The following is a 134,904-nucleotide window of genomic DNA, read 5'->3' as shown; positions in this document are numbered from 1 at the left end:
GCAGCTATTCATTGATCCCCCGCCCTCAGGTTTATGGATTTTAGTCTGCCTTGAGGACACAGGGACCAAGGTGCTGTGCATGAGGTGACTGTGCCTCTCTGTTGCTGCACTTCCAGCATCGCGCCTTGAACTCACCGCAGCCTTTTATGGTCCCATTTGCCCTGTGCAAAAGACTCCTCTGCCTTGTTCACAAATAATTTTAACACCCCTACTACCGCATCTGGGAAGAGAGACTAAGATGTAGTGAAGACTCTTGGATGCTTCTTGGAGTATAACACGTTATATTCATTGCTTGTGGAAATGAGCAGATTGTGACTGTTTTGCCTCAGACAGGACTGTGTAGCTCAGAAAAATGTGCAATTCTGCCACCATATTCCCTTCAGAAACTGTTATTATGATTTTTTTTTTAAAGTGTTGCTGCTTTTCTGTTCGTGCTCTGGAAATTGTTTTACTCCAAGACTTCCATAACCACAGCTAACTTTGTAGACACCGTGAGACAAGTGTAGGTATTATAATAAAGGATATACAATTTCATCGTGACACAAAGTAGAACGGTTCAGTGACTTTTTTCTTCTGTCAGCTGCTGAATCTAGCAGATCTTCACTACAGGTTTTTCTAAAATTAAATCAGTCTAGTCATTCCTGCAATAACTATGTTACTCTTTCTTGTATGTGCTTACAGTATTTCATCCATGTGTATAATAGAGAGTAAAAGGGCTGGGTAGAGGGTCAGATTTTCTAAACTGAGACTGTTTGTAGATAGCCATGGCTTGCAGATCTAAATACCAATATTTTGATGCAGTGGGTCTAGGTTAGACACTGTGGCATGCAAAGATGAGGATTGTTATGCTGCATCTGTCTCCTTAGTTGTTCAGGAGTGATTGTGTTTGTGCAGGTTCATTGCATTATTGCAAAGAGGTGAAACAATCATATTATTTCTATACAATAAGCTGGGTAGCAGTTTCTCAGAACTATAACATTGGAGAGGTTTCAAATGCACCTGTTAAAACATTTGTATTCTAGCAGGTGCAGAAGCATTCACTTGTAAACGTCTTATCAACTCATTTTGCAAGGGCATATTGTCTTTTGTCCCATAACCCCGATGAGTTTTACAAATGCTAATGACTCATGTGAAGTTTGTACTCGTCTTGGCTGCCTTGGCATGAGCCCTGTGCCTGTCCATCCATGCACAGGTGTTGCACAAGTGCACTGTCTGCAATGTAATCAGCATCTTTGACAAAGGATTGCTTACAACATAATCCTGCTGTGAAGTGCTCTAAAATACTGGAATCATTCATGTCACTTCCTTCTTTTGTGTCCTGGCCAAGTAACAGGGTTCTGCCAAGTAGTGTAGCTCTAGAAAGCCAATGTTCATGTCTTTCCAGGAGGGGAGGTATCTTCAGTAAGCATACGGTCTGCCAAAATAAATAGAAGAGGAATTTCTCTTCGGTGGCTAAGATGAATACTCCTAATACTATTTTATAGCAAAACTTATGTCGATGAATACTCAAGAGCAAATCCCCAATGCTATTAGTTAGTGTTTGTTTGTGGGAGAGTAAAAATGGAAGAAAACTTTGCTTGAGCTAGAGATTTTTATTTCACAGTGCTTTTAATACAAGTTTGCTCTGCAATGCCTTATTTTTTGAATGTACAAGTCAGGAGTTACTGGCCTCCTTAAAACTGTTTTCCAATTAGAGAATGCATCCTTCATCTGATTTTATTAGTGGTACAGTTTATTCCAGAGTCAGGAGAGAACCATATGGTCTGCCAAAGCCTTGTGTTGCCTAATGACAGAAGAACAAAACAATGTCTTCATGTGAACTTCACTGTTTTCACAGAAAGAACCTACCTTTAGGTGTCCTAAATATACTCATGGAGAGAAAATCTCATCTGAAATACATGGTGAGGTGTATGTTCCATGTTCTAGATACAGATGGGTTAGTGCTGCTTACTCCTGCTAGACTGGCTCCTTGAGTTGACTGTTACAGTATCTTTAGTTCTTCACAGTGTAGTGCAGTGTTCTCTTCTGCTTTACAGTAAGTCTAGAGAGAAGTAATATTCCTCACGAGTGTTTGCTTTGTGTGATGTTTGTGCTTTCTGGTGTGTAGTTTACAAATTTTCCTGTGTTGTTTTCATACTATTTTTATAGTTAATTCCTTTTTATTTACTTCATAAGAACATGAGTCCAATCTGACTATCAGTTGAGGACACATTTAACAATGAATTTATTGTCTACCAACAAAATGAACCACTCCAAGGCAAGACAAGAAGCTGCTGTACATATCAACTGATGCAATTTATAGCATCAGCTGACACGTACTTAAAGTATTATGGCATTGACTGCATACAAAGATTACACTTGTAAAAGATTAACTAGGGCAAATTAAATTATTGAAGCACTCTGAAGCCTATAGATAACAACAGGATTAATGAAGGATCCTGCAGCCTTTTACTCATCCTATCAGTCCCAGCGAAATCAAAGGCTATCAGGACTATCTGAAACCTGCTGGAAACTCTTTGAATGGAGACCTCTCACTCCCAAGTGACCAGCAACCATTTCGTGTCTTCCCCTTGTTTTTTCAGGCCAGGCTCACGAAGCAGAACTAGGAGTGACTCAACTCCTTTGTGCATTTTCGTTTGGGGTTTTTTGGTCAAAAAGTCATGGAGGTGTGTGGCAGTGTGGGGCAGAATCAGCCCCTCATTTCCTCTGAAGCCTTTAAGACACCACCAAGCAGGGGAAGTGCCTGGAAATACCATGTGTATCCAAGAACCAAGCACCTAAAATGCAGCATAAAGCCCACAGCTTTAGCAGCTTTATCTTTTACATAAAATGGCTGTGAATTGTTCAAGAATGCAAATCTATTACTATTGTTATTATTGTTTGTTATCATAATTATTATTACTATTATTGAATGACACTTCCTCTCTAAAGAATGTTTCTTTCTTAGCCAGTGACAAAAGCAAAGCTTTTTTGAGTACACATCACATGACAAATCTCTGTCAGGCAGTGTCCTATTCACCCAGCTGTGCTCTGCCAGAGGGTATTGTTAGATATCTATTTGCCTCAGCTTCTAACGTCAGCCTTTAATGACATTTTTTTTTCTGTTTGTCCTTGGGATGACCTGAAAACCTGAGAAGAGTTTAAACCCAAGCTAGTGCATAAGGACCAGATCAAAAAAAAAAAAAAACAAAACCACCCAACAAAAAAGAAACCATTCTATGCAGTTTGGCTTGCAGTTTGGCAAATCATGGCCTTTTCAGGATTAATATTATAACCTACATCTAAGTTATGTATGTTCAGAGATAAAAATTGTTTGTTCATTTTAGGCACAGCTAATTTTAGATTATTTCTTGTCTATTGAGGTCTAGTAGCATTTTCAGTGCTCGTCAAATATAAATGAAAAAGAAAAAAACTCCTTGTCTAAGTGGCAAAGACATCCTACTCCTGCCTACCATGAGATCAGAGGAAGAAATTCTGATGGCATTGAAAGGAGTAAGGATGTCATTCATGGGACTGGGTCTATCTGCAAGACCAGGAATGTTTTATCATGTGCTTTGCTAATGCAGAACAAATGGTCAAATGCAAACTTAATCTCGGCTCTGGAGTCTGCCTGAGCCTAAAAGGACCAAGCTCTGGTCCTTGCAGTTCAGTAAGGAAGGAGAATCTGGGCAAGCACACCTCAGCCTGACTACCAGCAGGTACCTAGAACTTGTCTTTTCGTGAACTACATGTGGATGCTTTGTGCTGAAGCTACAGCCAGGCAGCAGCCAGCTAAGGAGGCAGAAATGGATTATGGACCTTGTTGCACCTACACCTACTGGTCTGCTGCTGGAGTTTGTCATTTGCTTCCATAGACCGGGGAATTCACCCAAAAAAGCAGTATCCTGGGTCTTATCTGTGACATGTCTTGGATACCTCTTTCAAAAGTCCCAGAATCCATCAAGTGCGCATTTCACTTGCATGAGACACAGGAACTCTATTGCTGTCATACAGTTGAGGCAAAGATGATGTACTCAGGGAAGCACACTCAGGGGGATACACAAACACCCACTTTCTTATGGATTCCAAACTGTATAGGAAGTTAAACCATGAATTCACAATCTGCACACATCTTCTCCTTAGTTCTCTTCTTTTTTGGATTCTTCCTTTTGTGCTTCAGGAACCAGGGTGACCTTTCCAACATTATTCTTCTTTTGCATCTGCCTCGTGGCATCTGCCACCTCATCAAAGGGCCATACAGAGTAGGCTTGATTTTTGCCTTGACTGTAGAGGTTAACTAGCCTGCTTACAACATCTCCGACAAGCTCAGATTCCTCATCCATACACCCAAGATGGTAGCCACAAAGAGCCTTGTGATGGTGTAGGAGCTGCAAGGCATTGATGAACTGAACCAGTTCTACCAGGTTTTAGCCATGGCCATGAAGTTCTTCTGCCCAGTGAGCAGGTTTGCTACCATGTAAGTGATGAGTTGGCCAATTGGCAATAACATCTCAGGAACGGACTTCTCACAAACAGGTTTGTGGATGGAATTTTAATGGTAGATTTATGCACAGCAAAGAAAATCACAAAGGCCAAATGTTCAGAACCTAACTGGCTGTGTGCAAGAAGGAGCGAAGTGAAAATAAGGGACTTCCAGGGTGTTAAGTAAGTTGAAAATTACCTCTTTGATACTAAAAGAGGAAAGTCACAAGAAATTAGCATGAAAATGCAATCTGAAGGAGAGCTGAAGTCCATGTACATTACCCGCTAGGAGACACAATGTTTGCATACTAGAATTTAAAGATGTTATTCAGGAGTGTACTTGCAACGTTGTTAGAATGCAGCAGAAGCAAATTAAGAATGATGAAATAGATTAATAAAAAAAGGAATAAAAAAGCCATAAAGTTCAAATAAAGGGCCTAATTTCATCCCTATTAAAATATAAACTGCCATGTTCCCATTAAGTTCAGTGGGAGCAGTATACCAAGCCTGAGGTGAGATTCTTAGTGCATGCTAAAATCTACATATATGCAAAGTGTACTAAAAAAGGAGACAATTTACTTTTTATTTTACGTCTACTTCTAAAAAAAAAGCAGGTAGAATAATCGCCAACATTTGGGCTGTTACCTTGGAAACAAAGACTTTTCATCTTCTAAAGCACTCCAGTCCCAAGTCACAGGTGAATAACAAGTGAGTGGACCTGTGCTTGTGCTTTTTGCTCAGGGAAAGCTTTGCTGACAGCACGGTCCTTGCAGGGTGCCATCCTCCTTTTGGAGTACATGAACAATGCCATTTGTCTGCCACATACTGAGTGTGGTTGTTAGCAATGGGACTGAGTGTTCTGCATTTCCCATGGTGCTTGCAAAGAATTGATGCTGTGGATGGTCTCAGAATTCCTCTAGTGTTTTTCTAGTGAGTTTTCAAAAGCCACATCAGCTCAAAGGGGAAAATGCAAGGAGAAAGGCAGGGTGTCAGGGTTTAACCCCAGCCAGCAACTAAGTACTACACAGCTGCTCACTTGCTCCCTCCTGCCCTGGTGGGATGGGAAGGAGAATCAGGAAAAAGGTAAAACCCATGGGTAGAGATAAGAACAATTTAATAACTGAAATAAAGTAAAATATAACAATAACAATGGTTATGGAAAGGGAGAAAACAAAGAGAAAGGAATAAAACTTAAGGGAAAAAACAAGTGATGCACAATACAGCTGCTCACCACCCACTGGCCGATGCCCAGCCAGTCCCCAAGCAGCGATCGGCCCACTCCCAGCCAGCCCCCCCCAGTTTATACACTCAGCATGATGTTCTACAGTATGGAACATCCCTTTGGCTAGTTTGGGTCAGCTCTCCTGGCCATGCTCTCTCCCCGCTTCTTGTGCTCACTGGCAGAGCATGGGAAACTGAAAAGTCCCTGACTTAGGGTAAGCACTACTTGTCAACAACTAAAGCATCAGTGCGTTATTGACACTATTCTCATGATAAATCCAAAACAGAGCACTGTGCCGGCTACTAAGAAGAAAATTAACTCTATCCCAGCCAAATGCCTGTGTGGGAACTGCAAAAAGTCTATGTGGCTGTATCCAAAACTTATCGCTGTGGGCACTTCTGGGCCGTGTCCAGATGAGCACCTTGCCCTGATCAAGATGCCATGTCTGGGTGAGATCCTTCGTCCTTCTCCTGGGTCTTTGTTGTGAAGGTAGGCTGGCTGCACAGAATGGCAGGAGTAAGAGGCATGCTTTAACTATTCCCTGGTTTGTCCCCCTGGGGAAAGTAGGGTCCCAGGGCAGGCTGTGATGCTTGCTTGTCTGACAGTCCTTTGAAATACCTGGGCAAAGCTGATTCTGAGGTTTGCAGTTGGCTGGTTGACACCTGGCACTTGTGCAGAGGTGCTGAAAAAGAAAGGTTATACCTCCTCTGAGACCATACCGGGGCTGCAGTCCCAGGTGTTCAAGAAAGTGGCTGTGGGCAGCTGAGGCTGTAGTAAACCTCCTGTCCACCCTATTCATGCGGGACTAGGACCTTTGAGAGAGTGCCAAGGACATAAGCTCCTAGATGACAGCTCTTGAAAATGTATGGCCACAAAAGAGGGGATGTTCTGACCTGCTGTTGAGGACATTCCAGTATTTGTGCTGTCTAGGGTTTCTGGGGCACTCAAGGAAGATTGTTTGCTGACTCTGTGTCTTCTCCCCCAGAAGCAGGGCAGCTCTTCACAGTCCCTAGCCTTAATCTGACATAACTTGCTGACCCACACTGGCTGGTTCTGCCTTGCCTCTCTAGAACTGATTTTCTGCACAGGTCCAGCGCTTTGGGTTTATTTTTTGTTGTAGTCTGTGGTTGTGTGGGTTTTATGGCTAGGCAGCTACTGTGACTTGACCACTACTTGTCCCACAGCTCCTAGCCATCATGACTGTTACTCTACTTCTGTGACATTCACCTCCTTTCTACTACCTTGTGTGCAAACCTTTGACTTTTTTGGGTAGAGATTGTTTTTTATCATGTTTGCTGAGTATCTGGTAGGGCTCCCCCACTGAGGCCTTGCGTACCACTACAGAGCAATGACAATATTAATGAACTTCCAAGAAACAGCAATACTCCAAAAGGGAAAAACAGCAACAAGCTGTTCTTAAAGGATGGAGAGTAACAAAGCCAGAGAGTCAAGTTCAGTCAAGGCCAAAGATGTCATCCCGAAGATGATGCATTCCACCTACCTGGTACTTGCTGCAAACTAGAATATATCGAAGATGAAAATAGGCTGTCTGAAGTATGTCTGTGGTCCCACCTCTGGTAGCTGAGATTTGCTTCAGATCAGGGTCAAGCTGCCCCCTCTCAACCCCAGGCAGTTTGGCTCCCCTCTCCTTGACTGTGAGGCTGGATTTTACCCGAGGAACCTGAAAAGCACCAGCAGGAGGGAGCACTCTGCTCCGTGGGTGGGCTTACCGCTCTGTCCGGAGGGTGTAAGGGTTTGCCTTTTTCCGGAGGCGCTGCAACTGTTACTATGCGCTGAACCAAGCCAGGCTCAGGGCACGTGGCTCACCTCACCTTCTCGGAACAGTTTTCCCCGTTACTGAATGTTCTCGCTCAGGGCAGAAAGTTACCTGCCCGGGGCACAGGCTGGGGGAGAGGCCGGGGGGCCGGGACAACCCGAGGAAGCCGGTTTGCCCTCGATCCCCAGGAGAGCCCCTGTGGCGAAGCGCGTTTCCCTGGTGCGCGGGCGGCGCGGCGGGAGCGCGGCGGGAGCGCGGCGGGAGCGCGGCGGGAGCGCGGCGGGAGCGCGGCGGGAGCGCGGCGGGAGCGCGGCGGGGCGGGCCGGCCCGGGGGAGGCGCCGCCGGCCCGGGGGAGGCGCCCGCTCACCTGGGCAGCCGCGCTGGAGCGCCGCTCCCGCTCCCCTCTGCTCCTCGGAGGATGAATGGGCCGGGGAGGAAGGTAAGGGGAGGCCGGGCGGGTCGGGGGCCAGCAAGGCCGCCCCGAGGGGCTCCCCCCTGCCCCGGGGCCCGGCGGCCTCGGGTGCCAGCGCCCTCCGGGCGCACCCCGGGGGCTGGTGGAGATGTGTCCGGCTGCTGGTGCCGGCACAGCCCCTGCCCGACGCCGCCCAGCCCGGCCCGGCTGGCCGGGAGCTGCCTGCCGCCGTGCCCGGCGCCGCGCAGGGCCACCCGCGTCCCGTGAACGCAGCGCGCACCCCCGGAGGGACGCGCTCTGCAGATACGCCAGCATTCCCCCCGTGAGAATAAATCGAGGGAGAAGAGCCGTGTTACTGAAGTGATAACGGGCAAAGAACAAGCTTTTTGTGAGGAGACGACCGCTGAAAGTCTGGCGGAGGGACTTCTCGGTGCTTCTAAGGGAACGGTTGCTTTTCTTGAATGCTGTGAAGCACTTGTCTCGCTCTGGCTCCAAGGCAAACCAAGGGGTTTGGTGGGGAGCAGAAGTCTAAGCCTTTTAAACATGATGTGATCACTGCTGTCCTAGAAATTTCGCTTGTGACTGGAACTATCTTGCCACTGTCCTGCCACAAGTTGAGCTCCTCAAGGGGGATAACGCTAGCACATAACGCTGCTGCTGGTGGCCAAAACCCGTGGTTACTATGTATTTCTATACGTTACTCCTCTTCAAAGCAGCTTAGTAAAGGGTTGCTGTGTCTCAAAGATATGCTGATACAAAGGACGGTGCCAAGTTTGCCCATTCTAGGGAAAACAATTGCAGGTGTCTGTTCCCAGAAGGGAATCTGTATCCCTGGGACAGCTCAACTCCTGTCAGCAGCGAGCAACAAAAGCCTAGGACTGCATCTTCTCCTGCCCCTGGGGAGAGAGAAACAGCTGCAGACAGAGGAGGGCAGGAACTGCAGCGTTTCCTTGGTCGCACACAAAGGAGTGGAGAAGGTAGAGGGTGGAGGAAGGCCCCTGCCCCTCCATGCACTCTCAGCACAGTTTGTGACTCCCAGCACTCACAGCAGCACAGACTGCTAGCAGAAGGGGAACCAGACTGAATTCCTTCTTCAGCTCTGCTTGCTTGAGTGAGCTTGGAAACAGGCTTCTACAATGACTCAGTTTTCCCACTTGCAGAAATATCCATAGTGAAAAGCATTTTATAAGCTTCTGGGGAACATTGAGATAGCTGGCATTGTCCAAGCCAGTCAAAATCTGACTGTAAAAGAAGGCCAAAGTCAGGTTTTACAGTGCAATTAGCAAGCAATCCCAGCAAACCCATTCTGTCTAAGCCATACCTACGTGAGGGTATTTTACGGTACAGTGTTGATATTGGGAGATTGGTGTCCACAGCACTCACAGAATTTAGCATGCAAACATGGTATAACGAACCCATGGCGCATTAAAACACAATTTTGCTGCAATTAATTATTTTTCAAAGTTATGAAGTGAAAGGAGTTTAGGGCAAGGCAAAAAAATAGGACTTGATTTTGCTTTCTGGTTGAGTTGAGAAAGGTCATTGCTTTCAGTGAAGTTACTCTTGATTATAGTGGTGAAAGAGTCATCGGGTTTGTGGACTGAAAAGTACATTCTGCTCTTCCTCAGGCAAAAGAAATAACCTTCACCTCTTGTATTTAATATCTTTCTGGTTTCCAAGTACCATCATTTCTTGTATTGTTGATGAGTAAAAGCACAAGGTTAGCATTTGATAATCTATTCTAGATTATCAAATTACTATAGAGGCAGGGGTTTTTAACAAAAGAGAGGTATACCAAGAAGAGTTCTATTGTAGCTGCCATGATTATGATTTTCCTCATGTCTATTTTAAGTTAAAAACACAACATGTAGTCTGAATAATTTAAGTATTTTTTAGGTATTTACTTTGCTCTAATCTGGGTATCAGCATGTTAGTTTTTACTGTCATTTAGAAACCAATATGAAAGGACTGAGAAACTGTTGAGCCTCCTAAGACCTTATAAATTTATTTTTTTTTTTTTGTACAGGCCTATTTATACATTCTTAAACTGGTTTTACAGTAAATGAACCATGAATAGAGGTAACTGTCTTCAGTAGCTGGTTGTCAAGTACCAGATTTTTAAGTCTCTGTAAAATGCGACCTCTGAAGTACTATATTCTTACTGCAATGAACTGGGATTTACAGATGTTACTTCCAATAATGCTAACATAAACTTACCAATCTACTGGTAGCATACAGTCTTAATGTTGAGGTCAGAGTGAAGCCTATGGCTGGCTTTGGAAGGGATATAAAGTTTGGAGGAGTATATTTTCTTCATTGCAGAGGGATTTGCGAGTCTAAACACCATAGACAATGTATATCCACTGCTTTTTACTGGAAAAAAAGACAAGACACTCCAGGGTTCTGCTGACGACTTATAGAACCACTCATATGCTTATATTTATCATGCTGAAATCAGTGATGTGTAAGAAATCGGTTTCCTGTGAGCATAAAATTTGTTAGGATTTATACAGTTGCAACTAAAGTCAGTGAAAGCTCTTTAGTAGTGGAAAAACTGGGGCATGAGAATATCTTGCACTGGCTGGATGCACTGGCTTAAATCTGGGGTGATACTAAATACATGTTTCTGAGGGCAGAGTCTGCTTCAGTACATTAACTGTCCTTCCTGTAAGTCCCTGCTTGAATTAGTACGTGCTGTTCACAGTAAAGCCTTCCGCTTTAGTGGGCATCAGTCAGGGCAAGACTGCAGCAAGATGACTGCAGGAGCATGACTTGAGCATGCCATCAAAGGTGATGTGAGCATGCATGCGTTTTAAATATTCCCACTTCCTCCCTGCCTAGTAAATCCATGGTTGTCTTCTCACAGGCAAGATGCAGAAAAACTACCAATGTTAGGAAAAGGGATCTTTAATTTTCCATTTCTTCACTTCCTATTTCAGCGGCAGACAGTCATCCTTTTCCTCTGTACCCACTCAGTCTGTCCCACTCCAGCCTCTGCTCATGCTAATCATCACTTGCTTGTTCTCTCTCTCTAAGTTCCTTCAGAGTGCCACACATATGAGGAGAGGCTGAGAACTGGGCCTGTTCAGCCTGGAGAAGAGAAGGTGCAGGGGGGATCTCATCAATGTATATAAATAACTAAAAGGAGGTGCAAAATGGACAGAGCCAGGCTGTTTTTCAGTGGTGCCCACTGACAGGTCCAGAGACAATGGGCACAAACAGAAGCGTGGGAGGTTTCCTCTGAACATCAAGAGGCAACTGCGAGGGTTACTGAGCACTGGCACAGTTTGTCCAGACAGGTGCTGTAATCTCCACCCTTGGATATATTAAAAAAACATACAGGTATGCCCATCAGAAGCAACTGGCTCTAGGTGGCCCTTTTTGAGCATGGGGGGTGGACCAGATGACCATTCCAACCTCAACCATAATAGTATGTGATTCTGCTGTCAGACAAAGCATTGTTATTCTGGCCACTTTTCTGTTGCTGTTTAGCAGTCCACATAGCTCCCCATTTTGCAGCCTTCACTTCTTCCAAGCACTCTGGCACTTTGCACAGGCAGGGTCATCCTCTTCAGTGGTGATCCTTCCCTGCTACCCCAAAATCGGCAGCACAGGAAGAGCTACTTGAGAGCTGCATGTAGGAAAGGTTCTCCAGAACTGTGACTTCTTATTCCTACAACTTACTTTCTGACATCAACTCAAATGTTATACCTAAGCAAGGGAAATCCACGTGAGAATGTGCAGGTGCCTGCAATGCTGCCTGAAATCAATAGCAAAGTTGTCACAGAATTCAGCAGGAACAGAGTGGAAACCCAGGTACTGGGATGTTAAGGAAACCTAGGTATTGACTGACTGATGAAGTAACTTATCACTGATACTGCTTCAGAAAAGTGGACTGTGAATAGCTAGCAACACAGTTCAGGGTGACGTGGTGTTTTCACCAAGCTCAGTCTGCAAAGTGAACTTATATGATTTATGTTCACATCCTTTATTAGAAGTCGAGATGCCGCTGATAACCTGTAGTGGGTAAATTCCTATGAACTAAGTCTCAAACTAGGTAGTCACTAAGTCTTGGAGGTATTTTGGAGCAATGTCATTTACACCAGTGTGTGGATTCTGAGTGGCATTCCTGAGCTCCTGGCTCTGCTGCAAATCTCAGGTATGGTCTAGGGCAGGTAACTCAAATCACCAACTTTAAGTTCCCAACCATTAACAGAAATGAAGAGGAACTTGAAAATATTGCAATGAGCACATAAAACTAGTTGCTTTTTTGTTATTAAATGCAGTTTTAGGACACATTCTTCCTCAGCTAGGTGCTTATCCTCTGGGATATTGGAAGGTCTCATCCAAAACTGCAGTCAAAGCAGCAAGACAGGCTGCATGTTTGGGTGATGAAGTGCAGTCAGCTTCATTTTGTTCATACTGAGCCTGTCATCAAGGTGGTCCTCAGAAATGGCCACCAGCAGAGCAGCATGACAACATGCAAACATGCAGCATATGCAGGATATAAGCCACAACATGGTTTGTGAACATCAGCAACTAGTGGGGAAAAAAAATTAACCTAGAGAAATGTGATTAGTAGGGCCAACACAGGCTTTCTCTGGTATCTGGAAAAACATCTTTTGTCAAATAGGTTGGTGATTTCAGTCCAGATCTTGATGGATGAGTGAATGTCCATACTGCCATAATTACAATGTCCCGTGAACTGGATCAGCCGGGACAGAGGCTAAAGGCTCAAGCAGTCTCTCTAAAACTGAGGCATTTTAACTGTGAAGCCATCATTTCTGAATAAACTAGTCTCTAATCAATGAGAGTGCGTCACGAGCATTAGAGCCAAAATAACATTAACATGTTCAGAGCACTTTGTCATTTAGCATTGTGATCCTTGCACCAACAGTGCTTCACATTCCTAGTATTTTTATATCACTCACTAAAACCTAGGTGGAGAAACAGCAGTCAAACATCAGGTGACACCCCAAGGAGCAGAAAAGGTGTACACACAAGTGTTCATTAGTACCTAGGTGTCAGATAAATGCTTTATTAGGCAGGTAGCATACTGCTTGGATGACATTACTAATTCTTGAAGGATTTACAACGTGCCATTGAAAAGAGATTTAAAATAAAACCTTGCAAAGACTTAAAACCCACATGTTTAGCTTTACACCTCGTAGGTAGTTTCACTGAGGTCAATGAAACTATTCACTGCGGAAACCTAAGAAGGTGTGTAAATCTCTGCAGCATTAAACATTTTGCTTGATTATCTCCCCAGGGACTAGAAACAGGGATTGGCAGCTATCAGACATACAGGCTAAAATAGCAGCTTGTGACTTTGAATATTGACCTAATTGAAAAACAGCATTAAAAACTGTGGAACAATCCTGGCCTTTTTTCCTAACTTGCAGCGGGTGCTGCGTGACTCTGAACTCTTCCCTGCAGTGCCCCCAAACAACTGACATTTGCTTACCCATGGCTAAGAAAAGTAGGTGCGTTTTGACTGTCAAAATAAGTATTTTCAACTGCTTTTAAAAACAAAAGAAAAAGACAAAATAAAGAAGTATTTGGCACAATTAGGGGTGGATGTTGTGTTGCTGCACATACGGAAGGCTTGAAAGCAGACCCTCTGCCAGGGTCGGGAGGGGACTGCACCACCGACGGTGCTGCTGCTGCTGCTTCTCCTGCTGCGGCTTTTATTCCTTCTCCACCTACATCTCCTCCTCCTCCTCCCCCTCCTCCGACTGAAGAACCCGGTGGCCGAAGGCGCTTCGTAAGACGCTGCTGCGGAGGGGAAGGGGCTTAACGGGTCTGGGGTCCCCGGAGGCGGCACGGGGAGACGGGCGGGGGTGCCGGGGAGGCGCCGCATGGGCGGGAGCGGCCGGGGCAGCGCCAGCGGCGGGGGGTGGTGCCGGTGCCGGTGCCGCCGCGGGGTGCGCGGCGCAGGGGCGGCGGCCCCGCAGCCCGGGCGGGCGGCAGGTGGGAGCGCAGCGGGCAGGCCCGCCGGCGCTGCAGCGGGGCGGGGTGCGGACGGGAAGGGATGGGCTGCGCCCCCAGCATCCACGTCTCGCAGAGCGGCGTGATTTACTGCCGGGACTCGGACGAGTCCAATTCCCCCCACCAGACCACCACCATCTCGCAGGGCACCGCCACGCTTCACGGCCTCTTCATCAAGACAGACGCGGCCGACTCCATCCCCTCCGTCCTCGCCTACCAGAGCCGGCAGCAGCCCTCGCCCTCCGCCGGCCCCCGCCGCAAGGAGCGCAGGGAGCCCGGCGCCTCCGCCCGGGCCAGGGCGCCCCGCTGCTGCGGCGTCGAGGCGGAGACCCAGACCAGCAACGCCAGCGTCAAGGTAAACGGCGGCGGGGGTCCTCGGTGGGGTCCCCGCCGGGCGCGGCAGAGGAAGGACGGAGCCCGAGCGTCCCCCGCCTCTGCCGGGGCGGGAGATGATGCTCCGGCCGGCGGGATGCAGCTGCGGGAAGCGGTTGCCCTGGTGCCCACTCACTCACTGCAGCTACGGCGGCCGGGCCGGGCCGGGCTGGCACTGCGGGGGTGGGTGGGGGTGGGGGGGGGTGGGGGCCGCGCCCGGGGACGCCTGGCCTGGAGCCCCCCAGGGGGGCGAGCGCGGCCGCCGGGCCCCCCGGGCTCCTTCCGCCGCGGCCCGCAAGCCCCGGCGCGGCCCTGGGCCCCCCTGTGCTGAGGTCGCGCTCGGGGTTACAGCGAGGGGGGAGAGAGCTCCCTCCCAGCTCTGTGGCCCATGGCTGGGGGTGGGTGTCTGGGAGAGGTGTCAGTATGCCGGAATAAAATCTCCCCTTGCTTAATTCTCGACAGCAGAACGCCCCTACTTGCAGTTGGGTCGTCTTCATCCTTTCTTCTTCCCCGCCGTATCCGGCTGAAGCAGCTGTTGCTGCTGGGCTGGGTGCGCAGCCGGCCCCGCACCGCCGCGATGTGCGCACGCAGGAGGCGCCGCGCCGGTGCAGCCCGAGGGGGTGCGCCGGGGGGCGGGCAGGGGCTGCGTCCGCGGGGGCATCGCTTTCCACATCTGGAGGGCTTGGGTCCCCCTCTCAGTGGCTGAGGCGTGCACTGCTGCAACCTGCTTGTCAACAGCTTCATTTAAATTTAGTGGTTAAAAATTATGATTGCTCCGGATTTTTTATTTTTTTTTGTTTTAAATACGAGGTTATTTAAAAATAAAAATATCTAAAAATAGGGTTTTCTTTGATTTCCCTGAAAGTTTTCTAGAAATTAAAGTTCTCATTTTTGCCCTGTTCCAAAGGTTATTGTCAAAACAAATGGTGTGGGGACCCCAGCTGCATCCTAGGTTACTTTTCCGTTGCACTAATACAGCAGGATATCATGTCACAAAGTAATTCCACGAACTTACATAGATCCTGGTATTTTGTTAGAATATAGTTAAGAAATTACCAGAAATCATCTAAGGAAAACATAAGTGAGAGGGACAGCAGGAACAAAAAACCAAACATCACCGCTACAACCCATAGTCAATTTGTTTGTTCAGATGCAGACAAACTTGCAGAATTGTCTGCAGTTACATTGATTATTTTACTCATTCAGAAGCAGAACCTGCATAATCAGTGGTATGGACAAAGTCTGAGCAGAACCGGACTAAAGAAATTGTTGTATTTCTTGGATTTGGGGATTTTTTTTTTTTAATTTTAGAGTGGAATACTTTAGACAAAATACGAATCTTTTTAATGTAGAGGAGAGCAAAACAGAAATCCTTGCATAACTATTTAAGTTGGGATTTGAAAAGATTAATTTTTTACGTGAAAGATTTTTTTAAATGCCAATGCCCATTTCTGTTCTTATGAATTGTTTATTATTTGTTCTTACATCATGTGCTCATATAAACAAATATATTTGTCAACTTTCTCGTTATTAGACGTGAACATATTTCAGATATTTTTGAACTTCATAACTGGCACTGTAATATTGATTTGGATAGTTTCAGTTCCTTTTAAAATTTCAGAATCCCCTGCACCTAAGGGAAATGATGGGGGGTTTATTTAACAACTGCTTCAGTGACACAGTAGAAATGTTTCCATTTAGAAGAACTAAGATCTGTAAAATATTTTATATCATTTTAAAACTGAGTTAGAGCCTCCATTCTTGCTGCTACTCCTGGCACATTTTCCTATAGCTTAATGTCATACTGGAGTATTTGTCTGACCAAAGCAAGGCTGGAGTATTACAAAACTATTATAAGGGCTAAATGGTACTTGATACCTGAAGGGCTATAGGAAGTGGAAAAGTATGGAAATACGGTTCTCCGAAAGTACATAATAACAGTATTTATTTCCATAGAAGTTAAAAAAAAGGAAGAGAAATATTAGTTCTTTTGGTACAGAAAAAGCATCCAGTAATACCACATGGTGTTAACAGCTGTATGGTTGTTTGCATGTGTTAGCTGTGTTGAAATCTCATCTAACTGTATTAGGGGACTGAACAAATACACATGTCAAATGGCTGTTAGTACTATTATATATTAATATAATATTCCAGCTGTGTAACTATTCAACTGACTTTAACCATGCTGCCTCATTTGTCTTCATTTTCTCTTTTAAACTGTTCGTTAGTTGTTTACGCAATCAAGTATTGCATTATTTATGTTTGACCCTATCATTATACAATGTTTTAAAACTCATCCATACCATAATGTTAAACTGGCATTAAAAGAAATCAACCTGTAATGATTTCAACCCAGTGCAGTTCAAATAACAAACCAAAACCACTCCCATGTCAATTTGGGAAAAAAAAAAAAAAAAAAAAAAAAAAGTTAAAACTTACCTTTTAAGTCCATCTAAGCTTTATTCATTGGAGTGAGGTCAGTGTTACAAAGACAATTTTTTTTTGTTTCCTTTTCTTCTCCTTTCCCTAATAAAAAGTTCTGAATTGTTCAGACCATTTAGAGGTGTTGGTTGCATCCTGTGCATGCTGATTGTGAGTAGACCTTCAGTGGTTCTAGTATGCATGCATTTCTTTGTGGATCTCAAAAGCTTGGTAACAAATATCTACAGGTTACTGACAAAGATCTCAAGTGGGCTTAAGTATTGTAAGATGTGTCTGTGCCCTAACTTGGAATAGGAGCCATGGTTTCTGGCACGCAGCCATATGCTATGTTACTGAGGTATTTGGACAGAAACATTCAAGTAAAAACCAGACATTCCTTGCCCACATTCCCCCCTTAATGAAACCAAACACTATCCATGACAGCTAAAACAGTACTGGTATCTCAAACTCTACATCAGCTTCGTATAAAGATAGAGGGCATTTAGCTTACATCACTGGAGCACAACACTGAGCATGAGATGATACTGAGCGTACCACAGCTGCTTGATCCTTTGCTCAACTACTGCCAGTTCTGAAGTGCAACAGTACCAGCTGTTTAACGAGAAATAAACAGCTCCTTGAACACTTCCTTGAGGATTTGAAAAGATAGCAAAAGTTTGCCTTATTGATGTTTACAAATATATCTTTTAATTACAGCTGAAATAAACTCTTAAGCAAAAGCACCTGCACAGATACTCTTTTCCTGAACATCTTGATACTGAAATATTAGCCAAACTTAAAGACTACAGGAACAAATGAGTTTTAAGGGTCTTGTTGCTAACATATCGGGGGGGGGGGGGGGAGCAGGAACCCCCTCTGTTGATTATCTTATTTTTCTTCTTGAAATGACAGGAACAGCAGGTGTAATGGTTTGGTTCTTAGGCTGTGTTCTTTGAGGGATTTATGAACTTCTTTTGAAAGTTAGTCATGATACAAAAAGGTATTGACAGTTTTCAGGCTTTTCTATAGCGAAATAATTATTAGAAACAAAGCTCAGAAATAAGAAGAAATACAGTGTGGCAGTATATCTTACTAGTGTTGATCTGTGTTAAGTTCCCAGGTGGAAGCACTGAGGAGAAGGATGTGCCCGCGTATGTTAAGCACGTAGCTTTTATGCCTGGTGGATTCGTTTTTTTCCAGTCTGAGGGAACAGGGAAAAGGATGCAGCTGCCAAATACAAACACAAAGTGCTATGGAGAGCATTGAGAAATCCAGGTACTGAGAGAGTTGCATCAGGTCCATGGGTGCTGGCGAGTGCAATGCTAAGCATTGCCTTGATTTCTTCTCTTTAAAGCAGTATTGTGTAAGAGAAGTCACTGTACTTCTTGCAGTACTTGTTTTGCTTGATGTGTACTATTGTTTAAGTGGCTGCTTAGTAAGTTCTGTAGAATATAGAATATGCCAGATGTAGAGTAAACTTGGAAAATATGCCTCCCAGCTCTTAACTTAATGTGATGAAGGTCCATTTCACAACTCTATAGGACACCTAAAACATCAGAGTCCTCTTGAACATACTGTGGGGCTGCAAAGCTGGCAGAAAAATATTTGGACAGGCAAATGTTGAACTATATAAGAGCGCAGAGCCTTTTTAATTTAGGCTAGCTGTTTTCTGAGAGGTGCTGTCCTGAATAACTCTGACCGTAAGGAAAATTGCTAGTAAAGAAGTGCTTTTCTTGGACTAAGCCCAGACTTCTTAAATGAATACACTAAAAGGACTTGTACAAAGATTTGCTGCTCCCTATCTGACTTTTCCATTCCTTCTTCAAATGGTACATGTAAACTTCAACAAGCACCGTGGTTGTGCTCTTAAGCAATGCTATACAGAAGCCTTACAGAATGGAGAAAACCATTTCTTCAGAAAATGATAAATTACTTGGCAAAAGCAACAGAACAGCCTGGTAGAGTAAACTTACGTGGTATTGAGTCATGAAACATTCTGGACTTCCAAAACTGTTCTGGATGATAGGCATTAAGATCATTAAAGACAAAATGCATATCCACCCCCCATCCCCCACCCACCCCCACCCCCACCCACCCCCTTAGTTTATATAGGAAAGGAGAAGCATTGGGAGCTTGTAAGAGAACAATGAGCTTCAACCATTTTGACAGTGAGAATTAATAGATGTCTCAGGACCCCTCCACCCTCTAAGTCCTCTAGTAAAAAGTTATTTCTGAACATTTGGTTTCAGTGCCCAAAATACCAAACAGTTTTATGTAAACTGAGCATTAGCAGCATCTGTTTTCTACTTTGTACCATTTGCTATGCATATAAACAAGACTCTGAGGTTTTACCTTCTGAGGAGCATAATGTGGATATTTTAACAATTTCTGATACTCCTTAATTGTGCTGAATGCAGAGCAAAGGGATTTCAAATAAAACTGACCATGTGGCTGAAAGACATAATGCAAGCTGAGAAGTCGTGCCATATACCCTGGGGAATTGTGCATGCTTTTGGGATGCAGAGCGGAGGTTTGAATTCCTGCAGCTGAAAATGCTTAATGATCACTAGGGTGTGATACAGAAAGTGGGCACATAGTTTCCCATTTGTCTCCTTCAGGTGAGGAATAATTCAGTCATCTGTCATACTTTATGTAGTGGTTTAGACAGCAGAATAACTGAGCACGTTTATGTTGTGAAACTCAACATCACACCTTCTCTGTAGATACTCTTAAGGAAGAGACAAGGCTACCAAAATTGCCTTGTAGACATTTCCTTTCAGCTGGCTTAAGTGCCCCCTCCATGCCTAGGTCATCTGTCACATTGAGATGATGATCTTGCCCTATTGGCTGTAATGAGCATTTAAGCACCTGAGTTGCAAAAATGTTTCCTGTTCCTGGTGGGAATGACAAACTCCAGGAGTTTGTCATTTCAGACAGGTTGCAGTACCTCTTCTATGTCCACACGTTCCTAGATAAGGTAGTTTTTACCAGGCTGGATCTTACAGTGTAAGCATTCCTGAAATAGGGAGTAATGCAAGTGCATATTTTCAATAACTTGCTGATGTTCCATAAAGTAGTCCTGCATTTTGTGTAAAGATACCTCAAGACTGTAGAAGTTAAAAGGAGTATTGCTGCTAGATCCTAGTGATTTCTGAAACGCTGTGTGCTCATGGGTAAGCTTGCCAGATTAGTGCAACCAGACCTGAGTACGTTCATAAGCCTTAGTCCTATATGCAAAAAAAAAAAAAAAAAAAAAGAAGCAGCATTGGGGGTTTTTTTGGTTTTTTGCTGGGGGTTGATTTGTTTGTAATTAAAATTCCTCATTGCACAAGGCAGACATGCTATTTGCATGACTACTGTATTTTTATTTTGGATTACCTGTGCATTCCCTCAAAAGTGTTGCTGCTGGAAAATTCACATTCAGGAGAGTAAGATTTGGTGAAAGTGTAAGTGGTGTGAAGGGGAACCAGAGATGGAAAACAAACCATACTTCGGGTTAAATTTTCTTCTTGTGCCACTGCACTGCTGCCAGATCTCAGGTTATTACATTACTTTCCATGTAGATCATTCTCTGCCTGTATCTCCTGTCCACCTGTTGTTCACTGTTATTTTTTTAAAAGAACCAAGTCTTTCTCGGTTACTTTTTTTCAGTGTAGCCCAAAGTGAAAGAAATATGGTGTTCGTGAAATCTGTAGAATTTTAGTGCAGCTACATCCTTGATGTACATGTAACTTTTCTAAAATTGCCTTCAGGGAAGGCTGTATGTACCTGTGTAGTTGCTAGGAAATTGTATGTGAAGTGTTTTACGGTGTAGCAGAGTTTAACTCTTTTTGGGGAGTATTGTCATGGTAACAAAACACAGTATTTTCTGGACTTCAAAGTCACTGGTAGCACGGTTATGGATTGAGAAAATCAACAGTCACCATTACTGGTGTAAAGATAACCATACAGAGCACTGTGGAGCACAGCATGTGTGTTTTAGGGTGCATCATTTTGTGGTTGAGGGCATGAGCTTGCAGTAACAACTGTCACCTGATGATCTCTTGTGTAGCACTGTCTTCCTCTGGTCCAGTTTAGCAGATGCATTTCTAGCCCAGTAAGTCACCAGTGTAGCAGAGCAGCAACAGCTGACTGTCCCCTTGCTTCTCTGAGGGCATCTTCTTTGGGGCAATGCTCACAGACCATAAAGTACAATGAGTTCGTTCTGTAGGAGCTCTCAAGACTCCCACAAAACACTGGTGCTTTTGGCTTGTGAAGCTTAAGTCACCTCTCCTTTTGTGTGAGGAAGAAATGCTGTCTGGAGAGTCATTATTAATTCTGAGTAAGACAGCATGCTGCACAGCCTTCTGGAGGTAGTGTCTAGTGCAGGTAACTTTCTTCACTTGAGAGGGACATTAGTCCATTTGCTCATGAGCTTCATTTTCCCCTGGCAGTTCAACAATTTGTGTCAACCACCGTTCCAGCCTTCAGCATCCAATTATTTATGAATGTCTTTCTCACCTGTATTGTCAGCTATAAAAGAACAAAATGTATTAAGAGACATCCTGTTCCCTTGGATTACCTCTGACTCTGTGAATAGAGAGTTACTTTGCTGTTAAAAAAAAAAATCCCTGCATATCTCTACGCACTGATTTGGCCATCCAGTGCCAAATATTTCATAGCTTGAATATAGAAAGAGTAGAGCTTAGATTTATGCTGAGAAGCCCCTTGGCTAGATGGTGCTACTTTAGAATCAGTCTCAATATTAAGCTCTTAATAATGTGAGTTACTCACTTTGAAAATACAGAACTAATTTTGATGTAGATTTGCAATTCATTGATCTCTTGCCCTGGATTCATACTGTATCTGCAGAGGCAGCTTTCTTTCTAAAAGGACAGGAAAACAGGACCAATGTCGATTGGTTTCATAGCATGGAAGGGTGGAGCAGGAGTTGCAAAGATCTGGGCTTCCTGGACTCCAGCACGCAGAATTCACAGAGAATGAAGCCAAGCATGAGCATGTGTATAGATGTTATAAAATTGTGTTTAAATAAGAATCCCAAAGAAAGAACAGCTGGCTAAGAGACTTTGCATTAGTAGTGTCAGTAATGACCACTGTGAGGTAAGGCAATGAGATGAAATGGGCAGAATGGAGTTTTGAAGCAATGCAGCTATCAGAAAGCAAGCTATTCAACAACTCTTTGTAAGCCTAGGGCAAACAGCTTACAGCTGGTTTGCATGTAGAGCTGTAACAGGTTAGATTTCGTTACAACTTGTTTATATTTGGAGGAACAGAGTCTGACTCTTTTCTGATTTTATGCATGTTTTAATCAAAATACTGATATACTTACCAGTAGCATATGTTTAAGTGCTACAAAAAAATCACCTTAATCAAATGTGGAGTTGGGCACAAGATCTCTGAAGCGAGCTTTGGAGCTGCTGGCAGCATTCCATTTTCCCTTTGCTCTGAGGTCAGCCATTTCACCACAGGGACAGCAAAAGGGGCTTTCTTCTTCCCCCGTCACAGATTTGGAAGGCTGTCTGAAGGCACTGTGAACATGAATGTTGTCAATGATTGTCAATCTCCTGCAGTTATGTTTAATAATCATTGTGTCCATTTATGAAATGCAACTTATCAGGGCCATTGTGCTAGCCAGAAAACAACAACAAAAAAATCTTCTAGAAAAGGAGAGGGGGAAATGAAAAAGTGAATCAAGTTCCTTTTGAAACTCGGAGACCCCAGGGTAGGTGGTAATGTGGTGGCTAGGGTGTTTTCTGGAGATGTGATGCTGAAGTTCAGTTCTCTGTTTTGAAAGAGTCTGAAGAGGTTCTTGCACATGAGTCCACTGCTTCCTGGACTGTTGGCTATTGTGGGTTTCTCTCCCTCTTAGCTCTGAGACCAATTCCCTGAAATCTAACTGTTCCAAAGAGGCCTGTTCTGATTAATTACTCCTTCCTCCTGTCACAAAGAAAACCATTTCCTAAACAGCTGTTTAATTATATTGGGAAATAACACATGCTTTCAGGAAAAGGTGGCACGTTCCATTTCAGAATAAAGCCGTTCACATGTGTTACATGGCTAGGGCTGCATTTATGTGCCAGGTAGTGTTGTGACTCGTGGAAGAGGTGGGTAACTGTCTTGTTGAACACCTTGCCACAGCCTTATTTCAGGCTGCTTCCCTTTGCCTCAGATTGCCAAAGGAGGGAGGCCAGGATAGCAAGACATCTCAAAAGTTTCAGTTTCTTGCATTCCCGTAGGCATGGTGTGGCGGGCGGTGGATGTGGTGCAATGGGCTGCAGCTGCTGTACAGTGCTTCCATTCCCCACAGAGCTCTGGACGGCAGTCACAGTGTGCTGGTGGAAGTCTTGGAGATCTTTAGTTATCTTTGTTCTGGTGGTTTTCGCAGACATGAAAAAGGTGAGCTAGAGTACTATGGGGATGAGTGGATGGTTAGAGAAGCTATGGATGAAGTGAAGATCTGATTGATTACTTGAACAACAATGTCTCAATCTGCTTAGCCTGTCTTAGATCTTCACTTCATCCATTAAGTAAAAAGAAAGTAATCAGTCTAGCCTAAATTGGGATGGTTGTAGAAGTAGCATCTGTTATGGGCTGGAGGAGGCTGGGACAGAGGCTTAAGCCAAAGGGAACAGGGCTGAAAGGGCAGGTGGGTAGACAGGTGTTTTGGGAACAAAAAAGATTTGTCTTGGTGGCACAGAATGCTGATGACACTTGGAAGTCTTGAGGAGATGTGATGTCTGAATCTAATGATTTCTGTCAAGATTTTATAGCTACCCAACAAAAAATGCAGCTTGCAACTCAGTGCCAAGAATTTTTGTGGGTTGTAGCAATCCTCTTGAACATGCTGTTTCTGGAGTTTATTTCTGGTAGTCCTGGTGAGCTTCTAAAACAATTCCATCATACATCAGTTTCACTGCAACAGGAAATGTCTAGATGGAGTTCTGGGTACAAAGTTGTAGTAACATATCCACTGCTGACTCAAGTCACCTAATAGTCTGTGCTTTTCTGTGGTTCCATTCCCCACCCCGTCACAACAGCAGAGGACTCCTAAACCTATGTAACGATACTTGAGAGCAAGAGAAAAGTACGTAATATTTGTCTAGACAAATTGAAGACTACTGACCTCTCTGTTTGCAAGCTCTGTACTCTTGAAAGGAAAAAAATTCTTAGCTTCAAGTGTTTTTTCTCCTTATCTGAAGTACTGCTCCAGAAAAACCATGTTGGTTTGTTGTGGTGTCATGATAGCCGGGGGAAGAATGTTGGTAGTTAAATCAGTGCTTTTACTGTAGGACAGGAAAGGAAGCTTGCTGGGAGGGTCATCTTATCCTGTAGAGGCAGAAGGGGAGAAAAGAAACACCTCAAAACAACCAAAACAAAACCCCACAAACCAACCAAACCAAAAGTATCCCGCCAGCCAAAACAACAACAACCAAAAAAACCAACCACCAAAACCCCTAAGCAGGGCATAACAATCAAAACTGTTGTATATGGAGATACTTGTGGTACAACTTTGTGAAATGACAGCATGCATGGCTGTATTCCAGGCCCAAACAGGATATTGCCAGGAGATCACTCACCCAGTGTATTAGCTCTGTGGGTCTGGTGCATGGGAATGAATTCAATCTTAATGTCAGTTTTTAGTTTCAAAAGTGATTTTGTATAAATGTTGTCACTTTATTTGGTGCAGCAGTTTCTTTTGTGCATTTTGGTGGTTTTGCTCATTTCAGTGTGACAGAGCTACCAGCTACCTACCCTGGTCCTTCAGGTGGGCTTGGAGTGAGCAACCGAACTTGTTTGTTTCTCACACCATTAGCAGATTGAAAAATGTGTGTTTGGTCGATACTACTGAGGACTCAAGCTCTAGACAAGAGTTGTGCCAGTCTTAAAAATAATATATTTAAATCTCATCATTTTAAGTTAGATTCTGTGCATCCTGGTGTTCGAGATATCAGACTTTCTCTTTCAGGTATAAAGCCAGATGTTTAAGAAAGTTGGAACATCATAAAATTATTAATAACATGAAAACTACCGGGACTGTTCAGTGTTACACTCAAGCAGAAATTGTAAGGATATTGTATAACCTCTGGTATGATCCTGCAGTGAATTAGATCTATATGCTCCCCTTGGGGGTTTAGGCCTCACAAATGTATGCGGAACAAAGTCTTGTATTTCAGTGTGTTCTTCGATGTCGTCCTAATACCTACTGTTTTGTCCCAACACATGCTTACAGAGTTTTGGGAAGAAGAACTAGTAGGTGGCGAGAAACTCTCTTAAAAAGTAGTTCAGACCAGCATTTTTGGACTGTGCTTGCATTTGTTTGTTTCTTTCCTACCCTGTCAACTCGGGAGGATCCTTTGTTGTCTGTTTGCAGATAGGCATTAAATAGAACACCTGATGCACGTACAGATATTTTTTGGCCCTCTGGCATTTTAGTGGCTTAGGGACCATCCGTAAGTTCAAAGAGTTCAGTAATCAATCATCTTCAAAGAAGGGAATCCTTTTCATGGGTGCCACCAGATTTATACAAGAGACTATTTTTAGATCAAGGACTTTTTCCCCCCTTAGAGCTGTAAGACATCTGTGGCCTCGCCTTAGATTTGAAAAATCTGCTGTGCTGAAAGTAACTCCTTTAAGGCCATCCTTTCATGTTCACTTTATTATTATTTTTCATTTGATTGCAAAGAGTCTGCAGATAGCTTAAAATTGAAAAGGTCTCTGTAAGTAGCTTATTTTTAAAGTCTTGTCAGGGAACACTGGTTTTCTGCATGGTTAGTGCAGATACTGGACTGTGAAAGGATGACCCTTAATTACCGTGCTCACATTCATTCTCTGGTGTCAATACATAGTGCAGCTTACCTGTCCAAATCTGAGATACGTGTGTGTTTACAAATCTGTATTTTATGATACATATATGTTTTTTAGCATATAACATATTTAACAGCAATTGAGTAAAGAATGTCTTCAACACACCCTCGTTTTATTGGGGAACTCACATAGTATAGCTGCACAGGATTCACTGAAACAGACTGAAGGAAAATGGAGGCAACTTGCTCACAGTTGCAAGGTATTTCAGTTTGCATTTCTAATGTTGTGAAATGGATACTAGTCATATATGATCATCTCACTGAAAGGTGGTCAAGAATTGGAAGAGGCTACCCAGGGAGGTGGTGGAATCTCCATCCCTCAGTGTCTAAAACACTTGTAGATGTGGAGCTTAGTGACGTGGTTTAGTGGTGGACTTGGTAGTCCTGGCTTAATGGTTGGACTTCACGATCTTAAAGGTCTTTTCCCATGATTCTACCTTTGAGTTTGGGCTGGAGAGTTACTGCTGTAAGATACTCTCATAAGGCAGATTTAGGAATATCTTGAGTGCTAAACAGCAGTAGCAAACTATTGTGCATGTCAGAAATTTTTAGGAGAGACATCAGGTTAACTTTGATTATGGACACACATTGTAGGAACATTTAACAGAGCTAGCTTTCTAACTGAACTGAATACCAGAATGTGAAAAAGATACATGTAATTATTTTTTAAGGTGCTTACAAAGAAGTACTCTGGATTTTTTGTGTGTTTTCTTATCATTGAAGGAAGAACAGCATTTCATTTCAAAATCTAATAAAAGAGCTTAAAATACAAAACAGCGCTCAATGATACAACAGTAAAAACTCTGTACCTTTTTGCACGTCCAGCCCCAGTGCAGAAATGTGCACTTCATACATGTAGCTTGGTAAAAATGACCAAATTCAAAAGTCACCGCTCCATATGTTAGGATACAAATCTTGCTCCTGGAAAGACTCTACTGACATCAGTGAGTGAAGATTTGGACTTTTTCAGATAGGAAGGTAGCAATGGGGAAATTCTCAAATTTTCTGAAAGTTTCCTCGCATTTTATTTTTAATTCAACAGAAATAAATAATTTGGCTTTGATATCTCCTCTTCTGGTTAATGGTCTGTCAGGGACCAAACTGCTGGCAGTGTATCTCCCACACAGCCCTGAGCTCCTTAGCTGTAGCTAGTAGTTGGCCTGGGCAGTGCTGCTTCTCCGAATGTGTCCTGGCTTTGGCTGGGGCAGAGTTAATTTTCTTCTTAGTAGCCGGCACAGTGCTCTGTTTTGGATTTATCATGAGAATAGTGTCAATAACGCACTGATGCTTTAGTTGTTGACAAGTAGTGCTTACCCTAAGTCAGGGACTTTTCAGTTTCCCATGCTCTGCCAGTGAGCACAAGAAGCGGGGAGAGAGCATGGCCAGGAGAGCTGACCCAAACTAGCCAAAGGGATGTTCCATACTGTAGAACATCATGCTGAGTGTATAAACTGGGGGGGCTGGCTGGGAGTGGGCCGATCGCTGCTTGGGGACTGGCTGGGCATCGGCCAGTGGGTGGTGAGCAGCTGTATTGTGCATCACTTGTTTTTTCCCTTGGGTTTTATTCCTCTCTCTCTCTCCTTTTCATTACAATGTTGTTGTTATTATTATTATTACTTTATTTCAATTATTAAAGTGTTCTTATCTCAACCTATGGATTTTACCTTTTTCCAATACTTCTTCCCATCCCACTGGGGTGGGGGCAGGCTGGGTGAGCGAGTGGCTGCGTGGTACTTACCGGCTCGCTGGGGCTAAACCATGACAGAATGCCCCACTCCTAATCCTTCCTGGTGCCTGTTCAACAGTTCTTGATGAGTGGAGGAGGTAGTGCCGTGACATAGGTGCAACCTGCCAAATTTGCATGACTTGGAGATGCTGGCAGTGATTCTTGCCACCACTCCCTTTTGTTGACCTGCCACTCTCTCTCATACAGGATTTTTGTTTTTCACTCATTCTTTCAGCGTGGGATCATTGAAGAGGGTAGTCTGCCTTCTTGGGCCAATGGGAAATCCTTTTCTATGTTTGCATGCATACTTGGTGTATGCTTGTCTGCAGGGTGCGTGAGCCATCCTCCTCTGGCGGTAACTCCCCTCCAGTTTTGACTGGTGGGCGTTCCCCCCATTTGACCAGTTGCAGAGCTGTTACCACTGCTGAGACTGGGATCAAAGCAGGGCACATTTAAATGTGTGGATCTCTTGGTTATTTTTAGTCACAGTTCACATCACCTGCTGCCAAGTCTTTTAATTCATTCTTTGATGATTAGTTACATTTTTTTCTCACTCTGGAGGAGAGCAGTTCTATCTGCCTGTTCCAGGTACTATCAAATCTGATGAGTACCTGACAACAGGAGGCATATCTTTTCTGCTACCAGCATGTATGCCATGAACAAGAAAAAATCATGGCATGGATGTGTGACTTCAAACAGTACTTTCGTTGCTGCCTATCACAGGATTAAGCATGAAACAAGAAAGTCTTCTGTGCGTTTTCTCTAAACTCCTTCCAAACTTCTCCTGCTTGTCTGCTCAGAAAGTTTCTTGGCAACTGACTTGTATGCTGATGGGAAGCTAGTGGGAATTGGATTCCCTGCTTATTTGGAACTGTCACTTCAGCAAGAGAAATATTTCAAAGATAAAATTCTGGAAAAATATTTCAAGTCAGAACTTGCTGTAGTCAGTCTCAGATTCTGTTTGTATTTTGATAAAATTGTCCACCTGATTTACTGCTTCTTCACAAGGCTTTACTTCTAATAAATAAAAATTTTCTGGTGGCTGGAAGGATCCAGCTGGAAAATTTCTGTCTGGCAATGCTGACATCGACAACAATATTATGTAGTTGGGAGGCCCAAAGACACATTACCTTAGAGATGCCTACAGTAGTTTTAAGCCAATTTTAAATTACTAAAGCTTGAGGGATACTGATTACAGCAACATCAGCTGTAAAACATGCGCTGGGAGGCTGGATACTTGAGCAGCTGTCTGCACTGACTACACCTAACTACAGCCCAACGATGTATGCTTTTGAGGTTGAAAGCATAGGACCAAGATCTCATAGCTCTTGCTGAGACACAACCAGCCTTGTACTGAGGGGCTTGACCAGGTGCCTAAACACCTCAGCTGTGTCACTATTATAAAGGACAAGCAGGTGGCCTTGAACAATGAAGATATACAAAGGCCCAGTGGCTCCACAAATGGGATTGCAGTGCTTGCTGCTGCTCTTCCTTCTTATTTGCTAACTGACTTGATTTTTTTACTTTTTGCAATGATGCATTTTGCATCTTTGGTAGAGGTTGCACTGTTAAATCAATATTCAGGGTGAAAAATAAAATGAGTGATTATTTACTTGTCTTACCATCAGCCATAACATAATTTGTGTTGTTACAGATTCGATTTGACTTCCCTGTATATGTTCAATGCTTGCAAATGTGTTCAGTGAGCACATACAGAAATGGAAAACCATTTTCTTTGAAGGGAAAGATAAAGTGGAGCACCAAGATGAAGAATTTAGCAAGTTATTTTTAAATAAATATGATTTCAGATTTGGTTTGCATCTGAGTCTGAATCAGTCAAAAGAAGCCAAGCAAGGTTTTAAATTGGACTAGTAGGCTGTTACTTGGTCTGTTGTTCCGTTTCTTTTCATGGAGAACCTAGTCATATGAGGAAGCATATGAATGAAATGCTTACCTGATATTACTGTCAGCAACAGAAAAGTAAAGTGAATGGCAGTCAGTCATGTATGTACTGCTGTACATAAAAATTCATGGAGACTTCTGTACTGCTTCATGCTGTACACATTTCAGCGATAAGTAGTAATTTCAGACAGAAGTGTCTGTAGTCTACTTTTCAACAGCAGCATAGACAATCATTAAACCAAGCCATCTTAAGTAAGATAGATGCTCTTGCAGCTGTTTCATTTTCTCAGAATTAGTCTTTTCAGTAGAGGTCACTTATAAATCCTTCCCAAGCAGAGTGTACTTACTCTATTTCTGTACACAGTCACAGCATCTTCAGTAGTCTGCCAAGGATAATAAAACAATTTGTGGTAAGTACCAGCGAAATTACCGTGTTCATAGTATAATCTAGTTTCTTGAACCTGTGTAAAATTTCTTTATAATTTATAGCAAATATCTCATGCAACAGAGTAAAGTAACTGGCATGCATGAGAAATGGAGGAATAGTTCTTATTTCCTGTGAACATGGGCAAGTCTTCTATTCTAACATCATATTTTCACTTTCTTAATGTGATAACATGATTGATAATTACAACATAATAAGCTTTATTATGTGTAAACTTTTTTCTAATTTGATGTAGGCAAAGTCAGTTTGAGACTTCTGCGCCCTGAGTTCTGAGATGGCCTGATGTCTTTAATGGTGTGGCTTTTGCCTCCCCTGAGATGGCTGGCTGCAGAGAGAGTTCCTGCTTTGTAGTGAGGATTCCTGCACCACCACAGTTTCTCTAAGTGTCGCCAAGTGGGAGGAAGCTCCTAGCTGACTCCTTGGGTCAAAAGATAGCTCCCAATCCAGAGATGAAGATCCCACTCTGGAGCAAAATGGGAACTGTGCGTAGAGTTCTTTTAGTTATCCTCTGAAAACTTCCAAATATATGTTCCTTACCTGACTCATGGTAGGTGTTTTGAGGTGATCATATTTTAAATGTGGTAACAGTGACTGAATAATTTGAAAATATTTCTGCATACATCATGATTATAATTAAAATACCAGAGTAGGTAATAACTTTTTTGAATTTTTATTTTTAATGGCAAAGGATGTTTGTTTGGCCTGCCTTCATAAAGTGAAATATAAAAATGAAAGTTAATGCAAATGTATTTCATTAGAACTTTTATAGGCAGAACTGTATCTGCAAATATATATACCTCTCTACTGGAAGCTGCAAGGGGAATTAAAACACAAGAAACTTCTAAAACATGAAATATTAAGCATAACCAGCACTCGGACTTCTATGGGGGAGTGGCCCTTTCCAGCATTTGGTATGTATTTGTTGCACATTTTTTTAAAAATTGATGCTGAAATGGGTCGACAACACACACTTCTATAAACTTCCTACAGTTCTCATCACTAGCAAAAAGACTTCTTTCTCACTCTCTTTCTCGTCTTACTGCTAACTTTTTGGAGGGCCCCTTTCCTAAGGTCTCCCTAAAATCAAATTACCCTAATTTGGATCTGAGTAGCAGCATTCTCAGTGTCTGTAGAGGAAAAAAAATATCACTGGAAAAGATGCACATAAATGGTGTCTCAAAGCCACTTTTTTTCAGTGTACATAGGGCAAACCCCTATTTCAGAGTAGATGTCTCTGCAAGACAAGTTTACTATGCTGACTGTTACATTGCCTTAAAGGTTATCAGAGCTGTTGTCTGCGACAACTGTAGATTCAGGGACATGCTGATTCATACAAACTTTGAAAAAAAGGCGTTATCTACCCTGAGGACTTAAAAATGGCTTTGCTTTATATTTAGTAAAAGTGTTCTGAGTAATTTGTACCTGATGTAGGCAGTTTCTGTGAAAAAAATAATGACAGCAAATTACAGAACGTGTCAGACTGTGCCTTGCTTTACAGCTGTATATACAAAAAGGAGGTGGTGTTTCATGGAGCTTGTAACATGAGTTCACTGGGACATTGGAAAAATAAGTGAAAGAGAGATCCTTTGAGGATTAATAAATCAAAAGTGACTTCTGTGTATTTTGGAAATCTCTGAGGCCTGTGGTGGGGAATGGATGCAGGAGATATCATGTGTGCTTGCCCTGGTCTTGTATGTATTACTCAGTGTTGACCATTCTCAGAGACATGATGGTAGTTTGGCGGCTTGATCTGACCCAGTGTACCTGTTGTTATGTGTTTGCAATCCTGGCCTCCATTGAAGCCTGACTTAGCAAAATATATAAGTGCACAACTAGAACCATCCAGCTTGACTGGAAAAAACAGAGCACCAGTTTGACTTTACATTTCTGCAGGGTCATTGCACTCACGAGAAGTCTAAAACAGCCTTGAGGTGGTTATAACCTGTGTCTGGCAGCTAAATATAGAACAGATGGTTAGCTTCATGTTGCTACAACAGTCTAAAAAGGAAAAGCGGTATTTCCCCAAGAAGAGCTGCATATGTGAAAATTTCTTGTTCCAATAATGTTATATGGATCGGAAGACTTGGAGCCTAAATTCTGTAAGGAAGAGTACTAATGTATTTGCAGTGCTATAACTGAAATAATCAGTGATGCTGTTGTGTTACTCAGTGCAGAGGATCTGGCCATCCATACTGTGTTATCACTTCATCACAAGGTTTCTGCAGATGAGACCAGTGAGCTAGTCAGACTGTTTTATGTGCCCAAAAATGGGCTTTGTATGTTCAATGAGTGTAACAATTACAGACATTTAATTACAGATGTATTTTGTTAGGAGGCCTCCCAGCCTGACTTCTCTCATTTACTTTTGGAGAAGCGTTTAAACTTTAATGTTAACTTGTTAATGTGAAGTAAAACACAGTTTCTGGAAAGCTCAAAGAGCTGGCCCCTGCAATTGTAGGAAGCCACCTTCTGTAACCCCTGTAATTTCATCAGAGCCTTGAAATAGTTTACCTCTGGTCCTCCTGACTTGACTGACAAGGGCCCTAACCTGTCATCTCTGCTTTTTCTGTTGTATTCAGCTAAGAAGCTTCTAGCATATAGCAACATACATAAGTACGCAGTGTGGCACTATCATATTGTTTGCATTTTAGCCCATTTCTATGACTCCTGCCCTCAAGGTTCTCTGCTACTGTACCAACCTTGCAGTTCTTTTATTCACCCCATTTTCTGCAGCTTTTTTAATAGCTTTGCCTGTGGCATCCCAACAAATGCCTTTCACCAGTCTTGAACAGGACAGTTTTATTAAATTTCCTTTCTCTAGAAAATCACTGTTATTATTTTATATGTTTTTATCAGCACTTACGTTAGGTTGACGCAGTAAGTTTGGTAAAATGATACTGAATTGCATCTTCTGTTCAATATAAATGTCTTTATTCTTCCATACAACTCTGGCAGATTTTTACAATGAGGGGTAATACAAAGGGCCTGTGATTGCCCGGATCACTTTCCCTGCTCTGTTGGCAGCTCATCTCCCCCAGTTTATGTCAATCAAATATCTCTCAAGTTCTTTGAAAACTGAATGTGACTTAGCAAGAAATTTATAGAAGTTCCTGTTTTCTGTATTGTGATGTGCACTTGTGAATAAGTACAATATTGAAGGGAAATAAAACATATTCTTCTGCAGAGCCCATCCAAAGACAGTTGTAAAATAAAGAGATATATGAGATATATATAACAGAAAACCCCAGCAATATATTTTTCTGTTGTAATTTCATGGACTACAGTGCTAGATGGTGAATAATTTATGCATAAGCAGTTCTTCAGTGGAGCTGTATATGATACTGAGTCTAATCCACTAAAATAAAGAGATCAGGCATTATAAAAGCTTTGTTGATGAAAATTTTGAAGGTGAGTTGGCACTAAAATCCTTTATGACTTTCAGATACAAGATTTATAGATAAAGTTCGAAAAATGTCAGGTTGTGAACTGTCCGTGTGATCTCTTGAAGAGGAGATTAGTATTCCCCTACAGTTCATTATATGTATATAGTTCCTGTTGCTTAATAGTTGTTCAATTCTGCAAAATGCTGAGCATTTGAGCCATGCTACCTTTAACTGTACAATAAACCCTTTTTGTCTCCAGTGATACTGCTCGTAAAATAAAATCAAACTGAGCTGAGGCTGTGGTGCACAGAATTTAGCTTCTGCAACATAAGGTGCATTAAAAATAGGAAGCTGTAACTATTCTTTGGGGAGAGAAAGTGTGGCAGTTAACACTGCATTCAGCACCCAGAACTTTTGCTTTTAATTCTTGAGTGTGGAATTTCATACTGTGCACATGCAGAAGTCATGGGAGAAGATCAAGTGCTGAGACATTTGGAGAGAATTGTGTTTCGCTATCAGTGGAGAATATAACAGTAAATTTTTTTAACCTCTCAGTATTGTGTTTGTAGTGGATGGCACAATCCTAATGGTGGACTAAGATGACTGTGTTCTGTTTGAACATATGTCAGTACATAAAAACTGGAGTAGTAGTAAGAGCTCTCTAGAACATTGGCACGACTCTTGTAATGCTGGATCTGGGAAGTGGCACTTAATTTGGTGGTGCTTCTCCTTGTTAAGACTGGAATAATATGTCCAAAAGAAGTATTTTTCCAGAAAGCTTTTAATGATTTCCCCACGCACTCTGTAAATAGCGATGAGCAATACCAAAATGATTATTGCTTATTGCATAAGTAATGATTGTTCTGGTGTAGCAGAGCAGTCCTCCACAGCTGGAGGACTATGCAGTGCCTTCTCTCCATCCTCTTGCAGAGCTTATTTGGACTGCAGCTGTATGCAAAAGTTAAACCCTAACAGAAGATGCTGATCCTACCAGCATTTATATGAGTAGAGTAAGGGCAGTGAAATCAACGTGACTGCATTCAGGTTTGCAAGACTGGGTAATCAAGTTTCCAGGTTTATCAGGGCAGTTCTTAGTTTTGCAAGGTATGAATACTTAAGACACATCTAACACATGTTACTCTGTTCCTCTGGGTCAAAGCTTCCCCTTCCTCTGACCATTTCAAGTGTGCTACTCTACCCACCTTGTATAAATACTGTTTCTACTCTTCCTCACTCTTTGTCAGTGTTTGGGTAGGGCTTATAGGACCAGTCAGCCTGTGTGCCCCATTATAGGAGGTATTACAAAAGGGAGAGATGATCTGTGCCTCTGAGATTTATAGCCTAAATAGGTGAGACAAACGTCACACACACTTTAGTCTTGAATGACAAAATGCAGAGGGTGACAATCCTGGTTTTTGCTTAACACCCGTGTGGCTCGGTTAGGTGACTGCCATGGGTTAACCCCAGCTGGCAATAAGCGCCACACGGTAAGCTGCTCCCTCGCTCCCCTCTGGTGGGGTGGGGAAGGGGATTGGAAGAGGAAAAGTGAGAAAACTCCAGGGCTGAGATAAAGACAGATTAACAAGTAAAGCAAAAGCCACGTGCACAGGCAAAGCAAAGCAAGGGATTCACTCACCACTTCCCATCATCAGTCAAGTGTTTGGCCATCCCCAGGGAAGCCGGGCTTTATCACTATCCCTGTCGCTAGTTGGGGTCACCTGTCCTGGCTGTGTCCCCTCCCAATGTCCCTGGCAGGGCCTGAGAAACAGAGAAGTCCTTGACTTTAGTATAAACATTATCAGTGTGTTATCAAAATCGTTCTCACACCAAATCCAAAACAGAGCACCGCACCAGCTAAGAAGAAAGTTAACTCTATCCCAGCCAGACCCAGGGCAATGACTTACTGGTGGGCAAGGCACTGTGCACGTTCCAGCAGGTGATGTCTGCATGTCAATGCTGGAATCTTAGATTCAGACACTACTGCTGCTGTCTAGATTATTTGCAGTGGCTTTGTCAGTATTAAAATGGAAACATAAACTGAATGAAACGTGATCATGAATTATTCAGTGCGCATGAAAGCCTCCAAGCTGTTTATTTTGGTGAGAGTTTGGCTTTGATTTTCATTGTCTGAACAATGTTTGGTGGGAGACATGGCTCAGACTTTCATGTTGATAATCTGTAGCTGCACAAGAACAGGTGGTGTTGAGCTGGAGGCTTTGTTTGTTACTGGAGGGAGCATCACTTGTGATACCCGAGATGGTAGGGGTCTCCTATGGGAATAATTCTTCTACCTGTGGGTTTCTGATAAAAGGATCAATGGCAAAATAGTTAATTTTGACATATATTTAAATGCTAGGTTTGGATTTTAGAGCCAATGTTAGATTGTAATGGAAAAAAATGCACATATGTATCTGGTATCCTGAAAACTTGGGAAGATTTAATTTGTTTTATTGGTGGTTGTACTGTGTATTTGCAATTTGGACTTGTTGGGTTTTGTTTATTTTTTTAATAGAGTTTCTAGATGTAATTCTAAGTCATATCTTGTGGATAATAAAAATTTAATGAAAAGGCCAGACTGGTTGGCTCCAGCTGCCTGTCCCCAGACTCACACAATCAAGACAGAAGAACTGCGAAGAAAACACTGGCAGTGTGAAGGAGCAGGGAAGAGAGAACATTATGTCTTCAAACAAAGCAAGGAACACACTATTCTTTACCAGAGCTTATTTTGTAAAATGGAGATCAAAGTTCACAGCTGAGTTTTTTCTAAGTGAAAGGTGATTCAGAAATCTTCAATAAGTGACTAGTGCTCATCGGAATTTCTTTGTCCTGGGTTGGTTTTTTTTTGCTTTTCTGTGTTCCAGCAGGAGAAATATAGTTGGGTTTAGGCTGAGATAATACATAGGTGCCTGACGGTAGCTGGCAAAGGAAGGCCTAAACAGACCTTGCTGAACCAGGAAGAAGTTCTTTCCAGCTGTGCCCAGCTGGGATAAGGAGTAAGAGGAAGTGGTACTAAGCCAAAACTCTTGATGATGGCATCCATTGTGCATCTCTGAAGAAGAAGCCTGCTAACCACTCCAGCTTAAGGTTGATACTGACAGGTAGTAGCATCTGCATTGAATAGTGCTGGAGAAATGGTAGACTAAAAACATATTTTGTACCTTGGGTCAAAAAGTTGTCTACCTTTTAACCCTTGGAGTGGAGTCCATAATACCTATGTGTGCAACTGGAAACTGGTATTTGAGGGTGCTGCTTCTGGCTGCTCTCCAGCTATTGACAGGCATAATCTTAGTGGGTTTGAAGGCAAGGGAGGACCTTGAATTCAGCTCAATCTTAATTTGTTCACTTTCAGTAAAAAACTGTATTGTTCATGTTAGATAAACAGTGGTAGTCAAGACAACTGAAATTTTCTCCTTCAGTCAGAAACCAATTAGGTTATCTACTACTGTAACAGCAGTGTTAAATTAATTGAGAACACACTGTTTCTTGTCAAAATCTCCCTGAGCTGAAAAGTCCTCCAACGAACAGCAGCCAAAGCCAGCAGTATATTGAATGAAGATTAAGGAGACAGATTGCCCTTTTCTAGTAGAAGTAGATTGGTGGAAAACTCCTGAATATTCACATATTAAAATATTTCACTTCTTCCTTTGCTGATTTCCAGGAGGAATTTCAAATATGGTAAATGTCTTCCAGCAAACTTCTGCTGACATTGCAGAGCCCTGGAAGTATGCCCCCACGACCCAGCACAGAAGTAGGACCTGAAATTTGTTTTGGCAGCACCTTCTACATAAGGTGGAGGGAGCTGAACAGTCTTTAGAGCAAATGCTGAGCTGGCAGCACCTCAGGTATATGCAGACAAGTTCCAGATGTTTTTTCTTAGTTTTTGGAAGGCAAAGTTAATTTTACTTTTTAAAATTATTGTTTAATGGCAGACTAATAGTATGCTTCCTAAGTTATGAGTATTGCCTAGACCAAGAGCTGATGGAAGATCAGGATTATTTAGCTAGCAGCTTGTTGCAAATTAACGTTCTAGCTGTTTCCGTTCATACTCATATAATCATACTACCTGAATCTTCTAGTATTGAAACTCACTTCTTATCTTCTTGTATCAATTTCAATAGGCAGGAACAATAGGTCTGCCACTTTTATTATCTTTTCTTGGGCAAGAGCAAAGAGCCTTATGCAACAGACAGAAAAGAGGGCAGATGGAGGAGGATCTCTCCCTGTGCCTCTTTTAACCTGTAAATAAGGGGCTTCTGCATTGAGGTTATGTTGCTACTGATGCACTTCACAGTGACGCCGAGCCTACCTCTGGTAAATTTTGTTCAACTGCTTTTTGAACACCTCTTCCAGTGGCCTGATAATTTAAGTGGAAGCATCATATTTCTTGTATTGTGAAGACTATCGATGAGTCATTCTTCATTCAGCTCTGCACCATTCATGATTTCATAGATGCCTGCTGTGTTCCTTAGTTATCTCTCTTCCTGGCAGAAGCAATCTAGTATTTTTAGTTCTCTGAAGATGTCTTGGAATATCTATGATTATTCTTGTTGCTTTCTCTTCAGTTTTTCTAGGTTTAGTTAACTTATCTTAAGGAAAACAGAAGATGATGTACAGCATTGAAACTGTGGGTTCACCATAAAGTTACATGGCAGCATAAAGTTTTGTTTGGCTCTTTGCTTCTACCCCACACTGGTTGCTTTTTTGACTAGCCGAACATACAAAGATGAAAATAAAACAAAAATTTAAATCTTTCTATGTCTATAGTTTTGGATTTTGCTCTCTCCTAAACACCAGTGTATGTATTTCTGAAACTGTTCAGGCTTTAGTTGCTCTGTTTTTCACTAAGATTGGCGTAAGGACATTTGACAGGATTCTCCAGTAATGTGCATGACTCTTGCTCTTACAAAGATGAGAATGGACAGTAACGACAAATGGATTTACAGAAAGAGGTCTCACCGTGCCAAGATCCACAAGTCTTGGGCAAATTTTATTTACTTTGACAGATGTGTGGAAGTTTGTTTTCTCCATGCCTCTTCACACTGAAAGGACATTAGCATAACTTACTTGCCATGCGTACTTAGTGAAATAAAATGTGTGTGCTAACAAAATAAATTCACTTTCAGAGAAACTTCTGTTAGAAAAGTCAGTATTCAAAATAAACCCAGTGTCACTGGGGACTGCATTCTGTAATTGGTTTTCTCTCCAGAGGTCTAAAAATTTTGCTGTTTGTGACATGAGTCTGTCTCTTAATCTGTGTGTTGTTGGATTAAAAGAAGCCATCATTTTTTAACTTGCCATAATAGTTATACTGAGAGTTACTGAATTTTCATATCTCTGAAGGAATCCATGGGGTCTGTGCAATGTTCACTTTTGAAAGTACTTCAAAGTGAAATTCATTTGCATGTTTAAAATAAAAGGGCCAATTTGATCTGAATTTACTCAAAATTACAGGCAGGGGAAAGAAGTGAAAAAAAATCAGGACTACGTTATGCAGGATATTTCTCTTACCCAGAAGCTCCGAAGTTAAAGCACTTGGCCAGCCTGTGGATTTTAATTCCTTTCCTGTCAGTACAGGCTGGGAGGTGGGGCAAAGGCATGGTTGACCTGATCTAGCATTATGATAGCACCACTTGGAGGGCTTAGATGACCTTCAGGGGTCCCTTCAAGCCAACAGTTTTGTGATTTTTGTTTTATTTTTACTTATTGGTGATTCACTGATCATCACTAGACATGAGTGAGGTCCTTCTTCCTATTCAGGTTCCGAGTACCTGGAGGGTAGGGGAGGGTTCCTACTGCTGTAGACCTTGAGGTGCTGTAGCTAGTCAGTGGAGAAAGGTATGCTCTTAATTTATGTGTCCTGCTGCTTTGTGAGCAGGAACACCTAGCCAAAATACTGGTGGAAATCAATGCATTAGGTTTTTGCCATGACTGACTCCCCTAATTAGGAAAAAATGCTACAGAGTGTTCTTTGCTTTTTCAATGTTTGGTGGGATTTTCTCCTTTTGTAACAAATTAACAGCATCTGTGAATAAGAAACTAAGGTTGAAGAGATACCTTGCCACAGCCAGTTTGGTTTCTCAAATTTTATATTACTATGGTATAGAAATCCAGCCAATTCTAAGCAATTGTACTTCTAAACTTCTACATAAACACAAGAATAAGTAATGTAAAGAGGAGTTATGCTTAATGTAAAGAGGAATAAATCCTTAGTGTTCTCATCAAAAGGTAGGAAGTAAGTCAGCTATGCTGTATGTTTCTTGTTTCTATAGACTTGCAAGTAAAACATTGACCAGAAAACCCATTAATGAATATAATTTTTTTTTCCTTAAAATCAATTCTGAATTTAGAGTGAGAAAGACAGGATGCATCTGCCCTGGTTTCATCTGAGATAGAGTTAATTTTCTTCTTAGTAGCCGGCACAGTGCTCTGTTTTGGATTTATCATGAGAATAGTGTCAATAACGCACTGATGCTTTAGTTGTTGACAAGTAGTGCTTACCCTAAGTCAGGGACTTTTCAGTTTCCCATGCTCTGCCAGTGAGCACAAGAAGCTGGGAGGGAGCATGGCCAGGAGAGCTGACCCAAACTAGCCAAAGGGATGTTCCATACTGTAGAACATCATGCTGAGTGTATAAACTGGGGGGGCTGGCTGGGAGTGGGCCGATCGCTGCTTGGGGACTGGCTGGGCATCGGCCAGTGGGTGGTGAGCAGCTGTATTGTGCATCGTTTTTCTTGAGTTTTATTCCTCTCTGTTATCTCTGTTTCCATCATCATTGTTATTATTATTATTATATTTTACTTGATTTCAGTTACTAAATTGTTCTTATCTCAACCCATGGGGCTTACCTTTTTCCAGTTCTCCTCCCCACCCCACTGAGGGAGGGAGGGAGCAGCTGCATGGTACTTGGTTGCCAGCTGCAGTTAAAGCACGACAGCGTTGAAGATAGAATTTCTTGAAAGAAAAATGTTTGATATCAGACTGTGATGCAGCATTTTGTAATTTGATGTCTTCCTGGTGTATATTTTACACATTCAAATTATTTTACAACATTTTTTGTTATACTGTTTTTTAATCTCATTGGCATAAATACTTAACTGACAGTGAGTACACTCATAATGACAGCTATACCTTTTGGGACTTGTGCCCTTCTCAGGTAACGTGAATAGCTGGCAAGTATCTGAGCCACCTCTCTGGGCACTCTGCTTTTGAATGAGAGATGTGGGTAGTAGATCTGGGGATGTGGACCATTTATTGCTCTGCTGTAGGGTGTGGGTGAAGGAGAAAGAAAGATTGCCAGAACCCAGCAGGCATAATGACCAGGAGTTCACAAGGAACATAAATCTGAAACTGCTGAACTACTAACTGTGTCACCTGTTCTTTAAACTGATCTTGGTGCCAGAGAAGTGAAAATTGGATAATGACACTTTAGTCTTCCTTTAGAGGGTACCGAAGATCACCTAGGAATTGCATTTTGTTGCCATACTGGGCAAGACACTATGTCTGGAGAAAAAATGTAGCGCAAGTAGATTTGAAGGTAATTGGGTAGCAGGACCTGCTGCAGAACAGTTAGCCTTGCTTTTTCTGTAAGGAAAGCGTAGGCTGAGATGAGCTATCAGCATCAAGCTTAGGCAGTGTAAGGGACAGTATCACTATGTGCTTGCCCTGTTTTTGCATTTTTTGGTTTGTCGTCTGCTTTTGGCCACTTCTGGAGACAGGACGTTGGGCTGAGGTTGGTTGGTCTGACTGATTTTTGGTTGTTCCTCACAAAGCTTCTAAAAATGACATGGGAATGTGTTTAAAAATCTCTCTGGAGATTTGTGAATTTTTATTAAGGGGTGTCCTAATCAACTGTGTTCAACCAACTGTAACATGGACACCGTATCTATTCTGTGCCAGCATCAAGATCCAGAATTGTGGTACTGGTCTTAGGACTAATGTGCAGATCATGAGCCTTGAATCCATGTAAGAAAAATGTGCGGGGGGAGAAACTGCATGTACAAACCTTTAGGATTGATTCCAGACTCTGTTGGAAGCCTTAATCTGTGATTTATGTGAATGAAAGGAACATGGACTACTCTTTATGGGTTGTGGAGTTTTTGTAGCCTATCTTCACTTGACAGGTCTCAAAGCCAAAGTTGCTGCTGTGAGCAGAGTTGAAGACCAGTCAACAATGGGAGCTGGTATGCCAAATAACAAAATAATGGCCAAACTAGTGTATTTTCTACTTGGTTGTTCTACTTCCTATTATGATAATGTTTTCATAAGGAAGCTGCTACCACAATGTGAACCGAGTGCAAAAAGTCCTAATATAATATTCTTTCTTTAGTTATCATTTTTATCATGCACACATTTGTTATATCAGAGCTCACATAATTATTTTACAAGTGTCAGCTTGCTTGTTCAAGAGATTGCCTAAAGTGGCTTGCAACTTGACACTGGTACTTTTTTATCCCCCTCGAGGATATTTTTTTCTCTTAAGGATGATCTGATGTTTGTGACCTGTTTTTCCTAGCTGCCCTTTGTTCCCCTTCTCTTCCCCATGTCTTTCAGAGGTTTACCTGCATCCCATTGGCTTGCTTTTCTTCCCTTACCACTGATTTTAGATTGAAACAGCAAGATTATACCATTACTACTGTCTGTAATTGCTTAAAAATAGATTAATTATGTTGCAGGGGGGAAAGGAGTGAGAAATAGAGAAGAAACAAGTCTGTGTTTTCAAATACTTACTTTTCTAGTTTCTTACTGGAAACACAAGCCAGGAAACCATGTAGAGTGGAGTAAGGATGAAGAAGCGAGAAAGAAATCTTAACATCTGTTACTGAGGCTGACTCTGCTCAGACAGATCTTTGCAGCTTTACACAAAAGCAATTGTAGGAGCAGGTTCTGAGAACCAAACTCAAAAAGCAACTTAAGCATCCAATATACTACCAACTGTGTAATTCACAGAAATTCAACTTTAGCCATTTGATCCTTAGAATTTGAAGCTTTTACGAGGACTTCTGCTTATCTCCAGAAGCGCTACCAATTTCAGCTGTACTAAGATCTGCAGTCTTGGCACATACTTCACAGGGAAGAATATGTGGAGTTCACAGCTGGAAACATTTGTAAGGCAAGGGTGGTCATGGAAGGGAAGACTCTTCTTCCCCTTGACTTTCTTCCTCACCCTCACAAGTTTTCATTTCCCTTGTATGCAGTGACAAAGCTTCAACTGGAAGCATTGAGAGGGCTTCTTCCCAATTCTGTTTGCTTTTGGGAAGCAAAAGAACCAGTTGCAGGTTTGTGAGCTCTACCCTTGAGCTAGGGACATGCAGGTACAGCAGAGCCTGCCAGATCTGCGTGTCTTTTGGATTTGGGTCCATTTTATTGATTGTGTATATAGTGTTTTCATGCTATGTGCCTTAGTGTGTGTTGTCCTGAGCTAAGGATTTGGCCCAGTTGAGTAGTTGTATGTGTGATAGCTATGTGAGTAAAAGGCATATTTTATTTTCCCCCCCAAGGGAATTTTGAGGTCTGTTGCTTGTCAACAAAACCACATATAGTAACTGGAAGAGGAGAACCCCATTAGTTCTGTTGCTTATACCTATGGGAAGAGTACACTCAAAACTACAGAGTAAAATTTTCTTGACATATAGGTAAGCTTTAAGTGATTAAATCATTAGACTGGGAAAATGCTACACTGCATGAATTTAAACTAAGATGCAAATATATCACAGGCCTCCTAAATGAGTGCTAAATTAGTATATTAAGGAAAAAAACCTATGCTTATCTTGGACCTTTATACTGTTTAATAATCTTCTCCTTGGAGTATGCTGTAAAAATTGTTTTGATTCTCGGGGATTTTACAGCATTAACTTATTTGAGGTGTCACATTTTAAATAACACTTTCTTAAAAACAGAAAGCATTCTGAAATGTAACTGAAAGTTTTGAAAAACAGACCTAAACTCCAAACAGTCAGATCCCACTTGCCTCAATCTGGAGTGGTATAATTATGGAGAAGAGAGGAGTTTTCAAAACATTCCAATTGCCTATAAGGAGAGCTTGGTTCTGATTGTGCTTTCTACAGTAACAAGAGCTAAACTGACTCCTGGAAATGTTAGAAAATACCACTTTTTTGCAAGGTTTATAAAAATTTAGGGCTGTACTTTTAATATAATAATATTCTGAAAAAAATTTGGTTGTACTTTCCATCCTATTGTAAAAAATTTTGTACTCTAATGGTTTGTGCAAAATATGTGTGGGTGTTGGTTCTGTCCTTTTTTTGCTTTTATTTAAGGTAGAAATTCCATTAACATTTTCTTGAGCAGAAAAAGCATAAAGTGAGATAAAAAATTTTAGTCAAGAATCCAAATATGGAGGTAGTATTTGAAAGAATAAACCTACAAAGTGATAAAAAAGTTGCAAGTGTTAGTTTTTTATGCATATGCTGGCCCTGGATGTGTTTGGTTTTCAACAAAGCAAATGAGTATTGTGTAAAAGACCAGGGCACGGCTGTGGAAGGGCTATACAACACAAACTGAAAATGGCTTTGCTGCCTGTAACAGCCTGTAACTGTTGATTGTTTACAGCAGCACACATGAGAGGAGTGAGACAGTGTTGCAAGAGTGACACCACCATATCTACAAGCCATCTAAATAATTGGGGGCATGGCTTTTGGGGTTACTTTTTGCAAAAATGCAGAGATCGTGAAAACCTGGAAACTTGAAAACTCAACAGCCAGGGTGCACAGACTGAAATCCCAGGCAAAGGGATCGGGGACAACTCACACAGGGATAAGAAACAGGCTGGGAAAGGTCTTCAGAGAGAAGATAGGTTTGTTTGCATCCCTTTAATTTTGTTTTCTCTTTTGCTGTCATCTGCAGAGAAGATTTTGTCAGTGCCTTCTGCATCCTTCTGCAAGTTGAATGTAAGCTTGGCAAGTTTTCCTATGTCACAATTAAAGAGAAGGATGCTGTAATAATATGCAGGCAAAATAAGAGAGCAGGATGAAAAGACTGCAGGTGGTTGAGAAGGAAAGGCCACATTTTATAGATAACATAGAATAAGCAAGATTTAGAAAGAGCCAGGGTGGGAGGATTTAAGTTAAGCTCAAGGGGATGATGACTTACGAATTGTGGCTATGAGCAGAGGTTTGGTGGCAGTTCTCACAGTGACGGAGGGAAGGCTGCAGATAGAGGTTCATGGGGGAGACATGGATTTGGAAGTGGGTTTTGCCTGAAATGGCAACTAGACACATGCATAGGGAAAAGCTGAAATTTCTGTTGCTGAAAGTGGAAAGAGGTCTGGAACAGGGGTATAGTCCTCAGTGGAGCTGTGGTTTTGGAACAAATCGTTTGTTTCTTGCAATCAAGAAAATGAAGAAAAAACCCAGAATGAAATCTAGGTTTCCTGTTCCAAGTAAATGGGCTTTTAGGTCAGTATTTCTAAGGCACACTCCCTGCAGTGATAGATGTGAAAGGAAAAACTGTCTTAGGTCTTTGCCAGGGTTAGAGGATCTTCTATGGAAGGACATTCTGAAGGTGTGAAGAGAGAAGTAGAAAGGGTCTTGGGGTGAAGGAGATTTCTGAAAGCCAATATCAGCCTAGATTTCAAACAATAACGTGTCAGTGGTGTGAAAGGCAGCTGATGGGGGCATGGGAGAGGCCTGCAGAGTACTGCAGAGCTTTGACTTGAGAAACACTTAGCGACTTCTCTTTGACTGGAGTGCAGAGAACCTGAGTTCAATACAGTTAAGGAAGGAAAGGAATGAGACCCTGAAACTGAAGCCTACATAATTTTGTGGTCTTAGCAGTAGATGGCATACAGCCAGTTATTTCCAGGGTGTTACCACAGATGGAAGCCTGTGTAAAGGTTACTGATGCGTTGAGGGTCTGCAGTGGCCCTGGGTTCTTGGTTCCAGGCACCCCACAGAAAGTTTGTACCTGCTGGTTTTGAGAATATTTGTGACCTACAGAGAGCTTATGTCACACATTGTAAATCGGCTAGGTCTTCAAAATGCATACATGTATTTTTTTACCAGTTCCTGTGTATCTGATGTGTCAGGCTTTTGTTACGGGTGCTTGCAGAGTTTGCAGCGGCCGAGTCAACAAAGACGAAGCCTGATTTCTTCTAAATGTTATGTGTGTTTGATCATTACATTGGCCTTAGAGTTGAGCTCTCCAGCTGTGCGGTGCCCCTCTGGGCTCCTTGGGACGCTGGCCGCTGGCTGGTGTGATGCAGCAGCAGCCTGTGGAGCAGTGTGTGTTGGCGGCCCTCTAGTGGGGGCCGGGGCAGCGAAAGGGTGTGAGCAGCTGGGAAGGCGGAAGCACAAGTCAGCTGGAAGGCACAGCAAGGGGAGAATAAAAAAAAAAACAACCAAAAAAAACCCAAACAAAAACCAGAACTTGACAACAGAGGTGGCAGAGAGTGTGCTCCGTGAGAAAGAGTTGGGAGCGTATCTGTGCCGGTGGGTGGAGAGGATGGACAGGGGCAGCCAGTCAAATGAATGAGTTGAGGAAAGAACGTGTCTGGAAAAGCCATGGAGGTCAGGCCAAAAGACATCTAGCTCAGGACCAAGTCCCCAGCAGGAGGAATGTGTAGTGATCTATCCTGTTTATTCTCTCAGCTCTTCATAGCTTACCTTTTAGGGGCTTCTTGAGTCAGTGGTGGCATCTTTGTGAAAAGAGCTCTTAATTTTTCTCCTGTAAATCTGTCCCTTCTTTAACATACACAAATTGCTATACAGGTCAAGTGATGTTTCCTGTGACAGCTGAAGCTGGCAAAGAAGCATGAGGAGACTCCAAACAGAGAAAGTTTTAACAGGCTTAGTGTTAAGCTGTAGAAAAATGCCAGTGGGTGGGAGCCGAATGGATCAGGAGTGATAAAAAATTAAAAAAAAAGAGGAGGACTGGGATATAGTTCTAAGACAAGACCAAAAAGAAGAAGGGGAGGGAGAGAGGGACGGAACATTGCTGAACAGCGGAACAGGAGCTGGACACCCTGGTCAGGTGTGTTGTAGCAAGAAGAGGAGCAGGACACAAGCTCCAGGCCAGCGATGCTGGAGAACAGCTGTGGGGCCTGTGTCTCAGAGGGGAATTCAAGCAAGATTAAGACCATTGTGGAGGTCACACATGGTTATAATCCTTTTCAAGACTGCAATTTGACCAGCAGGAAATGGGAAAGGACTTGAGGTTGACAATAGTGGTGTAATAATTGAATATGGAAATGATAATAGCCAAAGGATGAGCTTAGGTGTCAGCCTTTACCAGTGGTGTAGATGGGGAAAGCTGAGCTGGAGAGAAATGCAAACGAGCTCTAGCAAAGGTGGAGAGATGGAGCCAGGAGAGCGCAGTGGTGCAGTGGGAGCTGAGTTGAAAAGAGAGTCCTTTCACCCACTTACGAAACCAAAAGGGCAGAGGTCAGAAAAAATGCTACAAACGTGAGGGAAGGGATGCATCAGCATGGGAATAACTAAAGGGGAAAGAAGATATAAAAGGTAAGGGGAAGGACCGCTGAGTGCAAAAGGGTGTCCGTAGGGACCTTGGCGCCTGTGCAGTTCTTCTCAATTGGCACATCCATCCTGACCTTTGCTGGAGGCTGAACTCACCAACACCTTTGCTTCACTGCTTGGTTGGCTCTAGTTGCTGTTGTTGCTCTGGGGCAACGAAGAATTCAAGATTTTGCTGTACTAATTAGTCATTGTTTTGGTTGTGTTACTAATTGTTGATGATTCATAAACTGCAGGGGCTGTAAGTCTGCAGGCATATGGGGGGGTAAATACTTTTGTATTAGTGATTTAAGAGGGCGGAACTTTAATGAAGTGGTAAATACATTTTGCTTAATGGTACTGCTATGATAGTAAGGTAGTTGATGATCACTGATGTAGATGAAAACATACAATTTAAGAAAGTACCATTGACTTTGTCTTTATTTATTTGATTAATAGCTGATTCCTGTGGAGATTACCTAGGGGATTAGAATAATAATGGAGAGAATACCAGGCAGCTTAAAATGTTAAAACAAAAATTTCTTCACTATTTTTAAGCTTTTTCTTTTCCCAAATGTTTAGTTTATTTATGATTTCTTTGCTCCCAACCCTGTGTCTGTTCCTCTGCCCACTGAAGTCACGGATTTTCTCACTGGCCTCTTTGGAACCAGGCTTGTCTCCACATGTTTTGCCAGAAAGGTTTGTCATAAGCTACCATACTAATTGATTTAGGTTGCAGATCTATTAGCAGTCCTTCCTGACAGTCAATCAAATAATGGGATTTATTTAAATGGGAAATCATCAGCAACGAGATACTTAAGTCAGGAAATGAGCAGACATATGGTCATGGTATCACTAATATGCAATGTCCATATGGTCAGATTCTTCTGGGAGTTAGGAAGATGTGGAATTAGTTACTTCAGGCCAAGGAGAAATCCGTAGGACATTTGTGAAGGCCAGGCACCCATGTCATTATTCTCGCTGGCTTCTCTAGCTGTGTTTTGAAAGAGAAAAGTGAGACAATCACTGTACCCAGAGCAATTTGGGCATAGAAATCCAAGGGACTGATTAAGCTTGTAAAACAAAACTCAGAACTCCAAGTCCAGGAAGGAGAATTTCAGACATACTTTTTGCTCTATCTGATGGGAAGGTTTGATAATCCTTCCTATGCTGAGGTTCACTACCAGCCTTAATTTGGGGGTCCCACCTGATACCGTGCATTGTGTAAGTAATGAAGTTGAGCCACTGAGAGACTTTGTTGTACGTGGCAGTATTTCAGATATAGCAGCACCTTTCCTATATCCCTGTGTGGTTCTGACCCTATCATATCTGCACAGAGCAGGATGGGGACAAGTTCACCTACGCTGGAGCTCTCAGATTTTTCTAATACTCATGAAGCTACTGTTGGCAAAGGCAGGACACACTGAAACTGCGAGGGGGAAAGAGGGAGAGACTATGATTTTTATGTCCCTCTATTCAGGTATTTTCTATTCATGAGGCTGATGCAGAAGCGTCAGGGACAGAAAACCTGAGTCACAGCTGTGTGGGTTGTTGTTGGTTTTGTTTTAAAATACCTAGGCTAAAGAAGTGGGTATTCTATAAAGTAATCTCTGTAAAGGGATTGATAGACTTGCCTTTATCAACGTCTTAGACACAGTTATTCTATCTTGTACAAAACAGAATAATTAAAGCTGAATATCCTCTGAAGCGGTGGAAAAGTAGAAGGCCTTAATTTACAGCATCAGTTCCCTAGTACCATGAATAAATGGATAATAAAATAAATATCTGTGTCCTAACTGTCTTTTGTGAAGGATCCCAGGCTCTTGATCAATATATTCCGGAACAGTTGTAGCTGTACATTGTGAAAAATAAGCTTTTGCAGTGATGCTGACCCAAGTCTGTTGTGTATTTGTACAGATTTGACTAATGAGACCACTTTAAAACTTTTTTTAAAAAATCAAAGTGAGTCATGATAAAAAAATGTACTTAAGAGTTTCCTATATACCACTGGAGTGTGAATTTGCTGGTTTTCTTTTTTGGTGGGCGGGGGAAGAAGAGTTGGGAACTTTCAGAGGACTGTTTCTCTAACCTTACTCATAACTCATGGTTGATGATGGGTGCTAAATTTCATTTCTATTCTGATACACATACTGGCATTAAATTACATTCTCCTGTGGCAGAAGCTCAAGTGGGAAGTGAAGCTTTTGTGTGAGAAAAGGAGAGGTTAACTACACTTATATTGGGGGCAGTTTTTGCTTTGGAAAACAGTGGCAGGCTTTGTAGTTTAATCTTTGGACTGCTGCCTGTTACCACCTTCTGACGTACATTGCAGGGCTGAGAAGAATCGATGCTCAGCGGCGCATGAAAGTTCAATGTGTCAGTTGTAGCTATACACAATGCCACTGTCTCACATGTAGGCAAGGCTGTTAATACTTAACACAGTATTGCATTCTCTAAGGAAATAAGTTGCATGCTGGTAACTTCATCTAGTTTGAATGTTTATACACATTCCTTTGAAAAATACTAGATTTAAGAATAAGGTAATACCTGGACAAAAGGCTTAAACTAATGAGCACCACAGAGCAAAATGCTGCAGAAATAAGGCTCCAGGATTCCAGTGTGTCAGGGAACGGTCCTGGGAATCTGCCTACAATCACAGCTTTGTTCAGGTTACATGTCTCACAGGGTGATTGCTTTAACTCACCTGCACCAGGCACCTGGGGTAACTGGTACCAGGAGAGCAGAGACTCTGCCCTTTTGGAGTTTGCTAACTTGCACATAATCCAGGGGTCCTCAAACTACGGCCCGCAGGCTTTATACGGCCCACCAGGGTCCTCAATCCAGCCCCCAGTATTTACAGAACCCTCCCCGCTGGGGGTTGGGAGGGGAAACCAAGCAGCCGCAGATGACTGCCTGCCACTGCATCTGCGCACCGGCCCCCTGGTTAAACAGTTTGAGGACCCCTGACATAATCCTCCATACTCATGTCAGTAATAAAACATTAAACTCAGTGTTTTAAAGGTTCAAAGACTCTTTTATTTAAGAACATGCATCTATGGGAGGACATAAGTATTGTTCAGTTGCTTAACAACCTGTAGCTAATGGTCTGCAGTGAAACAAATCGGTAGTATACAGGAGAGGTATATTGAAATGTATCAAAACACAAAAAGTATTGAGGTAGTCCAACTCCTAGGAAATATGGCAACAAAGCAGACACAGCCAATGTCTGCTGGCTTTCTTTCAGTAGCTTCAAATTATGATTACCTCCATCCTCTGAAAATGTCATGGCTTACATGGTAGCAATGTTTGTTCTTGCAAACTAAAGGCTATGGTTCTGGAAAACAATTTTAAATCTGCAATCCAAACAAGTTCTCTTGTCTGAAAAGTCATACTTTTTCTAACCAAACTTATTAAAATATTATTGAATATATGTCACAAGACCTTTAATACAAGTTCTGTCTTCCATTCCAATGAATAAGGCAATTTTTGGCCAGAAAAAGTAGCTTTCTGTAGTCTTAAGCAAGATACAAGTTCTTCTGTGTAACCAAGGTACTTTGTGGGGAAAGAGGGGAAAGGAAGTGATGTTGCTTGTTTCCTTATTTAAAAAACTGTCATTTTTAACTTAGAGGCAAATAAAACAAAATTAGGAGTTTGATAAAATACGTTCATAAAAGATACAGTTCAGAGCAACTAAATTAAGGCAGCTAGTCATATGCCTGCCTGCCTTTGAAAATCTTTCATAGTTCTTTTTGATCTTTCTTTCTTGCATGTAAAATGCTATCTTATTAAGAACCAGACTGGAAACAAATGTCTGTATTACTCTTCTTTAGCAGGCTTCAACTACAGAAGTACAAATTGGGCCCATGAGACTGACACAAGATCCAGTTCAGGTAAGATGCTCTTTCAGTTTCTTGATACAGTCAATTCAGTGTTACAGGAGAAGAAATTTAAGTTCAATCCCTATAGTTAAGTATAGTGTTTTCATTTTCCTTGTGCAAGGACTGTGAGATGGTTAATTGGTGTTCTGGTTTATCTGATTGCTTGTGAAGATGTCTACAAGCAAATTAACTTGGTAAACAAGGTGCTCTAGGTTTCCATTAATGTCAAATAATTCCTTTTATGTGTCCTGTCAATAGGAGTGTGTGTGTATGTGCATTAGCAGGGGAAAAAGCTGCCTCTCTGGATGTTAAAAACTGTTCAGTTCTGATATAGCAAAGAAGAAAGCTCCATTATAAAGTTGAGGTACTTGCTGAGTTTTGCTGGGTTTTGCACAACAGAACAGAGAACTGTGCTTTTACAGGTCACCAACCCAAGAAATCACACCACCTCCAACAAGACAGGTTGAACTTCAGCTTAAGGACCAACAGCTCTCACCCGTACTTGCTTCTGTTTCTGTACATTTTGTTCCTGTGCCAGTAAACAGATGGACAAGCCTTATTTTTTTTAGCTTATAGTGGGTGTTAGAGCTCTCAGATGATAGGAAATTAAAAACCTGTAGTTTTTAACATTGTTCTAGTGATACAGCTTTCATTTGAATTAACTTTTTGGGTCACTTAACTCTAAAATACAAAGGCATTTAGTCACCAGCCATCTTTTCTGTTTTATTTTTTCTTTTTTCCCCATATTTGGCTATGAAAGGAAAAACCCACATGTGGAAGAAATGCTGTTCTCGAAAATAAATCGTGTATATGCATCATAAAGCTTTACTTTTTTTTTTTTTTCCTCTATTAAGCATTCAGTCTTAATGATTACTTGATCTGATAAAACTGTTTAGATTATAAGAAAACTGTGGAGCTGTGGCTTCAGCAGTAGACCAGTCATCGGTTTTGCAAGGAATTTCAGCATAAAGAAGCATGGAACTCTTCACAGAAAAATGTTCTTTAGACAGTGATCGTCTTCAGAAAGATAGTCAAGCAGATATTTAACAAATACAAATACTCTCAGTGCTTATGACAGGATTTCACTTCGCAGAAACTGGATTTGCCAAAATATCATAGTACCAGTGTTAGTTGTTATAAGTTAAGATTTTTTATATAAGAAGGGAAAGTGGGGGTTTTGTTGTTTTTAGAAGTGTTTGACATTCTTTTGGTATCTTGTCAGGTGTGAATGTTATTTTGTCCCTACGTTACACAAGTGAGACTCTATGGTGCTACCATAGAGGACCTTAAGCAGAAAGCAGACCTTAAGTAAAACCATTAACCAAAGAGTTTTCCATGAAGATACTGCCATACACTAGCTTATTTACAGTAAAGGGAAACACTTTATGTAAACCAGACTCCTTTGTTTGTGGAACAAGTCACATTACCTCCGCTGATTTGGCAAGTATTCCACACATCCATGCATTTAAAAAATGTGTGTTAATCTTTTCTTCCCTCTTAACAATGGAGTGATGTGTTTCTCTGTGCAGTGCAAACAGCTACTGAATATCACATTTTAAATGTGTATTTGTTGGTGCTTAATCATGTTCACAGTTGTCTGATAAGTCAATTTAGTTTGTTAAAACAATTGCTACCGGGTTTTTTCTTAGCAATGTTCATTTTGTTCTGCTGTTTTATGCCATTGTGAGACACCTGTGCCAACCTCGAATCGGCCTGTATTTTTTGTCTGGCAGGTGATCTTACTTGTGACTGTGACCTGCCATAAACAATTTAATAGATTTCTCATTGGACTTTACGTGTTGGAGAGCAAATCTGGTTTGTTTTGTACTAGACTGTGACCCAGGTGCTGCTGGCCTGAAGGGACAAGGGGAAGGATCCAAAGCAAACCTACCAGCTCCAACCCTCTAAACACCCCCACATGCAGCTTGCATGTCTGCCCTGATTTTGTCCAGAGGCTTGCAGATAGGCATGGTTTCATTCTGAGACTTTAGAAATGACCATGATAGATGTACATGTAAATGTGCTTTCTCCAGAGGACACAGGAGAAAGGTGGTTTTTCTAAATGTTTAGTGCACATAGAAAAGCTGCCTCATCCTTTACCAGGGCCAATAAGGGTTTGGATGTGTCCTCCATCCAAATACTGCATTTTCTCACCTCTTAGGACGTTCATTGGCCATCACTTCTTTCACAGCATTGACATCAAACTCCATTTCTGTTCTGATGATGTTAATCTTCCCTGTTGAGCTGCAAATGAAGCATGATGATGCACAGCATTTTACTGCTCGACCATGCCAATTTTCCATGTAACAAGAGCTCTTCCCTAACTTAATTCAGAGCCACTATGTGTTTTCCACCTTAAAACTCTCTTGCTGGGGTACAGTAACATATAAATAATTAAATACCTTTATTTTTACTTCTTAAGTTGCTTTTTGTAATTTTTTGAGTTTCATTGTGGTATCCTATGTGTCTGTACTTAGCTGGTATCTCTTGTTTTATTTTGAGCTCTTTAAAACAAATTTATGACTGTTTTCTGTATTTGTATGATAAACTGGAAGCAAGACATGCAATAGTTGTGTGAAACCAATACTTATAAACATGTTAAAAATTCCAATACACCACCAAAAAATGTGTCTCCTCAGAAGTCCACTGTGCTCCTAAACTAGGGTAGCAAGCAGTAAAATGATCTTTTTATGGTTACACTGACAAATTATACACCAAAAAATAGCTACATGGGATTTTTTGCCAAGAAACACAGATTGAATTCAAGCTTTTCCTTCACAGTGTTGTTTACGTAAAGTCTTATATTTTTATCTTGACTTTGAGAGCGTATCTTGCAATATACTTCTAGTTACATTATGTTTTGACGGCTTATAGGAAGCTTCATACAAAAGTTAATGAGAAAACATGGTAGTAATGCTTAAAAAACCTTTTAAAGTTAATATTCTCAGAAGGATCCACACACTGGTAATTAGCTACCAGTGGGAGATTGGGTGGTTTAATTAAGCTCCACTGTTTTACAGTTGGTAAATGATTACATTTTGCAATCCTTTATTTCCAAACTGGGAGTGTTGAGAGAAGTAAGATATAAAATGTGCCCCCCCCCCCCCCCAAACCATTTTCTAAACCATATTGTACCAATTAAACTAGGAACAAAATAAAACTAATAGCAGTTGAAATCGAACACAAGATTGTATCAGAGTAGGGACTTTACCTGAGTACCTGCAGACAAAGTCTGCAGCTCAACCATGTCACTGTTTTCCAACACTTCAACGGCTGGAAAATAATCAGGGGTTAGGTAGAGTGACAACAGTTACCTTGGAGGTTAAACGTCAGTAACCCAAATCTGCTTATTGTTAACTGCAAATTAAAATACTCTTTTTAATAAACTGGAACTTCTTAAGCTACTTCTTAATATTTAAGGAAATTCTGAGCATATAATTTTCTTCCACCGTTTAATGAAACTTTGACTGGTTGTCCAGCCACAGTAATACTAATTGATTTGTTTGTTGTATAGAATTCAACAATCCAGACAGGTCGAGATAAGAGAAAAGTTATGGTCACCTTTTCTAGCTTCTAGACTAACGATGCTGAATTTCACGTGGTGACACCACAGCTGCATAGAGCAGCACAGATGAAAGGTTGTTGACCCTTTCTTATGGGCATTTGAGGAAAAATGTTGCATATTTTGCTCAGACAGGTTGTTTTGGTGAAGTCAGGGGGGTGGCTTCTGTTTGTGAAACCAACAGGATTTATACATAGACTGTTCTCTGGCGGCTGCCCTGTGCAACTTGAATAGCTGCGGATAAATATTTGACTTTTTGAGGCCTTTCTTTTTCACGGCATGTTTGCACTGAATTAACCTTTTTCTTCCTCTGCCACGCAGGGTTGGCATGGTTAGTGATCAGTTGCTATGGTAAATATGTGCAAATTGTGAAAGGATTGTCTGCGTGATTTGTGTTCCTGGCTGTATGATTTGTACACTGATAGCCTATGTGTTACAGGGCAATGATGAAAAATGTGTTCTTTCCTAAAAACTCTCTTTCACACAAGAAGTGCACAAATACAGCTGTTTTCAGCCTATATTGAGTTTCAGTTAGCAAACAGACTGCATCCTACCTCATCTTGTGTGAGCAGTTCCTTAAGTCCTCATCTGAAGTTGTTAAAACTACCTCATATATTTACATCATTAGGGACAATTTATTGGGTAAAAATTGTGGTATTTGAATCAGGGGTTTTTTCCCCCTGCCCGGCCCTGTCCATATCTGCTTGTCTGTTGCTTTCAGTTTTGAAAGGTTATGGGTTAGCTCCATTTTGCTGTACATGAAAGGAGAAATAATGAACAAAACTGTGTTAACAGTTTGTCCCTGAAGAGCAATAATTAGGCAGTTACATTTCAGACAGTTTGTTACACTTGAAAGTGTGTGTAGCAGGGATGGCCTGATGAGACTGGCAATGATGTTTGAACACCTACCCACCCACACTGTGTGGCTGCTGATTGAATTTGAACATGAGTTAGAAGAGACTCATCGTCTGGCAGCTGGTTTTGTCCTAAGTATCAGTCCTATGCAGTTAACTATTGATTATCTATTGATAATCACTCTACCTGTTAAGAAAGTTGTGCTGCTGCATCAGCTGGTTTAGTCTGTAGTTCAGTCTTCCCACTTTAGAAGTAGATTCAGCTTTCATATAGCAGAAGCATTTAAGGTTTGCACCATGCAGAGAACTATTCTGTATGTTTAATGTGGTGCTGCTGTTCTGCATGTTTTGCAGGTTTTGCTGATCTTTGCAAAAGAAGACAACCAAAGTGATGGTTTCTGGTGGGCTTGTGACAGAGCTGGGTACAGGTGCAATATTGCCCGGACTCCAGAGTCAGCGCTTGAATGTTTTCTTGATAAGCACCAGGAAATAATTGTTATAGATCACAGGAACTCCAGATATTTTGATGCAGAAGGTATCTGCAGGTAACCTAAACCTTATACTTCTCTTGCACTTCAGAATATATTGTACAAAACCAAACCTTCTGATTTAAAAACAAACAAACAAACAAACAAAAACCAACCAACCAAACAACAACAACCAAAAAGAAAAAGAAAACAAGTGCAAACTGAAAACTGTAGTAACATGGAAGTTTGGAGATTGGGGCCAGGAGGTTTGTGTACAGCTGTAAGAAAAGAACAATATGAAAAATACACTTTTGGCAAAGCTGAATTGTAGAATTGTCTCTTTAGGTTGTGGGTTTCTATCAGACTGTAAGCCAGAGCTGTTGTGAAATTATTCCCTACTGTCTGTGCCTGTTTCTTTCCTGGGTTACTGCTGCAGCAAAATCTGAAGCTGCAGGGCTTCAAGGGAATGTCTTTGTCCACCGGGTCAGGCACCGCCAGCTCTTCACAGAAGTTCACATCAGTTTTCTGGTCCACCTGACTCTGTCTTAGCAGCTCTAAGGTGGCAAGCACTTAGTATTGGAATTCTTTGCTAAAATATGCTGTTTCAGCTGAAGTGTACATATTGTACCATACATCACACCGTGCTTCTCAGTCCATCGTGAGCTGAAATTTGCCATGTTTATGACAAGAAGCATTTTAAAGCTCAGATACTTGTGCTGATGGAAGTTCTTTTAAAAGACCAGGAAATAAATATAAAAACTGTTTGTTCAGGACAGTGTGACATGGTTGAAAAAAGTTATCTTTAGCCAGTAAAAGCTTAATGGAGTGTTCTTCTGATAGCTGGTTGTATTTTTTTCAGTTTCTCAATAATAGGTAAAGTGGTAACATTTTGATTATTCAGTATTTCATAAATGATAGTCTGTCATACACATTTGCTATACCATCTTTTCTTGCTTGCATGCCCCAAAAGCACTTCCCAGCCTCTAAAGAAAATTCTACGGTATCTAGAAGGATCATGGTAAATATGGGAGAACGTTGTGGAGATTCTTGTTTAAATTTGCTAACGGGTACTGAAAAGGCATTGTATAGACTGACCTTTCTGAGCCCATGCACTCAGGGCAGTCTGTCCAAATAAGCCAAGTAAACCAAAAACCAAGCACAAACCTTTTCTAGGCTATAAGAGTGGATTTGAAGAGCTGCTGGTTCATGCTCTGTGTTTTTGGAGCTCTTGCCTCCTCTTCATTGTGCTGAGCAAAATCCGAGGAATCTGGTAGCAAAATGGATATGGATCATCTAAGTGAGGATAGGTAGGGTTTGGCAGTGTGATATCCTAGTTTCTAGCCTCTAGTTCTGGTTTTCATTTATACTTTCTGTGAACATACTCAGATTAACACTGAGAAAGGATGTGCTGTAACTAAGAAATTTTTGTTTCCTCAGGTCTATTCGTGCCACAAAACCATCAGAGCACACTGTAATACTTGCTGTTGTACCACGCACGTGAGTATTACTGTTTTGTGAAAGATTTTTATTTTACTTTGTAAGAAAGTTATGTATAATTGTTATCTAATAATAAAGTATCTTACTAGCAAGCCTTACAGAATAAGTTTAATACTCTTTTACTTGAACTATGTTAGTGATGTTTTATGTGGCCTATTTAAGTATTTGATACTACACCTATCACCTTCAGAGGATTCTAATGTAATGACTTCTATACTAAGAAAAATTAGAATTCTGTGTCTTGGTTTCTAAAGAAAAAAACCCAGAAAGCTGTGTATTATTTTCTGAAGGAGATAACTGGATCAAATAACACACTGTGGTTATTAGGGAACTGGGTAATGGAGTAAAATTCAATCATTCTGCTACTAAACTTGCCAGAATGTTGTCATGAAATCCTCATTCAGTAATTCATATCCCATGTATTCAGGCAGAATTCTTACTGGCTTAAATATATTTTTATCAGATACCTTCAAAAAAAGAGACCTTTCCTGTCTTTGTTAAAACTCCTGCACAGTATTGAATCAATTCTAATTTTATTCATTTCCTAGCTTAATTAAAATACTAGGAAATAGAGTGGCAGGAGAACTATTTCTGCCAAGATTAAAAACAGACTAAGTTTGCTGCTGAGCAAGACTACAATTTTTTTCACATTTTACTTAATAACAGTTTTTTAGATTCTTCTTATAGGATATCACAGCATGTCATTTATCTTCTTTGTGCTCTTTTTGTGGTGCCCTTGTGTGTCTGTGAACAAACACAGGACTTCTGTAGAGTATCTGTCAGGTTTGCTGTAGGACTAACTATCAGACTGTAGTAATAGCTGCAAACAGCTATAAAAGAAGACTATGGCATCAGCTTTTGCAATAGTGTGGGGTTATATATGTATTTTATGAAAGAATGTTCTCACTGCATTCATTATGGTTAGGTAAGTACGTCCAATTGATACCATCTCTTGGTATCAATTCTTGTTCTTGAACGTTATGTGACCATACAACATAGCAGTTCTATTTGATATCTTTCTCAATGATCTGGACAAGGGGATCGAGTGCACCCTCAGTAAGCTTGCAGATGACACCAAGCTGGGCAGCAGCGCTGATCTGCAGGAGGGCAGGAGGCTCTGCAGAGGGGTCTGGACATGCCGGACCGATGGGCCGAGGCCAGCTGGATGAGGTTCAAGAAGGCTCCGTGCCGGGTCCTGCACCTGGGTCACACCAGCCCCACACAGCGCTACAGGCTGGGGCAGAGCGGCTGGAAAGGGCCTGGTGGGAAAGGGCCTGGGGGTGCTGGTCGGCAGCCGGCTGGGCATGAGCCAGCAGTGTGCCCAGGTGGCCAAGGAGGCCAGCAGCACCCTGGCTTGTGTCAGGAGCAGTGTGGCCAGCAGGGCAAGGGAAGGGACTGTCCCCCTGCACTGGGCACTGGTGAGGCTGCACCTCGAACCCTGTGTTCAGGTTTGGGCCCCTCACTGCAGGAGGGACGTAGAGGGGCTGCAGCGTGTCCAGGGAAGGGCAACGGGGCTGGGGAAGGGTCTGGAGCACACCTGCCTGAAAGGAGGTTGTAGGCAGGCAGGAGTTGGTCTCTTCTCCCAAGTAACAAGCCACAGGACAAGAAGAAACGGCCTCAAGTTGCACCAGGGGAGGTTTAGATTGGATATTAGGAAAAATTTCTTGACCAAAAAGGGTTGTCGAGGATTGGAAGAGGCTGTCCAGGGACGTGGTTGAGTCACCATCCCTGGAGTTATTTAAAAGACACATAGATGTGGTGCTTCAGGACATGGTTTAGTGGTGGACTTGGCAGTGCTAGGGTAACAGTTGGACTAATGATCTTAAGAGTCCTGTCCAATTAAACGATTATATGATTCTATGATTTTGTTTTGTAGATCTGCTGACCAAGAAGAGATTTCTGTTCTTCCCCTTCTTAATGCAGGCTTTGATAGGGTATGTATAAATTACATATTTGATGTAGTAACCATGACTACTTTGTAAATTACAGACACTTCTACTTCCTCAAATTGAAAACTATAAATTTGCTTCTGTCAAAAACTGATGAGAAACCTGTGGCAGTTGATCAGGTATTCTTTTCTTTTCGACAGTGTATCCAAGAAGTGTATGAAATAAGAGAATCTGTGATCTAGATAATCCTTCCAGAACAAGCAGAAATACTGAGATTAACTTCTTGTGGTCTGGGTGGGTGGTGGGTGGCTTTTGTTTATGACTGCATTAAAAAAACAGTGATGGGAGACCCTGATTAACGTGCTACATATCACGGCATGCTGGTTAGTCACTGGGACATCTCTGTGTGCCTCAGACTGCTGGGATTCCTCTTCTAAAGGGACTACAATCCTAGTCCGGCTCCTCCTGATGTGAAAAATAATTTTATTCTTTTTTTTCTGAGGTCTGTTGTGTTGACTTGCACTCGTTCTTCACAGGACAGCATTAGAGTCTCTCCTGTACAGGCAGCAGAAGGGAATATAAGATACTTGTTCATAGTATTTCTCAAAACAGCTTTGCAGGAGAAAGCAGAAAGGCAGGAGTTCTTGGCTCTAAAAATCTAGGTTCAGTTGCTCACCCTACTGAGTTCGGTGTCTGAGCGAACTCATATTTAGCTTGAGTTTCTTTACAAAGCAGAATGTGCACCCGAGTCACAGCTTGCACATCATCTCAAAGAAGAGGTAATAGATCGTGCCTCCTCTGCAAGGGTACTGTGGGAGCAAAAGTATTAAAGGCAAAAACATTGCTGAGGCATTTAGATGCTCCAAAAATCAGAACAGTTGAAGCTAAGAGGAAGGTCAGCCCAAGAACGTTAGTGCTTTCTGAGTCTAGTTTTCTCCTTCCCCTTCTCTCTTTCATATCTCTCTCTCTCTTTCTCTCTCTCTGACTTAATATTTTTCAAAGAAATCTTTATTTCTCCTCAAGGCTGGTGTTTCATCTAAAAACAATGCAGTGCAATATGTTTTGCGGTCCAGATTGTAACTGTAAGTGTAGCACTGAGGAGCGCCAGAGGAGACACTGTGCAGCTCTGAGACACATCTCAGTGGCACGCTGCCTAGGCAAGTAAAACCTTTTTGCACCTGACAGCTGTTCCAACCATTGCCTCTAGCTGTCCCAAATTTATCAGAGAGTTTGCATGATATAGTAATTCCTTTTTGGAATTATTTTTAAGCTTTTAAAACACATCTGATGTCAGAATTATTTATGCTTGGATGGGCATCAGTAGGTACTATATCCAATGACAATCTCCTTCCCCTCTGTGCCCATGTTCCCCCCCTCCCCCCGCCCCTGATTTAAAAATACCCTTCTTCAAATAGAGAAATAGTATTTGCAGGGAATCTCTTCCTCAGCAGTAAAATCTTATCTGCTAAAATTTTGAGTTTTTCTTCATTCTTTGTATTTTTAAAGTCCACCTGTTCTGGTAGCTTTATTTTATGTTATCCCTATTCATCATCTCTGCAGTTGTCCTATTTTTGCTCATCATCTTCCTCTGCTTACCTTGGCAAAACACTGAATGCAATCACTCTTGTCTGGTGGTGGCTGATTTTTAAATGTATCTCCAACTTACTTAGTAAAGAGTCTGAGCTTCTAGCCAGTTGTCTGTCACCTTTTTGTAGAGTGTTGTAGACAAACCCAGACTTTCTACACCAGGCTTGGATCTAAAGATTCCAAAGAACTCCTTTAAGCTTTTTGGGGGGATACTCTTGCAAATAAACATACATTTTTTTTCTTGCAGTGAAGAGCTGATTATTCAGCTTTAAAACGTTCTGTTACCTTCATGTTACCTTATGTTAGAGTACTATCTCTCTATGTTTATGTGTACCTATAAAATGTATTTAATTTCTTCTAATGAAATCAGTGATGATTGATCACTATCCAGATCTGGATCACTATGATCACTAAAAGATCTTACAAGATTTTGTGAGTCTTTTCTGTTAATTTTATACATTCCTTTGGCATTTTTCTTGATGCTGAGTTATTTCTGTTTCTTATTGTGCCTCCTCAAGAAAGTTACATCCTCTCTTTTTTCCCCTATATCATTAAGAGCTTTTGTGTTTATGTATTAATGGTATTGTTAATGCAGTACATTTATTATGCTGATTTTTTGTTTTTCCCCCTCAGCCTCATAAATCTAATACTGATGCCCTACTTAGGATGGACTAATTTAAATAAGTTATTTGGCTTCATGACTGATTTTTAAGTATGATTTAAATTAGCAAATAGGGGACCTTAATGTTTGCAGTTATTCAATTACAGTCTTGTCTTGTATTTTGAACTTCACCTCTTTTCCTAAATAAATGTTGATTTTCATTGACCAGTTACTATTAAAAATTTCTGGTTTGCAATAAAATAAATCTTTAATATTAAACCTAGTACTACTTGCTAAGCAAGAAGAATGATGCATCCCTACTAGCGGATGACTCTTGTGGCTTGTGGCAAGTTCTGTATAGGATGACAGTAGAATCCTATTATAATGACGTAAAATGTAATTTGAGAGTATATGTTAGTTAAATCAAAATGTACTGTATAATGTACTGTATAAATACTGAACTTTTTTAAAAGAAAGTATTGTTGTCTGCCTTCTAATGTTTGAGAGTTAATAGATCATCATCATCTTGTGCCTCATTTAGATGCACAGATTAGAAAAAGGAAATATTTTCTGCTTTTTTCAGGTCCCAGTTGATTTCTCAGCTTTGAGTGAGCCAGTGAATGAATAGTGTTAGTACTAAAAACTTAAAGAGATTCTGTGCATCTGCAGAATACAACAGTTAAACAGAGCAGGTTTAGCATTTCAAAAAGCTGCAATTCTTGGTTCTTAGCCAAAGATTTGTGCCAATATAGTGGTTGATTTTTGTCAGTAAACAGCAGTGGTTAAATTTTGTCAGTAAACAGCACTACTTTAAAATTCAGTCTATAAAGAGTTTTAGTGTGCTGTAGTAAATTTAGTTTGTGAAATAGGTAGCCATCATTGTTAAATTGTATATTATTGGTAGATTTGCTTTTATATTATTTTAAATTTAACACTAGCATATTTGAATATTTAAAAGAGCACTCTTAAAACTGAAAATCTAAATCTACAGTGCTGTAAAAGGCAAGTTTGTTTGCAGGCAGTTTGTTATCCAAAAGCATCATCATTTGTACCTTTGCTTCTGCCAGTTTGATATTGTGCCTTTTGATTTCCCATACATTCACTTAGTGAGTGAAGTGAGAGTTACAGAAATATTATAGAAATATTTTAAGATCTTAACATCAAGGAGTGAAGCAGACCTATGTCTGCATTTATTTCAAATTTCACTTTTTTACATTTTACTGGCAGCTTGGGATTAAGCCATTTGTCCCCAAAACACAATTTTTCATACAGGAGAGAAGCGCAGATTTCTTAAAAAGCCATTCTTTGTTCCTTGGAGGTTTGAGTGCTGCCTCTTGACTCTGTATGCAGCTGTGCTGTGAGAACTAGTGACAACACTGGGTGTTTTCTGTGAAAACGATAGTCTAGTTTTTAAAAACTAGAAAACATGTATTTCTAAAAGATGATTCAGCTCTTCATAGCAAGTTTACTAATGAGCAGTAAACTTAAATTGAAATCAGAGAATTTACTACTTTTCTATCAACATAAAATGATTTCAGCAGGATCAAGCACAAGACATTTCAGCTTACTACCTTTGCCTAACAAAAAGAGGACATCCTCTCCCATCTGGAGTGTATAAATGTTAACTGTTGTCAGCATGCTGCTTGCTTTATATGCTTTTCTGCACTTCTACATTCACAGTGACAGCTCAGTGAGATGACTTGTGGAGCAAAGTTGCTTCACCTTCTGAGCTTCAGCTGCGGTATTTGCTTGAAAACAAATGAAATGTCAAATATAATATTTTTTTTTCTTTCTTTAACATTAACGTTTTATGTCTCTAAGGTCTTCCATTTCCATTCTGAATTAAGGATAGATGTTCAAAATAAACATCAAGACAGTACTTGTTTTATGTGAGACTGTGTTTGGGGTGTTTTAGATTATCTGTTTCTACCAAGCAGGAAAATTCACCATTGAGATTTTAGGATATTTTTTATACTTGCTTTATATTTAGATAGCCATGCTGTCTTAAGAATTAGAAAATCATTCCTGGGGAAAACATGATTACTGAACACAAAAGGTACAACTAAAGCTTTTTAATTCTACCGAATTACAGGATAGTTGAGGTTGGAAGGGACCTCTGGAGGTCATCTTGCACAACCTCCCTGCTCAAGCAGGGCCATCTAAAGCAGGTTGCCCAGGACCATGTCCACACAACTTTTGAAGATCTCCAAGAATGGAGACTCCGCAGCCTCCCTGGGCAATCTATGCCAGTGCTCAGTCACCATCACAGTAAAAAAACTCTTTCCTGATATTCAGAGGAAGCCTCTGGTTTCCCTTTGTGCCCATTGCCTCTGGTCCTGTCACTGGGCACGACTGGAGAGGGGCTGGCTGTGTCTTCTTGCATCTTGCACTGTCTCTTCAGATATTTGTATACCTTGATGAGATCCCCCCTTGAGCCTTCTCTTCTCCAGGCTGAGCAGTCCCAACTCTCTCAGCCTATCCTCGCAGGAGAGATGCTTAATCACCTTCGTGGCCCCGTGCTGGACTCATGCCAGCTCTCTTTATAAGGTTAGAGTTTTAGATGCAGGAACAGAAATAACAGTTTAAAACCATTCCAGTCTATTTCATGCACTCTTGATTTGTCTTCCAGCAATTCATGGAGAATAGCAGCATAACTGCTTGTTACAATGAACTGGTTCAAATAGAACATGGGGAAGTGCGATCTCAGTTCAAATTACGGTATGTAGAAGTGTAAGAAACTGCAAACATCAACCGCTTGGTCTACATAACTGTATCAGGTTACTTTCCACTTCTTCCCAGCTATGAATATATGTGCTTTGCATCTGTATGTTAACTGATATACTATACCCTTATTTCATTCTTCTGTTATTTTGTAAAGGACAAATTTAAGTGCTTTAGTAACTGATACCTTCAGAAAGCTTGGTCTGTGTATGTTTCATTCACTAGTGGTTTAAATGACAGCTTTCCTTAATGCAAAATACAGTACCTGCCCTTTATTCTGATGCTCGCTTGTGTCCCATATGTCCTGAGGTGCCCATATTGAATTTGGCAACGTTCTAGTAGCTAGTACTACCAGCATTACAGTCAGGGCAAGATCCTTTAGCAGAAATATTGCAGAACAACAACTTTGGCTTGTTTAATTGAAAATTTACATTTTTAAAATGCTGTCTTGTTTGTAAGGTTTATGGGCTGCAAATTTACACTGTCGTAAAACTTCACAAAATCATTCTTGATCTCACACATGTGAGATTTCATGTTTGATAGCTGGAGCTGAAACACAATCTCGATCTGGCTCTTCAAACCCTGAACTTTTATTTTGTTTCTTGGGCAAGACTTGGAAGACCAGGAGCACATTTTTTTATCTTAATGAGAAATTAAATTACTTTCATTCCCTTATCACTTTTTCTTTAATGTTATTGATTTTATATTTAATACAGGTGCTTATAGATGCATGTAAATTTGTTTGCAATACAGCTATATGAAAAAAAGCCCTTGAAGTTGACTGTCGTGTAGAAAATGTCTGCTACTTGGGTGTCATAAATTAATTCCAGTTCAATCTACAGAAATACTGTGAATTCTCTACAGGTTCCCATGTCTCTGTGTAAGAAGTAGATTTTTCTAACGTTTTATTTGCAAATCAATCCCAAAGTGACTGAAGTTCAAGTGACTGTTTGTTTGTGCATGCAGAATGCAATTACAGTAAGATTTTCAGCGGAAAAAATGTAATTTGGGCTCACACAGTTTTTAATAGGTGTTTTCCAAAAGTCAGCAGCTGTGAAAATTTAGAGTTCAGTTAGGTCTTATGGTGGTCCTGACTTGGTTTGTTGTTCGCTTGTAAGTGCAACATGAAGTAAGTGACTTCTGAATTAAGTCAGCATGGATCAGAAACGTCAGTTTTATATAGGAAGATTAAGCTGTCATTCATACACACAATGCTGGTAGTTTATGTTTCATTCCAAGAACAAGATGCAAATACAGTTTGAGTATCTCTACATTAATAGTATCAATTATGAATGCAGATAATTAAAACTCCAACACAGGTAGCATGAATCATATTGGGTACCATGTTTTTCTGCAAGTTTATTTATACCCATCACCAAAAAATATTAAAATTCAATAAAATTAGAAGGAAACAATGTCAGTCCCCAGTGGCATTTCATCTACTGACATTGTTTATGGAAACATTGTTTATGGAAACAACAGTATACTACTCACTTGTAATTCTGCTTGCTTTTGCTCTCTTGAATGTAGTTACATAAACTGTGAGCCTACTTCCTTTTAATTTATGTAAATAGTAGTACAATATAAAATGTATTCTGTGATATCATGTCTTTTGTGTTGATAATACGCATGATATATATTTATGTGTGTGTATATTTATGTGTGTATGCTATATTTACATCACCTCTGAGCATGACTGTTTTGTGAGCCCTTGGCAGCATTGCAAAATACTGTGAAAAAAAACCAGTGGTATTTTTGGGTTTGCTAGTGCCACTGCCAGATGCATTGCCAGAATAGTTAAGTAGTTTAAAGAGCTTAATAGATGCAGACCCAGGATAATTAAATAGTTCAATACTCCTTGTCATGTAACAAGCAGAAGTAATGCTTATAAGCAACATTTTTTAAAAAAGATAAACTTTCTGAAAAGGTGTATTTCTAACTTGGAGATGCTGACGTCTTGCAACAGAGGATTTCCCCCTACCTCTGCCTGATTAGGCAGGTGCTTTAAATGAATTTGCTATTAAAAGCTAAGCAGAACTAGTGTTGTTTGGTGATGCTGTTCGGTTATAATTTGTTTTCATCTGTGTGGTTTAATTAAGTGTGGGGAAAAAAGGGTTGCACTGTATGTCTGTCCCACTGGGTCTCTGGTCTGTTTGCTGTCTCAGTATGTCTTCTATACAGTTTTGTAGAAGGGAAGAGAGAATATTTTCAGAAAGTTGTCAATGGAATTAAACCCAGGATATTTCAGGTGTTCAGATACAAGAAAAACATGGTGAAAAGGTAGGACCAGCCTGAGAAAGCAGTATGTGAGGTCATGTCAGTGGTCAGAAGTGTCTTTCCATTCCAAGTGGGGACTCTGCCTCTCCATGTAGCTGCTTCTGGTTTGAAGCTTGGTTGACATCTGTGGGAGGTGTATGTTAATCAAAGAGGATATGGGCCATTTAAACTTGCAATTTTGCTGGCTTGGTTGCCAGATCAAATTAAAATACTAAGGTTTGAACAGTACAAACAGAGCTGTGTGTTTTCTTGCAGAAAGTTTATGCAGCTGGTGTACCAGACAGGCATCTACCACTGAGATAAATCAGTTGTTTCACACAGCACAAAAATCACACTTTGGAGCCAGCTTGGACTGCTAGAAAATCATTGTAAAATTACATTGGGAGCAACTCCTAATGTCTGAGCTGAAATACGGCTGTCATCTTCTGTGTACAACACTTCTACAAATCTTCATCCATGCAGCTGTGTGTCTATGTCTCTGTGTATATCTTTTGGTGTATCCTATTTGAGTTACTTCTATGATGAGCAGAACTGGTAATGTCCTTTATTTCCTAATTCTTTATTACCAGTATAAATTTAAACCCCACTATGCAGTCTGGGAGCAAGATGTTCCTTTTAGGCAATAACTGTATACAAGAATGTTTATGCATGGTGCATTTATGCTCCCTGCAATGAGATGTAGATAGAAGATTAGTTTGTGTTTAGTCCAAATCAAAGGTGAAGGGCTGACATTTATCAAAGCAAGTACATCTGGGTTGTTTCTTTTGGTATGCCCTCTTCCCACCCACCCCTCTCTCCCCAACCCCCTTCCCTTTCTAGTATTAGGAGCTTATAACCCCATCCTGTGTAAATCATAATTTAAGCAATCTAAATTTTGTAGCAAAAAAGTTAGGCTTTAATTTTCCTGCATTAGTTCATGGATAGCCCTGAAAAATTGGGAAACAAAGATCATTTTGGCCCTTAATAAAGATCAAGATGTATGGAAATGAAGTCACTGAATTATTACTTGGAAGCAGGAAAATTGGTGGGTTTCTGACTGGGACTTTGAGATGGCTGAAATGGTTTCCTTTAATTATGTTGTATTACAACTTCTTTGATAGTGCCAATCTATTTGCTGTATTGAAAACTTTGTATATATCTGCTGTGATAATTTTTGTGTTCCCTATCTTTAATGATCACAAAACTCTCTATTCTAATGTAACAGCCATTTGTTATTTTTACTGCTGTTAGCTCCTGTTGGCTAGAGCATGTTTGGAGAAAGAAACATACTATTAAGATGCTGCAGTACCCATGAGCAATTTTACAATGTGCTCTGCAGTAAAAACATGTTAAGAACAGGGATGTCTGAAGCTGGATTTCCTGAGAAAGAATCATAATGGAGATGGTGACATGTTTTAGCCAAAACAACAGGCTGCTTTGTGATTCATCTACTGATAAGTACAATATAATAACATATTTGTAGTGAGCAAACTGTTGTAACAATAAAACTAACCTGAATCATTTCCTAATTTCAGGGCTTGTAATGCAGTGTTTACAGCATTAGACCATTGTCAGGAAGCTATAGAAATAACCAGTGAAGATCATGTCATTCAGGTAGGCGAAAAAAACCTGTTTTGTAGAACTCATAGAGAGGAACCCCAAAGAGGTCTTTGCTCAGTAGTTTCTGTTCTATTTCAGCATTTCAGTTTTGTTGCCCATTCCAAAGGCCTGTGCAATGAACTGCCTTATTTCTGAATGCTGCACATTGACACCTGCTGAATTTTTAAGACTTTTTCTTCAGTAATTTTATTTAGATGATTAATTTTCAGTGATCATTTGATGATTGATTCAGTTGCTTATGGTAAAACCAGGATGAAATGTGTAGCAGAACTAGATGCCCTGTACAGTTTTGTTCTCTTTCTATGCCTTCTGGTAACAGTTTACGTAGCGCCTTCTGTGTTCAGCTCCTTACTTGAATAAAATGTTTCACCATTACATAGTACTTCTGTATGAAAAACACTGAATTGTAGGGGGGTGTGGTTATGGGTTTAGATGTAAAACTTGCAGCACTTTGATAGTTATACATGAGTATCCTTGAATTATGTTCTTTTTCATCTTACACTAAAGTACTTTTGTTTGGCAGTATGTTAATCCAGCCTTTGAACGGATGATGGGGTATCACAAAGGAGAGCTTATTGGCAAGGAACTTACTGAACTACCAAAAAGTGATAAAAACTGTGTGGATCTTTTAGACACTATTAACACATTTATTAAAAAAGGAAAGGTAAGCATATAAAATAAACTCAGGCAAAATTGCTTTAGATTTCTATTCTGCTTTATTTTTAATGCTCTAGGTTTAAGAACACAAAATGTCTCTTAAGAAAAAAAGATGTGGTTTTCATGAGTGTACATGCACATTTAAGACCAGAATTCTGCTCCTCAGATCTGTTAGGAGCACAACAGCCCATGCCTTGTACAAGGGACTACAGATTTCTTTATCTTGGCTTTTAGGACCTGACTGAACTCCTCTACCCATTTGTTGGCTTAGTAGTGATATAGGAACATTTTCTGTGTTTCTGTTTTGCTTAAAGCCTATGGAGCTTTTGTTACTTGGAACATAACAATTTGTCCCTCTGTCAGTCTCTCAGGTGGCTGCATCATCCAGAAAGGTTTAACTGTTCTGTCATAACTGCAGAGCCTTCATTGACTGTGCTTTAAGCACCAAAATATGTCAGCACTCAGTGGGGTGTGTTTTTCTAACTATAGTTAAAATATTTGCAGTGTGCTGTGAACTCCTGTTGTGGTGGTGACAGGCCACAGAAGCACTGCATGTTCCTGGAAATATGTTCTTCTGATATATGCAGCAGTCTCACCCTCCTCTTCATGAACTTTAGGGAGTTCTTGAATATTTCTGTCATTTCCTGCAATGATCTGAGCTTTGAGGGTCGCTGGAGTTGTTTGCAGGTTCACCTTGGTTTATTAGCCATACCTGCAGGCTACTTTTGCTTTGCTCCTCATTTACACAGGCTGCCCAGCTGCTAGCTCTGCCTCTATCCATCTTTCTCTGTGACAGAGAAGGTATCGTCCACCCATTTCCCAACTTCATCCTATACTGCTGCCAAGTAGATCCCTCCTTAAAATCTCTCTTCTTTGAGGTGGTAAAGAGAGAAGCCTTTTGCTTCAACTTCCTTCCTTCTCCAGTCCTTACCAGAAGGTATTTTTTATATCTGTATCAGTGGACTGCTTACAGATGGTGCATACATGCCTGTGTTGGCCTGGTGTCCTCTTGATGCTTTCCTGTAGCAGTGGAGATGGAGGGAAAATCAGTGGCTAGTCAGAGAAATGGACATTTACATGAGAGAATAGGATAAAAGATGCCATGAAGAATTTTTTTCTTCCTTTTGCTGATCCGGAGTGCCTCAGAGATCCGTGGTCGTGAGAAAAGTCATGGAGTGCAAATAGGCTGTTGGTTACCTGAGGTTAGTTCAAGGACATCGTTAGGTCAAGGGCTTCTGAAATTTAGCATACATGCCACCTGATGACTGACAGCTTCAAAGCTGAATGGTGCTGAGCACAGAGTTTGGTTCTACTGCTCCCAGGGGAGATATCCTCTGGATGTTTTGTGCAGCCACCACTGCTTATGGTGTTACCCAGCAAGAATGTTTGTATCCCTTAAAGTAGATGATGCCTAAAGTTCTTTGTAAAAATTGTAGTCTCTCACAGAAAAAGATATTTACTCTGTCCTTACGTTAGCAAATGCCTGTTAAAGGTGCTACTCTGTATTAATAAATTTTACACTGTTTTAAAAAATACAACCACAAATTAATATGTAATCATTTACTATGTAAGGACTATGTAATAATAAATGAGTATTTGACTACAAGCTGCGTATTCTTAGATGTTGTCTCTGTTGTGTCTGTTTGCTTAGGAATGGCAAGGAGTTTACTACGCAAGAAGAAAATCAGGAGACAGTATCCAGCAGCATGTGAAGATAACACCTGTGATGGGTCAAGGAGGGTAACTAACTCGTGCAGAACATAACTGCTTTCTGCTTTGTAGGGCCTTCTCTCTGCTTTCCCCATCTGTAAATTTGACATGAACCTCCATGTATTTAGTAGCAAGGTCCTGATATAACTGCTGGCTTCAAGCAGTGTGGAAAGGACAAGCAAAGTTGAGAAGGTCATGTTTGTTGCTGACTTTCGTCCATTTTGGAGTTGACATACCCTGGGTAAAAGAACTGTAAAGTTGTAACAGTTAATAATGTTACTGGTATATTGTTAGTTATATAGTTACGTGCTATAGACACTGGCAAGTAGACCTTTAGGTTCATGTTACTGTGCATTTCTTTATGAAGTTATTCTGTGGAATCCAAACTGTCACAGGGTTAGCTGGAATGAACAGCATCTGGGCGATCCCCTTGTTTGTGTCCGTGCTTGTACATGCTCACACCTTTGCGGCGTAGTGTGGGCACATTGCCAGATTCTGCTCCCAGATGTGCAGGTGAATTCCTGCAGGAGCAAAAGGAGCAGCTGTTCTGGGACAAAAACATCACTGTAATGGTGAAGGAGTGCTTGTTGCCCAGTCATCTGTTTGATGTTGGGTTTTGGTATCTTGTTTCATGAGGGTGTGGAGACCTCTGCTTTGTAAAATAGCAGTGCATCACTTTACTTCTCTCTTTGCCATCTGATACGCTAATGTGTTTTTTTTCTGTTGCTAGGAAAATAAGACACTTTGTGTCCCTCAAAAGGCTGAATTGCCCTAATGAAAACAACAAACAGGTATTGTATTTCTTTCCTGTCATAATTTTCATAGCCTTTACTAAACTGATATTTTTTTGGTTTAGAAACTGTTATTTTTCCAAAAGGATGTGATCTGTATTGTCAATGAGATTCTCCTTGATTGGTGGAGCGAGCAAGAAAACTTCAGCATTTGCATGGGCTATTCTTCTTTTCTAGGACTGCTGAGTAGAGAAAGAAAGGCTTTAATTCTCTGGAACATGGATGTGGCAGTTGAGTGCGTGACACTGTGAAGCAACACAGACCATAGTCCAAAGGGAGTTCAGGGGCATTTTTCTACAGCTGCTCTTGCCAGTGTGATCTGGTGTACTTATGTCCAATAATGACCTGTGCTCAGCTGTCACAAGGTTGCCAGTGTGAGGTTCCTGAATAAAGTGTAGCCTTTGTGCAGGACCTGAGGCATCCCGTGACCATCAGGTGTGTTGTGGAGGGGTGTAACCCAAGCCATAACCCAAGTAAACCAGCAGTGGCAGTTGACATGGGTCTCTGCATTCCAGGCACAAATCCCGCCAAGCAAGTCCTGCAGCAAAGCTGGTGGCATGGGGACCTGTTTGCCGTCATCTGCTCCTGGTTCCCTCCCTCTGAAACTGTCTGCCTCAAAAATACTCTAGTATGGGGCCTGTAAAGAAGTCTGGACTTTTGTGAGCAAAGGAGTGAAATCTGTCTTGAGCCTGTGGTCTGTAGGGGTGAGATAGAAAGTGGGAAGCACAGGCAATAGCTGGCAACATTTTAGGCTGAGGATGGGCTTTGGAAACAGGGTGTGTTTCCATGTTCTTTAGAGGAGGGGTTTATGTATCTTCTTTTAGTTAGAATTTTAATGTGCTTTTACCCATTATGTGGATTAAGACACTTGTGCCTAAAAGGTATTTAGAAAGTCACTCCTATTTGTAGTTGCCCTTTCTTCAGTACAACAATACTGAATATTAACACATTACTGGAAAACCTTTACTATTTGAAGAAGTTCATAGGTGGTATTCGATAAAATATGACTGTTGAAACCATCCCCATTGCACTTTGGAAAGCACCAGGAAGTCAACATTTTTAGTTTTGGTTCATAAGCAGTTATTGGTAAATAAAGCACTAATGCAACAAGCTATAGGTCTGGGAAGCTTTACACATTTGGTGGGCCCAAAGAATATGGCCTTGAAGGGTTCTCCACAGATGTAGAGATCTGCCACAAAGGTTGAAGACCACAGCCTAACAGAAAGCATGGTCTGTGGAGATTTAAGGTCCATTAGGGAAAAAACCAAGGTGCATTCAATAGAACTAGGTAATTACTCTGTTTCACTTCTGTGGTGGAAATACCTCCTGTCTGTAGCAGAGCACCAGGTGCTCTGGCATTGCATGAAAAAATTCAAAGAGTGTCTTGAAATTTGGGGGGGTTGGGTGTGTTTGGGTTTGGGTTGGCTTTTTTTTTTTTTTTAATTTTAGATGGGCAGTGATGATGATGTACAGGAGTATCTGTATTATATTCATGAGACTTTTAAGAGTTATTTTTCTAGCAATACTAATGTGATGTTTTAAATCCTGATCAACATTCAGACATTGCAGTTTTCTTAAAATCCATGTCTGAATACCTGTAGCAGTACAACTTTTCTCTGCCCTAAAAAAATGTTAGGTTTATTTTCAAGCCCCAGATAATTCCTTATGGAAGGACAAGAAGAAATCGAACAAACTATTTAGTTATAGAGGAGTAAAAGCTGTCGTAATTCAAATTTTGATGCAAATGTCTGATGTTTCACTGCATCAACATAATCATTAATGGCTTGATCTCAGCATTTAGACTTACATCCTTGCATTGTTATGAATTGTTTCACCTTAAAAAATGCATGTTGTCATTACCAACAGCCTTGGTAAGGGATATCACAGTATGATTAGAGGTCACTGTGCTGCAGGAACCTTCATGTATTTCTGTGACAAATCTATCACATACAAAAACCAAGTATTTATGCATGGAAAAAAATACATCTCAGAGTGTATCAAGTATCCTTACAGTGAAGGTTTATGAATGGGGATTGACTTTCATGTGACTATTCCATGTGCTGAAGCCTAGGTAATGATTAATGCTGTTTTTGCCAATTTGAGACCTGGCAGGTTAGAGTCCAGTGTTTGCACATTCACAGATTTACAACAGAGGTAGCGTTTCTCCTCTTAAGAACATATTGGCCCAAGATTAGCTGTGTAACTGCCCTCATATGTTACCTTACCTGGATCTTTCAGGTCATGCCTGCAGAAGGGGTAAGAGAAGTATGCAGAACTGAAATGTGGTTTATTTTTTTAGTAGGGCACTCTAAAGGACTGTGCCAATGTTTTCTGCCAGTTGTGCAGTAGACAGAGATAGATCCATGGGCTCTGATAGAAGCTCCAGTTTGGGACCAGAACAAGCAGTTCAGATGCCTTGTGTCACTGTACCATATCTGATGAGCTTCCTCGATCTTACTTTGGACAAGATGATTTCTCTGAGAGTTCCTGCATGATCACAAGACAGGTGTTTTAAGCTTATAAAATCAGTTTTCTGGAAGATTAATTCCTTACACTCCCTTGAACAAGATCTATATGGAGCATGAGCACAGGTTTTCCCCTTCCTGGGGTTTTTTTCCCTCTTACTCATTACAGAAAGCCACTCCTGGATTTTGGTTTTTTGCCTTTCCATTCTCTTTGCCTTCCACATTCTTCCTCTCCTCTCTGCACCAGCAAAAAAAAAAAAAAAAAAAAAAAAGTGGAGCATGTGCAAGAATGATGGAAAACAGAATTTGTATCATTCCTTTACTTTCTTTCCTGAATTATCCCTGTGGGGACCCTCCAGCATGCTCAGTCATGAACTGATACAGATGCTAAAAGGGTGTAAGTGCAACTTTGCTGTGCTCTCCTTTTAACTCACAGGTTGCAACCATGGATTTTGTGCTTCCACACAATCTAGTGCTTTGCTATAGGCAGGTGATGGATTTGGTCAGAGGAAACAGTCACCATAAGTTAGATGACATTAGTGGACTCCTAAATGTGATGTGTAATGAATAATGTGTAAGTGCAGTGCTAGGCACTGAAGTTTATTCATCTGAATTAGAGGGTATGTATATCTTCTATAGTGACTAGAGTAAAAAAAGTAATGCATTATTTTTAGTCCTTTTCTGTGTCTCTGTTAGCTATACCTAAATACATCATGTGCTAATTTTAGAGGGAAGACTTGAGGTACTGAAAATTCTGCTCAGTTTTCCTATTAACAGCAAAACAGTTTCTTGTAACCACATGACAAAGGAGTGGAGAGAAGTTATTAGCAGATATTAAACTGTCATGTACTGGACAGACTATGCTTTTGTTTCTGAGCAGGATAGAAAAGCAGAGGAGCACTTAATCTGTGTTATTGTAAATCAAGCAGTACGTGTGGACTTTTAAGATGATGGAAATACCCTATTTAAATTCTAAGAAAGTTTGAAATACCTATTGGTGGAGCTACCCAAGATGTTTCAGAAGCACAAAGATTTTGTGTTTAACTTTTTCTGATCAAAAATTACTTGGAAATAAAGAAAGTTCTGAAGGAAGACACCTACCTCTACTCTTCAGTTGCTGGAGAGTTGTTTTTGTAACTGAGTTTTTTTTGAAGTCCAGTTCCTCAGTGACTCATGAAAGGATGTATGCAAGATTAGCTGAGCTAGTACTAAGAAAATGGGTTTAAAATTACTGTACAGAGGCCAAAAATGAACATCTTAGGATTTTTTTTTCTTTTTGCATTTTATTTCTGGAATCTTTCAGGTTCATATGCAATTTGCACTTAAAACTATCTAAAAAAGAATGTCAGTTCTCTTGCAGACGCAGGCATTGAACAGGAATTTAGTACATAAAAGCACTACGGTATCTGTGATTTTCTGCATTGCATATCTGTTAATGCTCATAGTATTTCTCTACATGTTACTAGGCCTGAAGAGTCTTTTAAGCACTTTTTTTGTAAAGAGCAGAACAGAAAATGCTGGATAAGGATGGTGTTGAATGTAGCCCTTTTAAAGTCTTTTTGTATTCTTTTTCCTTATTTTATTTTACTCTTGGTGCATCTTCAGCTCTACAAGAGTCACCGTGATGAGAAGTACACAGGAGACAATTCTCAGTCAGGTTAGAATGTTATCATTTACCTTTATATACCGCTGTGCTTGAGATCATGGCTGGTTCTTTGCTGACATGAAATGTTGTCTCTTCCCTCTGTTGAGTCAGTGGTCAGAGCAGGTGGCCAATGACAGATGCCAGCTGCTCTGATGTCACATCATGAATTGGATTTGTAACCATCATTAATAATTCAGTCTCCTGTGCAGAGTTCTTGCCATGCATTCACAGTTGAGATGTATTTCTCTTTGTTGCATTAGAACACTGTCTCATCCTGAAGCTGGTGTACCTTGGCACCCCTTTGTCTTTGAAATTAGTGTGGAACTGTGCTGATCTGTGCCAGCAGATCTGCCCTGGTGTTTCCAGGTTTAGGACCTGTCAGCAGGCCATCGGTTCGGCCCCAGCACCGGGCTGAGGTAACTGTCTGCAGTGCCCGGGCTGGAGCTAGTCACGTCCAGCCAGCACCGAGCTGCTGCAGCATGTCTGCACAGCCCTCGCCCTGTGTCTCGGGCAGGTTTGCTTACCTGCAGACAGCCCCATCAAGCTCTCAGTAGCTCACACATAGCTTTCGACTAACAGCATGGAGTATAAAGGGATAATCCCTTCTGATGCTGTGTGATGTTTGGAGTAACACTCTTTTCTGAGGAAGGAGGCACCAAAGGCCAGTTTTGAGCTTGTGGTTCTAGTGATCTGAGCCAGACGCAGCACTGCTGTCTTATTTGGAGTGAGCAGGTTCTTGTGCCCTGTTACCTTCTGGCACCTGAGGCCCTTCCCGCTGTGAAACATGGGCCAGCATTGCTGGGCAATGTCAGGCAGCTTCTCATTTTCACATAGAAGGATATAACATACGGAGACCATGGGAAGTGACTGCTTAACATCCCCTGCTTTTCCAAGTAGCATAAGAATAGGTACCAGCATTGGAGAGCTCTGAGATGCCAAATAATAATGGACAGGGGTGGTAAGAGACAATATATGCAATTTGCCGCTCTCGTTACCGTTGCTGCCATCAAAACTGGTCCACAGTGTTTTAAACTGCTTGCTCCTGTGTCCCTGTAATAAATGCAGTTTTTCTTTCTCACAGTTTCTTTCCTGCAACAGGAAGGTGAGAATACCTGTGAATTAAGCTGAAGAACCCTTGTTACTAGTTAACATGTTGTTGTTTTACAGATTATGTGGGCATTTAGGTTTTGCACATTACTGTGACAGATTCCAAGACTGGGAAGCCACATCCTATGACACCACGTTGATCACTATGGTGCAGTGAAAGCAGGCAATCTTAGAGTCACATTTATGTGATGTAGGTTATCCTTCCCTGCAGTCTGTGGTTGTGCTTGAAGAATAAATTCCCAGAGCCATAGGCATATACCAGTATGTGATGAGTGTAGGAAAAATAATCCAGGTGTATCATGCTGTTTGTGATGGTGTGATGTGTAGCACATCTGGATGGAGAGACCACGAGGTGAAGGAAGGCATTTAAATATTTTCAGCTAAAACTAGTGTGGCACAGATTAGCTTTTATGCACTCTAGGTGGCACTAGCAAAGTTTCCAACTTGGTGGTTGGTATTTAATGCAAGCAGAGTTGTCTTGTCAGCTACTGCCACTCACAGCTATGTTTGTGTACAAATGTTTGCTCCCATTCAAGTGCCTTACGTTACACTCCACCAAATATTAATGTAGGAAAGGAGTCTGAAAGAGAAGACCTATCAAATAAATAAATAAAATAACATACATTTGTTATGCCCTGCTCTTAGCTGTTCACAGAGAAAAATGCTTTCAGTTTCTCCAGTCTGGACTAAAACAAATTAAGATCCAAGCTGTCTTGTAAATCTGTGGTAAAGAAAAGAATTAAGACAGACATTGTATTCCAGTAATTTTGTAGAGGGATAATTTTTTAATTCTGGAGAACTGCACTTTTCATTTTATTTTGCTAAAGACAGGCTGCATATATCCTGTCTTTATGACAGAATGTATGCAAATTGGTCCTTTTGTTGAGAATATCAGTTTTATGGTGTTTCTGGTTCTTCACATGACAGTTGTCTCTTTTTGAAGCCTTGCTGGGGTCTCTGATCTTTGAGTGGCATTTCAGATACTCTGGGATTAGGCATCATAGAGACTCCCGCGAAGTCTTGCATAGATGGCCAGTTGCTGTTTTTAAACATAAGGGAGAGTACAGACTGTACTGTTTTGGAGGAAAATGAAATTTTACCAAATCACTTTTTCTTGAGGCTCTTTCCAGGCATTTCATCCAGCTTTTGCATTTGTCTGGATGTGATAACCTCTCTTGCTTTAGCAAATGGCAGAATGTCATTTCAAGAATGACAGCTTGGTGCGTGGTTAATTTTCACAGCAATTGAATTGATTGTTTATAATTCTTCTCAGTATGTTGGATTTTTCTTAAACATGGTGTACAAAAAATTATTGCAATTAAAAGCAAAAGCTGTCTGAGTCTGAATTGTGCTTGGCCTGGAAGACTGTAGACTGAGATGGGATTTTTCTCACTTGGCTAGATTTCTAGGCAGTTAAATTCAGCCTTGTTCAGTGTTCAGTGTAAAGCAAAAGGGGCTTGCAGGAGGGGTTCAACGCACCTGCCTGAGACATCTCTCCTAAAGCAGGATCTTTGACAACTATGTTAGACAGAGGCAGCCTGGAAAACTGCTGCTTTTAGGCAGGTAAAGTTAGTTGAAGCAACTCCCCGTTCATCTTGACTTCACTGCGAAACAGCTTTCCAGGTGTCTTTAAACAAGTCGCTCTAAAATAGACACCGAGTCCCTTGTTCTGATGTGCAGAGATTACAGTATTTCCCCCACTTATGTGGTATCATTACGATCACTTTATTAAATGTTCAGAATTTTAGATGAAGAAGACTCTGTACAGGTCTTACTTGATGCATAGTTAAAGCTTTTATTTTGTATTTTCAGAATCCCATTCTTTCAAAGGCAAGAACAGAAGGAAAGACTCAATTGATGTTAAGTCAATAACATCTCAAAGTAGTGATGGTAAGAAAGTAAACTGTCAAGAATGATGTTATAAATAAAGAACAAACTTGCTCTGGGCAATAAAAATGCAGAATGAAAGAGGAACCAGACAGATTCACAGCTGATTAAACAGAGATTACTCCAGTATTTTATAACTGCTGTAAAATGCCTTTATTCTGATTTGCAAAACAGTGCCTCGGACAAGTACCAGCATCACTATACAATGCATGGCAGCACGCAGTGCCTTCACAAAGACGAGCAGCTGTGCACGGGATGAGGGCAGCCTGCTGAAAGGGCGCATGATGAAGCATTAACTCCACCTCTCTTAGAAAGCTGCAGCTTGTGCTCCTGAACCAGTATTCTGGTTTCATTAGTGTGGGGCATGAAGGGATCTATTGCTGCTGGTTACCTGAGAGCAGTACTTCTGTTCCTGATCCCATTTGTGACTGCTTGCTGGGGCTGCGACAGTGGTGGCAGAGATTTCTTTCTGCCCCAGTATGTAGTGAGAGAAGCACAGTTTATGGGGAGCAGGAAGGGGTGTCATTACAGCAGCTGTACCACTGAGATGAGGGACATACAAACACTGCCTCACAGGAGGAGCCACGTCTGACAGAGATCCATTGCAGACAAAGGAAGAGTGGCAGGCCGTGGGCATGAAATGTAATACAGCTTAAGTATAGCTTCATTTCACTATAGCTGAAGTGAAGGATGGACTGAAAAAATGACAGAAGTGAGGGGTGGCTGCCAAGGAAGTAAACAACAGTGCAAGATATTAAACAGTAAAGCAAGAACTTGCAGGAGGGGAGGTACGGGAGAAATGGGAGACTGGGCTGGATTCTGTCATGCTGTTCCCCAATGACAGCACTCTTTAAATGGTGGTGTTACCTGATTTACATTCTGTGGTACGTAAACAGCGGCTCTCTTTAATGGCAGCTCCAAGTTTACAGACCCGACGGTACTCTTCCATGGCAAGGATCCACTCAATGACAATAGAAGCCCCTATCACAAAGGTGAGTCCTGAGCACTGCCTTTCCCACAAACTCCGTTTAGAGTTGCTCTCATAGGGAAGTATGTAGTTTGTGGCAGGACAGCCAGGGGTTCCCCGCACCTTGTATTTAACAGAATAATTTAAATCTTTTTCTTTTCTTACCACTTTCTACCCCTCATCATCTTATTCCAAATCTTAGTCACAAAGAAGAATATTAAAAGGGGAAAAGGGTGTCCCTGCTAGATGCGCTGCCTGTGGCAGGAACAGGAACCTGCTCTGTTGGGCCACACATGTGTAGGAGGACATGTGCTTCCAGTCTTATCGTCTCATCTTTGCTTTTACCATTGATAAGACAGCATGCAGAGGAAGGAGCACCTGCACCATGTTCTGTTCCCCCCCTTTTCTGCATCCTTTTCTTCATTATCTGTGTTAGACAAACTCTGCTGTTGCAAACCAGCTGCTCAATCACTTGTCCCACAAACCAGGGTGCCTGCCACCTCCCACCCTCAAACCATTTTTCCTTCTCTTCCCAGTTTCTCTTCCAATCATCAAGCTCTTTACTTCCCAGCACCACTGTGCCTCTTAGAGCAGCTGGCTACTTTCCTTTTCCTTCTCCTGAAGTGCACCCACAGCAAGTGCTGCCTGTAGTGCCCTGGCAGCAGCTTCTGGTGGCTGGAGAAGACAGCCCTGGGGCTTCCTCTCTCTCAGTCCTGGCAGCACCAGGAGCAGTCCTTGGTGCTGCTGCTGTGTCATTGCTGCGCTCCCCGACTGAGACACAAGGTGGGAGATGGAGAAGAGCCACTCTCCTCTCCCACAGCCCAGCTGTTTCTGCTCTCTGCCTTTCATTTTCACACTGAGAAAACTAAGGCTTTACATCCAATATCAGGATATCCGAGTCACATCCAGGAGTTGTTTGTTTGGGTATTTTCCTCTAGGGACTGGATGATTGCTTCTGAGCAGCTCTGGCTATGCTGAAGGACTGGGACATGGCTAGTTTTTTGTCTACCCACCTGCAACCATTTCAGATATTCCACACTCTTCTGCTTTCACTTCCCAGGAGTTTGCCAGTTATAAATAGCAGACGGATACCAGGGAATCTGAGCACAAATTTACATTTCCAGAGTTGTACTGCAAGGGCTGGTGGGGAATTACATTCGCTAAATGGAAAGCAGCAAAATCAAGCCAAGAATAAAGACTTTGTAATAAGAAAAGACAAAAAGTGCCATTCACTCTTCCTTGTCTGCCTCCTTAATCTGCTTTCAGGTTATTAACATAATTAATGCTGCCCAGGAAAACAGCCCCATCACAGTAGCAGAGGCCTTGGACAGAGTTCTGGAAATCCTCCGCACAACAGAACTTTACTCCCCTCAGCTAGGTACCAAAGATGAAGATCCTCACACAAGTGATCTTGTTGGAGGTCTGATGACTGTGAGTAAAATTCTTAAAGATTAAATTACTGCTACCAGTGGACTACATGACAGTTCAGTGCTCTGTGTGCCTAAGTTTCACAAGCAATGAGAAGGGGACTTGTACTTCATCACCGTTTCACTTAAGTATTTTGGCCTCTATACCAACAGTAGGCACCAAGATGTAGTGAGCTACCGCCATGTCTCAGTTCACTGGGTGCATTCAGTTGCCACTACAGTTGCCACTAGAAACTGTACCGTTCGATCTGATTTGTCTCAAGGAGATATTTTTTAGAAATGCTGGAAGCTTAGATGGGATTAGAGAGATTCCTCTACAGCTGGTCTAGTGTAAGAGAGGTTACTTCAATCACGTTCTGACTTTGGTCCTGTAACAGCAACAGCACTGTCTGCCAGAGACAAACCACCTAGGTTTCAGCATGGATTACCTTATTTTTTAACAAACACTGGGCTAATCCTTGTCAATATAAAGCAAATGAAAAACAAATGGTAGTGATTAATTTGAAGAATTAAATCTTGCAGGTGCCAGTGAAAGGGTCAAGGAGGGCAATACACTGTATAGTTAGTTAATAATATCCTTTCTGCAGATCTCATACTAGTGTTCCTTGGATCCTTTCAAGTCTGTTTTGAAAGACTTAAAACAAGGATGGTGCCTAGTGCTACAATAGGAGCAGTGCTTTTAGTACCCAGGAATAGTACCTGAAAAGAAAGTGCATGTAGTGTTTTTGCAATTAATGATCATGGTTACTCTGCCTAAAAGTTACAATAAACTTGCTTTTTCAGGATGGCTTGAGAAGACTGTCAGGAAATGAGTATGTGTTTTCTAAGAGTAAGCCACCATTTTAAACTTCCCTTTGTATGCAACTTCTTTTGTAGATGCTAGTGACATAGAGCTCCAAGCTAGTTTGCACTGTTGATGTATGTCTTTGGAAATGGTTGTCTAAGTGACTGCAGAACAAGTGCTAGACTGCCTCCGTTTCGGAGTACAACCAGGTTCAAATAATTAAAATAATGCATTTCAAAATGTAGAAAATCAGATTAGGAAAAAACTAAGTTGTCACTCAAAGAAATGTTCACTGATCTTTTTGCTTTATGTCCAAATCATCTGTAATAATGTAAACTGCATATATTGTAGGCTTTTACAGACTTTTTCATGTAAGGAAAAGAGTTGTTTTTCTTGAAAAAGAGTTGTTTGCTAAATGGAATTCTGCAGGGAGGGGGGCAGAATCCAGAAGCGTTGTAATTCCCAAATTCTATTTCAACAGATATGAACCTGAGCCATAGTCACCTTTCAGTGCCAAACACCATCAATGATGTTCCACCCTGTATTGCACAGCTCCTGAATAATGAGGAAAGCTGGGACTTCAATATTTTTGAGTTGGAGGCTGTTACAAATAAAAGGTACTGGACTCCTTTCCCCAAGTGCCCACAAAAATGTCATTGAGCTGTTGCAGAAAGTGCTTTGTTCTGGGAAAACTGAAGCAAGCAAAACTCACAGCAAATCTGTGAGAGCTGTCTGTCTTTGTGTGTGTGTGTGTGCGCGTGCATGTGTGTTGATACCACATCCCACTTAACAAGTCAGGCATGCACCATGGTCAGATGCATGTACAGGCAGGCCATGGAGAGCCCTGTGCAGACTATCTTCCCTGACAGCATCTGCAGCCCTCCAGAATTGTTTCCTGTTCAACTTTTCCCTTGCTTGACTCCCATCCACTCTGTCCAGGTGTTTGGCACGGTCTGGTGTTGTTACATGCTGGACGTCCCCACGGATGCCCCTTTTTCCTGCAGATGTGCAAATGGTCATGCTAGGAAAAGCAAGCCTCTCCCTTCCCTCAGCTAAATTGCCCTATGATTTAGGAAGCTCTGAGGCAACTGTGGCTTTTGATTATAGGGATGAAGAACTGGGATGGAGGAACCAGTGACAGGATCAAAAGCCTGAGATTTTAAAGCTTATAATGAAAGAAGATGCCAGTAGTTTTGAGGTCATGCAGACCACAAAAGTAAACATGTCATCCACAGAGAAAAGTGATTTTCATTCCAAATGCAAAGAATTGGAGAGAGTATCAGGTCTCTTGTACTCAGAAGAAAATTACCATTTTTGAAATTTGCATTTGCTTGGTTTTGATTTGCAGATGTTGGCTTTGGGTTATGCCTTTCTCAGCCCAGCAGATCATCTTGCAGGAGTGAAAAATGTGACAGATAGATAGGACTCTGTCACAGGCAACATGGAGTAAATGACAACCTAGAGTGGATTTGGATTTAAGAACCAGCAAGATTAGAGATTTTACTCTATTTAGTGTTTCACACACAGGCTCTTTGCTGTCCTCCCCAGCAGCACATTCACCAGACCTCAAGTTCCCTCTCCACCCCTGGGAGATCACTGCTGCTAGAATTCAGGGCATGCCACTTCTGATTAGTGTAGTCCATACAATCATGCAGGCTTCTGCTTGAGAGGTCAGAAGTTCAGCTTCAGACATAAAAACACACAGACACACAGACAGACACACACAGAGACACATACACACATAAAGACACAGACACACGCACACACACACTTAGCCGCTGCCTGTTCACAACTGGAATTCAAGGGGGGACAGTTTACCAATAGCAGTCTCCTGCCTCAGCTCTAGAAAGTGATCCAGTCCTCCTGAAGCTCACAGAGTTCACACGGAATAACCTGGCACTAAGAGCTGCTCTGAGAAGTATCAATATACTTCGTTTATCACCAACTTCAAATAGTCAGGAAGTAGAAATCTGGACTCCCTGTAGTCACAGGATTATTTGAAACAGTAAACGTTTGACCTTTTTTTGTCTTAGGACTTTTTAGCCTTTGGGATGTGCCTATGTCATATTCAAAGTCTGCTTTTTCTCCTCAGGAAAAAGTGCAAGTATTTTTGATTGATTGACAGATACTAAAAACACAGAAGACTTGAGCATTGAAGATTCTTTCCCCTGAGGCCACAAGAATTAGTGAAACTCTAGTGGAACTGCACCATTCCTACAAAACAAACTAAAGTAATGTCTGAAAAGATAGTAGATGTAATAATTTGTAAGCCTGGCCAGGCTTTTGAGAGGTTATAGAAGTGCAATTTGAAAATATTCACACTTCCCTCCCGCCTTTTATTTTTAAAGTCTTGTTGGTTTCTTTGTCAAAACTATTGCTCTTTAGAATGCCAGAAGTTCCTGTTTTACAGCAGTGCTTTTTCCTTCTATTGTTTTTCAGGCCATTAGTGTATCTGGGCTTAAAAATTTTTGCCCGGTTCGGGGTCTCCGAGTTTTTGAATTGTTCAGAAGCAACGCTGCGTGCATGGCTGCAGGTGATTGAAGCCAACTACCACTCCTCCAACTCGTACCACAATTCCACACATGCAGCAGATGTCCTGCACGCTACTGCCTTCTTTCTGGGAAAGGAGAAAGTTAAGGTATAGCCATCACTGAGGAGACCTCTGGGCTAGGATTGCAGGGTGTCTGCCATTTTATGTCTGTCATTCAAAAGTCAGATGTTTATTTAAATAATGGTCCTGGTTTCACACAGTCTCTCTGCCTTTGAAGTCTTCCTGTGATGCCTGCAGGCCGCTGCAGTTTCTTTAAAGTCTGTTTATATGAGTACGGAACTTAAATTTTTAAGTAGCAGTAACAGGGTGGGAAAACCTGGCTTTTTTCTCTCTCTTGGTAAGTGGCTGCTAGTAACAGCTCTTAATAAAGCTTTGCAAAAGCTTTGGAGAAGGAGGTGCTGATCTCTTCTCCCAGGTATCCAGTGATGGGACACATAGCAATGGTTCAAAACTGTGCCACGGGAGGTTCAGACTGGACATGAGGAAACACTTCTTTACCAAGAGGGTGGTCAGACACTGGAACAGGCTTCCTGGAGAAGTGGTAAATGTCCCAAGCCTGTCAGTGTGCAAGAGGCATTTGGACAATGCCCTTAACAACACGCTTTAACTCCTGGTCAGCCCTGAAGTGGTCAGGCAGTTGGACTAGATGACCACTGTAGGTCCCTTCCAACTGAAATATCCTGTCATGTCCTATGCTATGCTATCCTAAAACACACAAGCTGCATAGCAGCAGTCCGTACACAGGGATTCAGGCAATCACACAGACTGGAAGGATTCCATTAGAGGATTTAATGCAAAGATACTGCTTAGGTGACAGCACAGTAAAAAGCTTCATTAAGGCAAGAGGTTTTGGCTAAGGGTGAGAGGTGGAGTTTTGGAGTAGGTAACCTGTGGGTGCAGTGAGTGGAAGATGACTGCAAGGAAGTAGGATCCTTGCACTCTGGCTTACACTTGCATATTTGTGTGTACCTAGAAATGATCCTAAATTATTTACTGTAATTTTTGTGCCACATCGTAATTTTTCTCTCTTCCTGTAGGGAAGTCTTGACCATTTAGACGAGGTGGCTGCTTTAATTGCTGCCACCATTCACGACGTAGACCACCCTGGACGGACCAACTCCTTCCTGTGCAATGCAGGCAGTGAGTTAGCTGTCCTTTACAATGACACGGCTGTATTGGAGAGTCATCACACAGCACTGGCATTTCAGCTTACAATTAAAGACAGCAAATGCAACATTTTCAAGAATCTTGATAGGTAGGTCTGCTGGAGAAGTGGAGTGTGCCCTTGTGGATTCTTTTTTGGCGGTTTTGGTTTGGGGCAGATTAAGAGCCTACCTTTTAAACCAGAAAATATAATTTAAATAGAGATGTTAATATTTAACCTCTTCCAGAATCCTATGTAGACAAGATTTTTGAAAAGGCTTTTACTTTTACCCCTCTGTCCTTCAGTTTGTATCTTTCAGAAGTTTATAGAGATGTTTGGTAATCTTTTATGGATTACAATGGCATGGTTCAGTTGGCAGTCTCAAGGCTGCATCTTGATCCACTGGCTTTTCATTGCAGGAGCCTGGAAACAGCTTTTTTGGGCCACATTTCCACCCAGGCAGCCAGGTGCTGCATGCTGTGTCTGCATTGGCCCCATGCTTGCTGGCACTGCTGCATTCCCATGGGATGGAAAGGAGTGGTGGCAGAGGGAGCTGAAGCTCTGGGAGGGTTGGAAGCACCATGCTGCTGGGCATGCATGTAGCCTGGGGAGTTCCCGTTGCATCAGCCTAGCTTTTGCAGGGTGGGAGAGAAAGGGATGTGAAAGGGAAAGGGCCTGACCCCAAGCAGGTAATGAATTTGTCTAACCCCTGTAACACTGTTGGGTTTTTTAAAAACCGGATTTGAGTTCCAAACTAACATACAGTGAGACAGAAGTGTGTTGGTGCCATTCCTGGAGAAGCTGTATTAGTGTTACAGTATTACAAAATTGAATGGCAGACTTTTATTACTTCAGAGAATTGATTTTCATTAGGTAAAATAACAGAAAAAAGGCAATACATGAGTTCAGAGCTGGAGGAACCCAGAGAGGCATGATCTAGTCCATTCCTCCAACCCTGACTGTTCGTAACTCCAAAGCTGCCAGCTCATGTGGATAAGCCCCTGAGCAATGTTTTGCAACACTATCTGGGCAGGGACGAGGAAAGGATGGAGCTGTATCTGGCAGGCTCGTGAGCATAAGCTGTTTTTCTTTCCTAGAAATCACTACCGGACATTGCGCCAGGCCATTATTGATATGGTTTTGGCAACAGAGATGACTAAGCACTTTGAGCACGTTAACAAATTTGTGAACAGCATCAATAAGCCAATGGCATCTGAGGAGACCAGCTCACATGTAAGTGCTTGCTGAACTCTGCCTTCGGGCATTTCAGTGAAGTTCTTCCAAGACAACTTTAAGTAACAATTTCCTTCACACTGTATTCATCTGCACATGGTAATACCCAAAAGACACAGCTGGATTTATGACGTCACACCTCAAAGTGTTTTATTTTCTGGTTTTCTATGTCTGGCTCTACCCTTAGCTCATTTAAACACTTCATTTTATAAAGCTTTGCCTTCAAAGCCATCTTGTGTTCAGAAAACGTGCAGGTGGTGCTTTTGTACATGCAAAATTCTGTGTCTGGAGCTAGGTCGGCACTGGTGCCTACAGTCCTGCCTCCGAACAGTGGGATCTGCTGAAGCCTGGGGGTTGCAACTGAGGAACCTGCCCTGATGGTTTTGTGTCTATGTAATCTGGAGCATTCAAGACACAAGGAATAACTCCATTGCTTCCCAAGACCTCCCCACCCCGTCCCCTTTCCTAATTCTACCAAGAGATATCCAAGACTTTATTCCTACCAGTTACATGCCCTAGTGCTCCATCTATTTCATCAGATGCCTCTGGGTTGCTCAGTCCAGGCTCCTCTTTACCTTCTCTTGCCTTTCAACACTGAGCGCTCAGTGCCTGACAGGGTTCCCCAGGGTAGCGTTACTCACCTAAGCAAAGACCACCTTACCACAGCTTAGTGAGAACAGTGCTTTGCTAGAAACATTGGGGAAAAAAATCAGACCAAATTGAAGGTCAGTGATATTAACAATGAATAAAAGCAGCTTCTGCCAGTTCCCCATAACTGGGCTCTTTCCACTGCAGACTGTCATGGGTGCCAAAGAATCAATATGGTGATAGGCGCTTTATATGTATAAATATATATATTTATATATATAAAAATATATATATTCTGGGTGCAGAAACCAGTCAGACCGGTGGGGTTTACCATTTCAAGGACAGCACTATGTCGATTGAACTGGTCTGCTTCTAGGGACCACTGAACTCTGTTCTCCCAACAGTTTGAGCTGGAAATCACAGATGCTGCTGAACTTTGCCGGCTGTGCAGATGCTTTGCACTGCACTCCCCAGCACTTCCAAGCTCTGGAGGGCTCACTGGATGTGGCACTGGGTCCAAATTATCCTGGTCGCTTTCAGTGTCAGAAGTCCCTCAGCACAGGGGGAGATGGTTTGGGCACCGCTGAGGGCCCCTATCACTGTTTCTGCACTGTGCTCCCTGCACATCGCCTGGCACTGTGCTTCATGGGTTTGCCCTCCTGGCATGAGCTAAGCAAGGACAGTGGGGATCCCGCTTTAGATCAAAGTCTGGAGGAAAGGAAGGCCCACATCAGTGGGTGGCATGGCATTACCCAGTTTCAGTTTTCTCTGTACTTGCAGGTGGGCCAGAGAGCCGCTTGCTCCACCAATTTCTAAAAAAGCCCTCTGAGGTGTCACTGGGAAATGTGGCTTCTCACAGTGCTTCACTGCTGCCTCTGACAGCTTAAGCATTTTTCTGAAATGCTTCCTTCATCTCCACCCTTTTAAAATTTCTTCAGTTTTGTGGCATGCCTCCATTGGCCTTAGGATTTAGATTCACAAACCTCACTGAAGCCACAGTGTTTCCAAGCTCTGAACGCATTTCTGGGGATCTCCCTTTTATTTCATGAATGCATTTGTTCTAGAACTTCCTAAAGAGACTTTAAATGCTTTCCATACATTCTACTGCAATCAGCTTTGCTAACCTATAGAAAATGTTTTCCTTGATACACTTTCCTTTATCTTACTGGTTTATAGCAGAGGCTATTGTAAAATGTACAAGAGTTGGAGCACAGAACCAGTTGTATTACAGACTGTTTTTTCCTGAGTACTGGATTGTTCGGTTCCTTATTGTTAATCGTGGCTTTTCCTATTTTTGATCTTGAGCAGCAGTTTAAGGAGCAGCGTTAATCTGGCAGCTCTTTACTGGGCTACCCATGCTGAAAAAAAATTAACAGCTAACATAAAGTTAGGAGATTAATGCCTGAACTGGCAAGAGTCACTGCAAAATATCTTCCCATAAACCACAAAGACATTAATTTAGCTGTGGTGGTAAAAAGTATTTATGTTCAGGTTTTGACTCAAGTTGAATTTAGCAGGAAGGGAGGCCATAATTACACAAATATATTATTTTGAGAATAGTATTAATGCTATGGTGAGCTTAGGTGGAGGCTATTACTCAATAAGGAACACAATATACCTGTGCCCTTCAAAACTGTTCAAGACCCAAAAGATGATGCCACAGCAGACCTGCAGTAACTACTCCGTCCCCTCCATCCACTCTCCAGAGCAGTATATATGTGATTCAGTATTTTACTGCCTAGCAAGTAGAGACTTTCTGCAGGCAGTCTGCCAGTCCTGCGCCTACTGTTAATCTCATAGGTTATCTGAGACTTCATCCTAGCTGGTAACTAAGACCAAAAAGTATTCCAGGCTGAGGGTTCAAAATTTGGCACAAAGACAGTTTTATCTGCAAATGTACTGGAACTGAATGTCACAGACCTGCTTTCCTGCCTGTAAAAGAAAGAGTCAGTTGTGCAAGTCAGTTCACTCTCCTCGTGCCTGCCTCAGTATTTTCATCTAGGAACGAAAACCAAACTCTAGAAACCCCTAAATGAAGCAGCCCTCTACCATCATCACCCCCAAATTTAAACACTTGGCAGTGAGGATGGTTTATCGGCTTGCAGTTGGGGGATGCATCCCCTATCCTGCTCCTGTGCCAAGAGGGCAAGGCTGGGATGCACAGAAGGGTAACGCTACCTGATAAAAGAGCCTGTGACTTCTTTATTTCACAAACTTCGGTATTCAGTCTGAGAATCTCCACATGTCTTATGTAATGGGGTTATTATTATTTACTTGGCAAGGCTGCAGTTCTCAGACATGACTTTCTTCTCCAAATTCCTGGTGCTCTGCATGAAATTAGAAGGTGTCAGGCTGTATGCCTGCTTACTGCCTAAGTGTGATACAGCTGATAATCATGCCCTCACTCCTGCTAGCAGAGATGCTGGCTACTGGCCCCTGTAAACCAACTCTCTTTTACAGAATGAAGGCAGTGACTGTGAATGTACAGCCAATATCAAGAATTTTCCAGATAACCAGACACTTATCAAGCGCATGATGATTAAATGTGCAGATGTAGCAAATCCATGTCGCCCTCTAGAGCTATGTATTGAATGGGCAGGGAGAATTTCAGAGGAGTATTTTGCACAGGTACGTACATTTTTATAATTTAACTATTATCTTAGGTAGGAAAGTGCATATCAGATCGTCTACTGTTCCACGGGGGGTCTGCCCAGTATCACCACGGAATCTAGGCATACGCTTTTTGTCTCCAGTCAGAACTGGCTCCTGAATTCCATGCAGAAGAATTCACTCCAGTCGAAGTTAAGCTAGTTTGCTTACAGGAAGTGAGCAGAGTACAGAATGGTGGAAAGGAAGTTTTATCACTTTCAACTTTTTCCATCTGGCAAAAACAAAATTATTTGATTAGCCTTAGTCAATTTAATTGGCTGAAATTCAAGACTGTCACTATTCTAGCTTCTAGTCCCAATACCTTCCCTGAAGACAGCATGAAGATCCATGGCTGATGAAACCCTCAACTGAATCATCAGGCTGGCGCTTTCTCTTATAAGATGGCACCTAAACTATTGCCATGACAGGCAGACCACATGACATGCCAGTACTGCAGGCATGTGGGCAGTGTAAATATTTATCACATGGCATCTCTCTGGACAGAACTGGAAGCTCAGCTTCCTTTCTTAATACTCAGTTTTTCTAACACAAACACACCAGCTTCCTGCAAGCGAAACACTCTCCTAGATCTTTGAAGAATTGATAAATTATTAGCTTTTATGTGCCACTAATGGTGCAGAAATCAGCAGTTATGACCAGAGAGACAGAAAAGGGAGCATGCCTACCACCCAAATTCAGATCATACATGTGACAGTTACTACTGAAAGAAAATTGTATTTAGTGCCTGAGATATGTCTGAACTTCATTTAAATCATAGTGAATACATTTGATCACTTCCGAGGTAAGATCAGGGATCACTTAGGCCATATCTCTCTAGCAGTCAAGGTATCGTAAGCCAGCTTTAAATTGCCAATCTCAGGCACTGGCCTGCTTGCAGCAATGTGAGGTGCTGAGAACTGTTCTGCCCATCATTCACCTCATCTGGTAATTTTGGGAACTACCCTGCTGCCCAGCATTAGGTGCCACCTATACTACTTAAAATGGTGTTTGGTAATCAAATTCTAAGACTGTTGAGGTGATTGGCTCCTCCCCCATACTCAGTGCAACATAATCAGCCCTCTTCTAGTTGTGGACACAGAGTAAAAGGGCACGCATTTACTATTCATCTTACAACCCAATACAAGCAGAGAACGTAGTGACAGCAACATCCCTCTTACTTAAAAGAGAAATGGTTTGAAATAGCCACTAGAGATGTGCAAAAAAGGAGAGATCAAATGTTTCCTCTGCTAAAGGACTCTGCAACCCCATTTTCCATTTTCAGCTGGTGTGCCCTAGTCACCAGCTTAGAGCGTCTGCCTCACCAGAGCTAAGAGCAATCACAGCACTATAGTAATAGGTTGCTTGTGAAAGGGAAGAGATGTTGATTTCAGTGCCTGTTCCAGACCAAATAGAGCATGTGAAACTAAGGCTGTTCACCTCAGGGGTTCTAAGGTTTGTCTCAAATCTCTAATGCAATTCGTCTAATCCCCTGGCCTCCACTACCCCAGCATGAAAGCCAGCAAAGGTCTAGGAGCTAACTAGAGTTTTGTTTTCTTAGACTGATGAAGAGAAGAGACAGGGTCTGCCTGTTGTCATGCCAGTATTTGACAGAAACACCTGCAGCATCCCCAAGTCTCAAATTTCCTTCATTGATTATTTTATAACAGACATGTTTGATGCATGGGATGGTAAGTACTTCTGCATTTTGGTTCCTTGTTCTGTGGCAGAGACTTCTACAGGCTAAGATAAATAATCTCAAGCTGGCCCTGAGTCCATTTTTCCAGGGTCAGCACCCATATATAAGCAGTACAGCACGGGATCTAAACAAGGATGGTGCTTAAGTCCATTTCACTGCACATGCTTTATGAAAGCTGAAGACTTACCAGACAATCTACGTAAAGAAGGAAGGAGTAATAGCTTAAAACTAAGCTTTTTTTCATCTAGGTCTTTTTTTTGCTTTATCAATGTATTTCTTCTGACCAACAGAAACTGAGACCAGAGTGGTTGCATGTCTGCATAATTTAATAAAATCATTGTACATTGAGAAAAGGATTTGCTTGAAAGAGAAACAGACCGAAAAAAAAAATCTTTCCCCTTTCAGTATTAGCTTACAGCTGAAGGAACAAAAGAGGGTGTGAGAATACCAGTTTCAGATGAGGTTGGGCTGTTGTTCTGCCTGTTCTGTATACATAGCACAACTGTTTCTCCTGGTCATTTCAGCATTTGCACATCTGCCTGTTCTGATGCAACATTTGGCTAATAACTACAAACACTGGAAAACACTGGATGAGTTAAAGTGCAAGAGTCTCAGGCTCCCATCAGAAAACAACAACTGACACACTAAAGCAAGAAAAACAGACCTCTTGATCTACCAGTTCCACTGTGAATCACTTACTGACTTGGCTACAAGAGGGATGGTGTTTCCTTTCCAGTGAAATTAAGACTGCGTGGCAAGAAGGAAATATTTATCACTTTTAAGCTTCTCTGAATCCTACAGAAAAGTGTTTTCAAAAAGGCTACATAACCCACAGATGAATAAGTGCTCTTTGGAAATAACATTTTGTGACAGAAAATGTACTTCTGAAACTAATTTCTAATACTCAGTATGCATTTGTCAAATCTTGCAAGTGATACAACTGTACTCACTAACACTTCATATAACTGTTTCTCAGACAGAGGGGGTAATCTAGTTATCAGTAGAGTAAAAATAGACTGACAAGTAAGCATAAAACCTTTCTCTGATCTAGCATAAATTTGCTCCAATTCTATCGACATTCTTCAGCTCTCTGAAACATAGTTCTAAAGCAAACATGCACAGTTAGAACAAGTAAATCTTGATAAATTGGACACAGTAAAAAACAAACCCTGTACCATTTAAAATTACCTTCTTATCACAGAGAGTCTCTCTCAGAACACCACCTGTTCTCTCTGGTTTTAGTGTAAAATCTTGGTAGGAGTCAAATTCCCTTAAATTTGGTCATGTAAGGGAGAAAACCAAGCATGTTCTGTGTAATTGGTGCCATCCCCATGTCTCTTTGCCATCTCAGAGATGTTACCATGCAATGTTTCATCAAATTTTACACAAAAAACATTGTGGCACTTATCAATATCCTTTTTTATAAAGTGGTGTTTGTACACATGGTCATCAATTTTATTAAACCGATCTAAATTTTATGGTAAGTCCATATATTGTGCTACTTAATTCTAGGATGAACCTGATACTTTTTAAAAAAAAGTTTCCAGGTTATAATTTGTAACAGCATTATTATTTGTACTGCTTTTTCCCTCCTAATAAAATGCTGGTTTGTTTTGTGATGTAAAAAGTATTTCAAGAGATGTAAATAAGTTAGAAATCAAACATAGTTTTTCATTAGTTTTAAGACAGGAAACTTATGCTAAAGCTTCCAAAGCACAAATGCATATTTTTGTACATCTCATTTTAATCACGTGCAAAACATGAACATGAGTTCAAATTTTAGACTATTCTCAGACTATTCAGTTAATAAATACTAGCAGAACTGCTAATTTTAAACACTGTGCACTCCAGGCTGCAGGCGAGAGCATCAAAGCTGTGGCTGCAGTTGAAGCAGCAGTCCACTACTCATTAAAAAGAAAGGTCTTAAGACACACTCTTTGCCTCCCCTATGCTGTATCAAGAACTGAACCAGTAAAGGGGAAAAAAGGAAACCAGAGTTTAGATTGCTGTGGAAGAAAAGTGACAACAATTGTTGTTTACTGCAGGTAGCTTACATAATGTGCCAACCTTTTTTGTATGTTTTGTACTAAGTTCTGAAACAAAAGGTAACATTCATAAAATGTATGTGCAGAGAAATGTATATAAGCTATATTTTTGTTAGAATTGTAACAGAACTTTACTTTTGTCATAGCTAAGGCAGGTTGTTGTGTATTAAAATGCTGCATTGTGTATATTTGAATAATGGTGTTTCTGGTGAAGTATATTCATTATTATTACCCATTGCAACATTCTTCAATGAATTTTTATTCAGATAAGTTGAACCTCTTTCCTTATACTGTAAACTGTTTGCTTTTACCATTACTTTATTTAGAACTAGTGCTGTCAGTGGTTGTACCTTAACTATTCTGATGACTGAATAATCATGGCAGCTTGCATTAGAGAAAAGAATTTCACAAGATATAAAGCTCCGTCATCTTAGTTTAATTCGTTAAATACAGAAACACTATAAGACCACATCCATGTAAAGCATTTCAATTCATTATTTTTGTCACACTTCTGTCACAAGGAAGAAAATGTGAACGGTGGAAGGAATCTTAAGAAATAAAGTTCAGCCTCAGTTCTGGTTCACAAGTTAAGGTGTTAATGTGGATTCAGTACGTTTGCTGCAAGATCCTGTGTTTCTTCCCACAGTCAGAGACTAAGCAAAAAAGTAATTTATGTGGCAATACATCCTCCCTAAGAGCAAAAGACATCAGCATAGATTAATCATCTGCCAGTTGTATCAGATCTCCTAGTTGTTGTTACAACCTGTCCAGTTGACTAATAGCTACTTCTTTCACGCTATTGTCAGCGTACATGTATGTAAACTAGCTGCCTTGGAGCTGTACTAGTATTAGGGTAGGTCTGATAAAGATATCAAGATGTGAATGTATGGAATTCTGCATTAAGGTGAGGTGGAAAAAGAACCTGAAAAGGACACAAGGTGGAAGTAAAATTTCTAATCTGGTGACACTAATTCTGATCACTGCAATTCCCAACAGCAAGTGACAAACTTATTTACAGGAGTGGGCTAGTATAGCCTTATTGTGTTCACCATTATGCTAAAAGTTCATTTGAAAAACAAAGAACTCAATTTAATACTTACAACTCAACCATCTTTAAAGGAAGAGACCCTTGGGAGATCTATTACCAATGGAGTGCATCTAAGAACACCAGCACTTTTGACAGATATAAATATTTATATATGCATGTAGGACTACTTAAGGCTGAATTACATCCCTGTAAAATGCACAATGACTTTTGTGAATAGAACTGTTCAGTTAAACAGGGCTGTTTCTCCACCAGGTATTCACTTAAAAGCAGTCATGTAAAAATGAAAGTTGTTCTCATGGCATAGGAAGAGGAAATGATAAAAGATGATGTTCATTTTCTCTAGTTATAGCGGATAATAGCAGTAGCCTCTCAAAAAAAACCCAAGTGTTCTAAATTTTCACTGTAAAGTTTTAGTAACAATGTGTAAACCACACACTTCATATAAAACTAAACAGATACTTCTCAGTAGAAACAAGGAAAAAAAGACCCAATGAGAAACTGATCTCCCCAGTTTTTACTGGGGTAGCCAGAAAAGGCAACACTTGCTGATGAAGACAAGCTAAAACAATGCAGACTGACAGGCAGAAAGGCTTAACATGCCTTCCTCCCCCAAGTTTAATACCATATACCCACAGGCATGTTGTCATCAGCTGTAATCCAAATGCCTTTGCTATGCTGGTCTACAGAATAGCCACTCTGAGCAAAGAACCTCCAGCTTAATATTTAATGCTGACTTAACCTCCCTGAATTGAGGGGGTAATTTAACAATTTATCCATCTGTTTTGTGTTTTTGAAATAAGTCATTTTGAGCTCTACGCTCAAATAAGATTAGTTGCACAAGTTGACTAGAGTAGGGAAAAAAATTAACTCAAAATTTACTGCCCCTCTGCCCTGCCTTCAAGGGAAGATTATGGTCAAACTCAGGAGGGAAAGCTTGGCTTCTGGGTGGTAAGGGGAAGGCAAGTGCCCACAGGGCGCTAGGGCAAACAAGTCTAAAAGGCTCCTTAGTTTCTTCTAAGGAAGCTAGAGCTTCCTCCTTTTGCTTCTGCTCTTGTCAGGATCTGCTTAGCCCTTTGTTTTAATTGCACTTACTGCAGCCACTGGATCTTATGTCTGGAATTATAGCCCTGTGCTCTTCCTGTACTGAAAACAGTTCTCATTGATTCATAGGGAAGAGACGGCACTGAAAAGCTGCATAGGCTTACTTCTAAGTGCTGGATCTTCTCAGCAGACCTGAGGACAGCAGCATCCTCTTCTGTATGGCTTTACAACCACTAAGTTCCCAAACTTCCCCCTTCCCTCGCTCTCCTTTGTTCAAATGGTAACTTACCGCTCATTATCTTTTCCTCCGTCCCACTTACTTTGTATCAGTTCTGGGCTTAACATTACCTTTTCTTTTTTTCTTTTGGGGTTTTTGTTGCTCTGGTTTGGAGTTTTTGTTTTAGTCTGGGCAACTTGCAGATTACTGCTGCTATCTCAGACTTGAAAAAAAGCATTGTGTACTGACACTTTTTATTTAAGCTCTAAAATACTATTTAGCCTTACAAACGTGGTGCAGATTTCTCTGCAGTCAGGCTTCAGTTGGGAATTTAGTATTCATCTGGCAAAAGCGTTTTGCTAGTATTGAACATATCAACTGCTACTGCTTAAGAAAATATTTTCAACCTGAAAATCCACGGTAAGGCCAGTGGTTTTTATTAGACACAAATTAATTTGATGAATGCACTATGGAAAAACTAAGCCAGACCAACCACACATCATGCTAGACATGGTACAGTTGCCGTATAAACCCCAGTAGTGTACGTTTACCCACAGTAAAACTGCAACTACTGCAAGCATGGAGTATCTATATACCTTGCTTTGCCAAAAATTAAACCTGATAAACTGGTATTGCCTATTTTTCTTTCTTGCTTTTACCCTTGGTGCAGGATAGTAACTTCAAAGGCAAAAATTTTGAGAACTGTTTCTGCCTCATGTAGGAACATGAGGTTGGGGGAGGGGGGGGGTGGCGTATGTATGTATATAAATAAATCTGAGCCATCAGTGACTGAAGTTTGAGAAATAAAGTCACATAAAGCAGGAAGCCCCAGATTTGTTTTCTGCACATAACACTGTGGAATGCCCCCAGTTGCTTTAGTTATGATCCATCAAAGAATTTTCACCAGTCTTAATTTTGACATCCACCCATGATATTTTAAAACATTAGGAATAATATTAGAAACTATTTAGTGAGTCATCATTATCACAAAATCACAGAATGTTTTGGGTTGGAAGCGACCTTAAAGATCATCTCATTCCAACCTTCCTGCCATGGGCAGGGACGCATTCCACTAGACCAGCTCACTCAAAAGCCACATCCAGCCTGGCCTTGCACACTTCCAGGAAGTGTTAACACCATTTCTGATGACAGAATAAGCAAAGTAGAGTTTCAACATGCAAAAATCTCCTTTGAGAAGAGCAGTAGCAACTAACAATACATAACATTAAGTGTAAACCTTACTGGTAGTCACATTCCCAGTAGCTCAGACTTCATACTCACATTTAACACACATCCAGTTTATACATATGTAGTCTGTATTTGAGCAATTTAAAATCTGAGCTGCAGATCACCATTTTGCGCCAGTTTTTGAAATAGTGTTAAACTGCGGAGCCTAGATTCTCGTTCACCATCCTTCCACAAAATAATGAGATGGTCAGCAGAGCACGTAGCTAGTCCCAGTTCACCAAAGTACAGGAACATCTGCAATGAAACAATTACTACTACTATGATGCTCATGTGAGTTTGTCAGCTTGTTTAAATGTTCATTGTGCAGCTGGACTGCTTGAACATTGTAATTTTGCATTCCTGTGTATACTTTTTATGTGTTTGAGATGCCATAAAATCCCTACATGAAGACAACTCTTAAATAGCACTTCACACTGAAAGATCTCAGTTTAGGAAAAGCAGTGAAGCCTGACAGATAGCGAAGCTAATACACAGAATATTGAAGAAACTTGTTCCAAGTCAGCAGTAAAAAAGTGAGTGACTTGCATAAGCTCTGATCTCCTGGTTTCCTTAGGAACAGAAGCCACTATTCTGTTCACTTGGGTACACTGTCCCCTTCCCACAGAACACCACAGGCTACCATCACCAAGCCTGGAAGGATCAAAGAGTCAAACAACTGTTAGAGACATCAGCATGTGCCTAGTCACACAGAGGAAACCAAACCAGCAAGAACTGCAACACAGGAGAAAAATGCAGCAGCAATGGAGGGATTTTGCGAAAACAATGAAGCTGACAAGTCATGTAGTCATCCCTGCCTTTGAAGACCTCCCCAAGGCTGCCTAGAATTAGCCACTAATTGCAGTTCAACACAACAGCCAATGGAATCAGGTCACATGATGCCACTGACACACTCGCTGTGTCCTGACTCTTCAGCTTGTTCGTGGTATCTGCCCAGGGGAAGCACACTCGGGCCAAGGACTGTGCTACAGCCTACCCGCTCTGGGAACAGCCACCTGCTAGCTATGCAGTTCCACTAAAAACACTCTGGCCAAGCCCACATCTTTGACCATCACATTTCATCACTACTCAACATTCCCAGCCTCAAATGCTCCAGTCTTGCCCAGAGGTTAAAAACTGAATTTTCCATAAGTAGAACATTTCAGGAAATGACAACCACCATCATCTCAGTTACTCCTTGGCTCTGCAGCATCCCAGCAAAGACCCAACATATGCCTCTTGCCTTCTTTGCTGTGCCCCTCGCTGAATTACACACTACATCCTCTTTCTCACATAGCAACTTCCCATACTGGTAACAGGGCCTCTTTCAACAGTTTTTTCAGAAAGAAAGACGGTAAAGGGCAGCAGAAAGCCTTGCAGAAATCCCTGAGGCAGAAATGTTCACCTTAGTTATTAGCGAAAAGATTTCAGCTTTTGGCAGTAGCAATTCTGAAATCCAATCAGTCTCATGAAAACTTGCAAGAAAAACTACTGCAGAACCACACCACTCCTTTCTACCTGTCGCTCCCCCTATGCCTGCTAAGAATGTATATAAAGCCCACTGTAAGAAAGTCATTTGTTACTCCAATAGGTTTGTCAAACAGAAAAAGGTGTGGACAGAAGATGCCATTTAAAACAAAAGCATACCCTATTAGGCAGACAGAAGCACAGAATGGTACTTGATCTAAAATTAAAAGATCTCATTAAAGCCCTTTGTGCTGTGAACCAAGAAATTCCTGAATGGGTTTAGTTTATGTCAGCCCTTGTTTACACTGCGAACTTACAATGAAATCTGGAACAAACGCAGAGCTTCCAGCTGTATTGTTTCCAGTCTATAAAGAAACCCAAAACCCCACCAGATTATCTGCAGCATGTGTGTATATATCTGCACACACAATACTCAAGCATCAGTGAGTGTTAAGAGTTCTCATCAGAACTGTCAGTATGTATTACTGTTTTCACACTGCACTAAATATGTCACACAATCAATGTGTGAGCCAGACAGTCAAAAGTTACAGCTGTTTTTAAGAAACACTGCCAAAATTACATTAGTAAGGGAAATTCACTTTTTCTTGTTCTTACTGAAGCTGACCTACCTGCACAGCTGATGAATGACCAATCAAATCACCAACCAACTCCAAGAAATACATAGGTGTATTCTCCTGTACCTTCTTAGCAGCTTGGTTTGCCTGCCTGTTTGCCCTTCCAAACCCCCACATGCTGAAAAACCCTGGGGAAAAAAAAAAATTACAAATACAATTTATTTCCTCTAGCTGAAGAGAGAATACAGTAGTCACTTAAAATCTAAAAGCAGGACAGTCTGTATGGCAAAATGACAGAAGCATCGTACTGTGCAGCATTGCTACATCTGCATCTTTCATCCTGAGGTGGGAAGGAAACACAGCTACTTTGTTTTTTGTCTTAACTAGATTTAATTTAACAAACATGTTGAATTACTCACTTGGATGAGACAATATATGAATTTAGAAAGAAATACAAGGACTGTCTAGATGAATTAATTGAACAGCAAAGGTAAATGCAGGACAGTGATAGTTACTTTTGTTCCGTCCTCCTAAACTGGTACTTGTGCAAAGAGAGAAATGAAGCACCACTCTCCCCTGTGTGTCCGGCATTAAGAGTGCAGCCATACAGATAACAAGCAAGTTTCTGAAGTGAATTACCTGGTTTTATACTGCCCACTGGCTTTCGCCTTCACATTTAAAACTATGAGCCAAACCGGAATGTAAAGATAGTACTTCACATGTCCCATTTAGATAGCAAGAAAATGCACGTCTGTGCCACAGCTGCCAGAACTGTGTCATAATACTGACAGAAGAAACAAAGTTGGGTTCTGTACACAATGCACTTCAGACTTTCTTCCTGACTCTTCTCCCTCAGCCCCATCAGCACACAAAACAAGAAGTATGCTGGACCACGGCCTTGGTGCAAGGGAGGTAACTGGATAGATGAACAACTACTCAAGGGATCTCTTAGAATACAAATGGAGCAGAACAACAGAAGTCCACCTATCTCACTACTGCATATGTTTCTTTCAAATGTTTCCAATCATAGAAGTTAAACATTTCCCATGTGAAACCAAATACCACTTGTCACAATAAGAAGCTTACTGTGTAGATCAGCTGTTACCAGCAATACTGAAGATACAACATTCCTGAAAAAGTGTTTCTAAATCAGACAGCAAAAGGATATTCGCAAAAATTACCAGACAGGTCAACAGCCAGGTAGAAGAGACACAGCAAGAAAATTACTCACAGTCTGAATAAAAAACCCTGCAAGAGAAACAGCTCCTTGCTGTTCCCAGTCTATAGCAGTAATTATATTGTTCAGAGCACCTGTTCAAGACTGCAACTACCAGTGCACAGGAAAGCTACTGGCCTGATCAAAGAGCAGCAATCACTACATGGGCAATGTCTGTGCTTGGGGAAAAACACTTCCTAAAACACTAGCAACTAGCCCTGAGGACTGCAATGCCCAGAGCCAGTATGTAAGTGAGGTTGGATACAGCCTCGAAGCAAGTCCCAATGTCATTCCAGGTTCAAGGAGGAGGTGTGGAAAATGCTTTTTTTTATGTGCCAGCTGCTCATCTACAGGGTTCTCTTTAGCTTATTTTTCAAGGTCCTGCAACTATTTACTCTTGCATGGTAAAGGATCCAGCACTATTCGGTACAAGGGAAAGTGGATCAAGGTTTGTCAGGAATGGTCACAATTTTTGTTAAAGCAGCTGATACAACTGTAAACTCTAAATAAGCTTTATGGCGCAGAACTGCATCAGCTGGACCTTCTAACTTCCCATATCAGATCTTGGAGGGCTTGTACACCCATGTCGTCTTCAATTTCCTTCCCACAACTTATCAGTTGATTGAACTCAAGACATTATCTCTTCTTACAAAGCCTGTAAGCCTCTCTATTCCTATATGGTGAATACTGAGTTTCCCGTTATCCTTTCTAAATGCTCTTTTCATCCCCCTGCTACTAGCAAACCTGTTGGAACTGGTTCAGCTGGCAGCTGCTGCTTTTCTCGAAGCTCCCAAATGCGCACACTGCCATCTTCTGAACAGGAGATCAACTGCCTGTAAAAACAGTTCATAAACAACACTAGCATGAATACTTATCTGCCCAAGCCACCTTGTGATGTTTGTCTAAGAGACAGGAAATGCCTCAGGTTCTACACAAGTTTGCTAGAACTCTCAAATGTAGCAGGACATCCCATCCAGATGTTCCATTCAAAACAAGGTGCACTTATAACAGGACAAACTATAACGCACTTGCAAAATAGGTGGAAAAAATTACACATTTTCAATACCATTTTAAAAGCTCAATACCACTCTTTAAAATAAAAATAACAAATCTAGACTCTGCAAACACAGTTCCACTAACTAGCTTGTGCAAGCTTATGTAAGCTTACTTTCATTAAGCAAAAACATATTTTTTCTTACAGAAAAACAACAAAAGGAAAGATCCTCCTTTTCATTACACATTTAGAACAGCACATGCATTTACAAGATTAAGGCCAATTTTATCTTCTGACAGACTTTACTCCATTGAATGAGATATAAAGGGAGCTAACAACACAACAATTAGATTATGTCCAATTTGGCTGTCAAAATAAGTTTCAGCTAGAAATTCAGCAATGACAAAGGCTGGAAGTTACTGGTTTTTGTTAAAACATTTCAACTGTTCCAAACTACTTAGTGAAAAACATCTACTGAATACGCCATAAGCCTTTGTTTTATAGAAGTAAAATGCCATTAAGCTGTATCTTCACAATGTAGACAAAAGTGCTTTATCAAGTCTGATTTTGGATTTGGCCAAGATATTTTATTCTGAGCCTGAATATCAAGCATACTGGACTATAGTTTTTTCACACCGAATTACAATGATGCGTTTTCAAAAATCAGATCAACAACCTCTATCTAATAAAAGCAGATCAAACTAAAGATCAAGTCCCTGCCCTAGAAATCAGATGTAGCTTTGCAGACTACCTCTAACCACCCTTCCAAGTTCTGCATTTCTTTACTACATTTACAAAATATACCATGACTCGTACCTGTTTGGAAGCTTCTCAATGTGCAGTACAGAGGAGTCATGAGCAGCTCTCTGGCAGGCAATCACACGCTTCATTTGAAGATTATATACGTATATGCCTTTTCCAACAGCAGCAAACACACACTGGAAAGAAAATTCAATGGAACAACTTACAGAAACAGATACTGAAAGATGACCCTGCATGTAATGGATTTCCAGCAGTACTATGATGTCATCTAGCTTGTTTCTGTCCTAGTGTTACTGCTTTATCCCAAACATATAGAATCAGCAAGTTTAGAAAAAATACAAATTTGAGGGAATGAGAGATAACCTTCTATACTCTAAGCAGTTGTTTCATTTCTGTATTTTCATCTTGTACCTTAGAGTCTAAGCAGAAACCAAGGAAACCAACAAATCAACATATTTCTGCAATTAAACATTTATGTTCTTACACTAAAATAATGCTCTGTGTTTTGACAAACTTTTGTTTTATGAAGAAAAAACTGAGAATACAGGAAGCCGTTCTGCATTTTTGCCACTTTTTTTAAATTTAACTGAAGCTGCACAAAGAGGTCTTGCTCAAGCATTTGGGCTCTACTGAGTGTAGAAAAGAAACAACCTCACAGATAGGTATTACACAATACTGTGAAGATCTGGAACCATTTTGCATTCAACACTATTCTTCAAAAAAGCACAGGGATTCCACCTCATAACCATCATGACGGCCCTAAGAAGCCATAAACAGTTTACAGATCATTGGACCTGGACCCTCTTATGACTGACTTGTAATGATTTCAGAGAGGACAAACAAACAATCCTGTGCACATACATACAATAAGTATTTGGTACCAAACAGAGGAGTGCAAAACGCTTCCATTCAGTACATATCTTTGTTTTTGAACATACCCTGTTTAGGTGATGGCATGCTGGATCTTTCACCTGAATGGCCTGCTTCCATCTACACAGCCCAAACATTAATATCTCATAAGCAGTTTACACGACATGCTTGCCAACATTTTGTAAAACTGGTAAACCAGTGTCTTTAACTAAGATTTCCTGTATGTATATTCAACAGTGTTTTGACACTGTTCAAAACACTTTGTCCAGATTTTTTGGCGTTGGGTGGGTTTTTTTGTCTTGTGCACATCTGTGCTGGGAGCTCTAACAGCTCTGAAACTAAGCGCAGATTTCTGATAGCACTCTACCAAATCAAGGAAAAAAAACACTGAGACCATTTTTATTTTCCTAGTTTTGTGTGAGGGTCAGTTCAACAGCCTTCCACATCAGTCTTCCGCTCTTGTATCTCAGCATTTTCTCCCTTACAGTCTCCCACCCTGAAACAGGCTCTTGAGTTTCATATAGTCTTATAGCTCTGCAAAAGATGCTCTTCACTTTTTTTGGTTTTGTTTAAAACACAAGCCCTGGTAAAACCCAGGTCATCTCAAACTCCAAGAAAATAACAGTTGATGAAGCATAAGCTGTACACCAGGGGTCCTCAAAACTTTTTAACCAGGGGGCCGGAGCGTGGATGAAGTGGCAGGCAGTCATCTGCGGCTGCTTGGTTTCCCCCCACAACCCCCGGGGGGGGCGGGGGTGGTCTATAAATACCAGGGGCCAGATTGAGGACCCTGGGGGGGCCGTATGCAGCCTGCGGGCCGTAGTTTGAGAACCCCTGCTATACACCTATCTTAACTGCCAAGTTAAGTGCGCACACGCACAGATCTGGACAGCAATTGCACTCCTTAGCAGTGTTTCCTAGTATTGCTGAACCTTTACCATCACATTGGTTCCTGAATTCTGCCTACAAGGTCAGTGTCAAACTAGACAAGTGCATCTCTTCTCCAACTACCTAACTACCAAGCCTGCTGACAAACTTCTTAACAGAGAAAACACCAATTTTAGATTTTTTTAACATGAAGAACAGTGTTCTGCTTTTAGATAGCAGGTAACAAAGTAATTAATTATAGGAATACATTTCTCCCATACTTTCTAAGTAGCAACATTAAAATATAGACAGCTCTGCTCTAAAAGCACCTTCTATTTCAGGACATAATGTTAGAACTACCTTTTCTTCCCACCATTCAAAAGTCTCACAGTAAATAAAATTCTGCAGCAATCTGTTTATTTGCAATGGAAGAAAGTCCTCAGCAGCCTCAGATTCCACATGCAATGTTTTTTTAACTACTTCTGAACTTTCCAAAACTCTTTTCCGCTCCCCTTAAAACATATCTTGTGAAGCTTTTAAGCAGGGAATCAAAATGTTTTCAAGTTGAATTATAGAACTGCTCCTGAACAGAACTGGCTTTTTGATCCTTCTAGAACTAAGCAACACAACAAAACCACTGGAAATCCTACCATTAGAAACAATTACAGCTCTTTTCCCCACACCCTTCAATGTTTCTCTCTCCAGCATTTTAGGAACGTTCTCTTCATAGACAGACAAATGCATTGCGTGACTACTTGGCCCTCAGTCTACGTTCAGGCTTTTCCACAGCCTTTATTTTGTTACAGCTCATATCTCTGAATCCATTTCCAGGAGTCCCTTTCTTAATCATTCCCCAGCAATGGACCTACAGGCTCCAAAACCAGAATCCCACTCTACCCTAACTATGAATTCTCCTTTCCCACTAACAGTTGGTAACATTTCACAAATGTAAATGACAACCTGAGGATTTTTAGTGTTTCCTGAACAATAACTGGATTCTGCCTGAGTATTCTGGCCAAGGATTCCTAGATTATCTCCCAAGCATGATTACAGTAGACTGAGGTTTGGACCCATATTTGTGCTCTCTGCAATTGTATATTGGAGTATAGTCCATCTGAACAGAAGCAGCAATATTTATTTACTACTAAGCACAGACATATGCCTATTCTCTAACTCATTTCATAGTACCCTCAGCTATAACTGTTCGAGGCAACGTACTGTGGAAATTGCATTTCTAGAACCATGGAATATGAACATTGTATGCCATCAAAACACACACCTCTTGTTTATTCTTCTCTAGTGGTACTGTAAACAACTAATAGATCTTTGTCAGTCAAGAAGAAATGCTGTTGCGACAGTCCATTATGTTAGTTCCCATACCATCAACATATTCTAACCTTCAGTTTGCTCAATGACCAAAATTTTATATAAAAACTGTTAACTGTATAAAAATAGCTGTGCACATTTTAAAGAAGCCACTCATATTAAAACAAGCAAACTGAAGTAGTTTACTCTGTTTGACGCTTCTTACCTCCTCATCAGATGTTAAGTGTTGAACTGAAGTTTCATTTGGGCTTTGGGATAACTTTATTTCTGGCTGTACATCTGGATGGACAGAGGAGTCCCAGAAGTTGCACTCAGTTACCTGCTTTGTCCAGTCAAGTGCATCCCAGACTATTAACTCACCCACATGAGAACCCGTCACAAAAGTCAAGTCTAGAGGGAAAAAAAACCACACACACAGAGAAATCACATGATATTAAAAAAAAAAATATCCATTTCACACAAAGCTACAACCCTAGAAAGCTAAGGGAGCCCATTTTCAAGTGAAGGTATAGAATGTGTAGTACGTAACTGACTGGACAAAATCCCCTCTCTTTGAGTAAATACTCATTTGATTACCTAGCATAGCTCACATAAGCAAAAGATGAGAGCTCTCTTGTAAAATTAAAACTAGGAAGGAGAACATTCACCAGTCAGTGCACAGTACAGTACAGAAAGGCAAGAAACACCATCAGAAGTACATACAAGTATTTCAAGTTCATTTTTTGCCTGCATATAAAACCCTTCTATTCCTTGGACAAGTACGTGTACAGCAAAGTATGTCTTTGCCATATAGAGAAATACTGATCATGAATTAAACGGAAGAGTTAATGGCAAGATTCAAGTAGCTGCACATGAATATGTTAATCACACACAGAAAGGAACAGATTCAACAATACTTAACACAGGTAGCATATTGGTTTTTTAAGCCCAGTATTGCTTCCTCTTCATAATCAAAAACCTTACTTTTATCTTACATGATGCAGTAAGATACATCTACTAGTTTGGAAGTTCCACTCCAGTTAAAAGTTTGGTCCCAATAAAAGCTCCATAGTTGAAATATCCCACTGGTAACTAACAGAACTAGTAATATTATAAAATTACTCTTACCATTGACACTGACTAACGACAAAATGTTATCCTGATGGTCAACAAGGCGTTTTACTTCACGGACATTCCAACCTTCAGACCCATCAACAGCAGCAATCAACCTAAAAATTACTTCAAAGATAAACTATCTAAATAAGCTTCATCATTGAGAATAAAATGTAGCTATGTTTAAATAAAACACATTGTTTTCAGAAAGACAGAAACTAAAACATATTATAAGTGAGGTAGTATAAGACATGCAATATGACCACTCATAACACCAAAAAAAAAAAAAAAGGGGGGGGGGGAATAAATTATTTCAGTGTTATTACCAAGGCCCTTACTACAGCAACTATAGGATAAAGTATTTCAGACTAGTAACTCTGAAATTCAAAGAACTGGTCAACACCAGAAGCTGCAGAAAGCAGAAGTGAAAAGTATTAGACATCTTTAAGGATAAGTAAATGAAAAGTGAAACATCTTTTTTAAGGGTTCATCTGACTGATAACTATTATTCAAAAGGATGCAATATTCTCTGGTCAATAATCAAGATTCCCAGGAATTAAGACTATTTTAACCAGTCTTGGAATTTCTTTTATGAGATCTCAAGGGCACTCCAAATGAAATGTACAAAGTGCAGATGGAAGTTCTTTGTATACTGATGTCTAAACACAAGAAGACTATTCTTAATTTCCTCCTGATTCTTTCATCAGAATATCAGATTGCTATTTTTCAGCTGTTTAATCACACTGAGCAAAGTCTGTTGTTTTGCTGATTCAGTGCTCTTTCTCCTGGATTTTTTTCCATATTTTGAAGTTTCAGTAATTTTATAAAAACTCAGTTATTTAAAAGACTCTCCACCAACAGCTAGCTGATGATTTACAGTTTGCATACACAGAAAACCCTGTCTCCACGTAAGCAACAGAACAATCACATTATCTCATTATAGCTTTGGACAGTACAATGAGACTCGCAATCTCTCATACTCCTGATAGAAGGATAAGGACGCTCTAGAGAAGCTTAGTATCTGAAAGTTCAAATAATGAGTTCCAGACGTTCTCCAGGAGAAATGTAGATCACCACAATCTCATCTGGACAGGTGGAATAACAGTAGTAACAATAACAAAGACTATAGGAAAGTTTTGTCCTGCAGATCTCAACATAGTTCCTGATTGAGATTAGTATTGTCAAATAATGGGAAAAGGAAGAAGGTTGCTAGTCACAGCCTAATACCATTTACTTCTACACAATTACAACAGTGTGTTCTTTACACATCTCTCTGATAAGCAACTGTTATAGAGGAACATGAACATTTAAAAGAAATGCAACATACTCACTTAGCTCTTTGCCAACAGCTGCCGCCACACAATTTTTAGGCAATTCAACCAAAGCACTGATACCTTTGAAAAAATACAGGCAATAAGGGAGAAAAGGATATTCGTTGGCCACGAGACAATCTTCCCTCCACTTATAAGTTGTTATTAAAATAAAAGCGTATCAACTGAAGTGAAAGTGAAATGACACTGGAAGTGAACAGATCACCTCAGATAGAAGTAGACTCAGGAGTTTTGGTCCTGAATCCAGCAGAATTCTGAATGTCAAACTTAAGGTGAAGCTGAGAATCAATAATCTTTTTATTTTAAAATTAAAATATTTTTTATTTTAAAGTTTAAGTTAATATATTTATGTCCTAATGCCGGACAGTATTAAGGACATTGTGGTAATTATTGAGACTATAAACATATGCAGTACCAAAGTTATTGGATACCAATACTACCACAGTATGCATAACACTGAAATACTGTGCAGACCCAGCTGAAGAATAATAGGGTGCAAGATAATATGTCCAGCTTGCTGTTGCTCTGTCTTCATCCTGCACAGAACTCTCCCAGTCTCTGCTGCCACGCCATTAAAGGAAAATTCCCCAAGGAATAAGCAATCTGTCTCTCTCCCCACAAAGGAAGCAAGAGATTAGAAGGGAAGAGAGGGCCTATGCTGCACATCCTGTTGACCCCTTCTACAAAACTTTTAATAGCACCTCGCGCTAAGCACCACAGCACCACTTCCAACCGGTATCTGGCATGATAGTTGAGACTGAACTAGAAGTACTAATATACTCAAAGATTCAGAAGGTTTTGCCTACCACCACTCCATTCTGTAATAAAATTAAATATTGGTTCCAACTTTGAATTTGATTCACAGCTTCATCAGAATATTTGTAAAGTACGGAAATAATATGCAACAGTTTTCTCTGCATAGACAGATAATATAAGTTTATTAATAAAAAAGCATAACTGGCATTCAGATCCGATTATGTTTACTGTATTTCTATCAAAACCTGCATTTTCTACATCAAAAGTACTGATTCTTAATAATAAAAGGAAATCTTTACCGCTCTGCTACTAAAAAGTTTTACTTAGGAAGAATGAAAGGAGAAAAAAAATAATTTACTTAAGAGGAATAAAACTCCCACTTGTTCACAGAGAAAGCCAGTCAAAGGATCTGGTCCACATTACAGCAAACATGAATAAATCAGCACCCTGTCAGTCCAAGCTAGTATACAGTTTCTGAGATTTGGCATATTCTAGAATTCACACAGCATAGGAGATTAAAAGCAGTCTTAATTCTGAAACGATTAAGTATGACATTTAAAAAAATAGAGAGTGGCTCTATACATAATGTTATCATTAGAATTAAAGAGAATTTGCCAAGTTGGTTTTGCATCATTATACAGATCCATTTTACTTGCACTTTAACAGCTATAATGAGTCATTTACATTTTTACCTGCATCAGTAAGATGACTGGTCTTACACAAGAGATCTAATTTTCGGTTCCAAACACATAGATCACTCCCTCCAGACAACCATACATCCAGTCTTTGAAGAACTGTCAAACACTGCAGAACAAAAATCAGATATATGTCCCCTGCAAAAGTTCTACAGGGAATTTCACAGTGAAACGATCATGAGCTTCAGCTAGATAAAGCTGTAAGTACTATGAAATACATTATTAAGGTGTCACTTTCCTGACAAATACAGATTTAATTACATCCTATATGTTACATTTTTCCATCAACAATGCAAAAACAGATTTTTCAGTGATTTTTTTTCTACTATTAGCATTCAAGACCTAGTTTGACTGTAGGTTGCATTTTCCAACACAGTAACAAAACCAAGCCATGAAGTGACCTTTGTTCTACATCTTTTCCAAAAGTAAATTGAGGTATTAAGAGTTCTAAAAACAATTGAATAATTGTGCCCACTTCTCAGCCACTCATAATACACCTGTTCTTAAACCAAACACTGCTGTTCATTTTAACACACCTGCCCATATGGCCCATGAGACATACAAGATAGATTCTTGTATACAACAAAACAACAGACATACCTAGGGTTTCCTCAGCTTACCTTTACAGTAGAATGGAAACATGACACTTTCTGAACTTGTCTGCCACTAGTGCAGTCCCAAATCTGATTTTATTCATTAAGAAAACTGAAAGGTTTTTATATATTACAACTGGTGGGTTTGTAACCACATAACAGATTGGGAAATCAGTATGCAGAGACTCAGTCTTCTAAACCCTGATTGCCTTTTCAGTATTTGGCCAAAATGACATATTAATAAAGGTCTGTTATGGATTCATTTTTGTAGCAAGCACTGCATCTACTTGTGAGCAATAACTAGTAAAATCCTAGTGTAATCCAATTATATATACTAGATATTATCAGCCAATAAATTCAAATAACCTGCAGCCTGTCTCAATACTACCTTTAAAAGTAAAACACACTAGAAGTCCATAGAAATTTGAATCCTTTCCAGATCTAAGGATACAATAACTGTTCTATCAGCTGATGCTGTTAAAATCAAATTTTTTTTTTCTTCAGAAGCATCTGGCGAAGAAAATGGTGCTATAGCTGTAATTTTGTGTGTGTGTCCACGAAGTTCAAAAAGTTTTTCTCCGGTCTGAAAAATAAAAACATGGAAAACTAAGGGTAAAATTTGGAAAATGCCTACTGTACCATAAGACATAGGTACCAAATGACGTTTGAAAGCAAGAACTTCTAAGAGTCTAAAATGTCCCTTTCTAAAGTGTACTTATTTATTACTACCTTTATTACTGTTCAAGATCTTACCTAGAATTAAATAACAGAAGTAATAGTGTAAAAGAGTAGTACATAATAAAAGTTACTCTAAGAGTAAAAAAAAACAATCAACTCTAAAAGCCCTTAGGAGCTAAGTTTTGTATTAAATTAATTTCACTTTTATGCAAATATTGGCCATTCACCCTTTATAACAGATATTACAGCAATTCAGATTTGTTGACAAAACCCTCTCTTGAAAAAGTAGGGGTTTTTTAATGATTAGGAAAACCTGACCTAGAGTTATGGCAAATACATTACTGCCAATTTCCTGACAGCTTTATTAATTACATTATCTATAGCTTTAAGTTGGCAGTTTAGATAACTGCAGCGACTTCTGCTCTGTTTAGATGACAAATCCCTACAAACATGCAAAGGCATACTGGTATTTTAAACTTGCAATTAAAATATAGGGTAGTGTTAACTGTAAACTTCTTTACACACACAGGCTAAGTTTTTAAATTAAAACGACAGAAGATCTGCTTTAACAAAAATGTAATAAAAATCCTACAGAAGTAGAAAACAGAACTCAGTTCCTAAGTTGGCTATCTACATTAGTTTTACCTTCACAAACTGCTCAGAACACACGTGAGTGTATATACTGAGATACATGGTTTCGAATAGTCAAAAGCAATTTCCTTTTCCAAATTACAGAACTATAAAAGGCCTTCAACAACAGCAAGGCACTAACTGAAACTGCGCTAAAGAGAGGAAAAGTTTCAAGTTCCCCCTTCCGTATTTCACACCATCATGAATGCCACAAATTTTTCAGGTTTCTAAAAAAGTTTAGTCTGATTTCTTTCTTCCTTATTTTGAATGTTTGATACTCACAGTTCAGACAGCACAATATGTGTCCCTTTTAGACTTCCTATTGAACAATTCAGCTTGCATACTAGTCCTCCTTAACATAGGTCTAATGCTCTGTAATTTTGTCAATGATAGAAGCACAGAGCAGAAGAGTGCATATCATACTTACAAAATGCTGTTTCCACAATAAACTAACGTCTTACTAAGGTTTTCAAAAGTTACAAGAAAACTTTTATCACAGCAAGCAATTAAGGCCTTGTTTCTGCACTGCCTGAAATGTTTAATTTCTGCTGACTCCCATGTCTTTCCAATACAGTTTTGTGTTAGCTCTCCATTTTGTCTAAGCTCTCCATTTAGTCTAACTGGTTATACTACAAATAGATATTACTAACAGAGCCACTGAAATATATATACTTAAGTTGTAAGTACATAATCTTGGCAGGATTGGGACCTTACTATATATTTGTTGAGTTCCTAGTCAACATTTCAGTGTTTACAGCAAGCAACAAAGGTATTTTAAAAGAATTAAAGCCTCAAGTTCATACACACTTCTGCTTTTCACATCATCGTTTCAGCTCAAATCTCTCTAAAATCAGTCTTCTCAAAACATGCTAAATTTTAAAACTTACTGTTCTCTTGGGTTCATACAACTTTTACTTTCCTAGCTCTCCACTGTAAACTAAGATTTGACAGACTGCCTCCACTTTTCCATTTTCAAACAGTAACTCTGCAGCAATCCTCATTTATTCTGCTTTTTCACTGCTAGACATTTCTAACTCCTCTCCCAACTCCTACGTTCTCCAGAGCACATAAGCCACCATCACTACCACCCAAAAAAAAAAAAAGGCTAACCTGAGCATTCCACAGAAATACAACTCCATCATCTCCTGCAGATGCAAACCTGGGTGGGGGGGGGAAAAAAGCTCTGAAAACTCAATATAGCATAATGTAATGGAAAAGCAGTAAACAGTTATGTAAGAAAAATGTATCAGACTCGGGCTTTAAAGAATAAACACGTATTTGTAAATGCCAATTACAGTTTATAAACTGAAGTCAGTACATTTAAATAGGTGTTTATCAACATATATTTAATATAAGAACAAGTCTTAAGAATTCCAATACATACTATAACAAACAGAATCCCACATTACAGAACCAATTCTATTGTTTAAGAGATCTTACACACCAAATAACTAACTAATGGTGTTTGGTTTTAGAGCTCAAGTCAACTGACTGCAAGACATCCAACAAGTTACGAACCACTTATCTGAGTTCAGCCCAGGAGTAGAGGAGCCCAGTATTAAATCATGATACTTTAAACTGTGACTTAAAATAACTCCCAAAGCAAGTGCAGTTAAGGTGCTAATTTTGATTTCTGCTAAAAATCCAGCTGGAAGGCACACCATATGAGGCAAAAACAGTTTCATGTTGGCGTGTTAATCTCACAGTAACAAAGTCCGACCTAAATTCAATCTTTTTTCCTAGACTAGAGTAAGTATCTAACTATTTGCCTATATTTGCACTTCGGCCCCACCACAGCCACACTGCAGCTGGAACACACATCCCAGCTATTCCCGTAAAGGTATACTGTGAGTTGAGAAAGCCTAGAACAGAACTAAGACCTTATATTTGCAAGAAAAAACTTGGAATTAAGTTTTTTCTTGCAAATATACCTACCTTCTATTTTTTTTCTTTTTTTTTTTTAAGCCTTCACCAAGGGTTAAACAGTTAATATTTATAGAACTAAGATTTGTACTATGTACAAGAAAGTCATGAAGAAGAGAGGTTATGTCACTTCTGATTTTTTTACCAGCTGTGAATGGTTTCACTAGCAATATACATGTCCTTTCTTTTAGACTCTGCCATTACATTTGTGAAACTTGCTAACAGGTAAGTCTTAGCCATAGGGTGTGTGTCCCCTCCCTCCTTCTTCCTCGTGTTTTATTCTACTATAGCAAAAAGTGTAAGTTGTACTTTCTTCTTATCTTTCATTATTTTATATCAAATCAAGATTAGAGCAAAAAACAATTTTACACATACACCTCTGATAACATTAATTCCTTATCTCTATTTGCCTTTTAGCTCTATTACACCTTGTTTTATCACAATGTCAAGAACTTAAAATAGCAACTTCCTCACAATTCAGCCATAACCCTTTAAATTCCAATTCCTTTCTTGAGTAATATTGGAGCTGCCTGCCACTTAAAATCCTGGGAAGAAAACTGATGTTTGAAAGAAGGTATGAGTATAATTCATCAACATGTAAGTTCAACAGAGTGCTATTTTGTGTCCTCCTCATCTTCTAACCAGGATTTCTGTTTAAAAATAAAGGTATATTGTAGAGTCAGTTATCCTACAGTTACATCTTGCTCACCAAGGTGCAGACCCATGGGTCACCTGATTCTTTCCCAGTCATGATCACCATCATTTATAACAGGGGTCCTCAAACTTTTTAAACAGGGGGCTGGTGCATGGTTGGAGTGGCAGGCAGTCATCTGCGGCTGCTTGGTTTCCCCCCCAACCCCTGGTGGGCTGGGGGGGGTAGGGGGGTCTGTAAATACCAGGGGCCAGATTGAGGACCCTGGGGGGCCGTATCCAGCCCGTGGGCCGTAGTTTGAGGACCCCTGGTCTATAACCTTGCCAAGTTCCTGAAGAAGCAAGGAATGGGCAAATGAGCAACAAAAAAAAAAGCTACTCTTAAAATGTTTTACTAACTGTTTAGTTTAAGGTGTCAAATGCTAGAGTATAACATGTAATTTTATTTCAGTCCATTTTCTGGAAAACTCTTGGTGAGGCTTAGCCTTTTTTAGTGATCTTCCAATCAATATAACCCTTAATTCGTGTCCAAAAAGTACAAGAGAGAAGAAGGAAAAAAAAACCAAACAGCTTTCTGTTACATTTATACAGGATTTATTTAGTATCTTAAAAAACCAATCTGAGAAAATTTTCCACTCACTGGTTTTAGCTGAGCCACTGAGAAAACAAGAAAATCCTTCTGCAAAATTCTCAATAAGATGATACTATCTAAAGACCTGAAGCGTGAAACTTGGCTTACAATAGCTGACAAAAAGCACACAATGGAATAGCTATAGAAACTAAATAAAAACATTTCAGAAGCTGAGTAACAATACTAATTTTACTGAAAAGAATCAACTGAAAATATTATCAGCTGCTTAACAGTCCAGAAACTACCTTATTCTTGATAAATAAAACCTTAGAATTACTGTCCAGTGAGGCTATTAAACTCCTCAAACTCTGAGAATATTAATGAGCTAAATAACATACTCCTTACCCATACGCTATTTCATAACCTATCTTCAATGCGGCCATCCAGGCTTTAGTCTTACACTCATCATTAGCTTAATTTCAATAATTTACCTCCTATCATACAATGAAGCCCAAAATGGTGAAAGATTTTTTTGCATCAGGCAGTGTGTACAATCTAAGTATACTCTGGTATTTCTATGAAGACTGATCATATTCATTGCATTATGTGTTTGAGGAAAAATGTACTTTGAGGAAAGGTTATTTTAGTAACTTCTTTGGGAAAAGAAAAGGACTGGAAAAAATCCCATGAGATTCTTCCATTTTTATGAGTCTTCTGGTAGATTACTATAACACAGAAAAATAAATTTTATGGTAATGCACATAATATTTCTAAGATAGATATAGATATATATGAATATGACATTAAGAATGAAAACTGACAAGCTAAAAATTCTCCATGGAGTCTTCTGTGATTTTTTTTTATATCTATATATATATATATATATATAGATATACACACATATATACATACACTTACAAAATTATTAGAAGAAAGCATTCTGTGGGCATTCAAATTTGGAAGAGACCACCTGCCTGATCAATGTACCTGGGGAAAGAGAGAACCCTCCTTCACAAAATACCTGCTGCACACTGCAAGGATATAAGCCAAATGCTCACCCATGCAAACATTGTGTAGTGTATTGATAAATATATTAAAAATCCCCTTCTGTGCCTAACCCATAAGAGATATAAATTACTAAACCTCCTTAACAGAGACTCCTGCCTATCACTTATGCTCTTAGTTCTAAAGGTTTTCTAAGTAATTCTCCATATCAGCCAAGAGTCATTACACTTATTACTGACTAAGGGCTTCACAAGCTGGCTTTTAAGACAAATAAGTATTTCCCCTCTTGGAGGATTAAGTTAAATTAGAGAACATGCAAGGCTATTTTGGACAAAGATAGGACAGAAACCTGATCAGAACATAAAACTATCATCATTCATTCTCTCAGTCACACTTCTAAAGTGACAATGGTAAATGTAGTGGTTTCATCTGTGCTTCATAATCAGTTTTACAGTTTTTAGGTAACTCTGTCCTCAGAGTTCACAATGAAGTTGGACCTAGCTACAAGGAACTAAGAACAGAACAGATAAAGATTGTCAGGGAATTATAAAAAAAGTGCATGCAGCTAAACACTGGAAGAAAGAAACAAAGGAACCGTCAGTTTCAAAGAAGGACAGCAAGATGAACAAGATCAAATCAGAGATCTGTAATGCAGACATTAGGCATATGTTGAATTTTACTAAGCAGTCATTCTGAATAAAGGGTGAAAATTTCCAGTTTTGAGAAGTTCAGAAAAAAACTGCATTACCCAAACCTCAACTGAATTAAGCACTACAGTTTCAGAAGAAATTGTAACAAAAGACTGGAAAGCAAGGAACAGCAACATTCAATATTGTTGACAATGTCCCGTTCATTTGCTACAGTGTATCTGTAGGAGACCATTACATTCTTTTGTAAAACCAAAAGGTGAAATAACAGCTGTCTTCAACACAAAAACATACAACACATATATCCACTCAGAACAGGAGGAGACACTACTGCATATTGTCCTGAGAGAAAGTGTGTGTATGCACGTACAGAAGGGAACATTCAACCCAGGAGCAGCCTGAAAAGGAGGGGCTGAATTAGCTAAAGGCATTTCTTTCAAACAAATTAATTTGTACCAAGAAGCATATCTCCATCACCATAATTTTCTCATAAAAGTGTAACTTGCAAAAGAAGCCAAAAGATGTAGTAACATAACATGAAAAGGGAGTGTTCATCCCTTGCCTTTTTTAACTCCAGGCTTTTCCTGCCCTCCCCCATAAAAAAAAAGGAGAGGATTATAAATATTACTACATTTTCATAAATATTCTCTGAAGTATTGCCAAGGATGCTGTGAAACAATTTGAAATGTGATTTCATACCTGCAGTCATCTATTTGCACTAGAAATCGTACTATATCTTGATGACCTCTCAATACAAGGAGCTCCGTGTAAGGATTCTGTATTTGATCTTCACCAATTGTCTGTACAGATGATTTCTAAAATTCATAAAAAAGGAATGACATTTATTTTTTTCTGACATAATTATTTTGATCAGGTCTTTGTAATGTCTAACAGTCTACATATAGACTCACGTTTGAAAGTATTTGAAGTTAAGTTTCTGAAATACCATTTTGTCTTAATGAAAATCATTACAAAAGATAATTTCTTATTATTTGAAGTAAATAATATCTTTCTATAGCATGTATTTAAAATTATAATATAGTATTTTCTGTTTTAACAAAAACATTTTGTACTGCTTTAATCCCTGACACACCAAGATGAAAACCCAGTTTAGTCATAAGCTGTCATGTGGAGCCAGCTGCATGACTCAATGCACCATACATTCAGTTTTTCATTACATTACACCTCTTCTGAAAGGTCTGTGAACCTCTAGTATCTTTCATCTGCCATTCAATTTTAAAATCCTATATAAAGATGATACTTTTAAAATAAATAAGAAAAAATGCTGTTATGTCACATAATATACAAATCATCCATTGGGACTCCATTCACAAAATACCAAAGCAACCCACTTAAACATACAGAATCATCAATCATTTCACAGAACAGCATCTGCAATTACCCCCAACTAGACTATTAATTAAAAGAACAATCAATCACTCAGAGCAAGCAAATCACTAGGCAGGGTCAATAAAATATTGCATAAGACTGCAGTTTCAGAGCAGGACAGTTCTGCTACTCTGAATCATCAATTTGTTTCAACAGAAGACAACTTTTTTGTATTTAAGGTCTTCCACATTCTGAAACAACTAAATAGCTCAGTAGTAGCTCAGAGACAGGACTCTCCTCCTTCAAGACTTACTTTACAGGACAGTCAACATCATCTTACTTCCAGCACTGTCTCATCTTTGAGGACTTCAACAGAACCTACACTGTGAAACAGTAATTACTGAACACTGTGCCAAATGCAGCATACATGACAGGTAATCCTGTGTGAAAGACACAGGTTATCATCAGAAATGTCAACATTTTCCTGCAGGAATAATCAATTATTTTCTATTTCTTCCATATTGGTACTATGATCCTATCCCTCAGAAGTTAAGAATGACAAAGTTAATAAAAAGGGAAAGAAATCTGTGTTTATTTTTAAAATGAAGAGGTTGTCAAAATGCTAGTTCTTGTGATTTTATCTTGGTTTTGTGCTATCTGATGCATTGCATGAAGCAACTGTTCCTCATTTTATGTAATTATGTGAGAATAGCAGTTCCCATTTAAAATAATGCAAGCAGTGTCTGCATGGTTATAATGAAAAGTTGTACAAATATGGAAACTTGGAGTTCAGCTGTCAAAAGTTAATCAAAACATTCCTTAAAAAAAAAAAAAAACAAAAAAAAAAACACCTGAGTTCTAAAAATGCTAAGCAAATCTCAGCATCACTGGATGAGATTAGTAATACTGTAGTCAGCAGACTTCCATTTTTGCTTACCAACAGAAAATACATTCACAAAATAATTATAACACCACTTTGAAAAAGTCAGAATTTGTAACACGAACATCCCAATTATATATTCTGTTGCTGCTCCCTACTCAGTACAAGACAGCATTACTTCTTTTGAACAATGTGTCTAATACTGTTTTTTCTTAAATCTATGAATGCCTGTGAACACTGAAAGGTAGAGTGCTGATGAACTACTATAAACAACAAAATAACAGGTTTTCCCCCAGTACTCACACAACAAGCTATGCTTTCTTCAGATCTTCATTAATATTTACTAGAGTGTTGGGTTACATATCCATTCTTTCTCTGAAGAAATCTATTTTTGTATAAATTATTGATTGAACTCTCTTGTGGCAACACCAAATTTCTAGAAGAGAAAGCTAGATGCTGATGCTAGAGGAATCCATTCCCAACTTGCATGTTTTTATGTAGGACCTGTAAGCGTCACTACAATAATAGTAAAAAAACTGCAAGAGTCATCTCAGCTTCACAACAACTTATAACCCCCAGGATGCGAAGCATTTAAAAGTGTGATTTTCTGAAGCCATTCACCAAAACTATGGATACAAGAGTATACAGACATACATATGTATCACAGAGCATGATAAATTAGCTTATGCAGACCATAATGCTACCGCAGTTGGACTGCTCACATTCCCAGAGCCACCCTGCTTAAGATATACACCATGACATCAACTGGAGAGATTCATGAGCTTAAGTCTAAATGATTTTCAATTCCATAGTAAAAAAAAAGAAGTGGGTAGGGAAAAATTTACATTTAATAACTTTAGGGCAGCTTTGCCAGAGGCTTTCTCTATTCACTCAGTGCAATGTCACTAATACATCTAGTCTTTTCATGACTGGCTGCAGCCATAGCACATGAAACAGCACCTTAAGTCCATACCCCATGCACTACTATGGGCTTCCTTCTCTATTTAGGAAGGGTACAGGAGAGAATTAATGTTATGGAGATGATCTTTAGATTAATCAGTATCACATTATGCAGGGAAAGGGAACAAAAATAGTTTAGGGACTATCTAACCCTTATCAATATTTGTTATTCAGGAAGAAAAACTACCACTATCTTTCAGTAAATCAGTGGTAGCGATGGGAACACAGGTCCTGTGGATCAGGTTTAACCAAGCTACAAATGGCAATGGAAGAACTGTACTAGACCTTGACTCATGCTTTATTAAATCACAATATAACTAAACCATAGCCAGAGTTTAAACTTTGAAGAAGAACACACACCAGCGTAGTTTCCTAGCACATCTTAGAAAGCTGTTGTGTATTTCCCATCTTGCTTTAAAAGCAACTGCACATAAACTGCCAATTATAACTGCAACACAAACAACATTTTGACTGATGACAAAGGTCAGAGGCATTCCCAGACGTCATCATTCTAAATCAGTATAGACTCAAACATCCACCAAAGTAACTACTGCCGTTTGAAAAAAAACATGATATTGTCATGACAGCAGCTGAAAAATAATTACTTCCTCATACGTGTCTAAATCACAAAGCACTGTGTGCAAGGAGCCCAGTGACAGTGTTAACTCTTGTTACACCCAGGCTGGGAATTTCAGTAGGGTCTTAGAGAAAAGAAAATTCCAGCAATCTCTCCCTCAAATCTGGTAAAACTCTTTTTCCCAGTAAGGCAAAGGAAAGGACGTCAGCGTTCTGTGCACCACGTAGGCCTAGTTTATTTTACAGATGAGAAAGTATGGAAAAATGCTACAAGACTACTACAAACTTCAGCCGGGCCACACAAACAATACACTACTGCCCACAATTCACCTTACCGACCCGGCTTGCTAGCAAGCTAAGGAGCACACCCCCCCCGCGGGGAGGGCGGCGCAGGACGCCGGGACGCCCCGACAGAGACGGCTCCCCGTCCCCCAGCGCCTGGGCAGCTCAGCCCAGGGAATCCGCCTCGTGCTTTGGGGGGGTTCCCTCCCCTCCCCTCCCTCTCTTCAGCGAAGCTCGCTACCCCTTCGCACACCCCGAAGGCCTCACAGGCTGCGCGCCAGCCCCGACGGGCCCCTGCTCAGCAGAGCCCGGCGCCGGGCCGCGCTACCACCAGACGGCGGGCACACCCCGACGGGAAGGTCACCGCCCAGCGCCCCCTCCTCCCAGCGCTCCCCCCAAAAAACTCCCCGGGGGGTCCCCTACCGGCGCCGCGCTCCGCCAGAGCGGCTGCCCCCACGAGCAGCCCCGCCAGCGGCCCCGGGCCGAAGGGACAGCGCTCCCCGCCCCGCCCCAGGCTCCTCCGGGCCCCGCCCCCCGCCGCCAGCTGCTCTGCCCGCTTCCGCCACGCCCGCCGCCGCCGTACCTCCGCCAGGCCCTGCGGCTCCCGGCCGCCACCGATCAGCCACCGCAGCATGGGCAGCAGCACCTGTCCGCGCCCCCCTCGCGCCACGGGCGGCTGGTACGGCAGAGGGACCGTCCCTCAGCGCCCGCTGCGCCGGCGGCTCGGCGGGACGGCGCGGCCAGAGCTCCCGCTGCGGGAGCGGCCTGCCGAGGCGAGCTCCGCGGAGACCGGCCCTCCAGGGGGCGGGGCCGAGGCGGGCCTGAGCAATCGATCGCCGAGCGGGGGCCGAGCCGGCGGCGGGACCCGGGGGGCGCCGTGGCGCGAGCCGTGAGGCGGCGCCTCGGGCCGGCCGTGATTTGATGAGGGGGAAATTCTGCGGAATGACTGACAAGCGTGTTAGTTCCGTTTCACAGACAAATAAAGCATTTGGTAGCTTTTTAGTTGCTGTCTTCCAATTTCTGAGGAAATTTACGCTACAACGAAAGAATAATTATTACCGTTTTATCGTGACCATCTTACCTGTTGTCTGAAGTAAGCGACCACCAAAGTTGTCAGTACTTTAAAGACTTCCCATGGCAATGGCAGTTTCCATTCTCCTTCACTGAGCCCCCTTTGGGCCTGCGATGGCCGTGCTGGGGCGAGTACAAACGCTGTACAGACAGGCAGCCCTCAAAGCATGTCAGCGTGGGGCCGGACAGTGGCCTGGACAACACACGGTCCCACTCCTCCTCGGTCCTTGGTGAGTGATCTTGCCAAGTCTTTTGAATTTTAGGTGCACGTGGGGCAAGATCACAAAACCCAACCCAAAAGGCCACACAATGCCCGTTCCTGAGCAGACACAGGTAACAAGGAAACCCCTCACGCGTATAAACATGTCCCACCAGCACTGCGCTGTGCATCTGAATCTCCACATTTCACTTGCCTGGTTGACTGTTGCCCATGCTGTTTCAGGTAATCAGCACCACAGGGTATCATGAGACATTCCTGAGATTTCCCACAGGGCAGGAGGTAATGGTGGTTTGCTAAAACCTGAACTTCTAGTAGTGACGGACCTGTGTGAGAAAGCATAGGGCACACCCTAGGCCTGGGATGGAAGGCCGCTGCAGTGACTTAACTTTGACAAGTATTGGTGGCATGCAACCTGGATATTGCCGTTTGTTAACTACTGTGAATTCTTTGCAGCTTCTCAGCAAACTAAAGTTGAGGACAGCCATAAACCAGTTCTAAAGGAGACGTTTACTCCTAATTTAGCATTACTCCTACTTTTCCATGTTGATTCAATCATGCTACATTCCCAGCTCAGAGGTGCCATTCCTACAGACTAAGGGCACAGCTGGTGGGCTCACTTTGTGCATCCAGATACATCTGCCAGCGTTTCTATGGTAACACTTTGTCATCATCGATCCGGTCTTTGGCAGTGTCCCTAAATAATTTGGTACCTTCTCTAAACTGACAAGTGTTTACTCATTTTGTTGCTTTTCATTTATTGGAAGGTCATGCTACTCACCAGTTGTATGACCTGTAATTCTCAAACACACTATCCACAGTGATATCTACAAAAATGAAAAAGAGGTGGAAGAGTGCTTGCTACACCAGATGCAGGGACAGGGAATGCTGCTTACTTAGGTTAGCAACATGAGTAAGGACCTTACTTCTTCTTTAATGCAGTGAGGAAAATACACTGCTTGACTTTACCTCTCCTTTCCTGTCATACATCCTTACTTTAATATTCCACTCCTTCTATCCTGCTGTATCAAAACTCACACATCTGGAAGAACCAGCATAGAAAAAATGTAGTGTGCTACTATGCCAGAAAGCATCTTTGTAGATAAATACAGAGCTTTGACCTTCATGGCAGCATCTGGAGACTGTAGGTATTGTACTGTAGGTGTTTGTAAAGACCATGCTGGAATGCATTCTTCAAAGCAGGAGCTGACAATGAACCAGGTTCCTACATGGTGAACATGGAGCCTTGCATGACTTTGATGGTGTATTGGGTTTGTGTGGCAAGGTCTTGGTGGCACAGAGGCTTCAGAGATGGCTTCTGTGAGAAAATAGCTGAAGATTTCCCTGTGTGTGACAGAGCCAGTGCCAGCCGGCTCCAAGTCAGACCCACCTCTGGCCAAGGCTGAGCCCATCAGCAACAGTGGTAGCACTTCTGGGATAATATATTTAAGAAAGGGGGAGAAAAACCTGTGTAACTGCAGCCACAGAGAGGAGTGAGACTATGTGAGAGCAACAACTCTGCAGACACCAAGACCATGAAGAAGGAGGGGAAGGAGGTGCTTCGGGCACCACAGTAGAGATTCCCCTGCAGACTGCAGTGAAGACCATGGTGAGGCAGCCTGTGTCCCTGCAGCCCCATGGAGGTTAATGGTGGAGCAGATATCCACCTGCAGGCCATGGAGAACCCCACGCTGGAGCAGACAGATGCACCCAAAGGAAGCTGTGACCCTGTGGAGAGCCCACACTGGAGCACGGTCCTGGCAGAACCACCTGTGGATCCATGGAGATAGAGCAGCCCATGCTGGAGCAGGTTTGCTGGCAGGATTTGTGACTCTGTGGGGGACCCACGCTGGAGCAGTCTGTTCCTAAAGGACTGCACATTACAGTTTCATGTGTAATTCAAGGATTCATGTTGGAGAAATTCATGGAGGATGGTCTCCTGTGGGAGGGTCCCCACACTGGGTCAGGGGAAGAGCGTGAGAAGGAAGGAGCAGCAGAGACAATGTGTTTATGAACTGACTACAACCCCCATTCCCCACCCCCACCAACGCAGGAGGAGGCAGAGAAAATCAGGGCCAAAGTTGAGCCCAGGAAGAGAGGTGGGGAGAAGATGTTTTAAGATTTGATTTTTACTTCACATTACCCTGCTCTGATTTGTTTGGTCACAAATTAATTTCCTTAAGCCAAGTCTGTGTGCCCGTGATGGTAACTGGTGAGTGATCTCTCTGTTCTTACCTTGACCCACAAGTCTTTGCTATATTTTCTCTCCCCTGTCCAGCTGAGGATGGCAGTGACAGCACAGCTTGGTGGGCACCTGGCGTGCAGCAAGGGTCAACCCACCACAGGTGGACTTCAGGAGAATGCCTTTTGTCTTGTTAGACATGACTTAAAAACTCTGCTTCTGAGCATCTTTGAATTCCTTCTTTAAACTAACAACGTGCTCTGCTTCCAGCTTATTTATTCCATTTTGCATTTTTCTACCTCTGTATGTTGTATGAATTTCTATATAATTATTTTTAAAATTCTTGTAATCCTAAAAACCATTTTTGTTATTCCAAACATTTAATATGCTGTACAGTTTCTGGAAGCAGAAACAACTTCTCTTTTTCCAAATTTAGTTTGTACAGGTGCTGCGTTTGTCATGATGTCTAGATAAAGAGTGCAATTCGCCACAGCATTGCAATTGCCAGGCTGAGATGCAGTGTCTTCTGAAATAATGGTTGCTGTCAACCATTGGCCATGGCAAAGTGTTGTGTTAAGGCTCTTAAACAATACGGAAATGATGGGTCAATTTAAGGATAACTCTCACTGCAGGAATTTTGCAGCACATTATGATTACACTTGCAAAAGGAGACTCTCTTCCACAAACATGGCATTTCTTGTCCCCAGGCTTTTGTGGTTGAATGGAGGAATACTTTTTCTTTCTAACTTCTAGCATAACAGCTTCCCTTTTAACTTGCCCCAGTGAGGTGCTGGCCTCTGCTGTAGTGATTAGGCATAGAATCGGTCACTGGGTTACGTCTGTCACTCTTAACTAACATATCTAATATGTCAAATTAATTGTATACCTCCCACCTGACTGCTCTCATTGCATCAACCAAACACATGAACGTAAACTTCTAAAAACCCTGAGTCTTCAGAAATGGCAATTTTAGAGTCACCTTGTTAGGCTGGTGAGATCAGTGTTCCTGTGAGCTTCACATGGTGAAAGCACTGTCCAGCAGTACCATGGGGTTTGCATGCTTAGGATTTGAAACTTTCCTCCAAATGCTGTCACTCTTGTGTCACAGTCATGTATGTCATTCTCATTTTCCCATCATGTTATCCCTGAAGTAATTGTTAATAATAAGAACCTTTTTGCACCGTCATCTGCAGTCCTATTGCTAAACTGCATAATGCGCTTACTATAGGCATCAAGACACTCAAACAAATGGACCAATTTGTTTGCTGCATGAACTTGCATATATGTATGCATATGTATCTGTATGTACATACACATGTACAAACCACACAGGTATAGATCTGTGTAGCTAACATATATGTATGTCAGAATTTAGTTTTATATAAGAGAGAGAAAAGCTGATTAATGCACTGTGTTGCTTTTCTGTTTACAAATTGCTGAAGCCTGTTACAGGTTTCTCAACTTACCCAATTCAAATTTTTCTATAGATTGTCTTCATCGAAGACAGTAGCTAGGAAAAAATAAACAGCTTACAGTAAGTTTTATTTTAAGACATAGATGGAGAGCTTTTTACAAAGAAGGTACTAGAAAATGTTATTTTAAAGGTGACTTCTCTAAATCAGGCTATATAACTTTGAGATATAGTTAGTTGTGATTCAATTTCAAAATCCATGCCTAATCCAGACAATATTTTGCCTTATGTCTAATAAATATATCAGTTGAAAAGCACCTGCAAGGATTTCACATTCTTCCAGGATCAAACACAGTACAAAACAATTTACATATTAAAGAAACAGAGTTAGAAGCAGAGTAGTCCAGCCAACAGATGATATTTCAATGCACAAGCATAAGTTATACTCCTCCATGACCAACGTACATGCCTTAAAAATCTGTTCTGCTGTTCCTTATATTCAATGGTGGCTTAATTCACCCCCTTGGGAAATGGCTAACCTTGCATTCCCCAGGTCAGGTGAGTGATATGAATGCTCAGGCATCCATTATTCCTGCAAAGAAGTTACCCTTTCCAATCTGTGGGCCCTCTCAGAGGTACGTTGTGGCCCTGGGTGATGGGGGTAACACAGCTAAGTGTCACTTGCATCATTCTGGTGCTTGAGGCCATGCTGTCTAACCAGCTCACTTAGTGACTGAAAGTGATTAAAAACACTGACAAAAAAAGCAGCCCTGTGGCTCTCATCAGCTCAGAGTCACTGTGGTAGACCTGCAACATGCCACCAGGGCAAACAGAGGGCATTCCTTCAAGGATTTGATGCATTGTGTTACATCATCATCTATCTCACATCTCACCACCAGCATACAGACGTTTAGAAGGGGGCAGGAGGTCATCCAGCAGTACCACCTGAGCACGTTGAGTTCCCCCTCCTGGCTTGAGTCCAGGTTGCTCTAGAGACCTGGGATATTAACTTGATTTAACTGAGCCTGGATCTAAACTCCTTTAGGAACTTGTGAGGGAATGGAAGTTCAACCATGGGTGGTAATTAACTTGACTCTACGTATCCTGAGAGGCGCTCTGCAGCACCAGTCACATGTTGTCTCTGAGAGTGGGAGAAGGGATTGGCTGCTTCCATCAAGAGTTGCTGGAGTGGCCCATGGGCCAAAGAAGTGCATGGATTCAGATTCATAAATGCAAATAAATAATTTTACATTTTATCACATTTTGGAGGCTACAAGAAAAGGCTTTGTCACCTCCTTCCAGTCAATGTCATCAGCTACCCCTGAAGTCACATTAGATATTCGTGTGTTGCCCAGTTATAAGGGATCCCCTTTGCATGCTGTCTTTCTTCATCAAACGATCCATGATGTGGGCAAACACACAGTAACTCTGCCCCTAGAGACAGACATCCTTCATGGTCCACCTTGCCACAAGGGCAGACACATTCCCAAGTCTTTGGTCCTGGAGCAGCTCACTCAACGGAAGGATCCAGCAGTAGGTACATGAGTGCTTTAGGATCTTATGACTGTGATGCAGGTCATCATATAAACTGAGATGGAGTCGGGTAGTGCAGTGCTCCCATCTGCCCCTTGATGGAGAATTTCAAGAGAGTGGGTAGAAGTGGAGAAGGGTACTGCATTGCTCCTGACTGAGGGAAAACTAAATGGTGACTTGATAAAATTCTCAAGGAAATGGGACCACCTCTCTCCCCTTGGCTTTAGATTTAATATCTAAGTGTACAAAACGTGTATGAATTTATCCTGTCCGGTCTGAATTATAAAAGTTCACCAAAAGTGCAGATGAATACTAATAGTGAGGAGAGGTTACCCACATGTTTCTAACAGCAAGAATTTGGATTAATTTGTAATTTCTGGAAAAGATTTGGGTCAGTTCTCACTTTTGACACACTGGGTTCACAATCTCCTAATTTAAATTCAAGTAAAGACAATACTAATTTAATGGATTAGAAATATGGTTTGTATATTTCCGGTTTTAATGTTTGATTTGCTGCATCACACAGTTTATTTATGCTTGATTGATCACTTTTCTGCTTCCACAAACTGAGGCCTTCTCTGTCATATGGCTGATATAATCTCATGTTTTCTACTATATATTGTAAATATGCTTTCTTTTGTGTATCTTGTGTTTGGTTTACATTTTTTTTTATGAAAAGAAACAGAATATCCTATGTAGAGCCATAATGCTGTGTTTCCCTTGCAAAATAAATTAGTTTGCTTCTTCAGTGCCCATTTCTTGTATTGTACTCTTGCTGAAGGACTAAAGAAGCAGGGGCCATAAAACGGAATAACACCTTCATGAGTTCCTAAAAGTCTAGCTGTACTTTGTGGAGAAACTGGAGCAACCTATTTTTTTTTTATCTGATAGTACAAGTCGCAAGCTGCTCTGACCTTAAGTGAAGTGTGATGGCAATAGAAGCCCCCAGGTGGCATTATAACCTTGTTTTTCTGAATCATTTGTTTTCATAAGGATTGGATCTGATTCTTTTGTTTAAAACAAATTTTCTTCACCCTCATGGTAGATTTGAATAAAGAAATTAAAGCTGTACTCTAATCTTTTTCTTTTTTAAAAAAGTTTCTAATTTGTATATGTTTTGGTAATTCAAATGCAGTAGCCTCAAACCAGCTTGAAATCTGATAGATATTTAATGGAATCATGTAAATTATACTCCATTCCAGATATTAAAGTCCATAAGATGATGATGTCCTGCAACAGCTATTTAATAAAAGTTACCGTTCAAATTTTAAAGATCAAAATTACGGTAAAATTAATTACATTTCAACAGCTTTATGAGAAAAGTGTAAATCCAGTTATGACTAATAATTTACAACACATGGGTATTAACTGATGCTGGGTCATGGTTAAATCCAGGCAGAATCTGCTATTATGGCTAAATGAAATCAAAGTGATTCTGGTGGGATATCTGTTTTCTTCCAGGAGTAACATGTAGACCCTTGCAAAGAGCCCATCTTGTATCTCCTAACTTAGGCACCCTGTTTGGCTGCTGAGGGTGCTGATAGTTCATCTTCAGCTCCCTCATTCACCAGAGGAGGAACGACTCCCACAGAGATTGACTCAGACTACCCCAGGTAGCTCTTCATTTGAGTCGCTCCCTGCTGAAGCATTTCTTTCCCTATCAGCCTCATGGTTCAAAGGCTGAGGTCTAGTGTTGCTCTTGTAGTGGTATTTTCCCCCTTCAGCCATCTCATGCCCAGTTATTACTTTGCTGGTGAACAACTGTGCACTTTCACCCACACTGCATTGAACGTGTGGGAGGAGTCCCCACCAAAAAAACCTCACTGCCTCGTCTCGAATCCCTTCTTCCAACTGTCCTTTGCAACAAAACCCAAAACTTCCTTAGAAACCAGTGGGCTCTTGTGCTGCAAGTTGTCCTTTGCACTGACCAAAACTGTCACCTAATCAAATGCACCATGGGTTGCCCCATCTGCGTCTCCTTTCAGTCTCTTTGATTGTATTTGAATTATAACCTCTTTGAAAGGTGGATCATTTTTGTTTGTATTTGTGCAGCACTCAGACAAATGGAATCTTTATCCCTCTTTAGGATTCCAGTGGGATACAGCAGCACAAATATAGAGTAATCATATTTAATAAAGCAAACAGAGCTAATTTAAATTACTGCTTAAAATACATTGGTATGTAATGGGTCATAAATAAAAAACAACCTACACGCTGCCCTGCATACCTTTCAGAGTGTACTTTAGAGTATCATCAATGACACTTCCTAAAGCAACCAAACCCAAACTGCTGTGTCAGTGTAAAACTGTGGGTAGCCAGGAGACACACAGGGAAAGTTCAAACTTTCATCTGTCCTGTTGTATTTCAGCCCTAAAACTCTCTCAACAGTCTATCTGAAAAGTCACTTCACTATATTTTTAGGGACTAAGCTGTAGTTTGTACTGGTGACTTGCAGGTGGTATCACTGGGCTTTGGACTGGACAAATGAAAAAAAATCTTTGAATTTAAAGGGATTATGAAACAAAGCCATGTATGTTTGTGCACAAAGACTTATAAATAACCCTTTCTAGACTGTTTTACTGTGCATGCGACATACTTCTGTATAGCTGGCCTCCTATTTGTTGATCACTTTTTTTCATCCTGTGTTCTCTAGTGGCATTTAGGTGTAGTTACGGTTAAGTGTTAAGCATAGACGTAATTTTCATAGCCTGTCCTCCTTCACAGTAAGTATGGTCACAGAGTATTCTCTTCTGCCCTAACACAGAAATGATTGAAAGATTCTTTTGCCCTTACAAAAAATTCCTCTTAAGAGGTAAAGTGTAGCAGCTCACAATAAAGTTTTGCACAAGAGGTCCAAAATGGAAAAAGCCTCACTGCCTTAGCTGTAGCGAATACTCTGGTGGCTACAGCACAAGCCTTCAGTGTCTACATCACATTAAGGCACCACAATGAGAGGACGAGTCACTTCTTGGTGTCCTCTGGGGTCTTGCCAAAGAAGTTGTTAAATGTCCTCTACTGTTAATTGTTTAATTCCCTTGGGGTGACACTCAGTTCCTAATCATATGAATACATTGGCAGTGCGATCTGACTGTGCAGCTAATCTATGCAACTGCAATGGTGAGATACTTCTAGTACAGATAGGGGTTTATAAAGGCCAACATACAGGATGATGGCGAGACCTGACTCACTGTGTTACATGCAAGCCTGGTCCTCCAGGCAGAAAACATTAATTCACACCTATATGTGAGCAGGGAGCAGTCAGTTTAACCCCAAGGCTGATCACAAAAGATGACACCAGAAACTCAGCTCAACCAAAGACAAGTGGGAAGGGGAGAACATCTCTTTCTAGTGTGTCATGGAGACACTAGAAGAAGGAAGTTTTTTTGATCAAAAGCAAGGTTGCAGTGGGAAAAGCCCCTAAGGGGCTATGCAATGGCACATGGGCAGCCTCAGAAAGGGCCTGTAGGGGCAGAGGCAGTTGTTGCCTTCAGAAGTCCCTGCCTATGTTCCTGACTTGGTGCACTGGGCTGGCCTCAGGCTTCAGCCATACAACTAACTGGGAATAAAGATGCATATACCTTGCTCTGACCTCTGAACTGATGGCGAAGGTGACGGGGAAATTTCACCATTTAATTGCCAAAGGCCAGGCTAGCAAATTATTTCCAACACATTTCCAGTGTGCATTATGTGAATTGCATCACCAAAATATTGAAAGGGAAGTATGTTTTTAAGTATGTTGCCTGAACACTATGTGGGCCTCATGCTGGCAACTGTATTTCATGTAGCATGCCCTTTGCATTATTCAAAAGAAATCTTCCCACTCAGAGCAATAGAATAAAGCCACATCCTTGAAAAGATTCCATTAATTTACTCCAATCAAGTTACTGGGAAGCAGGCAACTAAATATCTTAAAGAGTAAAGGCGTAGTCATAAAAGGTGATACCTGATCTGACCAGTAAAGTCCAGCACTCCAGCTAAGAAATACATTGGAGTGTAGGTTACATGAGCACCTACACTGAAGTTTTTTCTTCCACATTTCAGTCTGCACAGTTTGAAATAAAATGTCATTCAACTTTACATAATAAGTTCAAACAAAAATTATAATTGATGAGCCATAATGATTTAGAAGATTAGCTAGGGAACAGTTCTTTTCTACGCATATGATGGTTAAAAAATATTACTATGTTAATTCATACTATGTCATTAAATAAAATGGTTTTCTAATTCTAACTCCTTTCTCCATATGAAACTGCTGAAATGCCACAAAAAGACAGTTCATACAAATTCCCCCTTCAAGTAATGAGTAAGGTTACGTCAGGAGAGGGCTCCATTTTCTTTGGCCTTGATCTCGTAAATCCTTGCATGATGTACAGCTGGAAGCTTAAAAGTGTTGCTCTCAAGACTAATTTTGTGGCAGAAGAGTCTGGATGGTGTAGTATAGTGTGTCTGAGTGCCAGCTAACAGGCTGTCTCATTCATCCTGCCGCTGGGCTGGCTTTCCTCACCTCCTCCAGAATGAAACTTGCCTTGGTTGTTTTCCAGAGCAAGTAGAGGCAGAAGCTGCATCTGGGCTGCAATCTTCTGCTTAGTGTGCAAATGAGTCCCAAGAGCCTGTTCTCTTACATGGCTCTTTCATGACAAGAACAGTAAAAAAAGGGCACAAAGACAGTTAAGACATGTGACCAATGAGACCAGGAGCCTTGGTCAAAAGAGCAAAGCTGGTGTAAAAGCAACATTTCAGGAGAATCAGTTCCCATGACTGAACGGGGATCTTCGGAATTGCACTCCTCATTCTCCTCTCCTGCTTTCCTGATAGAGTAGGACAGGCTGTGTTGGTAACAACACCAGGCCAGGCTATCTCTTCTTCAGTACTGCTTCCTTGACTCGAGCATTGATCTCCATGGTGTCCTGGCTTGCAGGATATTTTAATAGGCTTTCAGTCCTTTCTAAACATTTCTTCTTCTTTCCTCCCAGGTGTTGTTCCACAAGACCCTATCTCTTCAGAAATAAATTTTAAGCCAGAAGGGGCTGTAATGTTTGATAACTCTCACCTTCCACATAACACAGACCAGAAAATTTCACCCAATCATTTCTATAGCAAGCTTCCATGCAAGCTGCAGCAAGTCCTTATTAAGGCAGCCACTCTCCATGTAGGCATCTCATGTGACACAAGCTGGCATGTATGAGGCCAAGCTACTCCAGAACTTGGTTCACTTCACTGTTTAAAAATGTTTAAAAATATCTTGAAATTTGTCTGACTTGATTTTGTCTAACCACAGGGATTATGGTGTGGCTTTTTCTGCCGGATTTCAATGGCTAATCTGTTCATTCCCAGTCAAGTCAGCAAAGTGAGAAACTAAGTACGGTCCTGTACTTTCCTGTACTTTCCTATACTTTCCTGTACTTCCATAGTTTTTTTGCTCTTTCCCAGATATATTCTTGCTCTCCATCTCAGCAGATAGGCTCTATTTCCTCACCTCTTTACTACTAATTCTGTGAGCTTGCACGCCCCTTTATACCTCCTCTTTTGTCCACAGCCTTGTAAGAGCACAAGCCCAGTATCATAGTCTCACCTCATCTCACTATTCCTCTTCAGTTAAATAAGGAATTAGAGGATGGTGTCTACCAGACACCATGTGAAATTTTGTGAGAGGATTATACTGGAGGGAATCCACGTAAGTAAAAACTTAACTTCTGAGATGACTGAAATGTAGGCTCTGAGGACTGCTGAGCCTAGATTATAAATATTAAAGCTCATATCTCAGCTGAACACAAGTTTCTAAAAAGCATTGATCAGCTGCTTTGGTAGTCTTACATATCCTGAATTCACCAGAAGATAACATGGCTCCTGCTTCAGCTGTGGGAACTCAGTCACAGTAAAGTGTAACCCAGTTCAAATGATAATACTTATATTAAAACCATCAAGGAACATTTGTGGGTGCTTGTGTTCTGAGTCAGATGGTTTTACCATTTTGTTGTGCAGCATGCAGCCAAAGAGTCAAAAAGATCAGTTATTGCTTTTTACAGACATGCGCTGCTTCTTGACAAAGAACCACAGATGGGCATCCTCAGCCTAAGTGAAAGAATTCGGGGACAAAACCCACATGTTCCTGCCCTGCGGCTAGCCACGGCTCCTGTCACGTTGTGAGGGAATGGGGAAATACCAGGCCCATAGCTTCTCTTCTACCTCTGAGGACCTTCAGAACTGGTGGAGAAGGAGTGGTGCTCTTGGGCAGATCCAAATGAGGTGATGCTGTGGCCCAGAGGAATTGACTACGTTCAGCACCCTGGCAGGCTCAAGGGGAACCTCCTGGGCCTGAGCTAGGGAAAGGGAGGAGGTGAAAGAGAATTGGCAAGGACTCACTCAATTAAGAGCTTAAAAAGGGAAATCTTTGGTTAATCTCTTGTTCTTCCCTGCTCAAGACTTGTTCTACAGTTAGACATGTCTCCTATCAAGTGCTACCGAGGCTCTAAATACTAGTGAACCTTGCCATAACAAAGCTCAGTAGCTTCCATCTTAAATGAACATGTTACGGGATGTTTTGGTCTGGGGTGCCAGGCCTTAGGACCACTTTCAGAAGTTCTGAGCACTGCCCACCAAAGGAGGGCTGCCCACAGCTGTTGGTGGTCAGTGCCTCTGGAAAATGCATCTTCAGGGAGTTCTAAGCAGCCAAAAATCAGAAACAGCTTTTGAAACGTGCAGGCTTCCAAAGCAGCTGAAGCAGCTCTGCCACTAACCAGCCAACCGGCTACACTGCCAGTCAGGCATTCTCCAGCAGCAGCTTTTAAAACCAGAGTTCATTGTTGAACAATTTTATTCATTGCCATTTCTGCAAGTGCTACTTTGTGAAAATGGGCTTGGAACCACCATGTCCTTTTTTGTTGTAGCGGTAGTTACGCCCATATGTTATCTTAGCTGGATCAATTCCAGATCCAAGTGAGAATTCAAGAGAAACAAAGGAAAAGGATGAGAGAAATTCATCTTTTTCCTTCATACACCAGCCAAAGAATGGCCAGGCTCCCCTATCTGCACTTCCTAGACATTCATCTGGATTTCTGTGGGTATCTACCTGCAGATGCATCTGGGTATCATTCTTAGCATTATCTGCAGTTGATGGCACATCTTTTTTTATTTCAGCGGAGCTGGAACTTTGCTCAAATTTTTTGATAGAGTCAAGGAAAATCATCCATGCATCCTTGGGGACAGGGATTTGCCTTCTTGTGCAAGATATAAGAATCCCCAAAATAGCCCGGGTGTACAAAAAAAAGGACACAATAGCCTTTCCTGAGAAGCAGTGTGGTTTGGAGGACAAGGGTTAGTGTGTGTTGGAGAGAAGACAAGCTCCTACGCATGGTCCTTGGCAGCACCAGGACACCCAGCTCAGCCTTCAGACCACGCCAATGCATTACTAGAGCTGATACCAGTGCTGCCACCATTTGCAGTCTGCTCTCCATGACAGCCCTTGCGTGAAATGTGAGTGCACAGGATGACTTTTTGCTTTCTCTGCTCTGTATTAGAGACAACCATTGTGATTAAAACAGGTGTGAAGCAACAAGGAGTTACTGGATTTGTGACTTAAGCTCCCTCATGTGTCACACACTGATACTGACTCAGGCTGCTGCTTCTCTCTCCCCATAGCTGCAGGCAATGGGCAGTGTTTTCCCTGGTCTCAGGCAGCCAAGAGGTACCAACAGCTAAGTGAATAGAAAATGACAAACACATAAAGCTTACGGCTCCATGTAGACAGACATCCCCACCTTTGCCAGACAGCTCAGCTCCTTTTGTCATCTCCCAAGTTAGACAAAGAGCCTGTCAAAGCCAAACAGATTGGTACATTCAACAAAAACCCCTCTGACCCGCTTGCTTCTCCCGAGAGGCTTCAGCTCCTCTCAGCTTTTACAACATTAGCACTCTCAGAGCAGGCAGGGGGTCATTTCTAATTTGTGAATGCCCTTGGACCACAAGCTGGGATTTTTAATTTGTTTACCTTGCATATTAAACAGTACTTTCAAAGGTACTGTCAATAAATCCTCTATGAGTTGGGATCTTTGTTCCAGACCTGGTTGTTACTTGTAACTTTTTCGATTTGATTAGATGAGATGAGATTAAAAAAAGTTCCCTGAGGGAAATCTCAGTCACCAAACACAGTGCCATCACCAGAATCCCCAGAGGGCTGAGGGAAAACCTCAAGCTTTGTGACATGAGGGAAGAGCACTGCTTTGCAAAGGAGAGTCAAACCAAGCTATTACTTTGGACCCAGAAGTGTGTACTCAACATGTAGGGTTGTGGCGGTGGAAAGTGCCTCCTGGGAGAAGCTTACACATGGCTTCTGCCCACCAAGAGGGACAGAGGTATGTCAACCTGCCCAAGGTACCCTTGGGAGTGCTATCAGTCCCCTAAGTGGTGTACACAAAGAACCAGCAGGGAAATCACTAGTTCATCAGTTTAACCTTCCCTCAGAGCTCTGTGCCATGTAGGTATCCATAGCCCTTAACCCAGCTGTTTCCTCAACACGTTTGCATCCTCGTGAAATCTTGCTTGTACGCTTGTCCCTCTTGTTTCTTGTCCAGGAGGAAGTAGGAGCTTTTATTTACTTCTCAGCTTTTCATTTCCCAAAATACTTTTATTAAGCTTACAGGGCATAAAGGGGAATGTTTCCATATGTTTGAACGTAAATGCATGACAGTAGATCAGTAGCGCTCACACTCTCCCCCTCTCTGCCTGACATACAGTGTTGCAGGGCTGTTGAGCTGTAGCACTAGCGTCACATATAAAGCCATGTGAAATTCAGCTGTCTGGATTCATAGGGTTTGTGCTAGCCTTGGTCCCACTTTTAGCTCCTGGGAGGTTTGCTCATACATATAGACAAGACCAGGTCTGAGCTTCAGCACATCTAAAAAGTTGGAGCAAAACTTAGCTACTAAGTCATATGTGCTCAATTTCTCACGGAAACTGTGACAAAGCTATTGAACATTTAATAACATGTCATCAAATGGTCATGTGAAAGAGGTCCAGCCAAAACTGTCCCAGGTTTGCTCCTTTTTAGTCTCAAATTCATTCAAAATGCTGCCCCATTTCTCAAGGGTGTGGAAACTAGAACAAATATGTAAGCACACAAGAGATGCTCATCAAACACATGTGAGTTTTTGATAATCGGCTTGCTGCTCCTTCTACTCTGATATATCTCAGTAAATTTTACTGGTTGCTTCATAGGAAGCTGCAACAGGGCTGGAAAAAACATACCAGAAACCACCTTGCATGCAGTTACAGCTTGACCTTCTCCAGGGTAAGGGATAAGCTGCCCTTCAAATAACTATGTTTAAAGGTTGACTTACACCCTGAAGCATCAAGGATTTTCTATAACACAGCATGGAGAAAGAAAAGTGTGTTGTCAAACTAAACACAAACTGAGCAGAGGCTGTCAGCTGAGCAACAACTACAAGCTCAAAAGATAGTTTCCATTTTCAAGGAAGGATGAGACCTGTGCTGGAACCTCACAAAGTGCCCTGCCTCACAAAGGCAGCCCTGGCCAAGGAGGTAAGCACCTCCTGGCCTTCCCCTCTATCTTA

The 134,904-nt window shown here is 41.1% G+C and overlaps 2 protein-coding genes across 7 annotated transcripts; one reads left to right on the top strand and one right to left on the bottom strand.

Moving 5' to 3' along the window:
• Positions 1-13,715: 13,715 nt before the first annotated feature.
• PDE8B (phosphodiesterase 8B) lies at positions 13,716-93,265 on the top strand. The gene is made up of 22 exons (XM_055698429.1): positions 13,716-14,216; positions 50,268-50,327; positions 55,086-55,276; positions 56,636-56,695; positions 58,572-58,629; positions 63,402-63,490; positions 67,285-67,363; positions 67,893-68,033; positions 69,678-69,766; positions 70,467-70,527; positions 74,598-74,649; positions 77,557-77,634; positions 78,547-78,623; positions 79,865-80,029; positions 80,809-80,854; positions 81,291-81,426; positions 83,249-83,447; positions 84,398-84,615; positions 85,602-85,737; positions 88,786-88,953; positions 90,533-90,662; positions 91,195-93,265. The coding sequence occupies exons 1-22, from the start codon at positions 13,905-13,907 to the stop codon at positions 91,308-91,310; spliced, it is 2,661 nt and encodes an 886-aa protein (XP_055554404.1). The 5' UTR covers positions 13,716-13,904; the 3' UTR covers positions 91,311-93,265.
• On the bottom strand, positions 74,643-119,727 carry WDR41 (WD repeat domain 41). Of its 6 annotated transcripts, XM_055698423.1 has the most exons (15): positions 119,505-119,727; positions 115,594-115,709; positions 111,208-111,256; positions 109,241-109,372; positions 108,817-108,879; positions 108,194-108,305; positions 106,746-106,808; positions 105,430-105,540; positions 104,528-104,712; positions 101,314-101,435; positions 100,248-100,336; positions 98,342-98,475; positions 98,030-98,077; positions 96,303-96,503; positions 93,131-93,406 (listed from the first exon to the last, which is right to left on the bottom strand). In XM_055698423.1, the coding sequence occupies exons 1-14, from the start codon at positions 119,553-119,555 to the stop codon at positions 96,351-96,353; spliced, it is 1,428 nt and encodes a 475-aa protein (XP_055554398.1). In that variant the 5' UTR covers positions 119,556-119,727; the 3' UTR covers positions 93,131-93,406; positions 96,303-96,350. The 6 variants fall into 6 exon arrangements, with proteins under 6 accessions (XP_055554402.1, XP_055554398.1, XP_055554399.1 ...); XM_055698424.1 differs by having other exon boundaries at positions 93,131-96,503; positions 105,430-105,530; positions 106,742-106,808; XM_055698422.1 differs by having other exon boundaries at positions 93,131-96,503.
• Between the last annotated feature and the right edge of the window lie 15,177 nt (positions 119,728-134,904).

This window comes from Falco cherrug, chromosome Z, assembly GCF_023634085.1.
Source record: "Falco cherrug isolate bFalChe1 chromosome Z, bFalChe1.pri, whole genome shotgun sequence".
Classification (NCBI taxonomy): Eukaryota; Metazoa; Chordata; class Aves; order Falconiformes; family Falconidae; genus Falco; species Falco cherrug.
This window is presented reverse-complemented; position numbering and strand designations above follow the sequence as displayed.

Coding starts and splice junctions, on each gene's coding strand:
- PDE8B (XM_055698429.1), top strand. CDS start 13,905: ATGGGCTGCGCCCCCAGCATCCACGTCTCGCAGAGCGGCGTGATTTAC. Junction 56,696..58,571: donor CTTGCTGTTGTACCACGCAC/GTGAGTATTACT, acceptor TTTGTTTTGTAG/ATCTGCTGACCAAGAAGAGA. Junction 78,624..79,864: donor TAGAAGCCCCTATCACAAAG/GTGAGTCCTGAG, acceptor ATCTGCTTTCAG/GTTATTAACATAATTAATGC.
- WDR41 (XM_055698422.1), bottom strand. CDS start 119,555: ATGCTGCGGTGGCTGATCGGTGGCGGCCGGGAGCCGCAGGGCCTGGCG. Junction 111,257..115,593: donor GTGCAAATAGATGACTGCAG/GTATGAAATCAC, acceptor CCCCCCACCCAG/GTTTGCATCTGCAGGAGATG. Junction 98,476..100,247: donor AGCTGAACCAGTTCCAACAG/GTTTGCTAGTAG, acceptor TTTTTTCCCCAG/GGTTTTTCAGCATGTGGGGG.